Here is a 144179-nt window from a genome sequence, read left to right as displayed (position 1 = left end):
AGAACTCAGAGGAAATATCAAGTGGCCAGGACTTTCTGTGTGTCTCGTAGTGAGAAATGACTTGAAGACAAAGATCAAATCCAGGGTACTCTTTATACAGCCTGGCCTCAGGGGGACACTTCCAAGGTTGTGGCACTAAGGCTTCTTTTTTGACCTTGGGAAGATCAATGGATATACCTGGGAGAGCTTCTTGAGTCTGAAAGGCATACCTTGTAGACTTTCTAAACTGGACAATAGGACTCTAAGGGCATTGCCCCACAAAAGTTCCTGACTAAGAGCCACTATTCCTAGAGTCCCCTAGAGCAGAATTTCACTGTAGCCTGGGAACTGGAGGCATGAGCTTGACTGGATTTCCACATTGTTATGGGCCCAGTTACTGATACAGGCTTCCTCTCCTCCCCGCTTTTGGATGGAGTGTGTCAAATGGAGTTCTCCTATCCCATTGGCATCATTATTTCTTGACTATGGGGAGTACATGGTGTTCTTTTTCTAGTCCACAGACTGGAGGAGCTACTCCTGAAGAAACACCCAGACAGACCAGGACTCGCTTTAGGGAATGCTATGTTGGACGTGAGCCTGACGCTTTAATGGGAAGAGACCTTTGGGGGTCTGTGAATACTGTGTGTGGAACACATGTGAGTAATTTGTGCCTGAGGGTGGTCTGTGGTGGATTAAATATGGCAGCAAGTTCTTTCACACTCACCCACGATGCTCTGGGTTTGGATCACAAACTAGCTGGATATGAAAGTTTTTCATTTGAGGTCACTTTATAGTCTAGTTAAAACACAAATGAAAACATTGTCGGTTAATCTGTGGAGCCTACAAATAATCTGTCAACACTTCAGTTCTAGAAAACCCAAGCTGGACTCTAAGGGATGATAAACTGATAACATTGTGGGGAATGGGGAGAAAAACAACCAAACAGAAGAATAACATGACCCAGAACTGTATGCATATTCCCAGCTTCCTGTGGGGGGGGCGGTGGGGGCTGCTTTGGAGGGCACCCCGTGTGGGGAAGGTGACGTGGTGACGCAACTGTATGGGCTCTGTTGTGACTCTCAGGGAAGGCCACACCTGGAAGGACCCTATGGAGGGGGTGCAGCAGTGGTTGAAGAACCACACTCTGGGGCTGGGGGGTGGGGGGCGCTGAAGAGGACATGGTAAGTGTGGCCCCTATGATGACTGTGAGAAATGACTTAGAAGAGTAGGTTTTCCAGCTCTCAGTGGGTGTGTCCTTGAGCCCTCTACCCACAGAGTTCTACATGCTGTTGGGAGAAGGAGGCACAATGCTCGTGTGCCCCCAGGGAAGGGGGTGATAGAGGGAAAAGTCTGCCACAGGTCCCCCTGAAAGCAGTTTCCATCACCTGCGTCTCCTCTTACTTTTTTTGTTGTATCTCTATGACTACATCCAATTTTATCTGCACCACTATTCTTCCAAAGGCAGGCTTACTTGTCTTCCAAGAAACAGTTTTGAAATAATGATTAAACCAAACCTCTAAGTTCAGGGCCCATGTGAATTCCACTGTGAAGCAGGATGAATGCATGTATGCAGAAAAGAGTCCCCAAATGCTTTTTTTCACTTCCCTTCCAGAAATTCCCTTTCTCTGCTCCACGTCTGCCAGAAACTTAATATTAGTTTTTTAAGCTCTTCCTTAAGCAACTGAACCAAATGGATTATGTTGCATACAATCATAATTGCCTCCAGTTAAATAATAAAAAAAAAATTTACTGCTCTTGTGCAGGTTAGTTATTATAAAGAAAGTAAGGTGAAATGTGCCAATTTAAGAACCTGGAACTAGAGTTCCTTTGGGGACAAAAGCTGGAGCTGTCAAATACCCAGTTGCTAGTCAGAGCTGTGCTTCCCATTGTAGGAACTTGAAAGCCAAGAACTAAGGCAACAAAGAAGGCGTGGAGACAGTGAAGGGGCAGAGAGAGCTCCTGGTGGTGGGAAGTTGGGGGCTCCAAGGAATTGGTGCAAAGTCCAATGCTTCCTTTCTCTTCATAATTTTTTCCTAAACGAGCAAGTGCCCTGCTATAGAAATGTCAAGCATTTTCCAAATGACGTTCCAGGTAGAGTCAGTCAATCCGCATTTCTGAGAAAGTGCTTAAACTTAAACTTCAGGAGCAGATGTCACATGCTGGACCGTCCAGACATTATTAAAGGCGCAGGTGGTGGCTGGCACTGGTCAGTGGATGGGCAGGAGTGGCACCGGCCAGGAGGCAACACAGCCTACATCTTCCCCTAAAACTATCATCAGGGTGGTGAAGGAAGCCGGGGGCAGATGGGCCACACGTTGGAAAACACATCTTTTGACTTCAAACTGGGTGTGAATTCCCATTATAAAAAGGAATAAATGATTCCAGGATTGCTCAGTACCCCTGGTGACAGGACCCGGAACGCTTCTCCCATGCCTTCCTGCACCAATGCCCAAACTTTTGGATGGCCTTCCCAGGGTCCAGCCCAGAGCACATCTGCGCACGCCCCACAGCACCGCCTCGGTGGGCTGAGTAGTGGCTCCAGCCACGTGGGCGGGCAAGAGCTGCTGCCTAGAACTACGGGCTCAACTGCAGGTCAGGTTTCAGGAAGCAACGTGGCCTCTACCCTAATTGTAGGGATGGCAGCACAAAAGCAGCCACAAGCCTTTCCTTTGCCAACAAAAAGGCTGAAGTTCGGTCCTCCCAGGTTTCATTTCAAAGAGGGCTAAGAAAACCCCGTCATTTCGCCTAAGTGCTGCCTTCACAGAGTGAAAACAGAGCCTTTTATTTATCTCTGCCCACTGCTTTCTCCACCCCACCTGCTTCTGAGGTGGTCTAATGGGTAAATTACTCATGTCCTGCTAATCAGTTCCAGGGCCTGGGACAGGAAGTTGAAGGGCGCCAGTTACCGCAGGGGCGGACAGAGCCTTATTGAGAGCCCCTCCTGCTCCCTGGGGGCCGTGAACTTGGCGCATCCTCAGCTTCCAGTTAGGCCCTGGGCTCCAGCTGAGCGCCTTCTGGGGAGCTGGAGTCTGGGTTCATCTGGGGCTCATTGAATGGGAATTCCAAGAATATCTTTCCTTCTCAGGCCTCCTTGAATTGATTTGACTTGGGGTTGGGTTGGGTATTCTTGCCACCCCCATTATTCCTAGTGGGTGTGACAGTGTCACAGGGCCTTACAAAACTCTGCTGGACTATATGTTTAAAGAATATTTTGATTAACTAAAGTTAGATCATTTACAAACCGAGTCTTTCTTAAGCTTCTCAGTTCAGCCTTCAATAATCTAGAATTAAAAAAAAAATCTTTCAATAAGTTTATTTTCTGCTTACACAAGTTTGGGTAGTAATTTTTAATTTTTTTTCTTGAGGTAACATTGGTCTATAACATTACATAAGTTTGGGATATGTAGTATTATAATACAATATCTGTGCTGGTTACTTTTTGATCCCCACATGAAGTCTGGATTCTATCTGTAACCACACAATTGACCCCCTGTACCCAGTTCACCACCTCACTCAGCACCCCTGACTCCACCTCCTCTGGCTCCCTTCCCCTCTAACCAACCACCAATTTGTTCTCTCTACCTGAGTGTTTTGTCTTGTTTTGCTTGTTAATTTTTTTTTGTTGTTTTTTTAAAAAAATTATTTATTTATTTATACAAGATCCGGGGTACAGACCAGATGCACGGGAGGGTGAGAGGATTCACCAGAGACAGAAAACAGAACAGGCAAACTGACGAAATACACTCCTGAGGGGAGCAGCAGGAGAGACAGGAGAGGTCTGCTGCGCCATGTGGGAATCTCCCTGGCCGGCCGGGATCGAACCCACACTGCAGAGGCTGCGGACAGCTTCACAGTGCGGCGCTCAACCGCCTGTGCCACCAGGGAGGCCCTGCTTGTTCGTTTGTTTTGTTTCTTTATATTCAACACATAAGTGAGCTCACACAGCGTTTATCTTTCTCCATCTGACTTACTGCACTTAGCGTGACATCTTCAATATCCATCCATGTTGATGCAAATGACAAGATTGCAGTTGAACTCAAAACATTTGATCCCATCCTGAGCTGCCATCTTACCCAGCTGGTCTATTTAAAAGTTTGGAAGACTTTGTGGCTCCTCCATCATATTCTTAGCTTTCTTTGTAGCTCAGTTCAGACAGTTTTCCTCTCTGTCTCTCTTTCCATTCAATGCTCCATCATCTTAGGGGAAAATGTGACTTGGAAATACTCAGTGCTTGAATGCTAAGTTTCCTCAAATGTCATACAAGTGCTTTGACTACGTGGCATGAGTTTTTAAGAGTCAAGGGCAAGCTGCCTCTCTTACCACATTCACTGGAAATTTCAGGAAGCTGAAATCTTGCTATGGTCCTGCTCCTCTAGCGAGGCGCCCCCTCTGGAAGGCAGGTTCAGAGTATGTGCCAAAGTGGGCTACTGGACTGCACACCTTCCCCCAGATACCTGCCCCATCCATCCATCTCTGAGGACAGGGTTTCCCCCTTGGCTGCTCTAAGCCTGGGAGTAAAGGAAGTGACTTAATCACCTGGGATCAGCCCCTCTCCCCACTAATTCATGGGTTTCTGAACCTCACCTCCAGCCCTCCACTCAGATCTGTTATTTAGCACCCAGGTATCATCAGCATGTATTAGATTTCTCCAATGGCACATTATATATTTGTAAAACTATTTTTGTATTGCTGGATACTTACATGAAAAGTGATTTTTCAGGTGTGATTTGGAAGGGAAATTTATTGCTGGAAAATGAGGGAAACCTCAAACTTCATACATGCCATGAATTTTTACAATAAGAGGCTATTAATAATGATGTATTTGAGAGTGTTTGAATGAGTCCTTTTCCCATGTTGTCCCTGGATTATAAGTAACGATTGTTAACAACAATCAGGGGACTTAAGTTACCTGTTAAGGGCATCCCGGGTGTACCTCTCCCTTTACAGCCTGAGCCACACTAATAACACAGGCATGGTATTAAACAGCCTTGGTTTGACTGTTGAAAACCAGTAGTTGTGTAATTCTGACTAGGTAACTTGAAAGTTGCCCTTTGGGACCTATATATTTTAATTTCAAGACCTTAATTCATGAGCAAGTTTATTCAATGAGGAACAGGCACGGGGGATTGAACGAAGTGGAGAATAATGTCCACCAGGTCGATTGCCCCAACTCTGGACGTGTTGCAGCTCTGGTGCAGGGTATGTCATGCTTTGGAAAGTGCACATGTTTGGTTTGGTTTGGTTTGCATGTGTGTCAGGGAATAGGGATTTCTGCTTTTACTCAGATTGATTTATTTTTCTTTAGTAATTGTTAAAAAACAAAATAAAATCTCTTGTCGGCCTCTTGGAACTTCGGGAAAAGTCCCTTTGCTGAGGATCGCTGAATCTGAGAAGATTTGAGAGCAGAGCTGAAAACCACTTATCTACAGTCATTTCTTTCCTGAGGTATCTGGGTGCACATGGGCTCCCCAGGATGTCGGGAGTGAGTGGGAGGCCTTCCCTGGGTGGCCATCAAAATAAACCAAACCAGATTGGGTTTGCGTTGGCAGGAGGCACAAGGAAACCTTACTGATAGCATGGAAAGAAGGCCCCATGATAATGAAAATGAAATTGTCCTCTAATTACAAAGAAGAAAAAAAAATACTATTTTTTAGTACATTAATACTATAGGCTGTTGTTATACTACTTTTTTTTTTTTTTTTCGGTCTTAATATAACAACAGCCTATATAGCCAAAAGCCACCACCTTTAGCTTTGAAGGCTAAGTACTTTGAAAGCGTTTCTGATTGTAACTTTACTTTAGGGGATTTAAAGTCCTCACAGTGAGAATTCTGTGCCAGGTAAGTGTCCCCCCCTCCTGGGTGGGGGATCATGCTCCCTTAGGTAGAGAGCCTCTTAACAACAAGGGAGAAATTTTTACTGGAGTTTGATCAGGGTGAAAACCACAACTGAAGATTCCCTTTAACCTTCCTCAGTTGATTGCCAGTATGACCTGGGCTCTGACGCCCTCCCCTTTGAGGACACCCAGCAACCCCCCGGATCTTGGATCACAGTGCCTGCCTGACACTCACAAGAACACAGGGACTTGAATTCACTTTCTTCTCCATGAGTGTTGGGACTGCTTGGGCCATGGGAGGATGAGACCCTTTATAATAGGAGGACAACTAAAACCTCAAAAGACTACAGACTCTGTGCTTTGTGTGGCCCCCAGGGGTTTGAACACTTTTTTCTTTTTAAAGATTTATTTATTTATTTATACAAGCACTGGGTACAGTCAGAAGTGCTGGAGGGTGAGAGAATCCACTAGAGCCAGAGCAGGGAGCAGAGCAGGCAGACTGACGAAATACACTGCTGACGGGGGCAGCGGCAGCGGCAGGAGAGGTCTGCACCTTGTGGGATTCTTGCTGGCATCCAGGGATCGAACCAGTAGTGCAGAGGTTGTGGGCAGCTTCGCAGCCCAGTGCTCAACCGCTGCACCACCAGGGGAGGCACAATTTGAACACTTTCTATCTCTTCTGAATTCCTGTCACTAGTTTATGTTAATGCAGATACATTGGCCTCAGCTGGAGCTTGGAAGGCTGTAGGTGACCAAAGAAAGCACTTCTGCCTAAACTGTACATACTGATGGGGGAGAACTTGGGGTGACTCAGGGCCATTCAGCATGAGCATGGCTCCCTTAGGCAGTGAGAAGATCTTTAAATCATCCCTTATGTGGCTCATCTCAATATCTAGATGACATCATCTTGAACACCCCAGCTCTCTTATTTTCTGAAGTCCTACCTTTCTTGTCATTGCTCATTTTCCACAGAAGCCTCGCATTATTTGGGGATCTATATCATATCTCCTATGAGACTGTGTCCTGCTCATCTTTGCCCTCCTCCAACTCCCTGCCAACTCCCCAACCTCATCATGCTGGGCAGTCTTCTGCACTTGGAAAGTGGATAATAAACACATGCTGAAAGACTTATTCTTTTTTTGCATTTATTTACACTCACCTTCTTCTAGAAATTATTTAAGGTGTCTACATAATATATAAAATACAGCTTGATGGAATGAATTATTTACTGACTAAATGAGTTCCAGTTCTTTCCAGACCTGACAATCTAAGTGCTGGCACACATGAGATCATTTCTACATAAAAGCAAATATATAACCAGTCCTGAAATGTAGACATAAAAAAGAGATCCTGAGTACCATACTCCGGAGTCTAAAAAGGAGACCCGCCCTCCTGTGACTCACACTTGGTTATTTGATGACTGATTGCACGCTCCAGTTTCACACGTGTAAATATTTTTCATTCACTGGAGTATATGGCACTTGAAGGGAGTTATGGTTAGCTATGTCTGTGTCCACCACCGGGTATACTAACGCTTAGGCCCACGGGAGGTGTCATCAGAACTTTGACCTGATTAAAGCCCAGCAGGGGAGATAGTTTTGATCATAAAGGCTACTAGAAATGATATCACATTTTTATTACTCAACTCCATGATGAGAGCCACTTGCTACACGCCCTTAAGTCTTTTTAAATGTTTGTAGCATTTAATGGACTATGCAATTTCTGTGCCAGTTAGGGGTCTGGATTTCAAGCACAGAGACTGAGTCTGGTGAGTTTCAACAGAAAAGGGATTTCATGGAAAGGTTGGAAGTAACACACAGGATCAGCAGGAAGCACTGAGACCCAGACTCTGGAAACACCAGAAATAAGGGGATTGGGTAGCACAGCCACCCTGTGGGGACCCTGGTGACTTACCATCATAGGTCTTGCCCTTTGCTATCCTGGAGTCATAAAACTGCCAGCCCCATAGCTGTCTCCACCTGTGCCTCACTTCCTCACTTCCTCACCTGTCTCCACCTGTGCCTCACTTCCTCAAGAAGTAAGACCTCGCATTTCAGTCCATATCTTGAGATGCTAAGTCAGTGATTTGACTCTGTCTTCTCCAGCTGCAGTTCCAATAGAAGTGCCTACCTCGGGCCTCCCCGGTGGCGCAGCGGTTGAGCACTGGCTTGTGAAGCTGTCTGCAGCCTCTGCAGCGCCGGTTCGATCCCCGGCTGCTCCCCGGCCACTGGAGGAGGGTCCCACATGGCGCGCAGACCTCTCCTGCCGCCTGCTGCTCCACTCAGCAGTGTACTTCGGTCCTTCTGCCTGTTCTGTTCCCTGCTCTTGCTCTGGTGGATTCTCTCACCCTCCCGTGCTTCTGACTGTGCCCAGTGCTTGTATAAATAAATAAATACATCTTAAAAAAAAAAAAAGAAGTGCCTACCTCACCTCTAATGCTTGAATCCCTCACGCTCTGAACCCAGTCCAGACCTTGCCCTCAGTGAGCAGGTATGTCTGGTGACCTCAAGGAATAAGTCAGCCAGCTGTTTTCTCAGTGGGGTACCGAATCCCAGCTCTGAGCAATGAATAGCTCTGCCCCAACCATATAACAATCTGGGCTCTTCCCCATTCCCCCTGGAGTCCCACTCAGTTAGCCTTGTTTTCCCTGCTAGGTGACAGCAGGAGCTTTATCTGCCTTGTTCATTAGTGATGCGATTGGCTGAAACATTCCCAGATAAGTGACAGGTTTTTGATGAATGTTTTGAATAAATGAAAGAAAAAATGATTTTAGTAGTAAGCTGTGTCGCAGAGCAATGCTCAAGAAATACTTCCCTGGAATTCTAAAATCTTCCATGTACAGCCAACATCAGCCATCAAAGAACTGTGTATAGTTTTTCAGAACCTGAGTAGGACATTCTTTTAAATGCCCAAGTAGCCTTGCACCCCCTCAAGTCCTCAGATTCATCACTTTCAATTAATGATGGAGTGAGGGGTGGGTTTGGTTTCTTGGACCCACCCTTGCTAACTCGGAATCATGGGTTTCTTTTTTTTTTAAAAAAAAGATTTATTTATTTATGCGTACAAGAGCTGGGGTATAGGCCAGAGGTGTGGAGGGGGAGAGATGATTCGCCAGAGACAGAGTGGGGAACAGAAGAGGAGGATTGAGTGAAATACACTGCTGAGGAGAGCAGCAGGCTAGACAGGAGAGGTCTGCTGTGCCATGTGGGTGTCTCCCTGGTGGGGGATCGAACTCCCACTGCAGTGGCTGCAGATAGTTTCATAGGTTGTGTCTTAACCCCTTGAGCCACCAGGGAGGCCCTCAGGATTATGGGTTTCTTCTTGCATATTGCCTTCAGTGAATTGGATTCAGGAATGGCCTGGGCCTGAGGATTCAGGTGGAAACTCTTTCATGCTAAGCTGTGGCCTCTTAGTGCCTGACTGAGCCCTCCAAAAGATTCAGGGTTGTATTTAAAATAGTGATAATTTGCAGGGGCTAAGAAATTTTTAGGGTTAAATGAAGGATTTAAGCATTCTGTTGTGTCTTTGCAGTGATTATTTATAAGAAATTGCTTAGAAATTGTCCAAACAAAGTTCCCTCAGTTCTGATCACACGTTTGTTTATCTATGTACTATCATTACAAATAGTGTTCAGAGTAGCTTATTCATTGGTCTCCAGCTCCTTCATTTCTGAGAACACCAGCAAGCCAAGTACTTGCTAAGGGAGAGTTATTATGTGTCAGTGTATCTCTCTGGAAAGCTGCATACTAGTCAAGGATCACAGCCAAATTTGGAGAGTCTTAGAAAAAGGCAACTGGAGGTGACCTTTGAGGTCATTCACTTCAGCATCTTAATCTGGGAGGACACTGAGGTACGGTGTACAGAGCAAGCGCTGAAAGGCCTGTCCAGGAGTGGAGTCAGATTTGTCCTTCCTTAGGAGTTTTATAAAAGGGGATTGGGGTGAGTTCTGGAGGAGATGGAGAAGTTAATGGCATGATCAAGATCTTGAAGCCCAGACCATTCACAGCCCTTTCTAGTGGCTCCGTGGAGGCTTCCTCTGACTCACGTCAGCTTTTGGGACAGCTTTCTCCACAGTGTGTTGAGGCTACGCGGATCGACACCAGGCAGACTGGACTTGGCTGGGCCTTCTTTGTGCACAGTCTGCATCTGGCTGTGACCCACCTGTTCTCCAGCCTGTTTCCCAGATGCCCCATAAAGGAGGGGAGGAGTCCGTCCCCCAGAGTGGGCAGGAGGCGGCCAGAAGCTGCACAGCTGGGATTCATTCCACTCAGGCCTGGGGCGCGCAGGCCCAGCCCAAGTGGAAACTTGTTCTCTCTTAAATACGGGCCCTCTGCCCCACACCTTCTTCACACGAAATGTTCTCCTGGTTTCTTTGGAAAGTAACTTTACACTAGCCCATCCAAGCTGAGAAAAGTTGCTGAAATTTTAGCATAGGCCCACTGGGAAGCAGGAATAAAAATTAAACAGCTCAAGATATTATCCTTTTTGTCCATTCCAGCGCTGATTACACGGCCTCCAGCAGGAATGTGGAACACGTAGCATGCAGCACACACTGGAACAGCTGGAACTGATCAGCAGGCCTCATATTAACCCATTAGTTCCAGGAGTTGGGATTTCCTGGACCCAAAGCTCTAATTTTTGCACTTTTTTTTTTTTAACTTTTCCTTTCTGACTTTTAAGGAAGCTGGGAGCATGTGTGGGCAAAGAGGCCCACATGGGTAGCAGAAGACCACGTCTCCATTTACTTCATGCGGTGAAAGCAGGAGCGCAGAGAGGGAGACACGACTCGGATGGCTCATTTGTTTATTGTTCCTGGCAGGTATGCTGAGGTCTCCATGTTCCTGTCCATGTTTGCTTCTAGGTTTGGGAAAACAAAACCCAAAATGACACTGACCCTTCCCCTAGCCCCTGAACCTATTAAATAATGTGGTCTGGAGACGTGAAATTCCCATTCTCTCCGGAGGGACTTTTTGAGACCCCAAGAAAGCTAAGCACCTTCCCTCAGCGGGACCTGGCCAGGAGGAATCAGTGGTGCACATGGGCCGGGGCAAGGCGTCAGAACAGCCGGAAAACAGCAGGCAGACACTTAGATCCTTTCACGATCGGCTTCGGCTTCAGGTTTCCCTCAAGCCTCCCTCAGAGAGCTGCTCGGAGCGCACCCACATGAGCCTGCTGGAAGCCAGACTATAAAAGGAAACTAAACTACAGCAGATGGAAGGCAAGTTCCCACCCTGACTAACTTGGTTTCCACCTCTGCTAAACAGCTACACCATCCTAGTTGCTGGGGCCTCAGGGAGCGTGAGCAAGAGCACATGTGTGAGGAGTCCTAGACTAGGGCTGGGCACGTTTGGGGCCCAATCAGTGCTGGTCCCGCTGCCCATTCAAGATATTCTGCCTCTGTGCTGCTGCAGAAATGTCCCTCCAGAGAGCTCCTCCAGGCACACGTGTGCCGGTCAGTGGTTAAGTGGTGGGTAAACACTGGTATTTCCCAATGAGTGCAAATATTTGAATACATCTAGCACACACTCTACCCACCCCTACCCTCTGCTGCCGCTTTGTTAGCCATCCCAAATCTCCAATCAGAGGCCTCTGCTCAGCACGGCGAGGTGGAATTGTCCAGAGCTCCTCCAAACTTCCTTCTAAGCCCAGAGGGTTTGGGCGAGGGCCCCCGGATCTGAGAGAGACAGCAGGGGCCTTAACACTGGTCTTGTAGAGTAGAAGGCAGCAGGGACATTCTCTCCCAACGCAGGAGCCCTGTAGTGTTACCTGGGGTCCTGACTTTCTCTATCTAGTGCATGAAGGAAGGCAACCCAGAGACCGTGACTGAGGTGAGGGCAGAGGACTCCCAGCTGCCAGCTGGACTAGGAAGGAGGAGAACAGCAGTGTCAGGATCACTAACAGGGAGGGACTGAAGGAGGACTTGGAAAGAAGGAGGGCAGGGATGGCACTGCCAGTGGGCCCAGAACAGAGGCCTCCAGGTACTGTTCCAAACACTGGGGTGTAAAGGACCCAGAAACACCTCTTTGCTGCTCTCTGTTCCTGAAAAGCTACCATTTGTTGGCGCTGGGCTGTCTGGTCTCCTATTAAGTTCTAATTTCCCCAGGAAGGGTGCAGTATTGGGAGTTTATAGACTATATTCCTCGAGACAGATGTCCAGGGTACTGACAAGCGGAAGGAAGGAAAGGAGAAACAGAGTGCTGCCATATTTCACCTCTTGCCCATGACAGTCATGCCCTGGGCAGCCAGGGAGCAAATGGTAAAGAGGCCTTTAAAAAGAGTGAACAAGAAAAAGAGTCAAGTAGAGTGAATACTCCTTCCCTTCATCCTGACTTTCATTTACTTATAAGTACCTCAAAGACAGTCTAGGTTTATTTAAAAGACCAGCATGATATATAAAGAGGTGGAGAAGCAGGTGGGAAAATATCAATAGCAACTCAAGCAGACTTGGAAATGAGAAGCAGGAAACCGGACCACGCAGCTGGGGGAGTCTTGGATCGCGGGCACGGCCCACCCCTACGGAGTGGGAACGGATGTCCAGAAAGCAGAAGACCAGCCTATCCTCAACACCCCAATGCCAACAAATGAAATACACCTGAACCCCAAACCTCATCACAGGCTGGCGTGCTGAGGGAAACCCTGGGTGCTGCTCACCAGCCCAATTCTGATTCTCAGGTCATGGCTCATTTTTATGACTGGTGAATGAATGATTATCATCTGTATAATGTGACTTTGGCAGAAAAAGCCTGGCCGGCAGTGACTGGAGAGCCAGCCTGCAAGATGGGGGGGTGGGCACAGCTGCTGTTTTGTGCTCTGCGGTGGCTGGAAATTCAGGCCCGGGAAGGTTGTGAGCACAGGTGGCCACGTCTCGTGGTCTGTCCAGCCTGCAGGGGCAGAGTGGGGTCAGGTACTTTCCTGTGTGACCTGTAGCGGGCACCCAGCCCTCTTGGAGCCAGCACGGCTCTGCCCATCCTCCCACATGCCCTGAAGAGGTGCAGGTCCCCAGGATCACCCAGAAATGTCTGGGTAGAAATGTCTGGGTAGAGGAATCAAAAATGTGTGTTCAAGCACCTACTTCTCCAGCAAGCCCTCCTAGCAGGTGTCCATCCAGTCTGCAGGCACAGGGATAGGCCTCGTGTGAGTTGAGCAGGGAATGATAAGAGGCTGCCTTACTGTGTGCTAAATGGATGATCAGGCACTGCCCTCCATGGGCTCCATAACAGCATTTTCTTGTCCTGCTGCCCCCCCTCCCAACACACACATCATCTCTAGACACAAAGGCAGTAGAAGCCACAGGTTGCCCACCAGCTAATGACCACAGTGGTGCGGTCACATTCAATTTTCTTAAGCTGTCACATCACCTTTGAAAGACTGGAGAAGGAGCTCTCAGCCTTCATGGCCCCCCTTCTGTGTGCCAAATGGCTGTAGCTCCAGACATCCTCAACGCAGCCCTGCAGGCAACAGCCAGGTAAGGTCAAAAGGAGGCCTGCCAGCCCGCCCACCAACTGCTCCCCAGACCTTCCACCCCCCTTCCTCAATGTACAATTGCATCCTCAGGACGCCCAGTGGGCAGCCCCATACAAAGAAAACAGCCAGGTGGGGACTTCCAAAGGCCGGCATCACCCGGGGAGCCCTGGCACTGCCTAAGGCTGGCGCTGAGGAAAAGCAGGGCTTCCTGCTCCCCACCCCCAACCCCCTCCTGGCCCGCAGTTTCCTTCCTCTGCTTTTGTGATCTCTGTTAATTGCCAGGCACTTTCCATTGTATATGACTTCATCGAGGACGTAAGGCTCCGTCAGTTCCGCCAGTGGGGACTGAGCCAAACAGCTTTCTGAGCCACTTCACCCAGTGATGGGCTGGCGGCACACGCGCCACCGGCTCCCTGGATGGGCCTGCGGTGCCCTCTGCCGGCAGCTGGCCTGCGTGGCAACAAAGGGAGGCCGGGGGTGGAGGTGACCCATCAGGACATCTGGAGTAAACTCAGAGAGTGGACCGATACTTTTCTTGGCACTTTAATTGATGACGGGAAATTGTGACAGAATTTGTCCACACTAGGTAGCACCTGCTTCCTAGGCTGAGCCCGCAACGCTGTGGTTGCCCCAATTGTGTGGACACAGTTAAGATGCAATCTCTCCCTGCAGGGCACAGGGTGCAGCTCCCTAAGATGAGGGGTGAGCCTTGCCACTGTAGGTCGATTTTCTGTGTGTGTTTCTTCTTGCAGAGCTCTTCCTATGAGCCCACGTTGAACGTGCAGCCCGGCGCACAGCAACTGTAAATGTTGCTGAATAAATGCATAAGACTCTGAGTGACTCAGCGAGTGGTTTGCAGCTATGTGGGAGAAAGATCTGATCTACCGAGAGGCTGAAAAATAGAAAAGGCCTGTTATCTTAAAGCATGCTGGGTTAGTCACCAGCTTCTCCCACGGTTGTCCAAGCTGGTACCTCACAGACAGACCACCGGCTACCGCTGCCTGGTCTCGGTTCCTGGCCTGCGGGAATTTACATTCTGGAAATTCTAAAATCCTTTTCCTGAACACACATCACATTGAAATTCTCACAGGTAGGCAGTGGTGAAGATATGTTAGCAAGTCAGAATAAAAATAGACCAGTGACCTGCTTTATTTATTTATTTTTTTGGTTGTCTCTCAGGAGGATTTCCTGAGGTGTAGGAGTGCAAAAGCCCCCAGCATTTGCCACTGGCCTCAGGAAATCCTGACTCCCCAGATGGCGGTTAGAGCAAACACCTCTGTAACCTCCCCCTCAGAATCAGGAAAGTCTAATCAAAGGCCCTTTTGCCTGTTGTCTTTGGAAGGCTGGGGAAAAAAGCACAATGCTTCTGCGGTAATTGATCTTACAGGAGAGTCATTAGAAACAAACTCTGAGTCATTAGAAACAACCTCTGAAAGAGGCTCGGAGTTACTGAGTGGCCAGGTCAGAGCTGGGCGTGTCGGTGCCCCTCTGCCCACTTAAGTCCTCCGTGAGGTTGATGTACAGAGCACCTTCTCTCATGACCTGGCTAATTTGTGGCCAGTTATGATGAGCTGGTTGGCAGATCTACAGGTGGTACCCAGAGACTGCCTCTCCCTTAGATCTTGGGGGTCCTGTTCCAGGAGGATTGCCTCAAACCACCCTGCTTGTACACTCTTCAACCCTGCCCCCTTGGGCACCAATCCTACCCTGCCCTTGAAGTCTGACTTCTTCCAGCTTCAAGTCCAAACTTGGAACACTCTCTGGCTTCCCTCCTCCCTCCCTTTGTGGGGCTGTGCCCCACTCAGTCCTCTTCTTGGCCTTTGCCTTTTGTTCCCTGAGTGGCCACACTTTACATGGTCTTCCCTTCAGCTGGCAGCACCCAGGCTACATCCTGTCTCCTTCATCTGTTCTTGTCTAATCAGAACATTATCACATGTGCCCACTTTTCTGAACTCCTACAGCATCTGGGTATTGGACAGAACTTGCTGGTATTTTAGTTTCTCTAACTCTGCCATAAACCCGTTGAGGCTAGGGGCTCAGGGACCAGCCATCTGCAGGTGTTGTGTGCCCCTCGGGCTCCAATCTTGGCTCCATGCTACTCACTCACCCTCTGATAAATTATCCCACCTCTGTGGAGCTCATGGGGGGCTCTTAGTAATATGTGGAGACATTTTTGGTTTCATAACAAGGGTGGTGTTCGTGGTCTCTGTTGGGTAAAGACCAGAGATGCTGCTCACCCTCCTCTGATGCACAGGACTGCTCCCCACAACAAAAGGTGACCCGCACCCAAACACCCAGTAGTGACAAATAGTGAGAAACCCAACCCACCTTCAGTCTCCTCACCTGCAAAAGAGGAAGCCTCTGCATTGATATGTGTGAAAGCAGATAAAAACTGTCAATACTATTTATATTCTGCTCTCTGTAGCCTTCCAACTATTTCTTTCTGTGAAGCGGGGATATGGTGCGGCTAATGGCCAACATCAAATGGACACTTAATATAGACGATCTCATTTGATCCCTGTGGAAGCCCAAGAGCACAGGCACAGATGTGGTCGTACTTTCCAGAAGAGAAAGCAGGGGCTGAGACCACTTTGGGAGCAGCCCCGGGCACACGCCTGGCAGAACTGGGACTTCTCAGCTCACACTTGAATCACTGGTCACATTGCCTCAGAACAGTGTTTGTAAAAGCGCTTGACAACTTCAGACACTGTCCCAGTGTGATTTTGTTACACTCCGTAACCCCTCTGGGCCACCTCCACCTGCAGGACTGTGTAGGGCAAGCCGTTGATGCTCAATGAGCACCAGCAGATGGATTCGATGTGAACTCTTCTGGTGAGTTGGGAGAGGCTGAGAAACTTCAGGCTATTGTGTGGTCCAAAAGCCAAATCACTGGAAACTTGGAAAGCACGAGAAACTGGGAAGAGTCTCTGGTCCCAGAGGAGGCTGAGATCTTGTGAGTAAGGACAACTCATAACCCAGGCCTGGCCTGATGGCTGAGCTCAGAGGACATTTGGCACCTGTGCGTGTTGACACAGCACTTTGCACATGCTCATGCAGCTGGCAAACAGAATCAGCACCCAGCACCCAGGGCCACGTCCCTCCAGCAGAAGCGGCAGCACGGATGGGGCCCAGGTGATGGACTGTGAGCCTGCTGGGGTGCAACACAGAGTGATGGCTTCTCTCCATTGAGGGTTTTGATCTTCAGGGAGAGGCTGGCAAGTCCCTGTGCCGACACATGTCCATGATGATGGAAGGCCCAGCCTCAGTTGCACACCATCTAATGAGCCACGGTTAACCAATGTCATTCTGTATTTAAGGGCAGATGAAATCATTGAAGCTTGCCTATCCTGGCTTGGCCAGCTTTGGGGAACAAAGTTACTCATCGACATTCATCATTTCCTTTTTGTTTTTCCATTTGGGAGGTAAGAGATTAAATTCGTATCTGAAAATCTCTTCCCAAGATTCTCTGCTGAGAAGCATTCTGTTATAAGGGTCATTCCTATGTCCTTAGCATTAAAGCCTTTCAAGACTAATGACATTAACAAGATTCTCTGAGCCACACACCTGAGGCAACATAATCCTCCTGGTAGGAAAACAACAGTCTCATAAGAAGATAACATATTGCCTGTTCCCCGTAAATAAAATGGGCCACATCAATTTCTCTTCTGTCTGTGAATGAGATGCAATTTATCAAGCATACACTGAAAATGATTTTCCATGGGGACAGTAGCTCTTATGATAGAGTGTTATTGCTCTAGCTACATTATTATAAACAACATCCAATTTATGGAGTTGGAAGCAGATGCATTTCTCAGTAATGTGTCACTGTTACCTAGAACGAGCCATAAAATCTAGGCTGTCATGGATTTTCTGGCTGCAAACTTCAAACAATTAATATCCTTATAAAACAGTCATGATCACGAGCCCAATTTAGAAATTAGTTATTCCATATGGTGATTAAATTCCAGAAATGGAACTTGCTGTGATCAAATGTGAATAGCCAAATGTGACAACTCTTATCCAACTTTACAGATGGAAGGAAACGTTTGAGACCTTAGGGACTTTTGGTGAATTTCAAAGGAGGCACCTTCACTTCAGGAGAGTGCCTGGTCTTCCAGAGGAAGATGAGTCACCGATATTTCCCTGCATCCACATACAATGACTTTCCACAGGCCTGAGTCAGTGTTGGGAGGTGGCAGACACTCTGAGGCCCACCCTTCACCTTGATGGAAGGCAGAATATCAGCGCCACTCCCCCTGGAAGGTCTAGATGTGTCCAGCTCCTTCCTCCCCAGCCCTGGGAAGCCATGCAAAGCTGCAAGGACTTAAATGAGAAGCAGGAGCTATGAGACCGTGAGAGACGAAAGCCTGAAGTAACGTTTGAACATCGGACCTCTAGAATATAGGGTCTGTGCGTTAGAGCCTGGTGGAAGAGTGACAAGCGGGGGGAATATTGTCTCCAGCTAACTGGTTATTTGAACTGTACAGGCAAGGCCATTACTAGAGCTTTTCATCCATATGTATCAGCAGAATAGTGTAGTTCTGTTATTTCATTTGCAAAACTTATTTCAGCATTCAGTTTGCATTTAAATACGCCCCTTGTTTCAGAAGCGCTGTCTTTTGTGTATCTGTAAGCTCCCCAGGATGCTGATGAATTATAATTATTTTTTTTTTTTACTAATGAGACTAATTTTCCTGTGTGACTTGGAGTAACTAATTCATTGCTTTTTTTTAAAAAAAAGATTTATTTATTTATGCATACAAGAACTGGGGTACAGGCCAGAGGTGCTAGAGGTGAGAGGATTCACCAGAGGCAGAGTGGGGAACAGAACAGGCAGACTGACTGAAATACACTGCTGAGGGGAGCAGCAGGCAACACAGGAGAGGTCTGCTGTGCCATGTAGCAACCTGGCTGGTCTGGGATCGAACTCGTGCGGCAGAGGCTGCGGATAGCTTCACAGTGCGGTGCTTAACCCCTTGCGCCACCAGGCAGGCCCTGCTGATGAATTCTGAAGATGAATTTCACTGTATTGAGCATGGGCCATTGCATGTACAATTAAAGACCAGGGAAGAAACCACTTCTCACTGATGGCAAGTGTCTGGGGAAAATGGACACATACACACTGCTCATGAAGGGGACTCTGGCATGAAACTTAGAAAAGATCATTTGGCAAAGTAAAACCTATATCTTTTGACCTTGCCATTTCACTTCCAGGAAGTTATCCTAGGCAAAAGTGTGAGTGGAGAGTTGCTGATCTCAGCATCCCTTATGCTTACAAATGTCCAGTGCAAGGGGCTGATTGGCTAAGTAAGCATTAGGAGAGCCATGCAATGTAATGCTAGACAACCATACAAATTGGGTTATAAAGTGTGTTGTAGCTCTATCACTCCATGCAAAGAGCCCCTTTGGAAAAGGATATATGATCTCAATTTAATATAAAAGAGGATATACTATATAAGTTTGGAAGAGAAGAATTGCCAACACATGAACAATGATTATTTCTGTGTGGTGAGATAGTGAATGATTTTCAATTTTTCCTCTTTATACTTTTCTGAATATTCTATAGTAAACATGAGTTATGTGTGTTATCAAACAAAAAGAGGCAATGTGATTATTGAAGAACATTAACTAGTTAAGTGAACAACATGCTTATACAGACTGAAAGAACTTACAGGATATGTAATACTATATTCTGTTAAACCCTACTGTTCCAGAAGATTCTACTAGTCTGGAGAGCATGGGTTAGGGGACTTCTCAGCAGTTCTATTTATGGTCTGGAAGAGAAGCAGGGAAAACGAAGCCATGGTCAGTTGAGCATAGAGAGTATTCTAAAGAATATCATTTATGGGCCTCCCCTGGTGGAGCAGGTGGTTGAGCACAGCACTGTGAAGCTGTCCGCAGCCTCTACAGTCCCGTTTCGATCCCGGCCAGCCGGCGAGGGTCCCACATGGTGTGGCAGACATTTCCTGTCACGCCCGCTGCTCCCCTCAGCAGTGTATTTCATCAGTCTGCCTGTTCTGTTCCCTGCTCTGTCTCTGGTGAATCTTCTCACCCTCCCCAGCATCTGGTCTGTACCCCGGTTCTTGTATAAATAAATAAAAATAAATCTTTAAAAAAATTTAAAAAAAGAATATCTTTTATGACTATTTCTCCTTAGCCCATGAAATAGCCTAGGATCCTGGTAGAATTACTTAAGTTGTCTGCCCATGCAAGATAGGGCATTTCTATGTTCTCATGTTCAGAGTGGATCTTGTAAGTGAAGAGCAAATAAAAGAGCAGCATATCCTGGCGAACTGAAGTTGGCGATCTACCTCCATCCCATTTGTACTTCCATGAAACCCAGCCCTACGCCTCCAAATTTCCCCCCTACAGAAGCCATGGCAGGGAGGGTGAGTTCATTCCCATTTAGGACCACAAATTAGTGCCATCTCTTTTGCCAGCCACAGTCTATCCTTGTGTGTGCACATTCCTGGTGCCAGCCTTAGTCTAGACCATTCCAGTCCTGCTTTGGCACCAGGATGTGTAAACCCAGGAGTGGCAGCTATTGGCCCCACTGCTTTGTTTTCTGTACCTTACCAAATAGCTATTACCTCTTTTTATGGCATTGAGTGCACAATTCCTTAGAACCATGGGACTTATTTAGGAGGTTCTGTAATTATTTTACGCCCTCCACCTGTTTCTCAACTGAGGTGCTATTGGCAATAGAGCAAGAAATAGTTTTCTTGTGCAAGAATAACCCAACATTGAAGCTCTTTTAATGTCCCTGACCTTCTAAATGTAGAATGCTTTCTTGTCTGGTGATAAATGCTACAGCTAATGCAGGAGCCATTCTGAAATTAGAGGTTTACTCTCCAAATAGAATTGGATTGATTCTCAAAAGCTTGGACAGACTCCTCTTTCCATCTGTGACCTCTCCTCTAGATGCCAGAGAGTGACTTTGGATAACCCACACTTGATGATGACTTTCTTGCTTATTATTCCCATTGTTTTACAAGACCTTTTCCTCTGGTAAGAACTTAGCCCTACGGGTATGTGGAACTGGTGGCCTTGACCTATTTTGTGATGTCATATATCTTGGATGATCAAAGGATGAGGCAACGTCATAATATTTTAAGTCATTCATTCATCATTCATTCAATTCATTTGTTAAGAACTAGTTAGTTAAGCACTGTTTTAAGGTGCTGGGATATAGTCGTGAGCAAAAAATTCAATCAGATTAATAAGACCCAATTGCAAACTGAGATGCATGTTCAGAGGAAGAGAAAGAATAAGGTTAAAAGGGAATTTGTTATAAAGGAACCACTTAGGCTGAGCAGTCTGAGGACATTTTCAGTGAAATCACTCTTAAGCAGAGATCCGAAGGCCCAGCGGGGAGTGAACTAGATGAAGGGGTGATGGTTGTGGCATTTGATCATTCCGGATGGAAGGAACAGTGTGTGTGCCAAGACCTATTTAAGAGGGCCACAGAGACCTGGGAGGAATTAAAGACTCCAGTGTGACCAGAGCACAGAGAACAAGGGGCATTTGAATAAGGGCCTTGTAGGCTTGTTAGAGAATTGGCTTTTATTTTAAGAGCAATGGGAAGCCCTTGGAGCGCTAGGATCAGATATGCATTTTGGAAAGATAGTCACAGATTTCTGTGTGAGGATCAGATTGAACAAAAATCCAACTGGATCCAAAGAGGCAGCTACCTCAACACTCTAGCAAGAGATAAAGGCAACCCGGACCAAGGTGGTAAACGGGGGTGGATTTAGAAATATTTAGAAAGTGAAATGGTTGGCTGGGGCTTGGTGGAAGATTGGTGAAGGTGATGAGAATAAAGGAAATGCTAAGGATGACTTGTCTTGCTTGTGCCACTTCGAGGATGAACTGATGTCATTCCCTGGGTCAGGTGGAATTAGCAGCTGGGCGAGAAAGAGTCTGAATTTTCTTTTACACAATTTGGGGTTGTGGTGTCAGAGACAATTTGCAGAGAAGTCAGACTACAGGGGAAGTGTGGAAGAGGGAGATGAGAGAAGACTGCGATATTGGGCTAGTAGGTCTTTGTGAACAGTTACTTTCCTCTTCTTGTTGGTTCTGTCAGATGCGGGGTAGTCATCCTGTAGCATAAGCAGCGAGGGATACTTGGGACACCAACCCTGAGTTGCATTTTTCTCACTTTATTTGGCCACAGGGACTGGTAGACTACTCCAAGTAGAACCACTGGAGTATTTCTGGTCCTTGATTCAAGCCCACAAATGCCTCCACATTTACTCAAATAGCATCCTCTCTATTAAGTCTTCCTCAGCCCTGTACCCCATACCTCACCCCTTCTCTGAAAGCCTGTAATATTTTCTAATTGCTCTGTTCTTTCAAAATACCAGGCGCTTAAGCAGCTTAGGGACAAAATAATGGATGAGCATTAAACTCAAAACTACTTCCATTCCTCCAAGTTCCTTTTGACCGTTGTGGATGGCTTTACATATATTTACCCATCATGGCAACAGTGTGTACATGTCATCTTGTGATTTCCTGCTGGAAACATTTATTTCAGAGCACATTTCCATGTATGGACATAGGTGGCCTGCCTGCCATTCCCAGCAACTCCGCAGAGGGCTGTCAAGTTACAACGTTTCAGGGTTTGCTTAGTCATCTCAGGATTGCTGGGTATTTGGGTTGCTTCCAGCATGTTGCTATTATAAATAGCATTGCTGGCTCCCAGACCCTTTTGCATTTAATCACCCACTGCTTAGCTGTTTAACTGTTTCCTGGGGACAGCCCTACCACGCGAGAGGTAGGGTTGTGAACCTATCGTATCCCCCTCACTGCCCACAGGAGTGATGAGCCCAAGCAAAACTTCACAGCAAAAGTAGCTAGCAAGCTCTTAAGCCCTTCAGAGCAAGGGCTGCCAGACACCTCCGTAAAAAAGCCCTTTCTGTGGGTGATCACCTTTAAGCCTCACAGCGCCCCTGTGTGGTAGCTGCCATCCTGGCTCTCATTTTACAAATGGGGAAACAGCACATAAAGTGATTGGGTGATTTTCCTAGGCACCCAGCCACAAAGATGTGGGTGTTGGATCTGACCTAGGTCACTGGACTACAAACCTGCTCAGGCCATCTTGTTGCATTTACCTGGGCACTGCAGGTGGACTCTGGACTAGTCCTCTACTGACCCTGGGCCAGAGCTTGAAGATAAACAAGTGGCCTCGTCCTCTTTGAAGAGAAGAAACTTCACCAAGGAGGCTCCTGAGAAATCATCAAAGACCAGAAGACACGGGTACTAGAAAAGTCTTTCAAATAGCACCTGCTATGGGCACCTCCTTCAGGCAATTGCAAGTTAGGGTACCCATTTCACAGGTGAAACCACTGAGGTTCAGAGAGGGCAATCAGTGTGTTCAATGACAGTGACGTGCCCAAAGTGACACTTGTCAGAAGCTACCGATGAGGTCTCACAAATATGTAACATTGGGTTCACTCTGGAATAGCAAACTATCAAATGTCTTTGAAGACAGAATGATTTTTCTTTCTTTTTTTTATTTTTCTTTCTGATTGAAAAATGGTACATTCTTATTTTAGAAATTGTCAAAAAAGGAAATTTAAAACTGTCCATTATCACTTGGCAATAAGCCAACATTAACACTTTGCTGCACTATATTCTCTCCTTTACCTGCATGTTTTCTACATAATTATGCTCAACTACATACAAGTTCTGAAGCCTTCTTTTCCCACTTAATCTTATAAAAGCTCCCCTAGTCATTAAGAGATCTTTATAAATATGCTTCTGGTAAACGCATTTTGTTTGATATCGTGCCAAACTTGTTAAATCCCTCCTTATATAATAGTTGCTCAATTCTAATTTTCTGCTGTTACAAATAATTTGGAGACTAACATTTTAAAGTAAGCTTTTCTTGTATTTTTGTGAATTTCCATTATGATTGGGGAATAAAACTTTAAAGGTTCTTGGTAAATTGCTCTTCAGAGGAGCTGTGTCCTTTCAGATCCTCACCAGCAGTGACTGTTCCCCATAAACCTGTCATTTGAGAGTTATCAATCAAGAAATAATACTTCATAAAATGATGAAAGTCCATTCAGCATGTCCTCTATGGCGTCCAGCTCCACTGGCCCCTTGACTGAAAATGACCACATTTCTGGCCCACGTCCTACAAACCACACCTGTTTAAGCACACGTGATCTCATATGACCGCCCCAGCATCCCTGGTCAGCAGGCCCCACAGTTTCATCCTAAGCTATTTGCCGCAAGTATTTCCACCATACAACTAATTGACTATAAGGCAATTTTGCAGTAAAAGAAGAAAAAATAATCACAAAATAAGAATCTATCATCAAGAATCTATCATTCAGGTTCTAATGTTGGAACGTGAGTTCTTTAATAATTGATGTCCTGGAAGACTGTTGGGAATTTCTAGCCACCTCTTTCATGCTTGCAATTGCTTGGGAGACGTTCTGATTTCATGGGTGGAGGAATGACTGTTCACAGGAGGTTTGCAAACTGAATCCCTTCCTCGTACAGGATGCTATCTAGTTTTACTCTCTTATTCCACATTTCCAGCAAGTTTATCTCCATATTTCCTATGAAGTCCATATAAATACTTGTCATCACCCACAATGTAAAGATCCCCCATTTACTTATCACCTGATCCATCATTATGAGGACTATGATTTATACAATATAAAAATAGAAATACCATGTCATTTAAAACCAAACTGTCAACCAGTTATTTTATTTTTTTTTAAAGATTTATTTATTTATGCATACAAGAACTGGGGTACAGGCCAGAGGAACAGGGGGTGAGAGGATTCACCAGAGACAGAGTGGGGAGCAGAACAGGCAGATTTACTGCTGAGGGGAGCAACAGGAGAGACAGGACAGGTCTGCTGCACCATGTGGGTCACCTCTGCCAGGTGGGTCGCCTCCCTGCCTGGGGATCGAACTCCTGCTGCTGCATTAGCTGCAGATAGCTTCATAGTGCTTCGACTTAACCCCTTGCACCACCAGGGAGGCCCCCAGTTATTTTATCTTTTAAGGCAAAATTGCCTTATGGCCCATTAGCTATGTGCTGAAAATGCTTCCAGCAAAGGACTTATGGGGAATCTACCTAGCCTAGAATCTCCTGGTGAGATTAACTATTGCCTTTGCTTTGTAGATAAGAAATCTGAAACACAGAGAGGTTTGGTAAACTGCCCAAAGAACACAAAGGTGGGGCAATCTTAGGTAGAGACTGACTCCTGGGCCTGTGCACTTAACCTCACACCAGGTTGGGGGCGCTCTGCCCTGCATGGATCTTGTTCCTGCTTCTGAATGAGGCTCTGAGACAAGCTTCCTACTTTACTGCATGATGGTGAAGTCAAGGGGTAATGCTGCCATGTGGGAAATGAGGGAAGTTGATCTAAAGGATGTTTGCTGAGCATGGGGGGGGGGTCTATTTTTGGTGCAGGCTGTGGGACTGGAAGTTGTGTCCACTGTTCAGGGGAATGATGACCAATCACCATGGGAATGCAGGGGATATCATGAGTTTGGGTGAGAGATGAAGAGACTTGATCAAGTGATAACTGTTGGAATGAAAGAAACACACCAGATTTGAGAGAGTTCCAGAGGAGAATTCACAAGCCTGGATGACAGGGAGAAAGTTACTTGATTGCTTGAATCCCTGACTCCTCCTTATCACCTGAGCCCTCAGCAAAGCAATCCTGCTGTCTCCCCCCACATAACACACCCCAAGGGGATCAGTTCCTCCTGCAACACTGATCCCAGCCTGTCCAGGACCTCATCGTGGTTTGCTCTCTTCACTTCATGCACTTCCAACTGACCTGCCAGCTTCCATGATGGCACCCCAGCCCTTCCCCTCACTGAAACCAGATTCATGGGGATCTTGTGATTTGTCATCTGAACCAGGACACTTTTGAAAGTGAAAGGAAGAACCGTAAATAATTATGCCAGACAAAAGGCATAAACCAGGACCGTATTGGGCAAACTGGACCTATGGTCTCCTTGGCTGGGGGAACATTTGCAAAGGTTAGTTAGAAACTTCCCACACTTGAGTGACAAATAAAATCTAGAAAATCCATGAGCTGAGACAATTATAAAAGGTGAAACATATGCATAATTGGGATACCAGAGGGACAATAGAAAGAAAAACGGATCAGAACACAGATTTGAAACGATCATGGGAGAGATGTTTCCAAAATGGATGTTTTGCCCCACAGGTCTAGGCTGCTCTAGACGTGAAACTAGCTCCTTTGGTGTGTGTTGTTTATGGCCTGCTGCCCTGGCCCCTACCCCCCGCCAGTGTGCAAGGTCATTGAGTGCATCATTCTTATTCATCTCTGTATCTCTGGAGTTCACATAGGGCCCATCATACAGTAGGTGCTCAAGTAAATATTTATTGAATGAAGGTAGGATTCAAATTAGTTTTGAGTCTAGGTGCCTACAAACTGGTTCCATTGCCACAGCTGGTTGGAGGCACCAGAGCTCACAGGACCCAATACCCCAGTTGCTTCTGTCTTGGCCCTGGCATCTGTCCTTCTGCTCACCCAGCAGCCTTCTGACGAGTGACAAGTAAACTGCACTGGTGGCAAGCAGACGTACCCATTGTCCTACCACGTGACCTATAGTACCCCCCATGGTCACCACACCTGTATGGACCGCTGTCACCTCCTACCTAGATTGCAGCAGCCTCATGACCCTCTGCCTGCTTCTAAATTTAGTCCCCTCCAATCTGTTTTCCACACTTCAGCTAGAGTGATCTTGATGAACAGCAATATTACCTCTTCTCACTGCAAATATTTCAAAGGTTCCTTATAAAATTCCCAGCTCCCAAGCATGCACAAAAGATAGTTCACTATTTTATGGCTGTCCTCACCAGTCTGGATGCTTGCTCCAGTCCAGGGCTGTCCCCTGCCACCCTCTGCCCTTTGGAATTATTTACAGTTCTCAACAGGTGGCCCCTCTGAGACATTTTGCCTCTGCCTTTGTTCTGTTCCCCTCCCCCCTGCACCTGGTGAACTCAGCCACCCCATCAGCTTAGCCTGAGGGCCATTTCCTGGGGGACACCCTGGACCCTTGCCCCGAGTCTTAGTTAAGTGCCCCTTTTATGCCCCTTTTATGCATTTGTCACACACTATTTTAACAACCAGTTTACTTATAAAGGCATCCCCCTTATCCACGGCTTCACATTCAGGGGTTTCAGTTACAACCTGAAAATATTAGGTACAATATCTCTGAGAGAGAGGAAGGGAGCCCACATTCACCTAATTTTTATGACAGTATATTGTGATAATAGTTCTATTTTGTTATTATTGTTAATTTCTTGTCGTGTCTAATTTATAAATGAAGCTTTATCACAGGTATGTGTGTGCAGGAAAAAACATAGAACATATAGGGTTAGGTAGTATTTCAGTGTCAGGCATCCACGGGGGTCTTGGAATGTAAAACCTGAGGATGGGGGTCAGTTCCTGTATCTCTGTGCTGCTAGAAGGTAAGCTCCCCAGACAGTATTAATTCACCTGATGCTTAGATATGAGACACAAAGATTACTTCTTGTCTAGTTCCAGCCTGGGTATTAAGACATATGGAGTCCAACATGCTGCCGGCAGTACCTGCCTCGCAGGAATGTTGGCTCATCGGACATAGAGATTGCTATGATTAGGGCCCAGATTCTATTTTTTTATTTATTTATACAAGCACTGGGTACAGTCAGAAGCACAGGAGGGTGAGAGAATTCACCAGAGCCAGAGCGGAGAACAGAACAGGCAGACTGATGAAGTACACTGCTGAGGGGAGCAGCAGGCGGCAGGAGAGGTCTGCGGCAATGTGGGACCCTCACCCGGTGGCCGGGGATCGAACTGGCACTGCAGAGGCTGCTGGCAGCTTCACAACCCAGCACTCAACCGCTGCGCCACCGGGGAGGGCCAGGGCTCAGATTCTAAAGCTACATGTTAACTTGGTGGAAACAGATAATTGCAAATGACTTTTGTCCAGTGAGGTGCAAATGGTTTCTGACTAATAGAGAAAACTAAATGCAAATGTGAATGGGTTTTTTACCTTTTAGGACATGTACCAGTTTTAAAAGTAGCTTTGAAATCTGATTTGCTCACTCCTTTCCCCACTATCTTCTCTCTCTATCCATAAAGCTATATGTGTCTGAGTATATGTGTATTTTTTCTTCTAGCCTTTCTGAACTATTATTACCAATTCTTTTGGTTTTGACATTTACCATTTAATGATTTCAATAAGTTTGTGGTATGTGCAGTGGCAGCCTTGGAAGTGGGCTGCTCAGCAAACGTTAGAGAAGCTACTTTGAAGAGTGTGGTCAACTGGCAGCTTCTAGATGCCTCCCAGATCCACCACTTACTTCAAGCCAAGGTCAGGCCAGTGATCAGTCCTGCAGGGTAGCTGACATGGCCAGTTCTGCCCATTTCCTTGAAAGGGCAACCTCTTCTCTGGCCTCGCCATGGCTAGCTCTACCTTTCTTAGCTGTCTCTCCATCTGTAGATATCTCCTGCCTCCTTCCCAACTCCTCCTTCCCCAGGTAACCTCCCTCTTTATCTGAAGGCTCTTCCTGGCTGCTCCTGCATCTCCCCATTCCCAATCCCCAGTAAATGTTCTTCCCAATAAATGTCTTGCACATCTAGCCCTGTCTTGGTGTCTGCTTCCTGGAAGCCACAAAATATCACCTGTGTTTACCACAAATCTGCATGATGGTTTGGTTTTCAGTGTTTTTGAAAAGTATGCTTTGCCGGAAAGTCCAAGATGGTTGTCTGTCCTATTTTAACATGCATGTCTAACAGAGATTTACATTGATGGCAGATACTCAGCAAATATTTGCAGAATGAGTAAATGAGGAAAAATCTCTTCAGCTTTTAGAGGCTTGGTATGCAAGTACACCATCATGACTACAGCTGGAGTGGAGCCTGGGCTGAAGGTAAATTAGGATATATTGCTTCAAACCAATTGGAAATGCCTTTGAATCACCTTCAACTACGAGCTGGTTCAGTGTGTTTTATTTGAAAAAGCTCATGGCTTGTCCATGACCTAATTTTTCTTCATGGCATCCCTGCCAGAGCAGAGAGGGAACAGTCATGTGACAGAATGTGAGGACCCCAATAGAGCGATCATGTGACCTGCTGCACCAGAGAGGAGTTTGGGCAAGAAGTGAGGACTGGATACCAGGCCCTCCCTACCTCCTGGAAGCTGCTGTCAGGTGTGGCCCAGTGAACAGTGGCCCAGATCCTGCCAGAGGGGGCTGGTGGGTGTCATCATGCAGCTAATGGTCTGAGGGGAAAAGTAGCTTGTTTTTCTGGACCCTGGGAGATGGTAAGGAACTAGAATGCTAGTTGGAAATTCACTCATAGACCTGACAGGTATAAAATCTATGAAAACCTGTGTTTAGAATTATTTTTCTGATTATACCATTTTCTCTGGTTATTCAGCAAGTTGAATAGATGATTATGAATCATTCCTAAATGTGGCTAATTAAGTATTTCATAAATAGAATTTAGCAGTTTTCATTTGCAGAAAGCTTTCCTGACATTAGCTAATTGAGTCTAAGAAAGTCATCACCTTCACTGTATAGATGGTAAAACTGACATTGGAAAGATTTAAAGATGCAAAAACAAACAAACAAACAAAACCCCCAAAGTGTGTGTACAAGGAGTCGGAGCCTTATAAACAAGACAATTCATGGTCCAGAAACCCCCCAATGCTTGCGGAGTTTCATTTAGTAGATTTCCCACTGCTTTTATCCCTGAAACTGTGAATTTGCTTCTGGAACATTCCAAGAGCCCAAGCAGGGGGCAGACTGCAGCTGTGTGGGAACATCACTCCCACGGTCACTGGAGTCAAATTCTTTGAGCTGAGAAAAAATTAACTAGTGGAGCTGGGGCCACTCACAGCCAGGAAGGGTCTTGCGGGAGGCCGGATCCCGCCGCCAGGGCTAAGAACTGGGCTTGCTCTGGCGCTCACCTCTCAGGGGATGCTGCACCGGCCTCCTGCCGACTCCTCGGCTCCTGCTATGGGCAGCAGCGCCACCTGCTGGCCCTGAGGCTCTCCCTAAGCACTGCTGTTGGGGGCCCACCGCCAACAGTTGATTTCTGTAATTTCCAAATTTCCTTCCCCAACCAGCCCCGGCTCTGAGTCCGGACTTTTCCAGCTGGAAAATGCAGCTGTAGAGTTATTTTAAAATTAGTGTAAATCTTTTGGGAACTACTTGTATATAAACAGCAAACATTTTATGCTCATCCTTTTACCCCTGGTTTAAAATCAAAAGCAACAAGCACCTATAAACCAGAGACACTGTAGGGGGGAAGAGAGGGTTTGAGGGATAACGTCAAAATAAGTGGTGGGTGGGAATTGCATGGGGATTATAACCAAGATGAAAATGCATACATTGTACAAAAATGAAAAAATGATGTAAAAATATATATAAAAAATTAAATTAAAATAAATAAATAAAATTAGTGTTAACATATAAATGTAAGATCCGACGGCCTATCCAGAGGGAATGAGATCTTACACATCCTGGTGGCAGCAGAATTTGTACAGTGAAGGGGATCGGGGAGCTCTCAGGCTGGGGTGGGTTGTGGGGCTTGTCTGGAAGCTGCATGTTTGCACAGCAAGCACTGTTTCCTTGCTTGGGTTGTGCACTTGTTTGGGGGTGGCAAGGAAAAGAGGGACCGGGACTGATGGGCATCATGGGATTGACACAGCCACAAAACACGGCTTGATTAAGTCACACCAGGAGGTATTTGGTACTCCTGCCACTCCCCCCACTCAGGCAGCAGGGTCTCAAGGGGGGCAGTGAGAGCTTCCACCTGGGTTTTTTTACACCTTCCAAGTGAACAGAGATGGGAAAATCTCCATGTGTTCTCCAAAATGGTGGAAACAATTTTTTTTTAACTCCTCCCCAGTCTACATATTCATTCTCCTAGTAAGCAGGTGACTCACCGTCCCACCCTGCTGCCTAGCCAGAAGTCAAATAAGTCACCAACCATGCACACCCTAAGGTGTCCTGTTCACAGAGAAACCTGGGAATGGACTGGACTCTTGGGTTTCTGAAATGAAATGAGCACAATTCTTCTGCATCTGGGGGTCTGGAGAGTAGAAGGCCCATCTCTCCCCACCCAGAGTCCAGTCTATGGGACATTGGAGGCCTCTTTGATCTGTCCGGTTTCTGAGGTTTGTCATCCTGCACAGAAGCCCACCAGTCACAGGAAGACCTGCGTGAATGGCCAGTGAATTGTCTGGCTGCCAAAGGCAAAAGAGTTTCAAGATGAAACTTTCTGTATTATTGAACGCCTCTACGTGCCGGCACCATGCTTTGCACATATTCCATTATTTCATACTGCCTCATATGGGGAAGGTACTGGCATTATCAGCCTATTTTACACTTGTAAATAAAGCTGGGGCACAGCAAGTTTAAGGAGCAAGTTAAGCTCAGGCTCAATAGCTGTAAGTGGCAGGAAGGGTAGGAAGTCAGAGACAGTCTGTGCTCCCTTTCTGGGGTGATCCTCCCTCCCAGTTACTGTGTCTGCTGTGGTTCCTCCAATTATCTCAGCTGCCAAGAAAAAAGGCAGTGGGTCACAGGGCAAATTGGGATCCTTTAAAATACCTGAAGGAGTGAAACTGGGCGATAGAGCTATTACCCGCTTTCCTTGGGCCCGGTGGAGGCTGCAGGATAGAGGGGAATCAGAGACAAATTCAACCTGTAGTATTTGCCAGCAGAGGGCTGGCGATAGGGAACCTGACCCCAGAGGGCCTCACTGTACAAGAGGTAGGAGGTCTCCCAGGGCTGCTTCGCAGAGTGTGAGGACATCTCCAGGACAAGGCTGTTACCACTCTCCTTTTCCCCAAGTCTTTCCCAATGAAGCAAATACAGGCTTTCACTGCTCTTGATAAACTCAAGAACAGTCCGATACCGATGGAGCAGAGATGGGGCTTGCGCTGCCTTCCCACAGGTCTGCCATCTCAGCCTGGTTGCTAAAGCTTGGTCAGCCAGGGTCTTTTCTCTACAACAGGCCCCCTGTCTATCTCACAAGACTATTCATTGAATTTTGTATGGGTGTTTAAAAAGCACATCAGGGCATTTCCGGTGGCGCAGCAGTTGAGTGCTGGGCTGCAAAGCTGCCCACAGCCTCTGCAGCTTGCTGGTTCGATCCCCAGTCACCGGAGAGGGTCCCACATGGCGCGGCAGACCTGTACTGCCCGCTGTTCCCCTCAACAGTGTGTTTCATCAGTCTGCCTGTTCTGTTCCCTGCTCTGGCTCTGATGAATTCTTTCTCACCCTACCCTGCATCTGACTGTACCCAGTGCTTGTATAAATTTAAATAAATAAATCTTTAAAAAAAAAAAAGCACATCAATCTAAAATTTAAAATAGTAATACAAGACTCAGTCACTCATTATTTTCAATGCAAAGAATAATTCTTGGTTTTCATGAATGACATGTTAAGTTTAAAGCAACATTTGGCAGAACTATCTCACGGTCACTGGATAGCTGCAAATTAAATCGTGCTATTGTATAGAAAACCCTCGCCCAGCATTCCCATGTACAATGCTGTCTGCTTGGGCTTTCTAAACTATCTTTAAATAAAGACTAGACTGGAATTGGATTTGAGTGTTGACACCTTAATTACTTGAATATAAAGGTACAGGGCCTCCTGGGTGGCGCAGTGGGTTGAGTGCAGCGCTGTGAAGCTGTCCATAGCCTCTGCAGTGCAGGTTCGATTCCTGGCTGGCCAGGGAGATACCCACATGGTGCGGCAGACCTCTCCTGCCTCGCCTGCTGCTCCCCTCAGCAGTGTCTTCAGTCCGTCTGCCTGTTCTGCTCTCCGCTCTGTCTCTAGTGAATTCTCTCACCCTCCCACGCCTCTAACCTGTACCCCGGTTCTTGTATAAATAAACAAATCTTTAAAAAAAATAAAGGAACAAGATAGAAGCACAAGGTAAGCAGGTGAAATGAGACGAAAGGGCCCTGAATGCTAGCACACTGGGTCACAGGAAGGAAGGCTGGTCTAAAGCATCCTGGAGCCAGAGGCATGAGGCAGGGTGTCTGGGAACCATCTCTGTACCTGCAAATGATTAGGTTTGGGCCCAATCAGTCTCTCTGATAAAACTTCCTTTTCCCTTTTATGGACCTTTGTGACAGCCTGAGGTCCTGATTGTTATTCCATTATCCTGCCTGGACCATAGCAACAGGGTTTCTGTGTAATGACTTTCACACCACTAATTAAAAAGTACCGGTTATGCATCTCTTTCATCCCTGTTTTATTTTATACTTTTGCTGTCATATAGGGATAGAGCTCCTTGGCCAGTTCTTCTTCAATGTTTCTTTACCTTTATGGAAATAACACATCCTGTTACAACCATTTCAGAATGAATGCTAAAATGATGTTTAGATCTCAAAAGGAGGATTTAATAGTTCAGTGAAATTTAATAGTAGGCAATTTATGTCAATTTCCAGGTAATATAAGTCAGCTCCAATATATTCCTTCAGAGGCATCCAGAGCTGGACATTAGGTGTCAGGAATACTTCTCACAACTCTGATGAGACCGAAGAAATGCTAAGGCTGATGCGCCAATGGGGAGAGCGGGGGGAGTGGGGGGGGGTGGTAAGAGAACACAGAGAGAAGGAAGCACAGGGGCCTATAGTGGTGGACTCTGGGTGAGTTGGTAGCAGGTGTGCTATGGTGGTGATACCTGATGGGGGTATACCAATGTTACCTCCATTATAAGCAAATATAAATTATTTTTTTAAAGATTTATTTATTTATGCATACAAGAGCTGGGGTACAGGCCAGAGGTGTGTAGGTGAGAGGTTTCACTAGAGACAGAGTGGGGAGCAGAACAAGCAGATTGAAATACACTGCTGAGGGGAGCAGTGGGCAAGACAGGAGAGGTCTGCTGTGCCATATGGGTAGCTCCCTGGCTGGCTGGGAATCGAACTTGTGCTGCAGACAGCTTCACATTGCTGTGCTTAACCCCTTGAGCCATGAGGGAGGCCCTGGGACAGATTCTTAAGATAGTTACAATCAAGATAGTTACAGATTCTTAAGATAGTTACAATCAAGACTTGAAAATAGACTTTCTTCTAAGTCTAGGTGCTTGGTTATGGTGCAAAATATAAGATGACTTATTTTATTTTTAAAGATTCATTTATGCATACAAGAACCGGGGTGTAAGCCAGAGGTGTGGAGTGTGAGAAGATTTACCAGAGTGGGGATCAGAACAGGCAGACTGACTGAAATACACTACTGAGGGGAACAGTGGGTGAGACAGGAGAGGTCTGCTGCACCATGTGGGTCATCTCCCTGGCCTGGAATCCAACTCGTGCTGCAGAGGCTGTGGATTGCTTCATAGTGTGGTGCTTAACCCCTTACACCACCAGGGAGGCCCAAATATAAATTATTTTTAAAAGAAAGAAACGTGATGGCTGAGCTATTGCGGGTACTGCTGTCCAGGACTATAGTGTAGATTCATTTTGTTCCTAAGGCTTTTTCCTTTGTCCCAGCAGCATATGAAGCTCAGTAGAGAGCTGCTTCATTATTAGAAATGGGGGTGTTGCTGTTCATCTTTCTTGCCTTTGAGTACTCAAGGAGCAACATGCTGTGTAGTGTAGTCAATTGGTGAAAACTGAGGAATATCTCCACAGAAGCTCAGTACTCCAGCAAATCCATGGTACTGACACAGGAGCAGAAAGCGTCAAAAGTTTGCCATTGCAAATTCATCTTTCTGATTTGGCCCTGGGGGTACATCTATTATGGGAGTGAGTAGGCCCAAGGTCCTTTCTCTAATGCAGAAAAATAAATAAAAAGCAAAGCAGTTACTTATTTTTTTTTTTACATTTAATTTGATTTAAAATTTTTTTCTTTTATTTTTTAATTGAGGCAACTTTGGTTTACAGCACTGTATGTGATTCTGAGGCACGAATTCACACCTCTTCAGAGATATGTTACCACACTCATGAGTAAGTGACCAAGTTGAAGGCAAATGCGCTCTTCTCAGATATGTTAACTTAGGGAAATGTGGGGCATAGGTAACAACTCGCATTAGGTACATGGAAACCATACATTTGAAATTCTAGGAACATATGAGCTTATGAGGAGTTTTCTAAACACCTTATATATTCAGTATTTTAAAAAATGCACTGTGGTCTTGAATTTCAGATGCATATGTAGTTGCAGGGAAAGAGTTTGTGTTCAATGATGATTTGCAAAATTACGTCTTCAACACAGTACTTAAAAAAACTAGTTTTATGGGTCAAATACCTGTTTAATCTTAAGTTCTTGAGTAAAATCTTGGCCAAAAGTTACAGCAATTAATATTGGTACTAGGTAGGTTAAATTTAAAATTTTTTTGTTCAGGAAGGAACATGCTTGGAATTCAGTATGAACCAATAATTGTTGTGTTTATTCTGAAGCTTTTATTTTGGAGTCCTATATCACAAAATGACATGTTTATTGTTTACAACCGGTATTAGAAATTGAGATGTTTTTATTTCTACTATTTTAAAATAAAACTGTAGATAATGCTCCAAACCATCATCAAAAAATGCAGAGCAAACCGTTCTGTATATAAACTGTACATAAAAACAAGGCACTATACATTAGGGGGAGATATTAAGGTAGAAGGGTGGATTCGCACAGATTCTTCAGAGCCCATGCCAGTAAGAACACATTCTTTGTTCATTTTAGCACCGAAGCAGCACTCAGAACAAGTCAGACCTAAGGAGGAGACACTTCTGAACGTGTGTGAGGATACATATTGGTGGCAGAGCTAAATCCACAGAAGCAACTCCGTCTATCTTTTAATATTATTTTGATGCCAAAACCAAAAAAATCTTAAAAGAGCATGAATACATATCTTGCTTCGTTAAATACATATTTGATTTATGTGGTGTTTATATAAATATATATGCATATATATGTATATATATATATTTTAGAATCCACAAACTATCAAAATAATACTTTATAAAGAGAACTGCTTCCAAAAAAATAGGCATTGCTCAGCTGGAACAGGAGGGCGGTGCTGCAGCAGCCACTGAGGAATGCTGCCTAAGTGCACATAAGGATACTTTTATTAAGATTACCTGCTGAATTGTGGAAAGAGAGTTTCCAAAGAGTTCTCTTCAACATTTACAAAATACACAACTCCGGGACAAGCAGTAGAGCTAACAACTTCAGGCCTTGAAATTTCTGATTGAAAAATATTTTTTAAAATACCAGTCCAAAAAAAATATCCCTTTTCCTGGTCCAATGGTATTGAAAGTGACAGCGGTGGTTCCTCTGGCATCTCTCCTCCTCAGAAAAGACCTTTCGCTTTCTTCAGGTTCACCTGCTTCCAGGTGGGCAGCGCATTGTACTCCTCTCTTGACATGTCTAGTGCACTCTGGAAGAATCATGAGAAATGCTCAGTGGCTGAGTAGAGGGGCCTCGGACAAGCCAAGCCTGTAGCTCCTTGCTATCCCGCCTGAAGGAGGACTTACCTCAAAGTCTTCATCAGTGAGATAAATCTCCAGCTTTAGGGGGTCAACGCCCTCGGGCAGTGGCCTGGCCAGAAGATCAGCCAGGGGGTAGATGGTTTTACAGAGCTTGGCTAAGACATCTTCCACAAGGGTGATCTGGCTGGAAACTTCTGTATCCTAGAGAAGAGAGGGGGGCAGAGGGATAAGTTCCTCGTCCTGCACCTGTACAGCCTTATTGCACACTTGCAAATCACAGCTCTGGCCAACCTGCACCCCAGCCTGGAAAGCTCAGGGGAAAAGTGAGCTCTGAAATACACAAGAATCACCCAAAACCTGACTTTTAGATGTCTTCTCACCCCATCACAAAGTTGCAAATAAATCTTGTCTCAGCACTGCCTCAGGAAAAAGTTTAGGGGATACAATGTGAATGAATTATGGCCTGAAATGATGTAAGTATAAATATCAGAAACTTCCTAATGATGGAATTTATTTTAAAATATTTCAAAGTAATAAATATAAGAATAATCTCAAAAGGAATCACAATGTCTTCTAGCCCAAGCCTTATTTTTTGATCCATAATAGAAAAAGAAGGAAAGAAAGTACATTTGGAATATACTGGGGTTGAATCATGCTTTTTTTTTTTTTTACACCATGGTGTAAATTTAATTCAAACAGGTTATTTCGGGTAAATGATCATTCTCTGTTGTATTGGGATCCCAGATTGGCTGCCTGTCTTTTGAAAGGGTGGGGGGTGAGGAGGGCAGAATGGCTGATGTGCTGCCGAAGGACTAATGTATAGACTGGTGTCAAAAGAGAGACCCTGGGTGAGCTACTTCATGTTTCTGAGCTTTAATTCCTTCACTGGTAAAATGGGGATAATAAGATGAATCTAAAGGACTTGTGAAAATGAATGTGAAGTGGTGCATGCAGAGCGAGCTCTCAGTGACTAGCAATGATTATTATAACTTGCTGGTGTGGGAAGCCTGCCTGTTGCTGGCCAAAGGCCAGTAGGCCCGCACAGGACATTCTACTGCCCATGGACAGGCTCAGTGATCTTAGAGGATACGGGAAAATGGCTGTGATTTATGCCTTTAACTTAGATGGCACAAGGCAGAGAAACCCTCCTTGAGTAGATCAAGTGAGTTCTGAACATGCGAGTTCATGACAGGTTTATTTTGTGCCTCCTCTAACACAAGGGCAATGTCTAAAACATCAGAATTTGGTTGTCTGGTATGGACCTTGAGAATCTATTAGTAACAGAGTTTTATCTAACAGGATGAAGAGATAGAAGCTTTTATTTATTCTTCAAAGTAATTAAATTCACTAAGTTTTTTAAAATTTGAGCACCATGTGTAGAAAATTACCAAGAAATGTTCAACTGATTGTTAGGCTTCCTCCTTCCTAAGTTAATGCCATGTAGCCTTGCTAATATAGTGTGAATTTAAAAAAAAAAATCAAAAAACAGAAAACATGTTTTGGGCCTCTCTGGTGGATCACGGGTTAAGATACAGCCTGTGAAGCTGTCCGCAGCCTCTGCAGCATGAGTTCGATTGCAGGCTGGCCAGGGAGCTACCCACATGATGAAGCAGACCTCTCCTGACTCATCCACTGCTCCCCTCAGCAGTGTACTTTGGTAGATCTGCCTGCTCTGTTCCCTGCTCTGTCTCTGGTGGATCCTCTCACCCCCAGCACCTCTGGCCTGTACCCTAGCTCTTTTATGCATAAATAAATAAATCTTTAAAAAAAAAAAACATGTTTTCACTTTCAAAACACAATTGGATGCTTCCCCCCAAAGGAAATTCAATCCCCACCCAAAAGGCAGTGAACCCTAACAAGGTGACTTCCGAGGTTAGGGCTCACCATTTCTGTGATCTCAGCAATGTCTTCTCTGTACTCCCAGCTGGGAAACATATTGGTGAAAGTCAGCGGCTCCAGACCAGCATGGATAAGGTAAGACTTGGGGGGTGGCTTCTTGATACTTTTTCCTGTGGGTGCATAGAAGGCAAATGTGAGTGGCCCTGGGTGGGTCTAAAGGCCCTGTATTTCTCTGATTTGCCCTTTAATTCTTCTTTGCATAAAAAATGTCATGAGTAGTTCAGAAGAACACATGAATGGTTATTTACATAAAATAACCATTAATTTTATGTTATATCTATGACTATTATAGTGACACGCAATTGACCTGACAATACTTCCTGAGCCTAAGAAAATGCTCTGGGCACTGGGTGGGAGAAAGCCTGGGCAGCCTCATTAGGGTTCACTGTTTTTTCCATTATTATAGATAAATGGTAAAATCTGTAGTCAATTTATTGTTTTTTACTACCCTGTCCACCTGAAATTTCTACTCTTATTTTTAAAAAATGGAGATACCTGTAATTGGAGATACCTGTAATTTGTGGCCTTCAGTAGGAAGTTTCCTCCTGTACGTGCATGGAAGGCATTCATCTGCCCAACGCAGCATTTACTTCAGTGTGAGTTAAACAGTGAATGACAGCATCTTAAAAGCCACTTTAACTTAAACATTTTGTGGAAAAGTCATTTATTACTAAAGAGCTTCTCAAGAAGAGAATCGATTTGCACATACTCGGTAGTACAAGGCCAACCAGGAAAGCCTAAACATCCAGAAAGAAATGAATTACAGGTATCTCCATTAAAAAAAAATAAGATTAGGGGCCTCCCCTGGTGGCGCAGCAGTTGAGCGCTGGGCTGTGAGGCTGCCCGCAGCCTCTGCAGCGCCAGTTCGATCCCCGGCCACCGGCGAGGGTCCCACCAAAAATAAAATAAAAATTAAAAAAATAAGATTAGAAATTTTAGGTGGACAGGGTAGTAAAAAACAATAAATTGACTACAGATTTTTCCTTTTAGCTGTAATAATGGAAAAAACAGTGAACCCTAAATAAGGCTGCCCAGGTTTCCAACCCACAGGGTAGGTGGGGTGGGGGGGCTCTCAACTCTCAGTGGTGCTGCCTCTGGAGGAGGCCTAACTTGTTTCACAACTTGATCAATCCTGAGGGCGAAAGAGCTGACCCAGCCCTGAGCATGCTGCAATGCCGCCTGGACCTCCGGGGGACTGGTTAGGTGGCCTCCTAATACAAAATAGAAACTCAAATTCTCATCCATGCTGGCAGCCAGGAGTACACTCCTCTCAAAATTAATAAGCCTCAAAAAGTTAAAGGGACAATAAAGTAGTTCACTGCTGTCTGCTTTATAGAGGCTGGCTGCCACACAGAAAAAGGGAAAGACCAGACTCTGATTATGTCTGCGGGAACCAGCGGCACCAGCTTTGGACAGAAGCTTGTCACTGTGCCCGCGGGAGCCTGGCTCATCCTATGGCCCCCGCCGTCTCCTGCCCACGCCTCACCTTTGCAGTACTGGAGCACGGTCTCCATGGCGCTCTTTCTGTCTGAGGCCCAGCGGATGCGGGCGGAGCCTGTGATCTTGTTCTCAATGGGCCACCAGCCTTGCCAGAGGTACACCTCATGGTGATTGTCAACAAGGAACAGAGCTGTGAGGGTGAGGACAGAAGCAATCAGGGGCTCTGGCTGGGAGCTTCCAGCATCTCCCCCAAACCGAAGGGAAGCTGCTTTCCTTTCCTGCCTCTGTGTGGTTGCGTGTGTATGAGTGTGTGTAGGTGCAGGTGTGAGGAGATCTCTTTGGCATTTATATTCAGGGGCAAAGGGTGGAGCTCCATGACAACTCCGCTCTCGAGTGTTAAATCAGGAAAGGCCTCTAGGCAGGGAGAGGTGGTGTGACTGACACGCACACCTTTTCTCCCTTCTCCTCACCTCTCCGCCAGTTCCTTTTCCCTTTGCCCCTGTTCCACTGTGCTGGCCCTCCTAGGTACTGGCAGGGTGGTGGGGGTGTAATGGAGAATGCACACACCCCTCAAGGTGGTCATGAGCGCCATGATTTCCCAAGAGCCTATAAAAACTAGAGTATCCACCATGCACGCCCTTCTCAGCATTGACATTTACACCCCACATAACTGCTTTGCAGGTGCCTTAAGACCCTGGCTTTCAGAGAGCAATGAACTTTAAAAATAAACATTCTGCCTATTCTCTCCCCTTCCTTCAGACTCTCAGCCTGATGCTGACTCTACATGGCGAAAGGTCTCTCACACTTGCTAGCTCAGCTGGCCCTGACTCCTTCCTAGCACACATTCCAGTCATCTGAGAGCCACACACTTCAAGAGCCCAGTGGAGGCTGATAACCCATCCCCAGTTACAGGATGGAGGGTGGGTGGCAGCATTTCTTGTCCAGATACTTGCCAATATTTCCTACAGTTAGATATGTGCACCAGCAAAGCTCTCTAGGCAGTGGCCTAGGCTGCCTGTGTGGGCTCAGGTACTGGATGCAGCTACAGGATCCTGTAATGTGAGGGGCAAAGCTCCAAGCGCAGGGACAGTGACCTCAGATGCAACGAGGGTGGCAGGATCTCTACAGACATGTCTCTAGTGACTATGACTGTCCCGTGCAGATTGAGAGCAGAGGTTCTGTCTTGAGTGGGGTGGAGATGGCAAAAGCTCTAGGCTTGGAACCAGAAGAGAGCAAGACTCTTGCGCCTGCTGTGCTCTCTTGGCATGGTGGACACTATTCTTTGACTGATTCAGCAAAATTGTCACTCCCCTGCTACCTTGCTACTGGTGGTGGCCAGACCACGAGCTCTGGCTAAGGGGATATAAACAGGAGACTGCTGGGTGCTTTCTGGGAAAGATGGTCCTCTAGCTGATAAAAGGGTGAGAGGTGGCCAACATGTCTCTTTCCTTGTGTCATGAAAATACGATGGCTGAAATGGGGCAGCCATCTGGGGACCATGAAACAGCAAGCGTGAGGCAAGGCTGGGGGAACAGCAGAGCCGCCAGTCCTGACAGTGCTGTGCTCAACCTGTCTCAGCTGGTGTGTGGGTGGGTTAAGTAACAGAACATCAGTTTCTTTACTATAATATGTGGTTGATGACATCTTCCTTTTGGGGTAAAAATAAGTGAGATAATTATATCTGGCAGTATACTTGGCAAATAAAGATGAAAGTAAAATGAAAAAACTTTTTGGGAGGGGCGTCTTCTGCCACTTGGCACCACCCCCTCTGCCATGGGCTGCACCTGGCTGTGGGGCGCTGTACAGGTCTTCCTGCAGGAAGGGCATGGAATTGACCACTGAGGGCTCGCGGGCAGGATACATGAATTCCGTGGCTGAAAAATCTCCAGAGGAGCTGCTAAGGATGAACAGGCGAGGCGTGAAGTTAAAATTTCCAGGATCTTTGAAAGAAAAGAGAACCAAGTCAAAGATATAATTTATACCAACATAAATTCTACACAGGTTGGAGAATTAGTGTAAAACATGAAATGATCAAAGAATTCATATAAAAATAGGCGGGGGTTCATGTCAGCAAGGCCTTTTTAATCATAATCGTAAAAGAAGTCATCAAGAGGAGGCGGCTTCTCCATTGACAACATAATGAAAAATTACATTGCAAACAAAAGCACAACCATAAATGGAAAGTAACGTAATGAGAACTATGGAAACTTGTTAACATCCTTTAGTATGTAAAGGAATATAATAAAAAGAAATATTTCAATAAAAATGTGCAAAAGGCACACACAAAATATTCCCTAAAGTAGAAATACAAATGGCTAAGAAATACATAAAGTTTTATAGTACTTCTAATTTAAAACATTACAGTAAAATAGTACTTAGGATAAAACATTACAGATAAAACAGTACTCTGTCAACTTTGGCAGGGGAAAAGGGTATTGAATTTATGATTGTGAAGGGAAACAGACACTTCTATATATTGCTGGTGAGATTAAAACTTGGTGTGAGTATCTGTTGATATATTTGCATTATAAGACTTTTATAGCTATAAGATTTTATGTGACTTTAAAAGTCTTACAGCTTTATAACTATAGGACTTTTAGAACTTTAATAGAGCATTTCATTTCCATAGGAATTCACCTTAACTAGGAAGGAATGCAGATAATTATTTTAAAAATTATTCATAAATTTATTCCTACCTAATAGAGGAAAACTGGAAAAATCTATAGGAGGCAGGTTAAGAAGAGACTGATATATATGATAGACTATAGTGTATACCTCACAGCCATTAGAAGTCATTAACAACTTAGGAATTGTTCATAATGAAGGGAAAAAATAGGTTATAAAACACTATGTATAATTCTATCAAATTTTTTTAATAGAACATATATAACATAGAGAAAGGTTAATTCTGGTTATCTTTGAGTGGTGTGATTATGAGTGACATATTTTCTTTTTTAACTTCTCTGTGTAGACTGTCCCTGACTTAACCATGGTTTGATTCACAACTCCTTGTCTTTACAATGGTGTGAAAGTGGTATGCATTCGGGCAAACCTGTAGGTCGAATTTTAATCTTTTCCTGTGCTGGCATTGTGGCATAACATGGTCTCCTGGTGCTGGACAGGAGGCTCTCCGTCAGTCACATGACCATGAGGGGAACACCCCATCCTTTACAGTGTAGTGTTGCCAGTGTTTTTTGGATCTTGTGTTCTGTGACTCTCATCCGGTGAATAAAATGCCCATCCACATTTTATCATAAAATAGGCTTTTAGCCTGATCGTCCACAGGCTGATGTAAGTGTTCCGAACACATTTAAGCTAGGTGAGGCTATGCTATGCTGTCAATAGGTTAGGTGTCTTTAAAATATTTAACTTATGGTATTTTCAACTTACGATGGATTTATTGGGACATAATTCATTATAAGTTGAGGAAGATCTGTACTTTCAAATATTTTCTATGTTCAATAAACATGATCAAAAAAACTATAAAGCTACAAGAAATCAACACCTGTATAATGGAGCAGTTATGGGTACACTCCAATGCTGTTCAACTCTGGGCAAAACAATTAACTTCTCTGTGGCTCAACTTCCTCTTTGGTAACAAAAGGTTGAGTGTTGGGTTCTGAGGGTTGAGTAAGTTCATAGATACCAAATGTTCAGTTATTTCCAATTTTTCTTTATAATGTAGTGATAGAATTGTGAACCATTTCAAAAATAATCATCTACATTTATTCCTAGTATATCAACAGCTTAATAATTGTTAGATTTTTCTTCTTATATCATGCATATAAGTTAATCTTTATTTTGTGTGTTTAAATAAAACAGACATACATCTGATTTGACCTCTCACTACTTCCCTCCACCCTGGGTGCTGATCAAACTGAAGGCATCTTGTCCCGCAGGTTTACTTTGCTCACCTGGTATCCTGGAATTTTCCTTTCTTCTTCCTTTCTCCTAAAATATACCTACCTCAAGGCACTGTGTAAATGCTATGTCTTCTGTAGAGCCCTGTATAATTTTTCCTGGTAGAAGCAATCTTTTTTCCATATCATTAACTTCCTTCACCTGCCCCTCTTTTATGACACATAAGCTTTGTACCTGGCATTATTTTAGTCAGACACATTATTTATTCTCCTTGTTGGGTTGTGAGCCTTGAAGACCTATCCTACTTTTGATTTTTGTGTGCTGAACATAGTATGTGCTCAATAAATATTGCCTCAAGACTGAAGGCAATGAAGCTGTATTACCTTGAAGCATGCAGTCATAGGCTTTCCTATCTCTCCTTCCCAATGCATCCCAGAATCCCATGGGCTCGGCTCCTTCTTCACACTCGTGAATTGTCACTTTGCTGCTACTATGCAGTCCTGCCTCCAGGGGACACCTGTGCGGGAGAAAGCCCAATACTTTTTTTAATCAGCTCTGGAAGTAGCAGCCCCAAATTATTCAAGGCTGAGCAGTTCACCATCTTTCTTCTACTTTCTAACTAAAACAATTCTTACCAACCTACAAAACTTACAGAATGAAATTATGCTCTGTAGTTTCGAAGTGTGTGTGTGTGTGTGTGTGTGTGTGTGTGTGTGTGTGGCAGGGTAGGTGGGGGAGGATTGGCTTGGCTCTGAGAGAGGAATGAATAATTTCATGACATAAAATGTCATGAAAGTTATATACATACTTATATATAACATACATATTTATTCTTCCTTGCCCTTCCCTCCTGTTAGAACACAAATCCCTACCAAGTTCCTACTCCCTAAGCTGTGTTTGCTACCAAATAAGTGCTCAACAATATTTTTGAATGAGTGAATGAGTTTTACTTGGTTTTATGGTTTCTTCAGTGGTCCAAGAGAAAAATCTGATGAACACGAATGGCTTTGGATACCTCCTAGGGTGTCATCTGTCATTTCTTCCCACTCCCAGACCCAGAATGATGTTCTGAGAAGAAACATCTTATTTCACGAGTGTCTGCCTACTGAAAGGGCACTTGCTGCCTTTGTCCTCCTGTCCACCTTCTGCACATGTGCTAAGTTTTGGAGCAGAGGGAAGCATGCACACCCGCTCTCTTCTGGTGCTCAGAGAACAGGTTTTGTCAAATTGCACTTTGGTAGTATGTTGTGATCCCGGGAAACTCTGCATTTTTACTGTCTGGGTGTCACCAAAAGTTCCCAGTTTTGACTAAGGAAATGCTTGGCATCAGTCTGAACGACTGTGTGACCCTGGGGTTTCTCTGGCAGCTCGGGATGCCCATTAGGCACTGCTGGGAAGCACAGAGTCACCGCTGCTTCCACTTCTGGACAGGTGACTGCTCATCACGGCATCTCCCTCGTATGCTTTCTCTTCTCTTTGACTCAGAGTGTGACGTCTTTCCTGAGATCAGCCCTTAATAGTGAACCACAGTGCACTTCCTTTTGTAAGTAGCCAACTTTAGGTGCTGCCTGGGAAAGGAGCAGACTGACACACCCAGAGTGCTGTGCCCAGCACTGCCCCAGGGGGTGACTTCAGTGCTGCCTGGGAGAATGTGGAGATACAGCCACTCCCTAAAATGGGGTCATTTAGATTCTGATGCAGTAGGTGATTTCCCAAACTGTTCTTTACATAATACTGTTTAACATTCCACTGTTCTGAGAAAGTTAAAACTTGGAACCCCTAAAAGATATTTGAAATTTGCTCTTTTTAAATAACAAAGGACTCTAGGTGTATAATTCAAAAGCTGAAATAAATCCTCAGAAAGTAGAGGAAGCCCTTAAATTGGAGGTTTTGGATGAAAATGTGTCCTATCTACTTGAAGTGTCAAAGACTCCTGAAAACTCTCCCCTGTGGAAATCAGTTAAAGCACACCAGGTGTCGAATGGGACCCTTGGGGATTCTTCCCGCCTTCCCATGGGGAAGCCACTCTGGGAGAGGTCCTCACATACACAACACTCACTGTTCTTTGATTTTATTTGCTGCAGTCCTTCCAACCTCCTTTGTGTGGGCTTGGGCTTTGCATCCATGCCACAGGTAAATGAGGGCTTTATTTATGTTCAGGACAACCATGGATGTTCTGGACCTCAGGCTACTACAATGACAGGCCACTTCCAGCAAGTTTCCTTCCACGGGCACTTCTCCGCGCACACAGTACAGCCTCCACTCACCTGCAGGGGGCGACAGCAGCACAGAGTTAGGATGCTTGCTCGGCCAGGGCACCCACCCTTCTGGGGCATTGTGAGGCAGCCAGCTGCACACACCATGATCTCAGTCGTGATGGGGAAGGTGGAGGCGGTGCTGAAGTCAGAGGCCTGTCTTACTGACAGCCCGCAAAGCAATTCCTTTTGGAGTTAGAAGTAGGTTGCCGAAAGTTCACGACGCAGAACAACCGATCTAACAAAATTTATAAATACCTAGGTATGTCACATAACAGGCATATTTTAAAAGGCTCTAAAGCTAAGATAATAATTTTTTTGGATGGTGGCCAACAAAAATCTCACAATTTATAAATGAAGATCCATAGATTTTTTTTTCTCCCCCTCCTAAAAAGAGACAGAGTCACGTCGAGGCTTTAGCTTAAGATGAAGGAAACTTCCTCCAGGCAAAGTTGGATTCTGAGGTGAACGCCACAGAAGGGGGCAGCTTATGAGTGCCCTATAAAGCTGATTTATAAGGCAAACATTAGGAGGTTTTCAGTGGTAAAGCTGAAGCTAAATGAAGAGAGACTTACTTTAGACCACTACACCTATAAAAATACCTTCCAGGAAAAGGGAAAAAACAACCCTAATTCCCACAGTAAAAGTGACTTACTTTGTGCATTTTCTTCCTCCTCTTCCCGTCTTCCAGAGTGTACCACCATCCCCCCCTGGAAACACTGCAGAAAACAGGGGGGCTCCTTTCCCTGAAGAACCTGGACCTTCCAATTAAAACACAATAAAATAAGTGACACATCCTGGTATATCAAAGTCATAAAAATAATACACACCTATTATGGAAAATCTGAAAAAATATCAAGAAATACAAACAAAAGCCAGTAGTACTTCTGTTATCTGATGATAAGAGTATGAAAATTCTAATAGACAGCTTTCTTTTCAAAGTATTTTTGGGTGTATCTATTTTACCCAAATGAAAGTAGGAATGTTGTTTTATGCTGCTCTGTATTCTTGATTTTCTTAACACTTTTCTGTCACTGAATATTCTTTAAAACATGAATTTTGATGTTTTAATGGTATTCTATTGTAGAGATGTAACATGATTGATTTAAACAAATTTTTAGCGAAGTATACGTCTTAGCAAGGACAATGATCAGTCACTGACAGTAAATCTAGGGAAAGAACTGTCACCTTGGAATCTTTCCAATAGTTGACTCAAGGACTATGTGCCTACAGAGCACAGCCCCTCTCTGCCTGTCAACACACTGTCTTTCTTCAGGTATCAGCAGCACCATAATAACTCTGGGGCTGAGTCAACTTACTTTCACCTGCGAGGACTGCTTCCTGTAAGAGGAGTTTGCTTTACTGAGTCTGGACATGGTGAAAAGGAGGAGAGTTTCTCATCATGAGTTCATTTATCAACCTTAGGGCCCATTTTGCATAAGTAAGTGTCATTCTGTGGCTAAGTTTATGTCAAAAGTCATTTTATATCTGTTGATTAGGTTGAGCGCTGGGTTACGAAGCTGCCCGCAGCCTCTGCAGTGCCGGTTTGATCCCCGGCTCCTCCCCGGCCACCAGAGGAGGGTCCCACATGGCGCGCAGACCTCTCCTGCCACCCGCTGCTCCCCTCAGCAGTGTACTTCGGTCCTTCTGCCTGCTCTGCTCCCCGCTCTTGCTCTGGTGAATTCTCTCACCCTCCCACCCTCCCGCGCTTCTGACTGTACCCAGTGCTTGTATAAATAATAAATAAATAAATCTTTAAAAAAAAAATAAAAAAAATAAAAATAAAAAAAGAAATGCTCAAACTATAGCAGTTAAGATTCAAAACTCAAAAATGCAATGGTCACTAACAACTACTTCTAACATACAGGCGAAAGTAGAAAATATGCATTAAGTGGGTCTTAGGAATTTGAAAGGCTAAGCGTTTATTTTTAAAGAAAATTTCCCCTGCTTTCTTCCCTCATGGTATTGCTAACTATTACCTAAGGTGGTAAAAATACATGGATGTGGATACAAGATTTCCAGAAACCCTAGAGTCAATTCTTAATCACTGGTACCTGAGGCACAGACAATCCAAACATTAAAAAGCCACGTTTACAAAACCTTGGATTTGGGCAGAGGAACTGGCCAGGCACTATGCAGGCCTGGGCTGACATGGTGAGTAAGCAGGACAGACATGGTCTTTTTCAGGCTAGTGGGGAAAGACAGCTAGTAAATAAGTAAGCAAAACAAGCATGTTATTCATCTGATATTTCCTTGGAATATATTTGTGTAGGAGAAATAACTGATGAACATTTATGATTTCAAGGTGATTGTAAACAGACACGTATGAGGATACCCTTCCAGTGAATCCTTGCCATGTCTAGACTCATTCTTTTAAAAGTTCTACCCAATTGAAGCAGAAAATAGCATCTCTGTTTTATTTATAATTCCTTGATTATTAAGTGGAAACTGGAAAAAAATATTCATTGGCCATTCGTATTTGTTTTGTGGATTTACGGAATTGTGGATCCTATCACAACGGGGGAGCGCATTCCTGGCTGAGCAGCGGGGAGAGGAAATTCGAGGGACAGTCTGAAACTGGGGAAGCAGGAGCAGGACAAGAATGCTATGGAAGGTGCTGTTCGTGCACATTCGAGAATTCAGAGGGGACCCAAGCGGTGTCTCCTGTGGCTCCCTGAAGAGGACATTTCTGTCATTTCCATACAGAGCTTTCCAGGACTTACCTGTGCGCCCCGTTCCTCATCCAGCTCCACTGTCATCAGGGCTGATGTGCCCTTCTCACTCACAGTCGAGTGCCGGCCTTGCCAGAAGAAGTAGACACACTTCTCCTTGCCAGTCACTCTGACAGAATGCTCTCCCTTTTGTCGACTTCCCACTGCAAACACAGAACAGCAGAGGGCCAGGTAAGCGATCATAAGCCAAATAGAAGAGCAAAAACACGCGGCTCACTTCTCCAAGACCTGCGAGGAGAAACAGTAAAGAAACAGCTGTGGGGCCTGTGGAGGAGAAATTACAATAATGTAATGTAAATTATCCCGAAAGACAGGAGAAAACTGCTTTTCTCTCAGCTAACTGATTCTAAGCCTTCAAACTGGAGAAAAAGGATCTGAATATTCTCTTGATACCCTAAGAAAAACACCTGTCATCTGAGAGGAAGGTGGCAGATCACTCCAAGTAGGTGACATAGAAAGCTGGTGACTGCCTGGGGGGACCAATGGCTTCCAAAGACGCAAATGCATTTTCCATATTATGTCATACTCTGGCAGAAGATTAGCTGGTAGAAAAAAGATATGAAAACAGCAGCTGGGCCAGCTTTAAGCACAATGAAAAAATTTTGGTCTGTTAAAACTATTCTAGTAAAAAAAAACACTTTGAATTTCTGTCAGAAATGGAAGAGATAAATTGCTGACATATCACTTTCATAAAATAATATGATTTAAATAACATCTGTCACCAGGGCTGTGGCCAGGATTCAAGGCTGGTTATCTGAATTACCTGGCACCTTAAAGGCAGCTGATAAATGAGAAATGTTAGCAGCACACAGAGAAGGATCTCCTGAGAGCAGCCATGGAAACTCATCGGCCAAGTGGTCATTTCAGACATCAAAATCACTGCCTTCAGGGATATAGCTTACTCCAGATTCGCCTCCTTACTCATTCAAAAATATTTTAAATATATTCAAAACTATTCATAATATATTATTCAAAAATATTTCAACAAGCAACTATCGTGTACCAGGGACTCTTCAGGATACTGGTGCTAGAATGACAAGTACGACAGACCGTTACCCTGTTTTCTTTGTAATCAACACTTTGATGAGCAAGATAATTTCAGGGAATGACAGTGCTATGAAGAAAAGAGCCACAGTGTATGGTGGGGTGCCAGTGGTATTGCTGTTGAGGGAATACTTGTCTGTGTGTGTGGGGAAGGGAGGATATGTGGGGGCGGGGTGTGAGAAGAGGCTCAATGGCAATGGCCTGGAGACAGAGCCTTCTAGAATGAGTGAGGCCAGGGGACCAAGTTAGTGTTCAAATGCTGGTGGTCCCAGTAAGTGGGGCCTACAATGGGAGGAGGCAGGTAGTTGTAATACCCAACATATCTTAAAAACTAATGTTAGATATAATAACTGGATTTCTGGTTCTATGCAATCTCAGTTTTTCTGAGCTCTAATTCATTTACCAAATTACACTTCTTTTGAGGTTTGAAGATAAAGAAGAAACCTTATTTAAAGTTATTAAAAAGTCAGAGGTCATATATTTTGATTTTTGGCCCTTTAGCAAAGGACCCTATATCAGTTTTCACAAATGATTATATAAATTTTCTTTAGTTTTTCGACTAAGCATGGACTTTAGTACCAACTATTGAGGACCAAGTTTAATCAACAGATCATAAATACCTATAATGAGCAATCACAATCACTCAATTGAAATTTCTGGTATTTTGGATTGGAACTAAAGTTTGCTTTGGTTAGCAAATCCAGTCTCCAAAGCAATAAAAATCAGTAGTGTCAATTGTGTAAAAATATGCTTAAAATAGATTACAGTAATTAAAACAGATCTTAAAATTTATTAGCACTGAAATACATTGTGTAAATAGATTTTCACACTTAAAAACTCAATGTTTACATTTCAACACTGAAATGGACTTGAGTGTATATATGTAAAAGAGTTGTATTTCTTTAAAAGCAATTCATAAGATAGACACTTCACTAATTTTTCTTGCAATTTGCTTCAAAATACCCAAATATAATTTCATATGCAACTAATTTCTAATCATTTACTTATTTTTAATTTGGCAAAATAAAGATTAAGCTTTTAGACTTCTAGACTAATCTTTATCGAGGTAATCACAGACGTCTAAAGTCTTAAGGCATCATACCACTAAAATTGCTAAAAGTAACTTTGTTACCAGTAGCTGTGTTTAGGCATAGGAAAAGCTGAACTATGAACTGCTCAGAGGCCAGTGGTCTTGCAGATGAAACCCATTTGCTCACTACCTATTTATAGGAACTTGACCTGTATCCCTCTCTGGTGTGATCTGACCCAGAGTCATTGGGCAGTGTCCCTGGAACAACTTGTTTCCTGACTTTCAGGGGCCTGGGCCAGGGACTTTGGCACCTGAGATGGTCATTGGGGCTGGACATTGACCCCCGAGGCCTCTTCTACCTTCTGAGGTTTCCTGCCCAAGGAGCTCGCTTCTCTGTGTGCCTGCCAGATGACCTGCGTTTACCGAGAACTCTGTTGTCCTGTTTCTACAGCTGCTTTCTGCAACCCTGTCCCAGAAGAGGGTCCCGAGCTCTGAAGTGCAGCCAGCTAGCAGGTGCAGCCCTTGTGGGGTGTGACTGATAGAAAGCGGGACTAGCAGTCAACCAGAGGCCAGGGCTTCTGCGATGGCTGTGGAGGGGCTGCAGATGCCATCAAGCTGTGCTTTTCTGCTCCCAGAAGGAAGGTCTGGGACCTGAAGGTTCCCTGCTCTAATTTAATTCTCTGCAGCTGGACTTTCTCAAAGTTGTAACTCTGCTCAAAAAGATGCTGCTGAATCTGGCTCCGAGATGCACATTGTGTTTATTGGGAAGAAATACGGAAAGTATTTGCCTGGGTCAAATAATTTCTTAGGGGTATCCAAAAACAATAGTCTATGAAGGCTTTTAAAAATTCATGCTAAAGCATAGTTTCCTTTACTTACTATTCATTCATTTTTTTTTAAGGATTTATTAATTTTGCATACAAGAACTGGGGTGCAGGGCAGAGGTTCAGGGGGTGAGAGGATTCACCAGAAACAGAGTGGGGAACAAAACAGGCAGACTGACTGAAATACACTGCTGAGGGGAGCAGCAGGTGAGACAGGAGAGGTCTGCTGTGCCATGTGGGTTGCTCCCGGGCTGGGGATCGAACTCTTGCTACAGGGGCTGCAGACAGCTTCATAGGTTGCATCTTAACCCCTTGCACCATCAGGGAGGCCCCATTTACTTCTTTTTAATAACTGCCAACTAAGATAAGGAAATGACTAAATTTCATGCTGTGGATGCTTCTCTGTTATGTAAAACAAGTTCTGTAATAAGAATGGGAATTACAGATGCCTTGAAAGGTTGTTTCCTAGAGTTCTTACTTCCACAACTGCAAGGGTTAGTAGATTCCCCTTCAACTAAATTCCAAATTATTGTCTTTCTCAATCAGCAGCAAAGATAATTATTTCAGTTTACCTGACCTGCATCAGATTAAAGGAGCTTAAACCTATAATACAATAAAGACTCTTCGGGAAGTACTATTATTTTGTGTAGATCTACATCATCTCACTGTCAAGTTAAATACAGTAATTAAGCTGTTGCTGTGTAGAATGTCAGTGACAACTGTTTCCTGCACCTGCCGTGTGAACAACTGCCAGCACTATGCTAACCACTATGCTCACCAGATTAGACTAGTCTGTGAGCTGGGTATGAGAACCTCTATTTTCTGTAGAGGAAGCAAGTCTCAGACAAGACAAGCAACTATTCCCTACTTACACATCTGGTATGTTGTAGGGCCTGAAGGAAGGAAGATTCAATTACAGGCTATATAGCCCCAGGACCTGTGACCTTTCTTCCATGAGACACAACCTCTTAATAAAAGAGAAAGGGGTTGTTCCCATCATTCATAAGGAATTAAGATGAGAAACACAGGAATTTAGCTCCTCCTGAGGTCCTTGCCACACACCCCACAACTCTGCAAGGTGGGGCTAGAGCCAACAGCTCTCTGCAGGCCCTGAAAGAGCCCATCATTGTTCATGGTTATTTGAGAAGTCCTGGAGGTTTGGTGCGTTCAGTTGCCCAACCTCCACTTGGCCTTATTGCTAGTCAACCCTGACCTCCATGGATCTGTTAGCTGGGCTTGTGGGTCCCTCCTTGCAGGTAACTTGGGGATCCCCTCCTGTGACCTGACCCATTCAGACTCCCTGCCTACAGGGTGTTTAGCACCACAACTGGATTTTGAGTAGGGGCGGGCTTGTATTTTAGTGTCCAGCTCTGCACTCTTATTAGTTGTGTGACTTCAGGTGGGTCACTTAATCTTTGTGTCCAGTTCCTCATCTGAGAAATTAGCTTTAAAGACAAGACAGAACACATCACATGGACCTGTGTTGAAGGAGTCAGTGGGAGTGGGTCACAGAGCCCCCGTGCTGGGCCTCACAAGGCAGGAGTAGGTCTCTAGGCCCGCAGCCCACAGGGGCAGCTCTGGACACACCACCTCACTGTGAAGCCTTCTTGCCCCACCTGGGACACGCATCCACTGGCCACCCAATCTTGGCCTGCTGGGCTTACCCCATTACTCCAGATCCAACCTCAGGGAATTGAGTTTCTTGAACAGCACCAAGCAGTCACCTACCCTACAGTATTCTCAATTGTACCATATGATTAAATGCAGAAAAGGCTTACACACAGAGTGGATGCTCAGTAAATGCTGTCAGTTGATTATTAGCTTATTTTTGATAAATTAGGACAGAAATCAAATGGTTGTAAGTGTGCAGGTAGTTAATCAGCAAACTGTTCCCCGTGATCCCAGGGGCAGACCACACTTGAATGCTGAGGGGCTGCAAAGGGAAGAGACTCTTCTTCAACTAACTGTAGGAGCTGTTAGTTGAATCTAGAAATCATATCAGTGACAATAAACTCTCTCCTAAATGGGTGCGGGATGAGGGATGCTATGGATAACTTGGATAACGGTCCTTGGCAAGGAAAAGTTTATCTCTCCCAAGTTCACTCATTCTTCTCCTGCAATGCCTCAGAGCAAAGCATACACTGGAGGGTTTTGCTATACTTATATTTTGCTATACTTACATTTCACTGACAGAAACCATAAAGAGTCTGACTATGCATTTATTCTACCAGACCCACAAAGCACTGTTCATGCTCTCACTCTCCGAGGAAATAGCTTCCTCTATTTTTAATAAATCTTCCATTGCATGTATTTACTATAACATTACTACACAATTTGGTTTTAGTCCTAAATCAAACTGGTATGCTTCATTTAATGACCTTAAGCAGCATATAGCCACATGGTAAATAGCATTTGAAGGCAAATCACCACTTTTCCTAGAAAACCTCAGTGGACAGGATGTGAGAGGGAGAGATGGCAGGAGGGAAACATTAACATGCAAGTTTAATTTTTATCAGGAAACATCACAGAAATTAGCAATGCTAGGTTGTCTGTTAGGAATTCATCCATAAGATTTACTACGTGGTTCTCAAAGCAAATGACTAGACGACACTCTGTGTCTATGCAGCTGAGGGCAACACCCAGCACCCACAGGCTGGGCCTGTCTCAGCTTGAAGAGAACATAACGGTCACTAACCTGCAGTGCTCACCATGAACTTCCACTTGACCACATAGGCATCGCCCTCGTGGAACTGCCCGATGCTCTGTTTGGGGAGCCTGCTGTAGTCGAATTCGAGGATATGCCAGACGTCCACAGAGACACTGGCAATCTCAAACTGCCTCCGGTCATCCCCTTCCACCAGGCCGTAGCCACGGCCCACGTTCACCCCATCGAGCACAGTGCCGGCCATCGTCTGAGGCACCGGCACCATCCGTGTCACATCATAAGGCTTGACCTCAGCCCTAGGATCTTCCTAAAAGAACATACAAATGTTAGTTCAGTTGCCTCTGCTTCTGTAGCCATTTCTCATCATACTTAATGTCATTTTACTATTAATGGGACAGGTACAGGTATAGCTCCCCCCTCCTCAGGGCCAATGCCTCTAGAAGCACAAACTGGGCTATTTCCACCTCATTGAATTAGCATACAATTGGAAACTTGTTTACTATTCTACTAGTAAATCCTGGGAAGACTTTTAGCTTCAAGGTCACCTTTGCTGGGCCCCAAACAAGTCCTGAGACTTAGGCTTAATTAAGTGGAATACCTTCTGCTGGGCAAATTCGCTGACATTCTTCTCATTAGGTCTCTTTAATTCGGTCCAATCAAGAAATTTCTCTTTGAACAAAATAGTCTCATTGTGCTCTGTAAGTCTCCCAAATATTGCCCAATCAGGTCGCCCCTGTCCTTTTCTGTGGAGGTGGATGGGTGAGAGGAGTAGACAAAAAAAGAACCAAGATTAAGTCATGATAAAAATAAAGGAATCTGAAACACATGTAGTTATTGGGGAAAAAAAAAAAAACAAACCTCAGAATATGTTAGTAGTATATAATATGAAAGGATTGTTTTCATTTAACCAAATAACTGGTATTTTATTATTTAACCCTAAGCCTTACAAGACTTTGTGTGCATGAAGTTGATGTGCCTGAATGTGACATGAAGCATTAGCTTTTCTTACATTCCAGCAAATTCTGATACTTAGGATCGGGGGCAAGATGGAGCTTAGCCTCAGCTCTCTATCACTCTAAGTCACGTTACAAGAAGCTCTCCAGTAGATGGAGAGTCTTCCTCTATTACTAAAATAAAAAAACTTTCACCTATCATGAAGTTTTTTTTTTTCTTTTTTCTTTTTTTTATAGAGGCATATTTTATTTATTTATTTATTTATTTGTTTGTTTTGTTTATACAGGCACTGGGTACAGTCAGAAGCGCGGGAGGGTGAGAGAATTCACCAGAGCCAGAGTGGGGAGCAGAGCAGGCAGAAGGACCGAAGCACACTGCTGAGGGGAGCAGCGGGTGGCAGGAGAGGTCTGCGCACCATGTGGGACCCTCCTGCGGTGGCCGGGGAGCAGCGGGGATCGAACCAGCGCCGCAGAGGCTGCGAGCAGCTTCGCAACACAGCACTCAACCGCTGCGCCACCGGGGAGGCCCCTATCATGAAGTTTTGTTAATTTATTTTCAGGTCACTAGACATGACAGCAGGCAGAGAGAGCACATGACACAAGAAAGGAACTGGCTGAGCCCCACCAGGGGTCTGGTACTGTGTTAGGATCTGTGTTAGGATCTCAGAATTGGAGATTGTGCCTGTAACACAAATAACTTAGAAAAAAAGTTGGGTTAAGGCAATCCATGGCAAAAAGGATTCAGTCCTGAGGATAAAATGTGGGTATACTCATTCTTCCACATGAATCCTTGACTGTGAATTGGGACCAGGTGGGAAGCCTATATACAATCAAACCAATGAGTGTTGCTTAGTTGGTCTGTTTCACCACTTCCTCTTTAGTTAAGACTATACTTTCTGGGCTTCCCCGGTGGCGCAGCGGTTGAGCGCTGGGTTGCGAAGCTGCCCGCGGCCTCTGCCGCGCCGGTTCGATCCCCGGCTGCTCCCCGGCCACCGGAGGAGGGTCCCGCATGGCGCGCAGACCTCTCCTGCCGCCCGCTGCTCCCCTCAGCAGTGTACTTCGGTCCTTCTGCCTGCTCTGCTCCCTGCTCTGGCTCTGGTGAATTCTCTCACCCTCCCGCGCTTCTGACTGTACCCAGTGCATGTATAAACAAACGAACAAATAAATAAATAAAAAACATGCCTCTATTTAAAAAAAAAAAAAAAAAGACTATACTTTCTGACAGCACAGCTAATGCACATCAAGGAAGCTGCCTGTTTGAAAGAAGGCTGAAGGATAAAGCACAGTATAATAGTTTCTCTCCACCTCTTCCACCAGCACTCTGGGGTGCCCTCCTTTGTTAAGCAGGCTGAGAGCTAATTCTTGGCTGCCCCTTCACATTCTTGGGAGCATTCAAGGCATACAGACACATAAGTCCGTCCTCCACCCAGGAGTTGCAACCATCTCTCTGACTCTCTGGGTGTGCGCCTGCACATGCATTTTTTAAACATCCTCAGAACATTCTGATCTCAGAAAAGTTGACAATCAGTGAGCTGGGTGCTCACTCACCTACTTTTCGATCTGTGATTATGTCACTTCTAAATTAAACTGCCCTTCATACAGATTTATGCTTTACTACTGTAGTATACCATGCTTTTACTTTTTTTTTTAAACTATACTGTTTTTTCCCTTACTATAAAATAATCTTGTAGCCTTATCTTTTGTCTGTAAAATACTAGAGTACTGATTTTATGATATGCCTTTGTTTAAAAGGGATTTAAGCAACTCTCCTGCCCACCTGTGACTATGCCAGTACCTCCCTTTTCTTTTCTCCTTTTCCTAATAAACCTGTCCATTTAAAATGTAAAATAAAAGTAAAAATAAAAAGGATTCAAAGCCTTTTCACCTATAGTAACATAAACTTTAACTTTCTGAAATAATATTAAACATTAACTTGATTTGAAAGCTAGATAGAAAGTTGAAATCTGTAAACTAATTTAATGGAAAACATTAAAATGGAATTCTATGCTGTTTGGTGGCACAGCTATTTCCAATATGTGATAGGGCATACCTAATTTAAAAGTACTTTACCCCCCTCAAATTTTCCCACAATAGTAATTCTTTGCTCGTAAGGATTATTTTTCTCATATGTTTAATGTTTGTACATATACTGGATTGCCTAAATTACTTTAAAAAAAAAAAGGACACTACAGGAAATATTAGAATTACAATCATGGTTTCAATACCATATACTTCCTCCCACCTCCACCCCTACATCCTCTAAATGTGATAGAGGTTGTCTACTGCCAAATAAATGATAAATCCCGCCACTCTAGTGCTGTGCTGGGAAGGTGAGGCATTTGAAGGAAATGCATTCCTTCTGCACCTTTATATGAATAGCAAACTCCAGACCTTGGGAAGCTTTTTAGATCAGCATGTAATTTGTTTAAACAATTACATGTTCTCACTTGCTACGACAGCACCTGGAATGGCGCAGGTGGGAAACAATTTGTTCACTTCAGGAAATTAAATATAACGCAAACATCTTCCAGAAGACACTCTGCTTCTGTGTTAGGTAAAAGCTAAAGAAATGTTCTTTTCGTGAATATTGATGGTGCTGCTCACAATGGTTTATGGGGGCAAGAGCCTAGGAAGAACCAGAGCCGACAACCTTGGTTAGATCTGAGATAATGTGCATACTCCACAGTGTCCTCCACCTGAGTACCTGGGAATAAGCGGGTTGCATTCACCAGGATCCAGTGGGTTGATGTCACAATTCTCGTAGTCAAAGGTTCCATTCCATAAGTGCTTTGCCAGCTGAAATGCTACTTTCCGTTGTGCCAGTGTTACTTCTTTTCCATGCCACACATAAACTTCACTACCAAAATCAAACACCAGTACCTGGGAAAATGGCAAAAAAAGAACTGGTTAACTGCAAGGATAATAACTTGACTTACACATATTGTGAAATGATTACCATAAGTTTAATTAACATCGATCATCTCATAAAAATACAAAAAAGGGAAAAACACATATGAAAAGAAAAATACATATATCATTTTACCTGAAACAGAAAAAGCTTTCAAAGACTCATTGAACCTCTTTTGAACAATATTCTGGATCCTATATTAATATTTTTTTTGAAAGCTAGATTTTTTTTTTTTGGATTTAATTATTTATTTATATAAGCACTGGGTACAGTCAGAAGCACGGGAGGGTGAGAGAATTCACCAGAGCCAGAGCGGGGAGCAGAACAGGCAGAAGGACCGAAGTACACTGCTGAGGGGAGCAGCGGGCGGCAGGAGAGGTCTGCGTGCCATGTGGGCCCCTTGCCGGTGGCCAGGGATCAAACCTGCATTGCAGAGGCTGCGGGCAGCTTCACAACCCAGCGCTCAACTGCTGCGCCACCGGGGAGGCCCTGAATTCTATATTAATATTTAAGATGACAATAAAGTTTGATATCACTAGTAAATATCCTTTGAAAAAATATCAATGTTCTGAGATGGGTACTAACACTGGTTCATATTACTGGGCGGTTACTATCCATTTATGGGGCAGCCCTGAGCAAAGTGCTTCCTTGTGTAGGGCCCATTCACTGTACCTCTTTTGATTGCAGTAAGGAGCACTTTGGGATTTTCCCCCAGTAGTCATCATCGGGAACAAGTTTGTCATCCATCAGACGGTAAATGCAGTTTGTTTCTATTATGGCTGTTTCATACAGTTCATCCTCTTTTGGGTCTCCAGCAGCTTTGGGATAAGAATAATAAGAGAGTATTCTATTTTACACTGAAAAGTGGCTTGTTTAGAAGTGGCTTTTCATTCTCTGAAATGTAGTAAAGCCTTACATTGGTAATTGGTTTGGCCGCCAAGAAGCTTCCAGAAGTCTTTGGCTGCATGAGTGTGTGTATTAATTCCTTCTTCTATAGTTTGGATATAAGTAGCTCTACAACCAAGTTCCCTCTTTGTCTGAATTAAGGTTGCAAGTTCTGAGGCCTAAAAAAGGGAGGAACACAATTACCTGGGTAGACAAGCCCCTGGCTGGGTGGCACATGTTAAAGTCGAAGACAAGAAATGGCATGACTAAAAGGAAAATCTTGTGACCCCTGGGACTGAAGGGCACTGGTTGTTGGTTATTTTCAGTGAAGTCAAGAAAATATAATCTAAGGGTAAAGACATATCGGTTCTTTAGAGCAACAGTTTATCTTCAAATTGAGCAGATCACTTGTGAAGCTTTCAGAAAATACCCATTCTCTGAGCTGTTTCCTGTGAGATTCTCATTCAACAGGCCTGCACCAGAATTTCATAGGTACCTAGGGTGAACAACTTTGAAGTGCGTTTATACAGGAGAAAAACTAAACTCAGGACTTAAAAACTGGAGATATAGGTCATAATCCTTTTACAATGTCCCACCTCAACACCCAACGAAAATAAATACTACACATTCCTTCTCTCTTGAAAGAAACATTGAGTATTTGAGAAACTTTGTAATAACATCTATTAGCATATAAAGAAGATGCTAAACTAAACTATTTTCAGATACCAACCTTTGCCTTTTCTATGACATTTGCAAACTCTCCTACCCACAGGAAGCAATAGTGGGGAGACAGCAGCAGGAAGCAGTCCCCACTGTTGAGTGAAGAAGCTCGAGGTTCAACCAGTCTTGTCTGCACATGTCTTCTTCCTAAATACAAGGCAAAGAGTCATGTCTTCCTGGGAAGGAGAACTCTCAGCCACAGGAAGGAGCAGGAAGCAACACCCCCACCGCCCACCAACCGAGCACCCCTGCTACACACACTTCCAAGCCTATAAAGCCTGGTCTACTTATATTAGTTCCCAAGACCTGGAGTGGTGTAGATGGGGATTTACAATGATAGGTGATCAGGTAAAGAAGATGTGTTATATATGCACAATAGAATACTTTTCAACTCTAAAAAAAAGTGAAGTATTGCATTGGCAGTGAAATGGAAGCAATTATGTAAAGTGAAATAAGTTGGAAGGAGAAAGACAATGTCAGATAATTTCTCCTATCTGTGCAATAAAAGGAAAGAAAGCAGATGAATGGACAAAACAAAACAAGAATAAACTTGTGGACTTTGACAAAAGAAGTAAGATTAACAAAGAGAAAGTGGGTAGGGATGGGAGCACAAGTGGAGGGAATCTAATGGATGATGATGGATGAGAAAAAAAAAAAAAACAACAAAGCATTTGCCACTTGCAGGCAGTTAAGTTTCTCCTCACAGCCTAAAGCTGCATCCCTTGCTACAGATAGTAAAGTGTTGGAGGGGATTCATTTGTCTCTCCTTTCCCTTGATTCCATCTCTAAGAATGTGCATCTCTTCTGCTGGCCAGCACTGAGTCTTGCTTACCTCAGTGAGGAGAACTGAGTGGAGAGAACCACTAAGAGGACTTGAGGGGCACCTGGGAGTGCATGATGGTGGTATGGTGGGGTCCCAGGGAAGGGGAAGAGACCTAGGCTCACTTCCAGCTCACCACTCAACAGTTGCTGTGACCTCAGACACAATCCTAACCCCTCTAAGCCTTAAGGGGCATATTTTCTACTTCACGGGATTTTGCGAAGCTTATGTGAAAGGAGGTAGGAGCACCTGACACACAGAAAGCTCTCAAAAACCTTTAGTGTAAGTAAAGGGTAGTCAGGACTCCTGATCTTACAGACTAAAGCCCCTGGTCAAGGTGTGATTCTTTTCTACTGCTCTTAAATACCTTTAATTTGCAACAGCATCAGTTTCTTGTAGGGCACAGCACTATTGTTGGAATTCTGTTCTGTCAGGTTGACGCTCCGCAGGCTGACATTGCTGAAGTTTTCTTTACTGGCTAAACCTGCCAGAGTAACCTCCGAGAAGTTGGAGTTGGCAGACACTGGGCAGGTTGAATAAGGAAACACAACACGGGGTGGGACAAGATGTTCAGGTGAGATGACAATGTTTACAACCAGAAATTCTTCATTATTGGCTACCTTTTTCTTTAGGTTAATTCTGAGGGTGAGAACATAACTCAAGTTTGACTAGCTATGCAGTTCAATGCTTAACACTGTATTAAAAATTAAACACAGTATTAGAAATACAAACTGTTTGTTGACATGTGTCACATTTTATCCTGCAGAGACAAGAGCTACTTCACTACAAAATCAGAAGCTAAATTCATCTGTTGCAATTCCACTGAGAACTGCTATATACCTAACAATGCTTAGATATTTAAAATGCCTTTCCCCAGAGAAGACTATTCGATGCCTTTTGCCGAAAGTCTTTATACTCTGGAAGAAATGATTTAGTTGTAATATTTTCCTGAAGACAAAGATGAAATAGATGATTTCTTGAGATCCTTTGCTTTCAGATTCAGGACTATAATAGGATGCTGGATTTTCAGGGTGGAGCAGCAACCTTAAATGCCTGTGTCATCACAAAGCTGTCCCCAGAGTTACTGAAAAGTGGAGGTAGGGAAAAAAAGCATCTGAAATTGATGCCAACAAAGCTTTAGTTATCCAATTCATTGTTTCAAAAATGTACATGTTAAAAAGAATTCAGAAAATTATTTTTGCAGGGATTAGGATCTAACATTGAAGAAATACAACACTCCCTGACAATTCATACAGCATAGTGACTTTGAAGTACACTTTCTTAGTGAATTGGTTACAAAGAAAAGACTCAACCATTTCATTTATATATTATATTCCTATGAGAAACTTTAGGTATGTGAGTATGATAGGCAGAGGATCTACCAAGCTGTGCCTGGACAAAGAAACTGAGAATAAAGAGTGGTTTTAAACTGCTAAGTTTTTGGTAATTTATTATAAAACACTAGAAAACTAATACAAAGGTGAAAACCCACTTTAATTAACATCCTCATTAAAAAATGCTTAAATTTAAAAAGAAATTATAGCAAGTATATTAAAAATAGCATGATCAGGCATGCCATTTTCTCCACCAAGAAAACCAATCTTTTAGAACAATGAATCCCACATTCTTGGACCTACAAAAGCAGAGCAGCTTAATCTGGAGGTGGGGCAGGGACCTGAATGCCACCTGCTCACTCCCTACTCAATGCCACACCCCAACTCTCATTACTCTGCCCAACCACATGCAACTCAGAGGAGCCTGGGAGTTCTTTCAAACACAATTTGAAAAACACTCACTTATGCATTAATTAATAATATTAAGAATCTAGGATTAGGAGCAGCAGTGATTTGGGATAGTTTCCCTTGATAGATCAAGTGATTGACACTTGCAGACAATGAAGTGGAGAATTACTGTGGTGGGCCTTATATAAGTAGATATGGCTTGAATTACAAAGCCAGAAACATCCAGAAACTAAGATTTTAAAGAAAATCTCAGTAAAAAGGATAATTTTAATTAACCAAGCCAAGAGATGCGCCATGCTCTAAGTATTTCTGTGAAAAGCCTTTAAATTCCAGCTAGTTTTCTGTAGATACACATGTATGTGTGCAAACTGACTCATTTTTAGTTAATGAGTGTCTTTTGAGCACTACTTTTGACTGGCCTTTGCAAGGCAGAAAAGAGAGATAATTAAAATTATCTACATAATGGCGAGTTTCCAAACATAGATAGTGGCTCCAAATACTCACTCTTTTCTACTTTCATCCGCTTTGATTCCATGAAGGCAACATTTAATCTCTGCTCAGTGTATTCCTGAAGGAGATCTTCTCGTGCTGCCAGCAATTTCAGGGGGTTCTTGGAAGCCTGAACCCGGCGCTTGGGCCTAACAGCACGCTTGTGCTCAGCCACGGAAGATGTCAACCTGAGGGGCCAAGCACAGCGTGTCTCACCCTGCAGCACCATCACACCTGACTTATTCGCAGGCCTCTCACAGGAAGCCATGTGCTCTGCAATTTTATTTCCTGATTTCATTATAAATCTTAGAAGTCTTCCTTCCTCCCACCACACCACTGACATGGGATCACAGAATCTTAGAGCTGGAAGGGAGAGTCAAGCTCATTTAGTTAGAGTGTCGCATCAATTCCAGAATCCCACTCAAACCACACTGTGAGCTCTGCCTACGGGAGCTTCTGGTACCTAATGAGGCAATTTGTTCTACCACTGGATAGCTCTGAAGGTAGGACATTGTCCCCTGTCTTCATCGCACCCACACATGCCTTGCTTCTTGCTCTACAATAACACACATCTGCTTCTTTGGCTACTAATAAACCTTTGAGAATCTATAGTCATAGCTTTTCACTTTAATCCTCTTCCCTCCAGACTAAACTTTCTTTTTACATGGTAGTTTTTCACAACTCTGCTGTAACTAGCCTCCTCTCAACCCACTGTCCCCTCTGAATAAAAACACTATTTTGTTGAATATAATGAAACAAAATAGGCCCAGAAAACCAACTATGACAGCCACACACTCACCCAAGTCTCTGGAGTAGACACCAGACATGGCCAGGAGGACAGACCCAGTCATGACTCCAAACAGATTCCAGGTGCTGCTCTTAACTGCTAACTGCATATCTCCCTGCCACATAGTCCTCTCTGTGTAATACTATTGTCCTCTGTGTGTGTAAACATACAAAGGTATGTTTCAATTACATACCTGATTGAAGCTATGCCATCTGAGTGGGGAGAAGACCAAAAATGGTTCATAACCACCAGTGCAAATACCAAAATGTTAAAGGTAGAAAATGTCAAGGTTTTCCTTTTTTTTTAAGGTAGCAAATTGAAAAAAAAACAAATAAATTGAAATATGCAAAAAAATGTATTAGGTGCAGTTTAAGGAAAAATTTATGATGACTATACAGCGAGAGAAGAGCCTCAGGAAAGTACTGTGTGGAGGTCTATGACGGAATCCCTTTTCAGAAGGTGAAAGATGGAAACAGAGTAACTTACTTGGGTGCATAAGGATCGAAAATGACATCAAAGTCCTCATCTAGGTCCACTGGACTCCGTGGCATAGTATAATCCACGCTGCGGTAAAATTTGGCAAAGGTTTCATCATCGTCCAACTTCATCACCTCTTTTACAGATTTACCAGTAACAGTGAGTATGGTTTCTTGCATCCCACCAACTATCAACAAATAAGCAAATAAATAGCATTAGATCTGTATAAAAAGATTACTCCAACTATAGATTTTAATATTTTAAAAATTATTTTTCCCTGTAAGTCCCAGGAGTAAACATAACAGTGACCTCCAGGATTCTGTGTATACTTCCTAGACTTGTCATCTCGTGAAAGGATTTACCAGCTGAAAAATGCTTGTGTCACGACATGGTGGGGGAGAGGGAGCCTCTGCTGGCTGCACACAGCCCACTGAGCATTTCTGACCTGTTCCTCTTTCTTCTGGAAGCAGAGCTAGCCTCAGTCTCATTCAAGATCAGGGATTTGCAAAATTTTTATGCAAAGAGCCATGTAGTAAATATTTTAGCTTTTGCATTGGAGGTATCTGGCCTGTGTGTTGCAACTACTCAACTCTACTGTTGTGGTGAAAAATATTAACTGATAAAACACTAACAAATGGGCATGACTGTGTTCCAATAAAACTTTACTTATGAAAGCAAGGACAGAGCTGGATTAGTTTTCTGACCTTTGAGCTAGATTGCCCACATATTACACATGTGCAATCACTTTAAACTTTTTCTATTCCTTTTCTTGCCAGTTTACTTTTATATTTATGGTCTAACGGGTTTACTTGTATTACTTTCAAACTATTTGAGGGTTATGTCAATAGTCTAATAGTTGGAACTTCAGATACTTATTATTTGACGCTTTAAGTACTGAACATCCTTATTAATTGATGAGGCTACTTCTGCATATTATTCTCTTATACATCTCATTGACTTTTTATTGGAGTATTTATTCCAATGTCTGTTTACCGGAATTTTCTTTTAAAAGTCACTTGTGATTATAAGATCAAATATTAGCTGCTACTTTATTGGAAACTGACAAAAAAATGATTTGAAGTTCATCAGATCCAAGATAATGTTAATTTTGTATAATAATCTGCTTTCAGGGTTAAAAAAAATGACTGAGTGAACCATCGTGACTGGATGGCATCTAATTGTTTAGATACAAAGACAAATATTAATGGGGGGTACCCACATTAGTATGTTGTCAAGTGAATGACAGTTTGGCAATCTAACCAGACATGACCAACAACTTTATTTTTATAGAGATGACAATAAAGATAACCCTTATATAGTATGAATTGAAGTCAAAAAGAAAGAAGACAATCGAGTTGAGGAGAAAAAATAATTGAGTAATCACAACTGGGATTCAGATTTTGAGAGAGAAGCAGGTAATTTTAAGGTTTCCTCAGCTACTTACATGGATCACAATAAATATGTTACCAGGATGGAAACCAAAGCTTCCCCTAGCTTCTGGGAAATACCTTTATTATTCAGCCTTTTTAGGAAGGTTTCCAGTCTGTCCAACTTCAAGTCTGACTCTAACTGCATGTCTGGTCTTGCTTCAATATCTAGGAAAAGAGAAACCATCAATGAGGGACTGACTGACACTGAGGGTCCTTCTGGTTATGGATCCTCTGGCATACTGGGTCCCTGGGTGACATACCTTCCGTGGGTTTAGAAACTGGCGTGGTGCCTCTCGTTTTGCTGCAAAGAGGGGATGACACAGGGGTTATGGCCGTAGGGGATGCCAAACCTATAGAACAAACAAAGGAGCTAGTTAGCATTTCAGGATTACTTCTTGAATCACTGATGGATCTCCTAATGTAGATTTTACAGTTTATGGAATTTACACACACATATATGTGTACACAAATATATGCATTTGGCAGGTACCATGACCATGTAGGACAACTGTAGAGGGGATTTTATTATTTCTAATGGACAAACACTCACCAAAAATGAACAATGAAGCCACATGGGAAAATGCATCAATGACATATAAGTGGAATGAAAGCTAGCATAAGCAATCAGAATACACTTGAACAAATGGAATTGTGTGTTTGAAGGCCCTTTGGAGTGGTGCTGGAAAAGAAAGCATAGTTGCACCATCTCCCACAGAGGACATAGAGAACGTATTAGACCACACTTGCTGGCAGGTGGTCCCAGCACTGGAGTCTTCCTCCAGGCTGAGGATGAGGCAAGGATCGTCTGACCTTTGGGAACTTCCCTCTGAGTGGAGTTCTATTGAGCAATAATAACACAGGGAGTGCAAGCCTTTTAGAAAAAAGCCACAGAAAGATCTGTGATTACTGGAGGGTTGGCTCACTCATCTCATATATTGCTGGGAACTGAAGGTACAGTTTGACATATATTTAACAAGAAGCAGAGTGGGAAAACTATAAAGGTACAGTAGTGAGGGACATACAAAAGGGAAAGAAAGCAATTTCAGCATAAAGAAGTTAGCTGGTTGGATCAAAAAGCCTTAATGAAGAAAGAGATGGATATTTTTTCCCAAAGAAAAAGGGACTGGAAAGGGAATTAATTCGTGCATTTACAAGAACAAAATGAGGTGCTAATGCTCTTTTTGTTTGTAATAAATATGAAACCTTAAGTGACACTGCCATGGTAAGCAACCCTCAAAAAACATGTGGATATTGTAGAAATCCTTATCACATACAAAGAAAAATGAATGACAAAAAGGTTCTGTTCCTTTCCCTTGAATTGAAAGTGGTATGTATTATAGATAAAGATTGTAAGGAAAAAAAGTAAAATGTGCTTTAAAACCTAAATTTTAAGTGAAATTCTAGAAGTACTTCTCAATATGTACATATCTGTGCTTGATGAGGTCAATAAAATATTAAAAAATTGTTTCAATTACAAAATCTGCAAAAGGCTTATAGCAGTAAGAAACTAAACTTTCTTGAAAGATTAAAGAGAATAACATTTGGTATCACAGGTTGGTGAAGTAAATCATTACCTCTCAAAAGGATGCTTAAGAAACTTTGGAAGACACCACCAGCACAGGGATCATTTACTCTGAAGCTAGTAAACAAACCTGACTCTGTAGGCAACCAGGATCCTGGCCTCCGCATAGTCAGGGCGCCCCCTGCTGCCCATTCGAGCAGCAGCATGAGAGACAGCTCTTGGAGGTGGGCCATGGATTGTCCAGCTAAAGACAGCATTTTTTTCATAATGGATGGGGCTATATTTTAAATTACACAAAGTTAAACCAAAACACTCCCCACACCTATTTTCAATGACTTCTATATGTAATAGCCAGTCATCTACTAACTTTGGGACATTTCTCTTATTCAAAGTCGTATTTTTCTTCCAGGGTAACCCTAGAATACTCATTTTTACATAGAATCTAGGATTATCAAAAGGGCAAAAGTCCCAATGAGGGTAGGGGAGAACAGCATGAGGTAAGGGAATGAAAATGAGGGCACAGTTTGCCTCCTGGCAACTTGCTGAAATACACTAACGCCTGCTGTGAGCAGACCAGGGCAACCTGATGAGATGAGAAGACTCCAAGGCTGTAGTGGAGGGTATTTTATTCTGCAGCAAGTGTAAACTGGATGTCAAAATGCTACAAATCAAAAACTGTTTATGAGTCACATGAAACATATAACCCAGTAGGTGGTAATAAATACTAGAAAAATACAGTATAGTTTTTCATTAAATTAAAAGTACAAGAATATGATTTCCTGAGCAAATGATATAGCACATGTTAAATATTCCTAATTTATTTAGGGAAATGTGAACGCAAACTCACCCACTGAGGGGTGGGAGCTGCTCTGACATAGTTCTCCAAACATCAACAAGAGCAAACCTCTGACACTGCTATGGACAAGAGCAATGGGATTTGGTAGCAAGGGTCCACTTACAAGTACATTAGAGTTTAAGATGGAGGGAAAAAAAAGAAAGCAAAATGTCATTAAAATAAAAATTCAGGCTAACCAGAAATTGATTTCTGGTTAAAGTTTTCAGCTTGAGTTCTTAACCAATATGGATCTGAGGGCCTATTTTTGTTAACACAGGGATGAAGCTCATGTTAAAATAGTTTAAACATGATCATATAGTTCTTCGATTTGATGAATAGTCAAGCACTACATCATTCTGGGAGACAAACTATCTTCTGCCATCATTTGAAAATTCCAAGATTAGTTAAGAATACATTTGTTAGAAAGAATTTCTCTACAAGATTTGAGTTAACCATAATTCAGGGGTTTTCTTCCTCCTACAAATGTTTAGCAAGAGCCTACTATGAGTTCCATTATTCATGAACAAGGCTCCTGACAGGTTTTGAGAAAAAGTTAACAAACTTAGGATCTGATGACAATGTGAGTTAACTGTACGTGAACGTAAAAACTTTTATTGCTAAATTAGGAAATCTGGTTTTAAATAACAGAGATGAAGATACATGCAGCTAGGTGGCAAAGGACCCAAACATAAACCATTTACTACAGGATAGGGAGTCTGAAAGTTCTCTGATGATTTTCCTGACCATGTGTTATGTCAGCCTATTTTGCAAATCTTTGGAGGCAGGTTTCAATTAGTTTCAAGAGCTTAGCCGCAAAGAAATGACCATCTGCAGGGAAATCCCACAGAGGAATTGGATACATCTCTCAGAAGTCCATTAAAATATATCTGGAAATTAGGATCTGTAAACCAGACAACTCTGGTTTACTGGAAAGAGATCTAGGAATTACCCTAAAAGAGAGAACAGATAAACTCCCTCATTGAGACTTATTTGGCTTACCTGATTGCCAGATGGTAAGAAAATGGAAATAACACAAAAGCGATTATGGGAAACGACTAAGATTTGCTAGCAGATTCACAATTGCTTTGGAAACCTGGGCTGAATTTTCAAATGGCTAAATTTTGAAATGTCACTAATTGAATTATGCTCCTTACATTTAAGATAACATTATGTTTTGAAGAAAAGGTTTTCAGTAAGAACATGTCACAAAATCAACCCTAAAAATGTTTATACAACTTCAGTAAAACTGAAAAAGGTCTCAGGCCTGATTGTTTAAATCAAGTTGTCACATGCCACACCCCCTCCATGGGTGACTTTGTGGCAGCCCCACACCCCCACACACCTACACACGCACCTTTCTTCACCATTCTGCCAGCCACTGTAAACTGAGTGGAGTCATTGGCTGCCCCTTTGCCCTTTGTTTTCCAGGCTTCTTCTCTCACGGTAATGAGGTGCTTCCTCTCCTCAATAGTCATTTGGCTTTCTCTGCTTTCTGTCACCCGCTGTGTATATAAAATGCACAAAGGAGAAGAGAGAAAAATGATAAAGGTGTGAATTTCAACCTATAGAATTTTATGAATTGAAAAGCAGGCAGAGGAGTATTACATAGTCCACAACTTTTCTGTCTGAAATGGTTTGGATTCCTTATTTCCAGCTTGTGTCAGAGATCACCATCAGTAAAAATGAAACTTGAAACTAAGACTTTGGTTTTTCTTCCCTTATTTGTTTGGAAAACTGAGACACCAAAATGACACTTTGTAAATGTAAACAAAGAATATGGCCTGTCTTTACAGCATGAACTTTAAAAGGTCTTAAAATTGCTCTGTCCTTACTTATCTAGTTAAAATGAGCTGACTAGGAAGTTTATCCATATATGCTCACAGAGAACTAACTGTTATTCTAAGAAATTTCATCCACTGAAGTTCATGAGGCACATGGTCAACTATAAAGTTGAGGGAGTGAATTAGGAATAACATGTGCTATCAAAAGGTTTTCTAGAACTCAGCATGTTTCTTCCTAAAGCAAATGTGTTATATGGGCAATTAAGCAACTAGGTTAGCCCCTGGAAGCAACTTCTAAGTCATAATCTATGTAACATTGAGGATGAATCATGTTATAGACTACATAAACATAAACATATACATATATACACACATAGGTAGATATGTGTGTATATATGACTATCTTAAAACATATGTACCTAAAACCAATTGCTGACACTCACTAGACCTGAAGGGAAGACACTGTAGGGGGACTTGAGGGATTGAGGAAAGGAGGCACTGAGGACATGCCTGGCGGAGGCTCAGGGGAAGGATGAGGAGCAAGAGAAGGCAGAACAGGGCCCAAGGCCCTGTGCACCAGCTGAGGCTCCACAAGAAGAAAGCTGGATGATAAACAAGGTAATAAAGAATTTGTTTTCCCTCCTCTCCATACCATCCCTCCTTTTCGCTACAAAAGTTCTCTTTGTGGGGGCAAAGATGAGTGAGACAAGTAAGAATGGCAGGGAGGGGCAGGTGCTGTGGGAGCTGGTATTGAAGAAGAGAAAGTATCCTCTCCTGAACAGAAGGCACTTCCCTTGGCCCAGCCCCCCGTGAATAATTCCCACAAAAGGGGGGTTTTGCTTTGGCCACAGTGTCTTAGAGCTGAGAATGCTACTGATAGGATATTTGCTTCAAACTATAGATGAGGCCTCCCTAAACACTTCTGGAAGTTTCCCCAGCTCTTCCTCCCCTTAATGAGTTTTTCCCTGAAAAGTTAACATAAAATCAAAGGGATCTTAAGACCTTTACTGACAAAATGGAAAAGTCCCAAGCAGAAATATTCCTGTGGGGGGAGAGGAGAATTTGGGGATTTTCTTCCTCCACTGTTGTCTATCCTACTATGGCATGAGCTTCCCTAAATTCAACAACAGGGAATAACTACCATATGAAGGAAGAGAGTAGAGATTGTCACAGTTCATCTTCTTAAGGCCCTGGAATGGAGGGTAATATAGGAGCAGCATAAAACCCTATGTGCTTGTAAAATTTAGCTTAAGCCATGCATATGGACTTCTCCACCATCTATTTTATAAATATTAATTTTACAGGATTTTTTGTAAAAACAATCATAGCCAGAACTAATTTTGAGATCCTTGGTATTCTAAATTGGGGTAAAAATCTTTTCCTGTAAAAAATGATACATCATTAATAAATTTTTTAATGCACATTTTAAGTCTCTCTTCACATACACTAAAGTAAAAAAAAAACAAACATATTTTGGGTTGTAAACATGTGGTAGTACCAGAGTACTTGTACAGTCAATGTTAAGTAAAAATCAAAACTTGGTTGTAAAGGATTATGTTAAGCAAAATAAGCCGGGAGGAGAAAGATAAATACTGGATGGTGTCACTTACATGTGAAGTATAGAGAAACCAAACAAAGGGTAAAAGACAAACATTAAAACCAACTCTTGACAGCTGACCACAGATCTGAGATGTTGGGGAGGGAGGGGTGACAACAGGAGGGGTGTAGAGCACAGAGGACTGTGGGTGCTTTGGTGGTGGGAGAGCTACAGTGACCACACATAAGGGGGGTAAATGCTATCCTGCCAAAATACTAATAAGAATGTAAAACAATGGTACTTCAATTAAAAAAAAAAAACAAAACAAAACAGAACCTAATTTTAAAAATACATAAAAAAAAACTTTTTCTGACGAGACATGACAACTCAATGCAATGCATGATTCCGGCTTGCATTCTAGATGAGGTGAGGAGGTGGGAACTACAAGGGACATTACTGGGGGACATTGATTCAACTGGATTATGGACTGTGGATCATTGTGCCAGTGTTAAATGTCCTCAACTTGGTCACTGTATTGTGATTATGAAATCTGCTCTGTACTATCTGTTTGTATGTCCCCAAGTTTATAAGTTGAAACTTAGTCCCTAATGTGATGGCATAAGGATGTGAGGCCTTTGGGAGGTCATAAGGTCATGAGGATGGAGCTTTCAAGAATGGGATTAGTGAGCCTCCCCTGGTGGTACAACAGTTGAGGGCTGGGCCTTGAAGCTGCCTGCAGCCTCTGCAGCGCCCATTAGATCCGCGGCCACCAGGCGAGGGTCCAGGCGAGGGTCCCACATGGAGCTCAGACCTCTCCTGCCGCCCTCTGGTCCCCTCAGCATTGTACCTCGTCAGTCTGTCTGTTCTGCTCCCTGCTCTGGCTCTGGTGAATTCTCTCACCCTCCCGCGCTTCTGACTGTACCCAGTGCTTGTATAAATAAAACAAATAAATCTTTAAAAAAAAAAAAGAAGAATGGGATTAGTGCTCTTATAACAGAGGTCTCAGAGAGCTTCCTCCCCTGTCCTTTTGCCATGTAAAGATGATGGTGAAGAACCAGGAATCACACCTATACCAGACACCAAATCTGCTTATTTGATAGGAGCTGGTAGGTTATTTTTTTGGATCTGAAAACATTCAAAAAATTTTCCCATATAAATGAATCGTTTAGCAAACTCAAATAGGAACATTCTAGTTTGGGATAACAGCAGAAAACTATATGTGTATTATGTTTATTTATTTAATAAAAATGAGGGGAAAGGGAGAAATTGGCAATGGGGGTGGGATTGAGAAGAGATGAGGTGGAGAGGGAGTGAATTATAATTCTAGCAAGTGGTGGATCTGGTGAAGGGAATACAAGAGTGCCTTGTCTATTATGACAATGTTTCTATAAGTTTTACATTTTATCAAAATAAAAAGTTAGCCACCAAATTAAAAAATACTTTTCTTTACTTTCCCACTCACGATTGGAAAAATGACCCTAATTTCAAATAGCTCCCTGAGTCACATACCCTTATTAAATAAACTATGAGGTTGGCTTGCCAGGAAGACTTCATCCAAATTTAAACACAAGAGTAAGTTTTCTTGAAAATGAAGTTTTAGGAGTGAAGTTAAATCAAATCAACATGGCTTAAAATTTTCTGAAAAAACATACAATGTGCCAAGAAAGTTTGCTTCTCCAAAGATCTAGGCATCATTACTTGAGTGAACTCAGTAACACATCTCTAAAATCCTGGGTGAGGTAGTGGGGTGTGGTTGATGACTCAGAGAGATGGTATCCCCAAATTGGCAATTTTATTTCTCATAGCCTCAGATTCCCCTAGGGCTCTTGCGAGAATGTGAGCCCTGAGATAATACTGCTTTTTAGAGTTTCAAGTTTCCAGTAGCTTGCCAGATCTGTGTGAAGAAGGTGTGTATGGAGGGGCAGAGTATATATGGGAATTCTATGTACTTTCAGCTCAATTTTGCTGTGAATCTTAAACTGCTGTTAAAAATAAGAGTAGCCTCTTTTTGGAGGTGGACACTGGCTGGCCATATGGGTATCTAGGCTCTTACAAACTAGCATTTTGAATTTCAAAGGAAAGGAACCAAGGAGAATGAGGGAAAGCCATCTCAGGAGAATGGGGAGTTTCCACTGGTGAAGACACAAGATGAAGATAGCAGGCCCCGCTAGACACCCCTCTCAGGCAGCATTCTGTGGATTTCCTAACTGAAATCCTGTGTCTCTCACTCAACAACCTGTTTTTGTCCTAGAGTTAGAGGCTATGTAGAGGCAATAAACCTCCAGATCTGACAAGGACACAGAGGCACTTAGAGGAAGCAAGTGTCCATAGAAAGGGAGGCCAGAACCTGGGATTCACAGGAAGCTGCACAAAGCCACTTTTCATAGCTATTTTGACACAGGAGACATTCCAAGGGAAATTTAAAAAAAATCACTGACATTTTTAGCATTAAAAATGATTGTGTATTATGCACCAACAGAGTTCCTCAGCTCAGGTCAGGTCTCCCCTTTGGGGTGGGATTCAGATGGTGTGCAGTAAGGATGGAGGGCCAGGAGAAGGAGGTCTATGGTTCTCATTTCAACAGTGCCTCTGCAGCCAGCTCGTGTCTAAGTGGCCTCGTCCTTGCTGTATTATTCTTCCTGTCCTATCCACCTCGACAGTGCCTCCACCACATTTTCCTTACTAGGTTAAGCAAGACGATGTTGTTACCGAGCTGGAACAAGGAACACTTTGCTGTATCTCTTGGATTCTTAACTGAATTTAGGATATAAAGCTTGGAGATTAAAAGGGGAAAGCTTCTTCTTAAACCAATTTCATGGCTATGAGGTGAGTTAATATGATCAGGTCTACCTGACAATCTGAAGCAAAGATGGGATGTGTATAACAGACCCAAAATAAATGAATTACTGATTAAATACACATTAAATAAACATACACACAAACACAAGCAAATACACACACAGAGTAAAATGCAGGAAAGGAGTTACTTCCCCAAATGTAACAAATTCTTCACTACTGCTTAGAAATTGCAATGAGGCTTAATATCTGTAGGCTTTTCCTCACCTGATTAATAGATACAAAAGACAGGTATTTATGGGCAGCAGGTATAGCAGGAGAATAAGTAGAAGCATATACTGGTTCCTACAGAGCAAAGCAAGAGGATTAGAGGTGAAAAGAGAAGATTTATCATAGTGGGATGGGGAAAGGGAGAGAAAAAAACCATGACTTTTGTAACAGAATGTTGATTTACTCATTGCAATTTCAGTTGTCCATTCAAAAGAGTCCTTCTTGCTTGTTTTCTTTTTTTTCAGAATACTGCACTAAATCCACATAAATACATTAAATATATCTAAGTCTGTTTTGTGCCGAAATCAAATGAGTTAATGACAAGATTACTGCAATTTATATAAGATACTTAGTTACAGGGGAAGAGGGAGCCATGACTTATATAAAAAGTTTACACATATAACACAAAAAGTCTTCTACAAAGAGTTTCATTACATATATAAAAAATTTTAAGGAAACAGGACAGCTCTTTGTTCTGGATAAAGGTGTATCTCACCTTGGGATAAGAAAACCAAACAGGGAGGGCGCAAAGGGAACATGAGTGTCCAGAATCACACACGGTGAGGAATAACCCTGGCTAGAATCTAAAGGACACCTAGGTTAGAGTCAGGCTTACCCAAAGCAGATTAGAAATGGCATTATCATCTGTAAATCCTCCTTCTTCCTACAGGTTAAAACAAATAGGAAAGATTGCAGACCATTGGAAGAGCAGGGTCTATTTAGGGCATCACAATCATTTTCCAGTGCTTTGTGCGCGGGTTCAATAGAAGCATGCACATGCTCACACGGTCAGGTGGCACAAGCACCAAGTAAGCTCATCCCCTGCCAGTGGAATGACAATTAATTTGGAGGTCAAACCATCACCTTTTTCTCCCTCCTAGCCTTGCTCTTTAAACTGATTTCATTCTTTTGAGTGATTTAGAATTGCAACAACAGCAAGCCATTAAAACAGGAATTACCTTCCTTGAATTTTCAAGGACTTATTTTGGAGACATTATAGAGCCTAGTTTGATCACTGACCTGATACTATAGAAGCACAGCTGGACAGTAAATCCTAACCTAGGACTCAGACACAGACACAACACTGGGAGGGCAAACTCTATAAAGGGATTTTATTTCCTGGAAAAAGTCTGGTATACTGGATGATTATCTTAACAAAAGGGCAAAGGAGTCACTGTATAAGCTTTAATATCCAATATGTCAAACTGGGGGTAGATTTTAAAATAATCACTTGGTGAAAATAAATAAATGCAATTTAGTTATAATAAAGGGATTCCTGCCAAATCACTTTTGAAAGAAAATTTGCTGTTTCATTTCCCATGGAATGAGTTACTCTGGAGGAAATTGTCCACAGATCATGCTCAAGTGCACACATTCCACACAGCGTGGACCAAGCCAAATCTACAGACCAAATGGCTTTACCATCTTTAGAACAAATAATATATGCTGCAAAAGCAAAAATGCTTACAAAAGGTTAACACTACCCTACACTAAATCAAGAAAGGAGAAAAAAAAGAGACAAGGAGGTGAGAGAGAAAGAGAAAGAAGAGAAAGAACATAAACTATTTGTTGTAGGAAAAGGTTGAGTCAACTAGGTAAACGATTATTCTCTTAAGCTCCAAATCATCAATCCTTATTTGGTGGGATAAATTTGCAAAAAGAGGGCCTCCCTGGTGGTGCAGCAGTTGAGCGCTGGGTTGTGAAGGTGCCTGCAGCCTCTGCAGTGCCGGTTCGATCCCCAGACGCCGGGTGAGGGTCCCACATGGTGCGCGGACCTCTCCTGCTCCCTGCTGCTCCCCTCAGCAGTGTACTTCATCACTCTGCCTGTTCTGTTCCCCGCTCTAGCTCTGGTGAATTCTCTCACCCTCCCGCGCCTCTGACTGTACCCAATGCTTGTATAAATAAATAAATAAATCTTTTAAAAAAATTGCAAAAAGAGAACTGCTTTTAAGTTACACATTCTCTGAGACAAATTGCACTCTTAGTTTACTCCAAGTGTATTGTTGAACCAAAGGAATATATATTACCATGTAGGACCCCAAAATGATGCTGGTTATAGCACCACAATTGTTTTTTTTTGGAGGGAAAGATGCTTCGATAGAAACAAAAATAGTTATGGATTTCCAAACCATCCTTTTATATTTTTTAAATGTGGCTACTTGACAACATAAAGTTATGTGGCTCACGGTATTTTTTTTATAGGTCAGCATGGATTTTCATAGGGGCAGTACAAGTGATTTATAGAGACCTTTCTCTAATTCTTGCCTCCTAGGCTTTTCCACAGGCTGCAAAATCAGGAGACTATGCTCATCTCACACAAAACCTTGCAAAGGTGACTATAAACTCTCTGGTAACTAATATTTGCTGTTTGATGAATTTGGCAGTTGTGCTCAAATTGACTATAAAACCAGCTCCTTTCCATCTTTGCTAGAAAAGAGGGGAGGTTCTAGAACTTGCTCTCCTGAGCAGCATAGGGTTGGCAGGTCTAGATCCACCACATACCACCTCTGAGCACAGCTAATGTGTGAAATATACTGCTATCCTTGGGAAGAAATGTAGCCGAGGGCTTATCAGGGTCATACAAAAAGCACTTGACCTCAACAGAACCTGAGATTTCCCAGTGTCTGCTACAAAAGCCTAAAATAGATGAGCTTATTTTAACTTCAAAAGTTTACTGTCTCAGGCCAAGCTGATCTGGATCACTGAGAAGTAAGAATGGAGATTTTTCTATTGCTGCAGAATCCTTAGCACCTACTAGCTCAGAGACATCACTTCACTCTCAAGTCTGAGCTGCTGGGAGCCCAGTGCTCCTGGTCACTGGGGTTTCCACCCCAGGAAGTTCTAACTGCAGGGACCTTCTTACACCTCTTTCCTTCTAAAAACCTTAGCCAGTGTTATTGTGCTTCATACTCAATTTCTATTCCGTTTTCTTAGGTAGTAGAGAGCACGGTCTCATTACCCTATTCACAAGTGATCTATAATAGTTTTATGCTTTTTAGATTTATTTTAATTTTCACATGGCCATAAGGAACATCAGTCCCTAAGGCTTCTTGGCTTCCAAAATGACCAACAAGAGGTAATTTATTTTTGAACCAATAAGTCCAACACCTTTAAAATAAAGTTTATGGGCAATAGGGGTACATTATTTGAGGGACTCAGTTTTCTTTTGTTTAGGATCTCATTCTTGAAATTCAAATTTTACACATGCTTTTTTTAATATTTGATAAATTTACAAAAGGCTGAGAATTAAATGTCTTTAGTCATTATTTTTAAAAGCACACGTCTCAAAAAACAATGAAAATTGCTGTTGCAATTTATTCTATGAAAACACAAAAGTATCCATCATCTCATACTATCTCAGAGGTATCCTATCTGACAGCAGTGTCAGACCTCTTGCGCAGAATATCCCACATATACAACTCCTTCTAATATATGTTTCTTAATGGGCAAAAAGGTCATAATTTCTCTCTCCCTCAGATTGTTAATTTGTTTCTGAATTAGTAGGGGTCCAGGTGATCATCTGGTTGGGAGTATAGTTTTTTCCCTTTTCTATTTAAAGACTTTGGATCTCAGAAGTTGGCTTGTGGACTATCCTCCCTGTCCACCTTGACTCTTGTCAGCAAATGTGCATTGCAATTGTAGGGTCAAGTGGCAGAAAATCCCCATCAGTTTTGCAGGTATGTACTAACTGGTCAAAAGCTGATTATTGTTATACCAACAATGTAACAACTCATCAATACTATTGCATATGAAATGCTTGCTAGTATTGGTAACAATACTGTGTGTTACATAATTTTACCTAAATTAGTAATATATTCTGCTGTGCATTCCCTATAAGACATATCTGCTCTTGTGAAAATGCCTACAATTATGAAATAAGCACTCACTGACCACAATTAAGTCCTTGCTTTGTGTACTTAGCTTTTAAATCTCAGCATGAGAAACTCAAGTTCCTATTTCATACGTGACTTATAAACTGTTAGTGGTCAATTAAAATTTTTCATTGTAAAGGCCTTAATACCATTGTGAAGTCAGATTTGACTTAAGTCTTTAAACCAAAGTAAAGGTACACACTTCAAAATTCAGGAACTTGCTTGCTGATGTATTATGTATGCAGTGCTGTTACTAGTTCTACAACATTTCAAGACTTCACCCTTTCATCAGTATAAGCTGTGTGATACAGACTAAGTGTGTACCCTAAAAGCAAGAAGGTGCCTGCCAATTCACAGAGTAGGAGTTAGTTAAGTCATGCATGCTGCCTGTTTGATGCACTTGCAACGTGATGTTAGTTTGAAATGCTCTTCCCAAACATGGAGGACATTACCTTCTTCTTGAGTGACTGGTCCATTTCTTGTATGTGCAGGCTGCTGGTGATAGATGCTTTGCCAAACTCCTGCTTTCTGCTAAGTCTGTTTTTCCAATCTTCCTCACCACTCTTCTTCAACAGTGCTAATCTATGGGGAAAACAAGCCAACCAGAAAGAGTTCAGCACAAAACTCTTACTTGTAACAGAACCATAATTTAGATTAAGTTAGAATTCTTTGGAAAATAATGACCACAATGATCTCATTTTAATCTTTCTGAATTTCACTTATTTTGAAGAAAAGTATATGTCTGGGAAAGTAATCTAGAAGTAGTCTCTTTTCTAAGATGACCCAAAGATTTTAAAGTAGATGAAAGGCAAGGCTGATAATAGACTCATCATCCTACTCCTATAAGGATGCCTATTTTTCCCTTGAGCTGAGAGCACAGAGCTATCAAAGAAACTGTTCTCGAAAGCAACAAGCTTTTTTGTTGTGTAGCTTCAAACATGTCTTTCCTGCAAGAAGGTTTTTTTTTTAATTAGATTTATTTTTATTTATTTATGCATACAAGAACTGGGGTGTAGGCCAGAGATGTGGGGGTAAGAGGATTCACCAGAGACAGAGTGGGAAGCAGAACAGGCGAATCTACTGAAATACACTGCTGAGGAGAGCAGTGGGCGAGACAGGAGAGGTCTGCGGTGCCATGTGGGTCAGCTACCTGGCAGGGGATAGAACTCATGCCACAGTGGCTGCAGTGACTGGCGATAGCTCGATAGCACTGAGACTTTGACCCCTGAGCCACCCACCAGGGAGGCCCCAAGAAGTAATCTTTTGCTGTACAAGTTTGGATCTACTTGTTCTGCCCTCTGAAAGTAGTCTAAGGCCTCTGCATAGGTAGAACTATGATGCTTACAGTTTCATTGACAACTGAATATTTTGCAAAGCACACGAGATATCTAATACTGCATTTTCATCAAATTATAAAGGTAATATATTCAAACCATAACTGTTCTAAAAAAAAAAACAAAAACAAAAAACCCTGTCCCCAGAGAAAAATGTCTTCTAGTGACCCCGTCTGGTCACTTGATGAAATAACATTTCATGACAAAAGTTGGATAGTACTTATTTGCAGGAATATAGTAGAAATAGGTTTATTATTTTTAAGCTACACCCTGTTCTGTCTCTGGTGAGTCCTCTCACCCTCCCGCACATCTGGCCTGTACCCTGGTTCTTGTATGCATGAATAAATAAATCTTTAAAAAAATAAAAATTTTTAAGCTACAAAACATTGACAATCTCTTATCAAACCTTTCAATTACAGGAAAATGGTGATCTTTAACACTGTTTCTCTTCCTGTATTCTAAGTCCTGTTATTTTCCTTCAAATGAACTTGATCCTTCCAGTTGACCTTCTCAATGCAGAAACTATTCTCTACAAACCCATTTTTTAAATTATTACTTTAATTTTCATCAGGGGAAAACTATATACAAAAAAAGAATCTAATTAACTGAGTGTCTTACCTAACCTACTTTATAGTTCAACTAGGTATGACTTGATATAAAGGTACTTGCATATTTAATCTGTGAAAGGCTATTTTGTGAACATGAGACCGTTTCAGCTAAATATATTATAATGAATGAGGAAGTCATGGGAATTTAAGTCAGACAACTGCAGGAAAGAAAAAAAAGCAGAAAGGAGATAATCATTAAACTCATTTGAGCTGATGGTCAAATAATTAAAAAATTAGGATAAAGCCCTAGCAGATCCTTTTCCCTCTACTGAGCATGATGGACAGGGTTCTTATACTTAATTAGTGCATTTCCACAGTGTATTATTTTTAAGTAGCACATTAGCTCTCATTTGGTGATTATCTCCCTTCAAATATCTTTGTCTCCTTTCCTTACTAGTCCTATTGGGAACAAAGCAAGATGCTTTTAAAGGTCTGCTACTCAGTTTCCTAACTCCATTTATTAGTTGAATTGGAAATGGGATGAAATATATCATACTTAAGCTAAAAGTTTTGTTAAGCAAATAAGAAAACAGTTTTTACGTTTCTTAAACAAGAATCTACATACATCTCCAAATGGACACATACGTATCTATTCATTGAAAGTAGGTGATGAAGAAAAGAGTTCCCTAAGGGGGCAGGAATTTTCAACTATGGACTTGATCCCCTTCCCCAATCTCTTCTTTTTCCTTCCTATCCTCTCTGCTTTTGACAGCAGAAAAGACTTCAAATACCCATTCTAAGAAATATATATTAGGTCACAGAGCTTTTCTAACACAGAGTTAGAACCCCTTTTCTAACACAGAACTTCTAAAACCCTTGAAATTTCCTAAGTCAGAAGGAAAAAGAAAAATATTGGATGGTTTCACTTATAGCAGGAATATAGGGGAACCAAATGAGACATCAGTGTAAAAAAATAATAACAGTACAAAACACAACAAAGCAAAACCAGACAATTATAAATCAGAGACATCCTGCAGGGGAGGAGGAGGGAGAGGGATCAGAGGGAGGAAGGGAGGAGCACTAGGGACTGTGGTGATGGTGCACAGGTGCATTGGTGAAGGAAATTCTATGAGGACTACAATTGATGGGGTCGGTAGGGAAGCAAATATTGTTTAAAAATGAAAAATGTTGTAAACAATAAAATATAAAAATTTAAAAAATAAATAAATAAAATACACACTGAGCTCAAAAAAAAAAAAAAAAACCCTTGGAAATATTATTCCTGAGCAATAATTGCAGCAAAGTTGTCTTTTGTTATGTTAACAAGGTGACTTTGGGAAAGCTTCTAAGGATGGGAGTAGGTTGCTTAGAAAACCAATCATGTGATAAGAGTTGGGACATTATTCCCACCCTTTGACCACCAGGGAGAGGGACAGGAACTGGATATTGAGTTCACTCTCTAATAGTCAATGCTTTAATCAATCATGCCTATGTAATAAACCCAAAAAGGACAGGGTCTGGAGAGCTTCTGTGTGGCTACACACATGGCGATTCGGGCAGAGTGACACACATGGAGAGAACACAGAAGCCCTGTGGTCCTTCCCCATGCCTTGCCCTATAGCTCACTTCCATCTGGCTGTTCCTGAGTTATATTCTTTTATAATACACCAGTGATTTAGTAGGTAAAACATTTCTTGGAGGTCTGTGAGCAATTCTAGCAAATAATTTTTTTTTTAAAGAATTATTTATTTATTTATACAAGCACTGGGTACAGTCAGAAGTGCGGGAGGGTGAGAGAATTCACCAGAGTCAGAGCGGAGAGCAGAGCAGGCAGAAGGACCGAAGTACACTGCTGAGGGGAGCAGTGGGCGGCAGGAGAGGTCTGAGTGCCATGTGGGACCCTCACCCAGCGGCCGGGGATTGAACCGGTGCTGCAGAGGCTGCGGGCAGCTTAGCAGCCCAATGCTCAACCGCTGCGCCACCGGGGAGGCCCTCTAGCAAATAATTAATCAAAACCTTGGAGGGGGTCACTGGAACCTCTGATCTACAGCTAGTCAGTCAGAAGCACAGGTGATAATCTGGACTTGTGATAGGTATCTGAAGGGGGGACAATCTTGTAGGACCAAGCCCTTAACCTGGGCTTACTATTTCCAGGCAGATAATGTCAGATTTGAACTGTAGGAAACCCAGTTGATATTAGAGAAGTGCTTGGTTGGGGGGGAGGGGACTCTTATATATTGGAAACTGAAGTTAATATCTTACTAAGAGTGGCCTCATTTGGCTCAAGGATCCATTTGGCCCTAAGTCCTACAACCTCTGATGTTTGACATCAGCATTCTAGTTCATGTACTTGAAAACAAATTCTAAGTTCCTTTAAATGTTTTCATCTGAATTTTAGACTACATAATGACTAACATTTATCATTCCTCCAATTATTCTAAGTGAGCTAGTTTTATTCTAGTAAGAGAAAATAATAACACAATTAAGTCATTAAAAGACAATTAGTACTTGCAAGCTGCAGTAGAGATTTCAAAGGTTTCAAAGTGGCTACAAATAAGACCTTCATAAAGTAAGCATACTTTTATGCCCCAGTGAAGGAGTATTTTTAATTCATCATCTTATAAAGAGAGACATTCATCTCATTGATATTCTCCTTGCAAACTGGCCTCAGAACCAGTTCCTGTCTTTCCCCCTTTGACTCAGACCACAAGTTATTCATTCTGACTACCCATCTTTTTTAATCTGATTGGAATCCAACTGATTGGGGTGAATTGAAAAAATAAAATTCTTCCTCATGTGTTGGGTGTATTAAAAATAATGTGCTATAGTCTTTGAAGATCATCTCACAAAGCAGCTCCCAAATGTTTGGAGCCATGACAACATCATCTAAATAATCATATGGTTTCCCTGGTGGCTTCTTTGAGGAATGTAAAACTGACTTAGAAGAAAACAAATTGTGGAATCTGTAATTACTTTATAGTTCACTTTATACTCTGTTGATTTGCACAGGGACCTCCAAGAAACTGGATACTGTTATTCCCAATCTGAGAGGCAAGGAATAGGAGCATGCACAGGCCAAGGGTTTCTCTGGCTGAGGTCATACTGCACGTTATTGGGGCAGGGAAATATGCCTCCCAGAGCCTGGCTTGTTTCACTGCATCAGTGTGCTAGCTGACCAGACACATTTTTGCCCTAATGTTTCACGAACAGTGATATTCTGGTTTTCTTATAATGTTTTTTCCCCTTGGATGGCCTTCAAAGAATTCCTCCATCCTAAGAACTCACATCTTGCTTCTGGATGTGTTGGCAAGGTCATCACCAGGGACTTCCAAAGACTACAGAGTAACCAAAATAATATGGAAGAAACTGCGCTTCAATTGCGCCCACATGGCACTTGGACCCAGCCCTAGCAGACAGAGTGCAAATGATGGATAACTTAAAATAACATGCGCTGAAATGGCAATATATTTGTCCTGTCCCTTTAGCTTTCCTACTTGATGTTCAACAAGCTGAGGATGGGGAGACCTTTCTTTTCTCCTGCAATCTCAGGACCCTCCTGTCTCACCAGACTGCTGTGCCATTCACTGACAGTGAATGTCAGTCCATCACATGACATAAATTACTGCCTATGCAATTCAAACAGCTCTCAGTGCTTTCAACATCTGCCAAATCCAAGTGCTATTTGCAGGGCTGTGATGTTGAAAGCCTGGGCATCTGCTTAGTCTGAGACTGAGAACCCAGTGACTGGTGCTGTGTTAGCCTATTAACCCCAGGCCTGGCCCAGGGCCACCATGATGTGTGCTCGCCAGGCTGCCAGCAAAGCATCTTCCCTTCTCACCACAACCCACACTTTCCAGCAGGAAGACAGGCCTTAGGTGACTGTTTCAGTGGCCCTGCTTGAAGAGCCCTGCTTGATTAGAACAAGTTCTACAAGCTCAGAGCAGGCAGGGCTAGGTCAAATAGGAGACAGGCAAACTGCATGTCCCTAACCTTAAGTATATTTTTTCTTCTCCCTTTAAAATTCTCCCTTCATTTTTCAGAGACTCACAGGCACCACACAGATTTCAGATAGGGCTGAACACCACTGATTAGCACTCATATAAGATCAGATCTTTGCCTTTGGCTAGTTTTCAGGCTGGAGGAGAGAACTCATATGTCTTTTTATTTTTTAACACAGTTTTATTGGTCTACCATTGATTTACGATACTGTATAACTTTCGGGTGCACAGTTTCACATCTGTGTATGTGTATATATCTCACAGCCTCCACCACAAAGTTCTAGAGTTATCCTATTTCCCCTCCCCCTCTGGCAACCACTGTATTTTTCACTGAGCCCAAGAGTTAATTTTTTGTGTTTTGCCAGGGTTTTTTTTTTTTTTGGTTTTTTTTTTAAAGATTTATTTATTTACTTATACAAGCACTGGGTACAGTCAGAAGCGCGGGAAGGTGAGAGAATTCACCAGAGCCAGAGCGGGGAGCAAAGCAGGCAGAAGGACCTTAGCACACTGCTGAGGGGAGCAGTGGGTGGCAGGAGAGGTCTGTGTGCCATGCGGGACCCTCCTCCAGTGGCCGGGGAGCAGCTGGGGATGGAACTGGCGCTGCAGAGGCTGCGGGCAGCTTCACAACCCAGCGCTCAACCGCTGCGCCACCGGGAAGGCCTGGGTTTTTGTTTTTTTTTTTGTGTGTGTGTTTTTTTTGCCATTTAAATTCCACAAATGAGTGAAATCATTTGGTCATAGTGTTTTACCTGGCCTAATCACCTTGAGTTCTATCCATGCCATTATAAAAGGCAAGGATTCATTTCTTTAATAGCTGAGTAATATTCTATTGAGTATAGCACATTTTCTTTATCCATTAATGAGGACAGAGCAAAATTCAAAAGTGCAGGTAACAAAGAAATGAGGGGTCTTCCTGGTGGCATAGGGGTTAAAGACAGTGCGATCAAGCTATTGCCAATCACTGCAGTATGAGTTCAATTCCCTGGTCGGCCAGGGAGGTGACCCACATGGTGCAGCAGACCTCTCCTATCTCGCCCGCTGCTCCCCTCAGCAGTGTATTTCAGTAGATCTGCCTGTTTTGCGGCCCACTCTGTCTCTGGTGAATCCTCCTCCCCCCCACCCCCTCGGCCCTGCACCTCTGGCCTACCCCCCAGCTCTTGAATACATAAATAAATCTTTAAAAACAAAACAAAACAAATAAAAAAAAATGACACCTCTATCTTTAATTATTACATTAAACCTGGAGTCCATTAGCGGCTGAAATCTCCCAGACACAAAATAAGAACCTAGAGTCTGTTGGGGAAGCATGGACACCGTCTCTGGCTGTGTATAGAGCAGAAGAGTGGATTGAGGAGGGCTTTTTGGAATGTAGGGAGACCCCAGTCAGCCCCTACAAGACAATTCTGCAGGCTGGCAAGAGGCATGGGGGTAGGTTCTTCAACATTCCAGGAGTTGAACTAAGTCTTTATATCAACTGACCAAAGTAAAAGGCTGTGGTTCTTTTGCCTTTTTAAAATAATCTTTTGGGCCTCCCCAGTGGCGCAGCAGTTGAGCGCTGGGTTGTGAAGCTGCCTGCAGCCTCTGCAGTGCCAGTTCGATCCCTGGCCACCGGGTGAGGGTCCCACATGGTGTGACAGACCTCTCCTGCCGCCCGCTGCTCCCCTCAGCAGTGTACTTCATCAGACTCCCTGCTCTGCTCTCCGCTCTGACTCTGGTGAATCCTTTCACTCTCCTGCGCTTCTGACTGTACCCAGTGCTTGTATAAATAAATAAATAAATCTTAAAAAAAAAAGAATATCATTTTAAAAAATAATCTTTTCCCTCAAATATGAAAGAACAGATGCAACTATTTCTCTAATTGTGGAAGTAAGATTTCTAAAAGTCTGGTATACTTTTTTTTTTTTTAAATATTTATTTATTTATTATTTATACAAGCACTGGGTACAGTCAGAAGCGCGGGAGGGTGAGAGAATTCACCAGAGCCAGAGCGGGGAACAGAATAGGCAGAAGGACCGAAGTACACTGCTGAGGGGAGCAGCGCCCAAGTCTGGTATACTTTTAATGAGGTATGAAAGACTTCATCCCTTAATAAATTAAAAATTATTCGATATACAATGCTTTTCAAAATAAGTCCCTAAACAGGTACAATTTAAAACCAGTCATTTAGAAAGTTATGAAACCATTATTTTATTAATTTGGTGGAAAAAAGTAAATTGTATCCTAAGTTTCATACTACTTATGGTTCAATCTTGACATTCTAGTTGTCAGAAAAAGATGAAAAAAGAAAAGGAAATTTTAGATATGCTTCCTTGAGCATCAAACATTTGAAAAGAGGAATATGTTGAGGCTTTCCTCTAATTTCTCAGTCAGTTATACTTTTCTCTGTTATACTTTTCTGTGTCTTGGTTTACATCTACAAAATGGGGACAGCATTGCCTCTTTCTAAGAGCTGTCTTCAGAACTAATGGGATAGTACAGGCAAAATGCCCAGGGCTGTACAAGACCCTCTGGTCCCCAGAGGGGAAGACTCAACATATTCCAGCTCTGAGTAAGACAGAGATGGAGGCACAGGTTGAAGAAACGCAGAAACAGCCTCAGGGTGGCAGCTATGTAGAAGAAATGAAGTAATCTGCAAAACCCAGTCTCTCCTTCTCAATCTAAAATGTGAAAGTAAAAGCAAAATCTGAAACAAGCCACTCCAAGACATGTGAATTAAGAAAATGAATGCAGAAGGAGAGCAAAATTTGTGTACTACTGCTTCCTAGCTAGAGTTTCTGCCTCCCATCAGTATCTTAGAGCTAGAACAAATATGATAGATGCTCAAACACTACTTTGAACCTGTGACCACCTCACCACTCACAAGTGCTAGGGGAAGAGCTGAAGACCAGTCCCAGGGTAGATGTCAATTCTTTTCATAGCATGGCCCTGAGGGATATCAGAACTAAACCCTGCCTTTGGTAAACTGAGGTAAGAAAAAGTCTGATAAGACTTAAAAGTTATATTTTATTTGTGACCCCCCCCAAAAAAAAGTATAGCCCAAATGAATATATGAAAGAGCATTTCTATTTTAAATAGGTCAAACTTCATTATTTTATTAGAACAGAGGGAGGGATTATGAGATCCACTAAGAAAAAATTTATCACAGATGGATTGTAGAGATAGGTAGTTTTGTTATTTTCAGCAAATAACAATGACAGTACTATTAAGGGGGAGAGATGGCTGGCAATATGTTTTATCCTTAACATAATTTTTTATAAATAGAACTCTAAAGTATCCCTCAATTTTTCTTAAACTTGTACTTTAACAAGCTGAATAGCTGACTATTTAACAAGCATTCCTCACTCCCAGGGTCAGCAGTCTCTCAGACAGTGAGCAGCTCTGTCTCCTCCTAGCCAAAAGGCGCAAATGTGCACATGTGACTGGGAACACTCTTGCAGCCGTTCCCAGAAACCGTACAGCCATCTTGAATTCCTCAGACAGATACGCAAACAGCTCACGATAAGAACCTGTACAATTACAGCATCTCCCACCTTCAAAAGTGAGGATTCTACAGTAAACTGCTTTCAAAGAGATACAGATAAACTAAAATTTTCCAAAAATGGGAAAATAAATGAAGAATTATTACACAGTGGATAAATAGAAAACTTTATAAAAGTCGTGAGTCCCAATAGATAGAATATATCCAAAGTTGGGGAATCTCCTTTGAAAGTTCCTAAAAAGGGGGGGGGGTATATATTCTCCAGGGAATTTTATCCCAGGAATATTTTTGATGCACAAAAAAGAATCAGACCTGTTGTGCAAGTCACACTTATCATTAATTTACGTAAATGGTATCTCTTCCTTCTCACCTAACCAGGCATCAATAGTCTCTGAAAACAAACTCTGCCCCAGGTTTCCACTAGGAGCAGAGTGTTTCTCTGATTCAAGACCTCACTGTGTCCTCTAGCTTCTGCCTAGGATTCCTCTACCTTTGCCTCATCCAGCATATCTAATTTATCGTGAAATTTAAGTAGGGCAAAAGAAACTAAGATTTAACGATCTTACTAATTTTTCAGTTGAAAAAGTCCCCATCTATTTAGTATTTTATGAATAATATGCAAAAGCTTGATTTGAAAAGCAGAATGAAGACTTTTCATTGAGGCTTTATAAACAGTCTCAGGTAGTTAAATGTGTCCAGAACAGTAAGAATGGCCAGGCTCTTCCAGAGTAAAACTTTTTTTTTTTTTAAGATTTATTTTATTTATACAAGAACCAGGGTACAGGCCAGATGTGTGGGAGGGTGAAAGGATTCATCAGAGACAGAATGGGGAACAGAACAGGCAGACTGATTGAAATACACTGCTGAGGGGAGCAGCGGGTGATACAGGAGAGGTCTGCTGCGCCATGTGAGTATCTCTGCAACTGGTGGGGAGCGAACCGGCACTGCAGAGGCTATAGACAGCTTCATAGCGCTGTGTTCAACCTCCTGTGCCACCAGGGAGGCCCCCAGAGTAAAACTTTTAAGTAGTGCAGATGCCCAAGAAGAATCCAGGTGGACAAAAACACACAGAATGAATGGTGGAAATATTTTCAAGCATACCACGAAGTCAATGAGACCTTTCTCACCCAATCTTCCTATAATTATTACATTTTTTGCTACTTAATTCAAAGGGAGGAAGGTTAACAAGGAAAATACAACCTGAAATGTTTAGCTCTGATTCTTTGTATCTATCCCATTTAAACATATCCTCTCAATCCTTCATCGTTTTGGATGAAATGAGGGTAAAGTGTTGACATTCAGATGTGATCTTTCACAGCTACTACCCAGTAGCAAACTTTCTAAATGCAATTCAGTCATCCATTTTATTTTCCATAAAATAAACAAAACTTAAAAATTCTAATCCCAAAGATCCATAGCATAACTATGAATTTATCTGCATTCCTTCTATGTATATTTTACACTGATAAAGAGTCACAAGCAGTGTATGCGTTCTCTTTGAAACCATGTGTATCTGAAAGGGAAGGAGCTAAAACCTCTGCTCACATCATTGGATAATCAAAGAATTTAATATAAAAAAGAAAATGGAACTGCAAACAGATGAGACAAGTTAAAGTCTGTGTTTGTTTCTTCATCTGAATCTGGAATGGGCACTTCTCCACTGTCACCAAACCAAGCACTGGGGTGAAAAGCAGGTCACACTCAGATGCCTTAACTTCCCACAATACCTCTAGTATAACAGCACATCTCCTTAGGGAGTTGAATTCTTCTTTTTTTTTTTTCTTTTTGGTCTATTACTCAGATTATTTTTAAAAGAGAAGCATAAACTTCCCCCTAATTTTATTACTTTTGAATCATTAAATTTTATTACCTTTCTTTAATTGACATGGTTTTGCTGGGTGAATCAAGGATGCCTTCCATGGCTGATGCTTTGATCTCTCCGGCAGCAAACATTGCACATGGATTCTTATAGGGTTTCTCCTGTGTTTGTTCTGAAGGATCTTGCTGCTTCCAGGACACGGGTGTTGTGGTTTGAACTACACTTTTCCCAGAAGCTGTGTCTGTCTGCTCATAAGTAGGATCCCCAAACTCTGCTGCTGGAAAGGAAAGGAGCAAGGTCAGCACATACTCCTCCAGGCAACATTCTTCCAGCTACTCACCCCCACCCCAACAGTCCTGCACTTGGAGTTCAATCTGGGGGAGGGGGACACATGGCAGGCTACCCAATCCACTCAGATTTATGCAAATCACTGTCATGTGAGAAAACCAAATTTCCCAGTGGGTTGCTCCACACAGCAAGTTATTTTGGGACAATTAGTCTTTTCCTAAGAGCAAGACACAGGAAGCTAGCTTTAACTACATACTACTGAAGGTTTCTACTTCTCTAAAACAATACTGTTACATTTTAAATGTGCCAGATTCACCAACTAAAACCAATATTATAACTTACACACCATCATTTATGTAAGTGTAGGAAGAGAAGCCCTTGCTAGTCTGCATAAGAGGAATGTAAGGAGTCTGGCAATCTAGAGACCAGGGTTCAAGTACTTATTTTCTGGGCTTTACCCAGACCTTTGAGGTCTGGACCTTTGAGGTCATGGGCTTGCAAAAGGGGCAAACAGAGCTGGCAGTTTACAAGCCTTTGTGAGAGCTAATGCACCGAAGTCATCAAAAACCTTATCAAGATGTGTGAAAGATTTTCTGGTATTTTTATTGCTGAAAAATGTGTTAACCTACTGTACAATTCAGATTTAAGAGGAAGAAAAGTCTGGGGGAGAGCAGGACCCATAATGTACTTTCAATTAACGCTAGCTATAAACAGTCTTCATAATTTAGATGAAAACATTCACAAACACATACAGTCAATCAAGCTGCTACTAAAAACCCAGTTTTTTCTCACACTTTAGTAGCAGTATTAACTCACCTCTTAGCGAAAACCTCCTGTGTGAGATAGTCTCCATGTCTGCCTTCTCTTCAAAGGGTTGTCTGTCCTTCAGGTCTAGATTCCCTTGGGAAATGCTTTTAGCAGTGGAAAATTCCTTCAGTTCATCAGCAACATTGGCAATGGGAGGACCAGCCAACTCTAGGCTTCCCTTTCGGAGAGCAGCATGTCTAGGTTCTTTCTGACTGTCTCCTTCCTGAACTCTGTTGAAGACAATGTGAGAGGACTCTGTGTCCTCAAAGGACCCGTACTTTTGCACACCTCCATCTCCACCAGACCACACTCTCTTGCTTTCTGTCTCTCCAAATTCTCTCAACATCCCTTTGCTCCCAGTACACTCTACAGAAGGCTGCCGGGCCTGGGATTTCTGAGCAACTCGAACTGGAGTATCTGAATTTTCTGTTGAAGAAGGAAACTTATAGTCAGTGGAACTTGTTTGGTCATCCATAGAGTGCTTTGTCCGAAGATCCCCTGCATACATCGGAGTAGCTGTTGATGCTATGGTGGACACCGATGTGTTCACAGTAGGTGAGAAAGGGATGAGCTTCCCACTCTGCACCTGGGAGGACACAGTTAAACATAGTGAAAAACTGATATAGAAACACTGTCTACATAATTCTTGGCTTATGAACTGACAGATGGAAATACTACGTTTGGTGCAATTTCACTGCTCATCAGGGAATCAATCTTAGAGATAGTTACATAATGCATCTTATTATTCAGAGTCATCTGGGCAAAAAGCTGGTGGTGTATACAAGTTTTCTTACAAAATGGACTCGCTCCAGATGACTTTAGCAAGCAAATTATGAAAACAAGAAAAGAGACACATACTTGGTATGGTAATCTTTCTATGGAATCAAGTTATTACCAAATCCAGTACAGGGAAGAGTTCATAGGTGGATCACCTTAATTTTATCATTAATCTAAGCATAACACTATGCTTCCACATTTTAAAACATCCATGTACACTCAAATCAGATTACAGTGCACCCACCTGTTCCACCTCTACCAGCGTGACCGGCTGAGTTTGATAGCGTGCATTCATTCTCCTCTGCCTCACGTCTATTCTGTTTCGGGTAGAAATAGCTTTTGAGACTGGCTGGGACAATTTGTTAAACAAGGCCAACTTCTCTGCTAGGCTTAGAGTTGAGGAATCAGGTTCACCTTGTTCAGCGGAGTCTCTGCCCTCGTTTGCCTGCTCTCTGGCTAAAGCCTTTTGATGAGCAGATGCCTGTAATCTGAAAGGTTTTTAAAGTCAGTGGCAGATAAAAACAAACAAAAGCCCACCACTGGTTTTAGACATTTTTTTCCAAGTGTCACTTCTGATAAGTACCTTTCCCCCTTACATTTAAGACAAGTGTAGTAGTTGCTTGTTATTAAATAAGGCAGTGAAGGGCAGAGTAGACTGGAGACACTAATTTTACCAATTTCACAAAGAGATTTTTAGCTCTGAATTATTTCTAAAAATTGTATATTCTGTTTAAGAAATTGAAGTTGGCTCCCTAAGTTAGCTTATCTTAGGGAGAGAAGTTGTCTTGCTAATAGCAATAATCAGTAAGACTAAAGCATTACCTATGATTTATTTAGACATTAACTGAAAATGTGACTCAGAAGGTGGCCTTTTTATTTTAAATACCTAGAAAATAATATAGTCAGTCTGTCAAAACATTCTACCAAAACAGTTTTGATTTTTACTTATTAAATACAAGTGGGTTTAATTTTAGAGATTCTTTCACTTCTTCAGGCTAGTGTTTTCTCATAGGCTTCTGTCAGTTTTTGAAAAGGTACTTAAATTTATAACTCCCAGTGACTTGTAAAAATATGAGGGAAATGTCAGGTGATGACAAATCCCTCCAATTTCCAGGTAGAGATGAAAGTTTTCAGGTTAGATGGCTACAGTGAATTCTGGAAGGGTCAAGACAATGTACCTTCTAACAGTAGCAAATCCAGTTCTCAAGTCCAGTAAAAGGTAGATTTTGCCTTGACTCCAACTAATCACCAATTTACAAGTTGTTGCAGATGAAAGAGCCGTGTCAGTGTTGCAGGGTATAATGAGGATGGCAGTAAAGCAACCTGAGTCTTGGTGGCTTTCCTGAGCTTTCATGACCAACTGGGAGTAATGGCAACCTACTTCCCCCAAAGAGGTCCCTGCTGTGGGCTGTGTCAGCTTTATTTATTCACTGTCATTTCTTTCAATCTTATTTTTAGACTTTGTGCTTTGACCCATATCGATAAAATAGAGAAACAATTTACATGCTTTAAGGTCATAATTTTAAGACACAACAGTAAAATACCTAAGCTCAGGTACTATAAAGTCCTGTTGTCCCAATCCAAAAATAAAATGGCATTGTCTCACTAACCATTAGAAATGGGATTGTTTTTAACATGTATTTGTGCTTACAAGAATTTTTTAAAAACTGTACATATCAGAATTTCAACATTCATGTTAATGCCCATTTTTCTATTAGTCTTTATTAAGTGCTAATATTTTAGATGAAGAATGAAATTACTCTGGGATGTCATGATTATGAAAGACAATAGCAAAACAAATGGATAAGTGAGTTAGTGTGATCCCAGTGGCAATACTCAGTAAGTAGGTGGGTGAAGTATTTTCTCATGCAGGCCCCTATGAAGTTATCAGTGATAAAACAAAATGCCATGCATTCCCAGAACAACTCATTGCACCGACTTGTTATCAAACAAACGAGAAAGGCATTCAAGATTTTAAGACGCATCTGCCTTCTAGAGCCTTTGCTCTCGGTGCTGCATGCAGCTGTTCTTAACGGTACCTGGCAGGCTGCACAGTGCTCTTAGCTATAGTGGGACAGGGAAGTCTTGCCATTACAGGGTGGGTGGCCACAGAGCACGAAGCAGGGATAGGTTCACTTTAAAAGCAATTGCCAAAGAAGGAACATTCATAAGGAGAGAGAAGAAAAGAAGCATTAAGGAAAGCAAAATTTTCAGTTCAAAAATGTTAAATCAAAATATTTTAACAAAACTGTTTGCTAATTACTTTGGGAACATCACAAAAAGAACTTGAAAAGTAATTACAAACTTAGGAAAGAAGAGACAGAGGCTTATCCCAAAGTAAACGGGGTAAGAATAGGTTTTGCGCTTGGAAAGGAATTTCTGTCTTCAGAATAAATGCCTAGTTTATAAAAATAATTCTCAAAAAAGCTAACATCAAGAATCAGCAAATCAGTAGATTAGGCCCACACTATACAGTGTTGTTCTCAATCTTTTTATTTTTTTAATAAATCAGTGTCCTCTATATAATTTCTAAGTATTTCAGAGTGGATTTAGTGAGGTTTATAAAGTGGTCATTTTTGATTATTTACTATTTTGGTCCCAGGGTAGCTGCTTTGTATTCAAAAAGCAAAAAACAAGCAAACTGATTTACTAAGTGTTCTTAACGAATACAAGATGTGCTTATCCACAATCACCAAGAAGTTGAGAACAATTAGAGAAGGAATTGAAGGCAATGATCGAACAGTACGCTCAAAGGTGCAGGCCAAAATATAAAGCCTCTTAGGAATCAATAATCCTGGATGAGATGAACTTATTTTTTCCAGGATGTGTGTGTGTCTGTGTCCCTGGGAAGCACAAAAACAATGTTCAAAGAACTCATATTAGTCTTCACCTGATGAAATTCATTATCTTTGAATGAATTACTTTGGGAAATTCATTTTGAACATACTGGCACATACTGTTCAAAATTGATTTCCTGTAGTTTGGAAAACCATCAAACTTGTAATTAGCCGAAAAATTTTCTTTGGTGACAAAAAAAAAAAAAACAACACCTTTTTGAGATACATATATATGTAAAAATATTTATGGATGAAACAATATCTGGGTTTTGTTTGAAAATAATGTGGGATAAACAGGGAAGGGGCAGGGCAGCTGGGGAGCAGCACTGGCCTGAGTCGATGGTGGTTGACAGTGGGTGTGATTATATGGGATTCGCAAAATTAATCCCTCTTCTTTCATGTTTTAAATTTCACACCACAAGGAATACTTTAAAAAGGCACAGGGGAAAAACAATTACACAAAATTCCTCTTTAGGAGATACCTAGTATCTCTCGTTGCAAAGTTCAGAGAAATTTTAAGAAACATCCCTAAATATCAACTTCTCTGTGGCTTCCAATTAAACAATCTCCCGATCGCCTCATTTTTACTTAGAGAAGTCCTCAAATCTTTTTTAAAAACAACATTACAGCCATGGCCGGGAGGCCTGGAGGGAGACTTACGTGGCGGCGATGACCACCTCCTCGGTGGTGACAGGCTGGGTGTGAGATCTGTCCTGCAGGCGGCGAAGCCTTTGCTCCACAGCCGCATTTCTTGAGCGTCGCTTGGGAACATTTTTCTCATCAAAGGACTTTTCTAATTCCTAAAATGAGATGCATTGTAGAATCCTTATAAATTTGAGGAAGGGAAATAGGGGCAGCAAATATCCTTTCTGTTCCCTCCAGCAGGCCCCTGAGAGGCATGTGTCACTATCAGAAGCGCGTACTCGTGCTGTGTCAGCTATGGTCACACCAGCTAAGGGCACAGAGAGGCCCAGGAAGGCCCAAGGAAGGTGGTGGGCAGAGGGACAGGTGCAGGAAGCATGCAGAACAGTGGGACCCCTGCCCCAAGAATTCTCCACAGGGCCCTCAGCACACCTTACCCTGAACAGCAGCCTTTTGGCAGCAACACTTAGCTTGGCTCGTTCATCCACCTTTTCTTCATCTGTGAAAAGTCACAAAATCAGAATGGAACATTATAAGAAAATGTAGGTTAAATCTCTGAAAAGTATCCCAAGGCAGACCTGGAAAACCTTTGAATATCTGAAGGCTATACTAAATATTACAATATTGGCAATATTTTATTACACTAAATAAATAGATGTAGTAAAAATTACAAAATAGATATATTAAGAATTACAAATTAGAAGTAATAAAATTACAAAATTGGCAATATTTTTCCCTTTGGCTCACCTTTTCAATGAAAAGGTGCTGATTTCCATTGCAATTAACCAAACAAATCTGTCTGGACAGTAATTTTCTACCATAATATTTGAAAATTTGAGATTTAAGAATAGAATTTATGGAAGAGAATTCTTTACTGTTGTTAAATAGCAGCAGTAACAAGAAAAACCTGCTTATTTGGTTTAAATCAGTTGTTTTCATATTGTTCACTCCAATTCCTTAACTCTCAAAACTAAGCAAACACACATCTGAAAAATCTGAAAATCTGAAAATCTGAAACATCTGAAACATCTGAAAATCTCACCTAGATTTTATTATAGTCACAGACAAAAAAGTTGCAGAAAAGCTGCAGAAAAGAAAGAAAGTGTCATGCGCCATCATCTCATTCTCTCAAAAAGCAAACATCATATTATTTAAATCTGAGGTGGGTGAGATGACAAAGAAGAAAAAGGAAAATTACTTGCCTTCAGTCATTGGCATTTCTGATTTTGAAGTAGACCTGCAAAACACAATACCAAATAATAACAACAAAAATTAGCTGGTGGGAGAAGATTCAAACAGAACACAATATTTAAGGTAAAATTAAAAAACATTACATTCTCTTCAAAGAACATCATCCTGGTAGTGATTCTAGTCGTGACTGTGCATGTACAGTTGTTAGCGGACACTGTGGATTAAGTGTGCACACAACCCAACCAAGTACACACCCCTTCAGGAAAAACCAGGTTCAAGTATAACTTTTTAAACAATAGTGATAATTTTTTAGATGAGCCTTATTATTTCTGTGCATCAATCTGATAATATAAAACTCAACTACAACAAGCAAACACCTATAAAATGAATATAAAATCCCTTATTTTCACTGTAAAATCTGGTGCATACTCAATTTAGATTCTGATTTAACATGGGAATAAAACACTAAAACTTCAAATAAAGACAAATAATGTTTTCTTCTTCTTACCTTCTTAGCACATTTTAAACCTGCATCATCTGTTGTAATGGTCAAGGGTTTTTAAGAATACATTAATACCAGCCAAGTAATGATCCCTTACAGATTAGAATAAAGAATTGTGGAATCACTACATTCCGTTTAATTAGCATCAAAACCATCATTGTTGTAAAAATCCCGTATGATTTCTTTTCAGTTCCTAGACCATGGAACTACACGTACACATGCCTACCTATCCGATTCCTTTCGTTCTGCTGAGGTTATAGGTTGAGTTCTAAATCTCTCAGAAGTTTTCCTACTTTCACCAGGAGAAAAATAGCGTCTCGGTTTCCGGGGCCCTCTCTCCAGTTCCACACTGGTAGTCAAGCCAACTCCTTCGGTTGACCTCTCAAACCGTGATTGGCTTTTAGAGTCATAGGTAGAGTATATACAGAAGGGAAGACAGGGAGACAGAAAAAGAACAAAGCAAAGTTTATGCATCTCAGTGAGTCAAGGCACAGACACTGTCACTGCCAAATCCCACTGCATGCCTCTACCATGCACGTAAAGGAGGTGGAACATTCCAGAGCCCCAATCCTCTACTCCCCATTAGTAGGCAGAAGCAGAATGGTAGTTTTTGAGCCATTTCCTGGATGGTCTGCCCTGCACACTTGTGAGCTAAGCTTAACTATGACTCAATGCAGGACACCACACAAGTTGAGAAGTGAATAATTCTGCCAAGGACGTGCAAGTGACATATCTGAAAGACGTTTGAAACATCACCTACAGTTTAGGTTTCTTGCTAGAAGTGGCAGACTCCAGAAATGCATGTCGGAGCTGGGCAACAGAGACCCTGGTGTCCAGCATGCCAAACTCCATATGGGGCTCCTCAGCTTGGGAACGCTGCGGCTCCTGAGTAGAAGCTGGCTCCTTACAGTCCAGGGCCTGGAGCTGAGGGGGGCCTGTGTAGTCAGACAGGGATCGCACGAGAACCTTCTGCTTCTTCGTAGTTGTTTCCTTTTTGTGACCTGTCACCCTGGCATCCTGGGACACAGGCTCATCCTGAACATACAAAACCATTTCACTCCTTCCCGTTCTCTCAGATGGCTGGTGCTGAGCTTGTGACAGACTCTCTGCTTCCTTCTGCTGTTTTAAGGTGACTGTGCTAACAGTGGGCTTACCAAAGTTCTCATTTCCAGAAGGGTCTTGGTGGCTTCTTGATAATCCATGAGTCTCCGAAGACGACAGTGTTTTCCTGCTTTTCTCAAGAGCTTCGGTCAAGGACACATCTTCATCTGTTTTGGATTCACTACTAAGGAGAACTGGGGTATCCCTTTTCTCACCTTCTAGAACCTTCAGGGTGGGAGGCTTTATGACATTCTGGGTGGCTGATCCCACCCAGCTGTACTCAGATACATTTTCTGGGGTTTCTGAGGTCACCAGCTTGGCAGTGTGAGTGGGATCTGCTGGTTGACTGTAGCCCCGAATCTGCTGTCGTGCAGAGCTGGCTGCCTTGCTCACCACCCTATCGAAAGCAGAGTTCTCTGACTGAAGGGACAGGTAATGGATTGGCACTGGCTGCTGTCTCCTCTGAGTTAAGGACTCTGGGGCAAGGTCAGGACTGCTGCGAGCACTCTCCTCTTTCACCAATTTTTCTCTAACTTTAACTCTTTAAGAAAGAAAAAGGATTTAAGTTGCAATGTGGAGTAATTGCTAAACATGAAGAAAGCATGCTTGGGTCATAGAACACTACTGGATGGAAACCAACTCACAGAGAGAACAACTTGTATAAAAGAAATTTGGGGGTTTAATCTCAGAAACTCATCACTTGCTAAGTGAACGATTTTGAGGTGAGTTTTCAGATGTGCATATGTATACCAATAGGGTACAAAACTAATTCTACTATTTATAGAGTTGAGAGGAATTTGATGCAATGCTGTAAGAGAATGGATGCCTCCTGGCTAACTGAGTATCCAGAGGCTTCAGGAAAACTCATTAATATTCACCACCAACATGCAGCAGGGCACACGGAGGCTGGTGCTGAGTCAGCTGGCCTACATGTATGGATGGTGGAGATAATTACACATGTACACCTACTGACCAAATGTAACTTGTTTCCTGGAAATATAAGTGCATTTATGACTATGATTATCATTACTATTGCTACAGAGCTCAAGACACAACAATCACCTCTTTTCAAGCACCCAACTAAACATTCACAAGCTTTTTCATGCAATGCAGACTATATTCATTCATACATAAAACAAGAGGCTAATTTGGACATCATGACAACTCATAATTGTAGCACCAAGAAGATATTAGAGAAGAGAAATTTGTTGAAAGTATTAATGAACAGAACATTTTCTCCCCCTTGGAAGTGCTGTTATGCCCATAGTTAAAAAGTAATCTAAAGAGATATTGTTCTGATTGTTTCTTAAACTATTTAAATATCTGACAGCAAAACTAAAATGCATTTTGAATGCTACAGATTTTTTTTTCCATTGCTGCAGAAAAAGAGTGGCTCTACAGCTCTGGCTGCAGAACCTAGAAACTCAGTTCAATGTCTGGCTCCGTCAGGTCTAACTGTGTGGTCTCAGGCAACTCACCTGACTCCCTTGCTGTTTCCTTTAAGTGGAAAGAATGGTGACCAAATGTTATGTAATATTTGCAAAACACATAGCTTAGGGCTTGCAAAGAGTAACCTTTACTAATGCTAACAAGTTCTTAGTTTTACTTTTTTTGAACTATGTAGATAGAAAAGGGAAAATGAAGACTGTATTACTTTTTGGGGTTAATTTCTACAATGTAAAGAATGCTTTTGAAGCAGAAAAAGTTATTTCTTGGGAAATGTTAAACCTTCATTTATTTAAAATCAATCAGCAGAAATAATTTTATACATATGTATACACATATATAAATATATATATTTTTGAAAAGAGTATTTCCTTAAATGACAAATACAACCTGGAAAAAAAGTCTGCTAAATTTTATATAAACTCCTACATGTTTATCTACATAAGTTATAGGATATCTATGTACATTTCATTAAAGAAAAATCAAAGATGTCTAAAGGGCAGTTCCCATGAACAATTCAAGGAGAAAAAGCATCTTGAGTTATTTTCCCTACAGACTAGTCAGTGTTGGAAGTTTTCATATTTATACGCTTTGTTAATCAAAAGAAGACTGAAAAGTGGTTCAAGTTCTCCTGTGGAATGTGTCTTTCTAATCAGAGACAATGTTGTCCTCAGTGGAGAACAAAGTGACTGTTAGAAACTCAATATATGAATGCTTTGTCCTGCCAATGACTTACTCATTCTTAGTCCTTCCGCCTCTCCCTGCCCCCAACCTTAAAAATGAAATGACAGGGGTTTTTGTCTACTTTTAAAACCACATGCCCTGAATCTAACTGTTGAGAATTAACTTCTGGTTTAGAAATGAAAAGACATGAAAACAAAGAGGCTGGAAGAGCTGGGCCGAGGGGGTGTGTGGAGTGCTGACAAGTTGGGTTAGTGAGACTCCAGAGCAACCAGAAGTGCCCTCATCCTTAGGTCCTCCTGGCCCCCCACTGGTAGCATGTGAGTTGGCGAGAAAGAGAAAAGTAGGTGAAGTAAGGATTATCAAAAAGAGGAAATAAAGGGTGGAAGATGAGATACTATTATATTAGCAGGGATTAGGGCAATTGTAGAAGAAAAGAAATGATTAGAAATTAACTTCCAACAGTCTATTTTGAATACATGGTTTTCAAACACATTGCCATTAAAAAGAGGAAAGTTAGCATTGGGTGGTTGGTGGAACAGTAAAGTAGATCAGTAGAGGCAGTACAAGCACTTGCCAAACATAAGCCCAGAATTTCAACTTGGGTTATACCTGGAAGGCCAGTTGATAAGTGAAGGTGTGTCTCCTTCGGAATCTTTCTGGAGAAACCACTCATGTTTGGGTTTCCCGGGACTATCATGTACAAGAAACAAAACTTCAGATACTTTCTATTAAAATGTCAACATATAGACAGACTTGACTATAATTTAAAATCTAAAGGCTGACTTTTGTTAAGTAAAGAATAATCCTGGCTTTTGAAAATATATAAGCACATTTTGCCAAGGGGTTCCTAGTCACTCATGGAATTTCCAGGACATAGGCTCACTACTAAAATCCAGAAATAAATGAATATATCTAAGAAAATTTCACTAAAAAAATGTTTTTCCAGTAATTTGAAAAACCCATGCATCTGTTATAGTTTTATTCTGCCCACAGATACCAGACAATTCTCTTATAAGAAGTTTGATTAGAAATATGCAACTTAACTTCTATATGTTTGGTTAAGGTACACTGGTAAATAGCCAAGTATGAAAATAGTGTCCATGCAAAACAATACATATGAAATAAAGGTAATATACAAAAGAAATTCAATAAGATTGTATATTTAGTTTAATAGACATTTTCCTTTTGTATTTTATCACTGAATAATGCAATCAACATAACAGTTACCAACACTAATTCTGATTTATCCAATAAATCTTTATTCAATTCCTACTATATACAATGAAAGCATCAAGCTAGATTCTGAGAAGTAACCATGATGACTCATGCATCATCTGGCCATTAAAAATCTTACAAATTTCTAGGTAAAATAATAGATGATTTACACCCTCATTCTTCAACACACAATCAAATACAATAAAAGACTGAATGTGACAAAGTAATTTTACCAGGCTAAAGATACTTTAGAGAAAAATTATAGATAAGAAAAACTTTATGGTAACTGTGTAAAGCAAGACACAGGATGAAAACTCAATAATCTGCATTCTCTAAGATGCCAATCTCACAGTTATTTTAAAGCTCAAGTACTTTGTATAAAAAAATGTTTTGTAAACTGTGAAGAGCTGTGAAACTTTCTTAACATGAGCTTCATCAGTAAGACTAATATTTGGTCAGTGGTACCATAAAATTTGATGAGGAGCTTTTTTAAGAATATGTTGAATCAGCATTTGTAAAATGGAAATCATACATAGTTACTAGGGTGTTTGCTGGGCTCCATTTACTTATTAAAATTTAGATAGGGTACTACTCAAAAAACCAAGTAACTGCTATTACAATGGTAGTGATTACTCAAACTACTTGCCTGTATTCTCTTATAGTATAGAAAGAAAAAAAATGAAAATTTTATATGCTAGTTGAAATGTTTACTAGCTCCAAACTTTACCAACCATTTATAATAAATACAAATGTACATAACTAGAAATAAACAAGTGCATTAAACAAACACAGATACTATTATTTCATGTAGTATTCTTTAACATTTGGCTTAATAATTTTTAATAATTAAGGCTTGCTTAGACAATTAACTGTGGGAAGGGGTTGTTTTATACAACATGATGAGCTGAATAAATGAAGTGTCCTGCTATGTGAGCCAAGCCAGGGCCTGGCAAACAGAGTCAGATTCAAAGTATTGATAGACAGATGCACAGTGGTGACAGAAACATTTTTTTTAATCTCAACTAGGATAATAGTCACACATTTCCCAAAATTCACCAACCTGCATCCTTTAACTATTATTATAGGTGCATTTTGATGGAAATTATATCTCAATTAAAAAGCATATCACTTTTGGAAGACAGAATGAAGAATTCTTGGGTAGTAAAAAAGTGGAAATGCAGAGTCTTCTTAGGGCAAAACAGGGTCAATAAATGACATAAAAATTTTTTTCCTGTCCTCAGCTAATCTCAGTGCTAAACACCCCAGTCAAGTAAGTGGGCTGGGAGAAGACATGCACAGACAGGCCTGAGAAATGGTGCTGGAACAGGCCCTCTGGATTTGGATTTCCTTATCTCTTGTTTAGATTCTACTCATCCTTCCTAGAATGAAGTAATCTAGGGACTCAACTCCTTAGGCATGAGACTCCCCTAGAATCACCCTTTCAGGGGTAGAGGCTGAGTTCACAAGACTATAACAAAAACCAGTGGTTTTAGCTCAGTTATCATGACTCCTACTCACAGTTTAATAATTACAAGCACACTGATCCCAGACCATATATAGGCATTCTAACATAAGGTAGACTGAAAAGAAACTTTAGTATAAACATGAGATACTTACTCCACATGGGTTCTGATTGGTGCTGCTGGGCTATGAGAAGATGCCTGGCTCACACCACAATGAAAATGAGCACCACCACAGCCTGCTGGCTAGATCAGCTGATGTTTGTACCAGGAAGTGTACAACCCTCTTATAGGCTGTGGGCTGATAAATGGTTTGCATATTGGCTATTTCAAGTAACACTGCTATAGTTGCTGATATTTTAATAAAACGTAGAAAACAGCAGAACATTCATTCAAAAATGATGTATTGAGCCACAGGGCATGTACTGATACTGGGCAGTAGCAGGGAAGAGGTAAGAAAATGACTAAGACAAGGTATCTACCTTTCTTTAGCACTACTAAATAAAGCACTACTACTATCACTGATGTCATCCTTATCAACCTTTCAGACTAGCATAATACCACATTCACGGTACTACATTTAGGGGATCTGACAATTGCCACAGTCCTTTTCTGGATATGTCAGCCTTTTGTAGAATAATGGGCATTTGAATGGCTTTTTTCCTAAGACATGAGGTGCATATGAAGTTGCATGTGTGAGATACCTCATTTGGTTAATGATCTCTTTCTTCTCTTTTCCTTTCTGGCAGAATCATTGATCAGAAGCAGAATGATAACAATAGAGCTCTCTGTATAAAACCAAGCTTCAGCTTTTTAACTGCTTTGGAAAAATGACAATCTGATAATGAGATGAGAAGACGGACAGATGTGTGAGTTTTAGGCACCAGAGAATGTACAGAGTCCAAAAATGATTCCAATGTCTATTAAGATAGAGAGAAGTTTATAAAAACTTGGAAAGTTCAAGAAAGCAGGGCAGATGGGAAGATGGACTCTCTGGACATGTCTCATTTGTCAAAAGCCCAATTAAAATAAGAGACCCAGCTGTAATCTGATCACTAAAGAATACAGATGGGCAGTACTACTGTGTGATTGACAGGTCACTTTTATTAATGTACCCCAAGTTTGCACTAGCCATCTTGGCAGTCACATAAAGAACCTGCTGTCAACTAAAATTCCTAGGTCAATTTCCCATGAACTGTTGTTAAATCAAGTTTCCCTTATCCTGAACTTGAATAATTTTTTGCCCTCTAAATAAAAGACTTCATTAAATTTCATCTTCTAATTTCCAACCACTGTTCCAGGTACTTATGCTCTGCTGTTTCCATGCTTTAGTCCTCTCGCCTGTCCCCTTCCCTCCCTCTCTGTCTTCCTTTTTTCCTCTCATCTCTCTTCCCCATCTATCCCTCCCCCACCTTTCTTTCTGTATCAAATGTATTAACAATCCCTCCTCCAGAAATCTTATCACTGAATCACTGATATCTTTCATATTATTTGATGCGATGCTAAATGTGTCCAAGTTCATGAAACAGCCAACCTGGAAGTAGAGACTGCATTATCTCATATCTGGGTAACTACAACTACCACTTCAGTGGTCTCCCTACCTGGAATCATTTCTACTTCATATTAATCCTCCAAACTTCTCTGACATCTTTCTAAAATATATAACTAATCACCCTTCTTTTAAAATTTTTCCAGTAACTCCCATCATCCACAGGGATAAGGTAATTGCTTGTCATAGGCACTCTGGGATGGGTTGCCACATGGCTCTCCCACCTCATCCTGCCCCCTCCCTAGGTCTGCATTGAATGGCTGTGCCTTCATGCCTAGACCAGGCTCCTGTATTTGTCTGACAGTTCACTACATCTTTAAGAATGCAGTTCAACTATGACCACTTCTCCAAGGGGGAAGAATTAACGCACTATCTTCTATCTTCGGATTTCTGTGACATGTGCCAACCTCAGGTTCTAGAAACTCTCCTCCCCTGCCCATTGTGTTGTAGTTATTTCCCCCAAATTTTTGGTTTGTTTTGAATGATATACCCATCTAGTAGCACAATGTCTGGCACACAGAAGGCTCAAGGTAGTGTTCTTGAATGATTAAACTACTTTAGAACTGAAATTGACCCATAAAATACTGATGAAGTAGGGATGGGTAGACAGATGCCTACTGAGTTTATATCCTCTTAGGTTACAAGATTTCATTCTGTTTGTGAGGATGAGGCTTTTAAATACCTTATGTAAATTCACATATATTGTTTCTATAATACCGCCGATCTTCCTAAAATTTCTAAACTTCAAAGGGAAAAAAGGCAGCAAACTCTCTCTTTCACAATGATGGAAAATGGAAGCTACACAAATAGCAAGAAAAAAGTAAAATGGAAAGAACTCTGATGGATTTAGGGAACTTGAGTGAGTGAACAGTGAATGGATAATGAACTCACTTTTGTCAAAGTAGTTAACAGTCTTAATCCAGTTACTTAAATTCTTCAGTCTTTAGGTGTTTTTTTTTTTTTTTCTCATGGATAAAAAATATTTTTGAAGTAAATAATCTCTAAGTTTCCTTCTGGTCCTAAGAATTCAAAATTATTTAACACAGAGAATCTGGTTTGCGGGGTCTTAGGTAGAGACCATGGGGAGGAGTTTCCTCTGCTGGGAGAGGATTATAGGGCCACTAGGGATGAGTGCACCATAAGATGGAGACCTTGGGTGTAACAGAACTTTTTATGATATGGCAACTTGCTGGCAGAGAATTACATTGCCAGGAAATAAGTGCTTACCCTTTTGATAGAGGACAGGAATTACCCTTGGTTTCTATTCCTGAATATAACAATAACAATATGTTTTAACTCCTCATAACCCCTAAGTGCCAACAGACTACAAGTGCTTCCTGCTACCAAAGTAAAGTGAAATCCAGCACAGGAAAATCAGTTTTACCCTGTGGGTGTCATCTCATTATTTTTATTTTATTGGCTTAAAGTTGCTTATTTGGAAAAACTGTTTTGCCTATGTGCAAAGAAGTATGAATGGGCAAAGGACATGCACAGAAGCAACAATGCATTAACAGTCTCGCATGCTTTTGGATTTTTATAATAGCAAATATTTTGGGTGACCTTCATATTAAATTCAATGGACAGAAACTGTTATTTGACAGTAAGAACAGAATGAAAAAAAAAAATGGTGGGGTCAGGGAGGATTAGTTAACCACAAACTAAGAGGCAAAAGCTTGTAGGGAGGGCAGATGATTGGGATTTCAGGGACTGAAACATTAGAACAATTCTATTCCAAATGCTAGAATGAATCTGTGAGGGGTACCTAGAAGTATCTATTTTTAGCGTGTGGATTCTCAGAGATCTTTGTTTTTGACAACACTCTGCCTTGACTGGGAGCATGTGCTAAAGAGCCTGTCTATCACGGAGACAGGAGCTGAGACAGGAATGCTGAGAGTCCAGCAGAGTCAGCATCACTCCTTATAGATATTTCTATCAGTGTTAACATTTAATTCAAACCATGAGGACTCATCCTGTCATTAGGAGGTGAGAAATGCAATCAGAAAAAAAAAAAAAAAACCTACAAAAGCACAGCATGATCCTTTTCCTTCTGAGTTGACTATAGTTTCATGTTACAGTTTTGCAGAACAGGCTCACTTTGGAGGGTGCCTTGATATATATAGCCTTCTGAGCCAATCCCCCAGATCTCTGTCACAGGGGCTCGCCCAAAACCATCATTACCAGTCACAGCTCTCCCTGAATCAAGTCAACTTTCAGCATCAGTTCTACATGATGGCCATCATCATTTTGTGACCACTAATGATATAATTTGCTAAGTGGGAGGAGAAGTAGGGATGGTACTGGTATTGCTAAAAAAAAAAAATGATCAAGGGTTTTGTAGATCACTAGAAAGAAATAGGTAAGTCATAGTTGATGTTTAGGAAAATAGCAGCTATAGGACTTGAAGTAGTGAGTTCCATTCAGAGAAGCAACCACTAAGTCTTGGGTATGATTTCAGAAAAACCAAGAAAGAAAAAGGCAAATATTAAAAGCAGGTGAGAAACAGTGGAAGAAAGGTCAAGACCTTTCCTGAGGTCTTGCAGTGAGCCTCCATGCAGTGAGGCTTCCATGAACATCTCCCATGACACCTGTCCAGCTGATTATTTTTAAAAAAGAAGATACATAAAAAATGAACATGACAAAAAGAATACAAGATTTCCTGCTTTGGTAGAAGCTGTTTTTATATTATGGAAATGTAAAAATCATATCCCATATTATTTCTCCAGTGAGCCAAGACCTGCACTGAATGACCAGAACACTCATACTCCAGCACCCAGACAGCAGAGGGGAGATGACCCCTTCCCTGTGCGAACCAGCCCGCCCAGGCTGAACACTTACCTGGATCTTGCCTCAGTGGGGAATGATGGGTCACCAGCAGAGAGGCTTGACTGTCGAGGAGAGGAGTGGGACATGGTAGGCATTTGCTTTGGGGACCTTGGCACATCACTGAAGGAGCAGTCTCCTGCAGAGAGTGGGAAGGAAGACGAACTCTCCACCTTTGGGGGCGGATCCTGGGCTTGCTCGGGGGTGCTCCGCTCTCGATCTCGTCTTTGGTTCTCCACATTAAGCAGCACCTCTGTGTGGGAAACACCATCACTCCCGTGGAGGCCATAGTCCTTGGATTCAGCCACATAGGTCCTGAACCCCATGATCTCAGTCCTAGGATATGGAGAACTCGAATCTTTGCTTGACTCTTCCCATTTGTCACTTTTTCCTCCCCTTTTCTCTACTGCATCGGGATCTTTCCTGGACTTGGCATATCGAGCTGGAGATTCAGAGTCAGCTTCAGAATCCAGAGTGAGCCCATATTTTTCTGCCAGCTGCCGTCTCCTCTCTGCTTTGTACCTCGCAATCCTTTCAGCCTTGGATTCAAGCCCCTGGGTGTCCATGGTACCTGAACCACAGGATGAGTCACCATGGATGCCTGAAGTTTCTGTGCAATGCTTGGACTGAGTCTGCTTCTCTAAAGAAGAATCGGAAGTGTCTTCCTCTTCATTTGATCGGCCTACAAGAAGATCACATGGATGTTGACACAGTAAAGACACATTCACTCTTCTCTGTCCTACACACAATGCACACTGAAGCACCCATCTTGGGAAGGACCAGTTTCTCACGTGGCCAGTGACCAAGGACTTACCTGAGGTGCTGAAGATCTGTGGTGAAATATACAAAGCATGAGTGTTCTACAGGTTCCCCAAGCTGAGAAAACCACAGCCTCAACTAAAGCTCAGTCCCTCACTCCTAGAGCTCCTCATTCTTGCTGCTCAGAGTTTATTTCCCCTATTTATTTTCTTTGCTTTTGAGTGTAATATTTCATGTGTGAAGTCAGAGGACTAGTTCAGAGCCCTCTGGAAAAGATAAAAGATATCAAACTTCTGTAATTTGACAAGTGACAGATTGTGGTTTCACAGGATCTGATAGTAACCATAACAATAAAGACCCATATCAATAATCACCAGGTTGTTTTTCCTTTTTACAGAAGTGACTTTTTTTAACTGAGCACTCATGCTTGATGTAGACTATCTCTAACAGGAAAACATGGGAGGTAAAAGCTCAAATCACCATAATCATTAACCTATATCAATGAAGTGTTAATATGCCAAGCATTTCTGCATATTCCATCTTCTCTTTTATATAACTTTTTCTTTTTTTTTACATGAAATAATTCTCCTTATAGTTATATAATGTTATATATTAATTAATGTATTATATGTAAAACATCTCCCTATATTTGGAAATTTTGAAGGCATCTTTTTTTTTAAGAGTTACTAATATTCTATCCACCAGGAATTTCACAATTAACTTAACTCTTCTCATATTGATGGATATTTAACTCTTTCCTAACTTTAAATCAGTCTGATTTTCTGATTACCACCACAACAGCAAAAAGTAAGTACCTTTACCAAAGAACACATCATGTTAAGATACTGCTAGATTGTCAAATTAATTTTACACTCAAATTAAATTTACACTTAAATTTGCAATATGTGCTCTCCCTCACAGTTTTAATTTTAAGAAATTTCATTTTCTCATGACAAAAATGAGAGTAGATGTATTTAAATTATTTATTATCCATTTGCGTTACTATCCCTTCCTTCTCGGCAATACCTGGTCGTGTTTACTGTTCTATAGTCTACTGATTCACGGTGTCATTTTTATTGGTTGGTGTCAACTTTTAAAGGAATATCCTTCCTTTTTCTTATTCATGAGTATTTTCAAACTCACTTGTCTAATTTTTTATGCAATGTTTACATAAGATTTTCTTTGGAATACAGATGCTGGTATGCAGTCAAGTCAACTGAGGTGGTCATTTGTGATTTCTCCAGCTTTTTCTGGGCTTTGAGAGTCCTTTTCCTTCTAACCTAAATGAAATAATCATCTATGTTTTATTATTTTTTTTTTAAATCAATGATGTGATTAACTGGACCTTATTGTTGTGTTTGGTAGGAAGTGAGAAGAAGGAAACTTCTTTTCCCTCAATCCACTGCTTTTCCATTTCCCCAAACCATTTTATCATGTAAATTTTCTTTTTCTCACTAATGAGTAATGTTTAAATAATCATGAAGTATATCAGTTAACATTATATATATATAACATAACATTTTATTAATATTTATATATATTAATTTTATCAATATAAATTTTGGTACTTGTCTATTCTTGACTTTCCATGTGTGTAATTAAAAAAAATTAGTTCTTTAATGACAATAGAAGATCATAAAATGCAGAGATAAGAAAGTTGATTGCATCATGAAGTGATATCTACAGCCCACTAAGGGGAAGAAACTAGAAAAACTGGCTATAAAAAGCAGCAAAGAGAGCCATAGGGGCAGGGACTGGGGTAGAAGAACCAGGCTTAAATGCGTCATCCTTCCCCATAGTCAAGGTGAATACTTGCTGCCCCTGATGATCAAGGAAAAGCTAAGTCACTTTTTTTTTTTTTTTTTTTAGCTAAGTCACTTTGGACATGTTTAATATGAAATAAATTTGTAATGAACTGAAAATTACATACATTAAAATAATTTAAGTAGGTGTTTATTACAAAAACCCTACTCATTTTAGGTCTAGGTTTGCCCTTAGTGTTCTCTACTGAAAGCAGTTCTGCCTTGCGTTTGGCAACCGGGGTGTTCTATTTAAGCCAATAATAAGAGGAACACCTCTGTTAAAAGAGAGACAGTGAGTCCCAAATGGTGTCACTTGTGCTAAGGTTTATATGACCAAACTAAAACTTACTAAGTAACTTACGTTTTAACTTCTCCCAGAAATGTAACCTTTAATTGGATAATCTGGAATTACTTGATAGGAAATAATAAGGTAATCTGTCTGATAGACCCCTTTTATTCCCATCGGAAGGTGACTTTGCCTGAAGTAATCCTCTTCTTTGCTTTCTCTGCCGCCTTTCTGTCTATAAAATCCCTCCACTTTAGATAGCTCTTCAAAGCTCCTTCCTCCTTGTTCGATGGGATGCTGCCCAATTCTTGAATTGTTAGAAAACTGATTCAATCTTTAAATTTACATGGTTAAAAAAACAGCAAATAAGAGACTCTGAAATTTTTCAGGCAATAGGATATTATATATAGAAATCCTGAAGAATCCACCAAAAAGTTATTACAAACAACAGAGGAATTCAGCAAAGTGGCAGATTACAAAATCAACATACAAAAATCTAAGTCTTTTTACACATAAACAAGAAACAAAAGAAATTAAGAATAATTCCATTTATAATGAGGCATAAAAACATACAATTCAATGATAAAAAAGTAATTAACTCAATTAGTAAATGGGCAGAAGACATGAACAGACAATTCACCGAAGGACCCTGTTACAAAACAGGGTTGGTGGGAGCATAAACCAGTGCAACCTTTATGAAAGCCATCTGGATTTACTTTAAGAATCCAAAAATGGAAACACCATACTACCCACCATTCCCATTCTTGGGCAGACCTCCAAAGAATATGAAGCCATGGATGTCTTCATATTTTGTCGAACAAAACCCCACGTGTTCCACAATGTTCATAGCATTAATCACAACAGCCTGCACATGAAAGCTGCCTAATGTCTACTGATGGACAACTGGATGAAGAAGATGTGGTATAGCCACACCATGGAGCACCATACAGCCATAAAAAAGGTGAAATGCGGGCATTCTTGACAAAATGGAGGTAGTTTGAGAAAATTACATGTAGTAAAGCAAGGCAGCACAATAAAAACAAATACTGGACAAATGCATAGCAGACAATTTGAAAACACAAAACACTTCCAAAAATCAGCGGACATCAACAAATACTATTGAAGACTCTGAGGTTAAAAAGGATGGTCAAGGGAAATGGGCGAGGGTATATAGGGAAAGTGGTGGAAAAAAAATTACAGATGACTACTGAAAATAGTAAAAACTTCTGTGCTTGGATAAAAGTATTAGTGGAAGGTCCATGTAAACATAAATAAATCAATAAATTTACTTGGTTGAACTGTTTTTAAACGTGTCTTATTTAGTCCCTTTAGCAAACAAAACCTCTACTAAGAATCTCTGTTGAAGAGGAAGTCACAAGTCCTGCCACACTTGAGGTCCCAGGCTAAGGTGGAAAATGACTGGTTATGAATTACCCAGCAGTGTGCCAAGGGGAGTCATCTTTTACTGCCTTGATACCAGAGGAACAGTCTGGCATGAGGAAGGCAGAACTGACATATGTGTTGAGGGTTTTAACGAATACATGTATTTATTAAATAATTTTACCTACATAATTCATTTTTGTGGAATATATTGTTTTCCAGTACGACCAGGCAGAAGCCCCTCCAGGAGCCTGCCTGAATAGGGGCGGGTGGGCACCCTTGCTCACCAATGTGGGGGCTGGCTGGGTCCGTGGCTCGCATGTATCTGGGAGTGTCTTCTTCCAGCAGGCGATGAGTGACTAACCCTGTGCAGCTCTGCAAGAGGATAGGTTGGGCATCGCTTTCAATTCCTTCCAAGCGCCTGGCAATTCTTTCTTTTCTGTGCAAGACACCAAAAAAGGCATAGTGAGCAGTAGGGATCAATCCTAAGAGAAAACTGAATACTGCTTTGCCAAGCTCTTCTACTTCTTAATTATTTATAATAAATATCTTACCTTTTCATTTCTAAAAATTCTTTTCTCTTTGGCTCAAAGATTTTTCTTAATTCTGCAACTAAAGCAAATAAAATATATAAAAATATAGTCCAGTATTTAGTAGTCATCATTTATTTAATTCACTCATGCAAAATTTATCCATCCAGCCATCTATATTTTTTTGAACTCATATTTTTGTTCTTGGATCCCACACAAGTGATACAAAAAACTAACAAAGTTCAGGCTTCCCTAGAGATTGTCTTCCAGTAGGGGAGGCAGATTGCTAAATGAATAAGTATAAACCTCCATCCTCACTCCCACATGCACACATCGCAGGTCAAGCTAAGAAGTAAAACCATGAAGGTAAAGAGACAGAGTGACAGGAGTGAGTTTTATTTCATCCACAGAAGTCAGAGGTGGCCTATCTCATTTATTTTTAAGTTTTATTAGGTTTAACAAAGTATTTTAAGCTTTTCAATATGGAAAACTACAAACATCTGCAAAAGTAAATACCAGTCCCTATGAACCCCACATGCCCAGCAGCAAGCCACAAAATCATAAACTCACACCACTTGTCTATTTCATGCTGTCATTTACCTGTAAGTATGTGCAACTACCTGGTTGTTTCCAGTTGTACCTAACGCAGCATATCTTGGTTAAATACAATTTAGATTAATAAAGTTCCTAAGTCTTCCCTTACAGCCTTTAACTGGGAGGAAATGCTAATAGTCGCCTTGCAATAACTGAAGCGGATGATGGATATAGTAATAACCCTAACTCTTCTGGCAATTATGGTTGATCAGATAAATATTTTGCTGACATTTGCGTCTCATGTGATACTGACCAGAAGAATATTATGAAGATGCCAAACAACTGTTGTTGGGGAAAATGGAAAAATTTGGTGGAGAATAAAAGTCCCCTCTTCTTGCTTCCTCCTCAGTAAATGAATTCATAAGGGTTCATTTGAGTTCCTCCTTTTGAGGACCCCGGAAAGGGTGGGAGAGGGAAGGGAGCTGCTGATAGTCCCATCCCAAAGAAGAGGGTATGAACACATGAAATTCAATTTTCAGCTGCTTCAACATCCATTTTTATTCTTTTAAAAAGTGAACACACTTAGTAATAAGGCAAAACCACACACACACAAACACACACACATTTATATTGTCTTTTAATTGTGTTCAAAGACAGGAGTCATGTTTTATTTTAAAATGATGGCTACCTTAAAATTTTAGTTGGATTGACTTTTGTTAACAAGAGTTGGCCTCAAAAAAGTCTTTCCCAATTGGCCTCCAAGGATCCAAAGCAGCTGGAGGCAGAGGCGTGTTTGCTCTGCAATGTTAACCAAGTTCCTATTTAGAAGTCAAGGACACAATAATAAAGGTGCATCCTGTTCTGCCTTTTGAAGAAGTCTGGCTAATAATAGCTTAACAAATAAGCTTTAGTGAGATTATAGTGATAAAACTTTAATGGGAGATTGTGTATTTTGAAAATATTTTCAAGAATAATAAAAACCAAAGAGTATCAATTTATTTAAACACCATGCAGGAGAAAGGAGCTGTAATTTTTATAGGCCTGTTGAAAAAGCTAATGAAACCACATTCCAAGAATACTCTGAAAGGTAAGTCTTAAACCAGTGCCTCAATCCCTTAACTGAGAAACACAGTGTATTTATTAATAGGGCGCTGAGTAAAATGACACCTTTTTGCCTCCAAAAGCTTTTGCTTTTTTTCCTCCAAAATAATTTCAACTAGGTTTGCTATGGTCTGAATGTGCCTTCTCCCTAAAATTCATATGTTGAAATCCTAGCCCCTAAGATGACAGTACTAGAAGGTGGGGAGCTTTGGGAAGTGATTAGGCTTTGCTCTCATAGTTGGGATTAGTGAGTGACCTTATATAAAAAAAAGGGCTCCTTGACCCCTTCCCTCATGTGAGAGTAGGAGGAGAATTTGGCCATCTGCAGCTGCAAAGAGGATCCTCACCAGGACCTGACCAAGCTGGCACAGCACTACAGCTATGAGCAATCCACTTTTGCTATTTACAGGCTGCCCAGTCTCTGGTATTTTTCTATAGTAATCCAGATGGACTAAAACAGAATAAATATAAAAATATGAATGTGATACACACGGAGCAGCATATTACCTCCATTGGGAAAATTTAAGATATGCTTTTGGTTCTAACTTGAGACTGAAATCTATTCATTTCATTAAATTTTCAAATTTTTTGTATAAATTATGCAACTAAAGACATCTTTAAAAATTCCAGCAGTTGAGCTCTCCTGCCCGCCTGTGACTATGCAGGAGTTTGTTTTCCCAATCCTTTTTTCCCTTTGCAAAGAGAGCAGCAGTGACAGCTCAGCTGCCCACCCCTGCAGGTGCCTCTCTTTTTTTCATTCTCCTTTTCCAAAGAAAGCTGTCCTTTTAAAATGGGGGAGGGGGTTTCCAGCAGTGCAATGACAAAGCTAAGCAATAAGTTGCTTTCTAACATGCTGTATTTCCCAACTTCTCAAAGGAAGTGTCAACTAGGAAACTATGCAAACACTCTACCCACAACAAACTGTACATTCCCTAGTGCCATTACCACTCTGCTTCAACAGTCTGCAAAGATTGGTAATATGAGCAGGCTGACAGTCAGCATAGAGCTCATCATAAAAATTGAACCCCAAGAAGCCTGGGCAGTGAGAGAAAAGAGCAAGGACAAGTCAAGTTATCCTACTGTCCTTGGAGACCTCTCTTTCTTGACAAAACAAGTTGGGCAACCAACCGTGAATATGTCATCTAACAGCCATTCACTGCTGGCGATTAGAAGTCTCAGGGCAGCGATCAGACATACAAGGAGTACCTCATCGGGGTCAGACTCAGAATGTTGGTTCTGTTATAGATCAAGTTCACCCTGGGGGTGCTGATGGCCTTTGAGTGGGAAATTGTTTTGTTGTGCACTCTGCACAACAGGATGCTGGGTGGCCCTGCCTCTCATACTAGTTGCCAAATACCCCAGTTGCTATGACACAAAACTGTTCCCATATATTTCCAAAGCCTTCCTTGGGATGGTACTATGATAGAATGAGAACCACTGATCCCATAGAAAGGTTTCAAATAGGCAGCCTGCCTGCTAGATAGTCACACCAAGGTTATTTCAGTGACAGGCATAGTGGTCCATCACCACACTCTTTTTAAACCTAGATTCAAACTTAGACTATTTTAAGTCTATAACCTCACAGTCTTTAGCACTATCTAATGTATAATCTCTATACAGGTAATCTTTCGATTATGTGTTCATGATCCACAGTTAATGGAAGTCCCTTTGGGAAAAAAACATTGATCATTTAAGCATTCAATTTCCCAGAAGCAAGAATCACTCACTAAATGAACAGAAACTTCCATAAATTTGAAAACAAACAAAACTCTAAGCTATTAAAATGTATAATCAATTACTACCTTTAACATTATGTTGCCAAAACTTGATAATACCATTAATCTGTCTGTTAAGACAAAAAATGAGAAGATTGCTGGTAATACGTGGTCTTGCCAAACACATGTGCCCAAATTCACAAAGGGCAAAACAAAGTCTATGATATGAGACTAGGGGAATTTATTTTTTTCCACCACCATCCCTCTACATCCTGCTCTTCTCCTTCAGTCTCCCTTTTAACCTCCGACCCTTCCCAGTGTTTGTTGATATCCACTGGTTTTTGGAAGTGTTCTGTCTGCTATGTAAATGTCCGGTAATTGTTTTTATTGTTTTGACTTGCCTACTACACAATTTTCTCACACCCCCTCCATTTTGTCAAATGTATCAAGAAGTTGTGGTATATTTATGCAATGGAGTACTACTCAGCCATCAAAAAAGACAAACTCATGCCATTTGTGGCAACATGGATGGAGCTGGAAGGGATCATGCTAGCTAAAATTAGTCAGAAGGATAAAGATAAATATTGGATGGTCTTACTTATATGTGGAATATAGAGAAACCAAACAAAAAGTCAAGAAAAAAGTCAAAACTACCAAGCTGACCATAGAACTGAGGCACACAGCAAAGAAGGGATGGGAGGGAGGCCAAATAAGGAGGGATGAACACAAGGGAATATGGTGATGGCTCATGGGTGATATACTGCATGTGCATCTGTACCAATGAAAACACTAAGTCATTGAACATGTGAACACCTACTTGTAGAAGGAGAGAGGATTAAGGTATAGTCTGCACCTGGTATGTATCAGCCAGCAGGGAGCAACCCGCTGTTTAAGTGTAAATGCCATAACATTGGGAAGTGTCAAGAGGCTGGAAGGAGTGGGAGTGGTTGATTACGAGTAGCATTCACTGATCTTGGAAAGGTAAAGGGTAGGAGAGAAATGAGGTTGGGTTGATTCTATCATCCATCTCTCATTCCCCCAATCAGCCTTAAGAAAAAACTTAACAATTCCTAAAATGAAAAGGAAAGATCATGCAAAAAGGTGAGGATAAAAAAATGCAAGAGGGGTACTTTCATTAAGGTCAATTATTGTTTTAGATAATGAGTACTCACAAAGAAGCGTGCAAGCTGGAGGTTAGTGAGAGAGTTTTCCTCAAAGAAAATCAGATTATTACAATACTATATGCCCAGGACACTGGTTAAGCATTTAGAAAAATTCTTACCTTTAGGAAGTACAATTAAGAGCTTAGTATCAACTCCTCTTCTGTGGTTAGTAAGTTGCTCTTTATCTTCAAGCAAGAAATCTTTCTGAAAGCTGAAAATTATTTCATTAATAAAATGTTTCAAGTTGATTTAAATGCAGGTAAATGATAAGTGAAAAAAATGCAAACATAAACTTTATGTTATTTTTATAAATAATGACATTTGTGCATGTAGATTACAAGTAAAAAGGTTTTTTTAGGGAGTTAATTGGTAACTTTTTCATTTATTTATATTTATGCTAATATGACACTTTTGTGTCACTAAGTAATCATTATCAGCACAGGCTGGTGGCATGGTATAGGGTGCTGAAACATTCCTGAACTCAGGTCTTGGTCAAAATGACAACCTTCATTTTGATTTTTAGAGCCATCGATTTTTGCTTTGTCTAAGCTGGGATCAATCACTCAACCTTTCTGTGCTTGAATTTCTTCCTCTCAGAAAACCAGCAACTTGTCTAGGTGATCAACATGCTTTCTTCCAGTGTTAAAAAATCATAATAAAGTAACAAATGCTCTCAAACAACCAAGAAATCAAAGCTTGGCGAACAGGTCTGAAAGAATCATAAAAACTTGTCTTGGGAAAAAAGAGGAAATGAAAGGGGGAAGAATAAAGGAACAGAGCACCTATATAGACTTTTCTTATTGACTCAGCATATTCCAGGTATTATTATCTTAATTATCTTCACAAGATCCCATGAGGTATAAACTGAATAGTGATGTGGTGGCAGACATTTAACAACTGGCTCCTTTTTCTTGCTCACTTCTCTCCCAGACAAAGTGCCTGCCTTGCAGTATTAGCTCTCAGTATGGTAAATTTCAAGGTACCCACAGGGGCTCATTGAGCTCAAAGTTGAAGAGAAAAGCATACTTGCTAGGATGAGGTGGCAGGTGTGTGCCGGTTCTAGCACACCACTGAAGCTACTAACATCCTAATTTTACAGATTAGGAAACTGTGAGATGATTTGCCCAAGGACACATATTTGGCAACAAGAGCACACAAGGTACAAACTAGCTCCTGCTCTAACACTATGCACAGTTGTCCCAAGTGTGTTGTACCCACATCTCCAAGGTCTTCCCTGAGAATGTGCCAGCAGTTTGGTAAGACAGTGAGCTGCTACCTTGGAAAAAAAAACCCAAACCTAAGAAATCAGGGAACTAATATTCCCCAAAGGCAGAATCACCTCCAGCAAGGTGAACAATGGGCTGAAGAATGTACCCCATATAAAGCTGACCTTCCCCATGTATAAGTATCTTTACTCTGCAAGGGTACATTTCCAGAGGCTGAGAAAATGACTGCAGAAAGTATGCACGTGACATGTAAAATCTAAGTGCAATACACCAATAATCCTACCTTCCTAGAACCAAGCTCATCAGAAATCTTAATTATTGCTTATAAATGTAGTATGGTTTATTTCCATAAACATGAGTTCCATATTTTAGTATTATTTAGTAAAATGTCTTTAGAAAAAGAAGTCTTTATAAACCACACTCCAGATGTCTCAAGATCCTGGGACACCGACTTAGGTCAGAAACTCAGTGATAGCACTAACTTCTAACTAGTGAATGACAGTGCAGTGACTAGTCTTTTCAGCGTTTTATTTAGATGCATCATGACGAATAAATTTCTGCTAAGGAACGCTATTTTAATTTTATTGATTGATCAATTGCTATTTAAACATTTGATAAGTTTTGTACTTTCTTTGAAAAACTCCAGAAAACGATTATATTAAAATGAAATGATGCAATCCTTGAAATATTCAGCTTCCCAGGCTGACCGTTATGTATAAATTATTATGTTTTAAAAAATATACATCTGTATGTTTTTACTCCCCCTTTGTTATGCTTACCAGTAAGCTCAATGAAACTACTAATAAAGACAAAGACATTCTCTCTTAAACATTTTGCTGAATTTTACATAGTGGGGTTCACAAATCATCACTGGACACCTGCTGTTTCAAATGCACTTACTTTCTTGAAAAAGCTACAAATAGTGTCACACCAATATACAGTACAGCCTACTTAAGGCTGGTTAGAAACCAAGGGAAAACCAAAATGCTGTCAGAAAAATCTCATGTTTAACAGGGCTTACTGAAAATACTATTCCCTTGCCCTGAATTCTCTCCTTTCCACACTTTTTCCATCCTGACTGAGTCTTGCTCCTGATCTGGACCTCAGTTTCATGGTCATTTTCTCAAGGAAGAATCCCCTGACCACTGTATTTCCTACCTGGCACCAAATCTGTAACATACAGTATTTCCTTTCCGGTACCGTTTTTCTGTCTGTACATATGCAAGTGTTTTATTAAAAGCATTGATTTTTAAAATCAATAAATATATGCTGAATGAATGAATGAAAGTCTACTATAAAATACTTTAAATGTATACTACAACTCACCCTGAAGTATTTTATGTATACTTTATATACTTCGATGTGACAGGGGCAAACAGCATTACAAATGAGAATAATTAGAAAGGCATATGCTAATAACATTATTTAGAAGCGTACTCTCTTCCCTTTCTTCATTTTAAATAATATAAAACTGGGGAAAAAACTCTCATCTTTGTATGCACTTACATTGTTTTTAAAGCTTCCATCTTTGAGGCAAACTTTTATTATTGGACTCCACATGTCTATCTCTCTATTTTGTTTTTGCTTCTACTGCCTCTCCTGCCTCATCCTACTAAGCAACTGTTAAATTCTGAGAAAGAAGATGATCAGGTAGGAAGAACAAGGAGAAAGGTTGGGTCTTGTGGCCATGATTCAAGAATGTCTCAAAAGCTGTGATGGATGCAAGACCCCCAAACCAATATGAAACCAGGTTTTGCAAAAAAAAAAAAAGAGTCCTCTTTCGTCTCTGAACTACCTGACTACCTATACCCTCGGGCACTACAGCAGTGAAAATGCAGGCAAGACATACTATTAGAGAATTCTGGGTTGTTCATCAATAAGTAATTCCTACCCATTTAATGGCTGATGAAAGCAAATTACCCCCAAAGAGCCTCACTTTAATGAGTAGAGACCCCAGACTCCCATGACTGGTATGGCCTACTCCCAAGTCACAGGATTGGAAACTCCAAAGCACTGAACCCCACAAGTGGGACCTTGCTTGCCCCATCAGCCACTGCCCAGACACCCTCTGCAATCCTTGGTAAGTTGCCACAGCTCATTTATGAAACTATCTTTCCACATATAATTGAAGTTAAACACTACAGTCTTACTTTTTAAATTGTAATTTTAAAGCATTTTAATATTAAGAAGCACCTTATGTATTTTTACCCAGCTATCTTCATTTCCTCTAAAATAGCATTCACTCTTCAGGACTAAATTTTTCACACCTCTATGTCCTTCACTCTGCTCCAATAATCTAAGAAGAAAATGCCTTCTGTTTCCATGACAATTTTTTTTAATGTGTCCCATTAGCCTATTTAAATGACCTGCAATGGCAACAAGGGGAAATTTTATTAAATTGAGAGCAGGATATTCTGCTATTACCTTCTTTCTTTTACAAAATGCCAGGTGTACTATTACAATGACTTCTTAGCACCCACACTGTGAAAGGCTCCCCTATAAACTGCTCACTCATCTCATGATGTTTTAAAATTACAAGATTTGGCAGATGAAATCCATGGCTTCATAGCTTCACCTCTGGTATCTGGTTGGCTAGATTTTTTTGAAGGAAGTAGGTTCCTCTACCTCTAGTCAATTTTACTCAAGAAGGCCATCATTTTAATAGATACATATGAAATAATACAAACATTTTAAAAGAGTGGTATCTTTGAGTGTCTTTCTCAAGTGAAGCTTCTGACCTTCATATTTCATTTTTTCTGACCCTTGAATAAACAATGCCTTTCTGTGTCCCTTTTCTTCCTCTTTCTTCATCATATAACAGCTCTATTATATCAATAGCTGAATCAACCTGCTAGGTACATATTAGGAACTAAGCCACTCTAATCAGAATGTTTGTGTTCACCCAAATTCATATGTTGAAATACTATTGAATACATGATAGGACATTTGGAAGGTGATTAGGTCATGAGAACTAAAGAGATTAATGCCCTTATGAAAGAGATCCAGAGAGCTCTCTAGGTCCTACTGTCAGGTTACCAGAACTATGAAAAATGTTGTTCACAGAAAACCAAATTTGTGCTGTTTTGTTATAGTAACCTGAACAGATTAAGACATAGGCCTTAGATCCTATTACAGATATGTGAAAATGAGAACTCTCAGAGATGTGTCAAGCACTATCAAAGTGAGGTTTCATGGGTCAAATACGACCTTGACTCCTCCAGTGTGATTCTAAGATTAATTATGCTATTTTTAAATACAGAGCCAGGCTAAGCCTGATGAGGAAAGTGGTTAGATGACTGTTCATTCTAATGCTATTGAAACAAATCCTTTGTAGTAAAGAAGAAATGTTACGCCATATGTAATACAAGAAGAACAAGAATGAGAACATTTGAATGTAAAGAAAGGTAAAATGGAGTTGGGTCCTTCCAGCATAATCATGTGTAGGGTGAGCTGTACATATGTTTGTGTAAGGGATAATAATTTTCAAGTGCCTCCACTTGAAAAATCTTAACTCTAATAGGGGAGGCAATCTACTAAGATATCGGAGACACAGCTATATCGTTTGGCACAAACTTCAGTTTTTACATTGTCTTGTATTGCTGATGAAGTATCAGAGATTTAGCACCCTAGGGAAATCAAATTAGAACACAAGACACCCTGCAGCAAGGGAACTGAAGTGCGGAAAGGTTAAGAGATTAGGCATCAAGATCACAAATGGACAATGTGTGCAGGAGAAAAGGGAGGGAAGGGAGACAAGTAGGAGGAAAGATGGAGGAACAGTCTGCACTCCTCTTTTAAAAAATCAGAAGCGGGGCCTCCCCTGGTGGCCCAGCGGTTGAGCGCTGGGCTGCAAAGCTGCCCACAGCCTCTGCAGCGCTGGTTTGCGATCCCCGCCTGCCTGGCGAGGGTCGCACATGGTGCGCAGACCTCTCCTGCCACCCGCTGCTCCCCTCAGCAGTGTACTTCGGTCCTTCTGCCTGTTCTGTTCCCCGCTCTGGCTCTGGTGAATTCTCTTGCCCTCCCGTGCTTCTGACTGTACCCAGTGCTTGTATAAATAAATAAATAAATCTTAAAAAAAAAAAAGGAATATTTTTTTAAAAAATTAAAAAAAAATTTTAAAAAATCAAAAGCTTCCTACTTGGTGAACAGAATGCAAAAGGACATCCCATGCTTAGAGGCAGGTATAAGAAAGAAAAGATAATAGCCCTATATAAATCTGCAATATCAGAGACAGCAAGACCACCAATCTATACATAATTCTAATTAACAGCACTAAATACAAAAAGAATCTTCACTGACTGAATAAAATTGTTAAGCCAATTTAATTTACATGTTTTAATAAAACAAATCCTGGCGAGAACCACACTGTCAATCATTGAAATTCATGAATTAGAAATGTGAGAGTAATTTTTAAAACTACAAATCTTTAAAACTTAAGATTCCTTAAACAAAGTCCACTTTACCTTAGAACTTTTCTTTGATGTGGGAATCCAACGAAGCTTAAGGTTTTTCTGTTGAAATCTAAGGGGAAAGAAATAAAGTAACATTGAAATAGTCATGCAACAAATCAAAAAAAAAAAACTTCAAGGCAAAAAAAATTCTTCAAACACTCCCTTTGAACCTAAAATTTAAGAAAAAGGAAACTATCAATCAGATAAGAGATATGACTGCAAAACTGAAACCTAAAAATCAAATTCCATGTATACATTTTATATGAGCAAGTTCTCCTTACCTTCTCCTGAAAAGCAGCCAACACATTTTGTGGATAAATTTTTTTTTTGACAGTTCAGAGGTATCATATAACCCCATATGACTACAAGAACAACTTAACACACATAAATACTGAATAACATAGCTATACACTCAGGGGGAAAAAAAGGAGAGAAAAATTAAACACTTTGGTCACAGTTTAGCTAAGCAGAGATACTGAAAGTCATCACTGCCTGATATATTGGAGATGCCTTTCAATGTTGAGGTAGGGATGGGAGGCAGACAGGAGCTGATGAAGAGCAGGGGATATTTTAGCTGTGCTTGTACTGCCTTTTTTTACATCTAAACAATTAACAACACATCAAATTAACCATGAATTTATTTATTTTTGAAGCCAAGATACACATTATGTAGAGACAGCTGGCAACAGTTCCATATAGCAAAGACACAACTGAGTAGATGGGAAAATAAAAAACAGGTACAGACAAAATTTATAACCAGTCTAATGGCAACTAATCTGTTATCCAGATTTTGACAGAGCAACCATTTGTCCACCAAAAAAGTCACAAGTAGAGCACTAACAGAAATTTCTCCTAAGGAAATGCCTTTTACTATTTAATATTTGGGGGCAGAAATCCGAGGAAAAAGAGGTACAAAATTGCCAGATGCTGATGTGGCATTATCTCTCAGAATATATCCTGAATCCCTGAATGTGAAAATACTGACCAGCTAGAGAACAAATAAATTGAAAGGTCAAATTGCTAATTAAATATGTAGGCTTTTCTCCTAACTATACAAATTCCTTGTTATACATTTGAAAAAAGGAGAATTCAAAAAATGATAAAATTTATAAGTGCCTTAATCTGAGGCTGAAATTGTTCAAATCACTTTCCAATAAAGCATTTATGATAGAAAATAATTTTACATATAATCACTGAATTTCAAATGCGATACTCAAAATCACCTCAATATTTCACTTTTGTTCAATCAGTAAAGTGAATCTGTGATACTACTTCAGTAAATTGAAAGCATATATTTTCCTCTGTGCTCAAAAGAAAGCCACTAAAAAGACAAGATTTTATTCCAAAGTGTCTCACATGACGATTTAATAAAAAGACAAACGCCACAGCCTACTGGAAATAATTTAGTAAATATAGCATTTGGTTAAGAAAAATATTTTAGTTAACGTGCAGCACATCCAGAATTTGATCCATACTTTGGATATTGCAAATTTAATTTGCAATTTTTCCTACATAAAGGCTTTGATGGTTTAGCAATATCTATAATTTACAACAGAAAAAGAGATTCATGTTTTTCAGCAATCACAAGATAAACTACTTTCTACTCAATTAGCTATTTAAAGGGTTCTTTGAGAAAACTGTGTAGCTAACTGGTCACAGGAGAATACAAAGTAGAGTTGGAAAATACAAATATTCTCCAAATATAAACACATAAGGACATTTTCTATTTCTCTTGCCTTACCTTGTTTCTCAGAGAATTTGAGAGCTCCCAAATAGCTGGAAATCCCTGGGCTTCTTAACATGGTTGCACATAGAATTCAATAACTGAGCCTACTTTGCAGCTAGTTCTTAACCAGCAGCCTTCAGTCTATCCATACAAAATTGGGTTGAGATTTTTTTTTTTTTATAGTGCAGGGATAGAGCAATCAGGCACTTGTGTCCTTGAGAACACAGCAGACACAAAGCAAGAGACTGCAGGCAGGAACAGCTCAAACCCCTAATCAGATTAGCAGCAGAAATCAGGACTGTGGATACTGAAACAGTCTGTATTCCTGTTATAGGACATTTGTGATGTTGCCACTTCAAAGCAACAGCCCAATCACAGCTCATGTTCCAGCTAAGTAGACAATGCTGCAACCTCACCAACAAAAGGGAAGTCAAAAACAACTCCCCTCTTCCCTAAAAATAAACAAACAAAAAGAAAAATGTGCAGAAACTCTCGGCATGGGTAAGAAGGAAGAGTGCCTAACAATTCCCAGGCTGCTCCAAGACTGGTTTTGACTAAATTAAATGAAATATTTTACCTAACAGGAAGCCAAAACTCCATAGTTAACAGTTAAGACTTATGAACAACATATGAGTGAAATTGTGGGAAAAGAAAAGGCAGATATTACTAGAGGCTCAAAAATTTTAATTTGAGGCAGAAGCTATTAAACATTATCTATTCAACTGCCATCTGCTTAAGTTATTGTCTTTTAAAAAGACTTTAGTTTTTAGAGCACGTTTAGGTTTTCACAAAACTTAGTGGAAGGTATAGGAATTTCTCAAACACCACTTGCCCCCATAAATGCATAACTTCCCCCATTATCAATATTCCCCACCAGAATGGTATGTTTTTATCAAGGATCACCCTACATTGACACATGATAGTCACCAGCCATCAGTTAAGAGTTTGCTAGTGGTGCTACATATCCTCAGACTTAGGACAAAAATATAATGACACATTCATGATTACAGTATCACATAGAGTATTGTGAGCTATTCCTGACTGCAGTCTCTTGCTTTGTGTCTGCTATATTCTCAAGGACACAGTGCCCAAAAAATTCTCTGTGCTCTGCCCATTCATTTCACTTTCAGTCCTCGCAACCACTGATCTTTTTTTTTGTTTGTTTTATGTCTTCATAATTTGCCTTTCTCAAAATGTCATATAGTGGGAATAGTACAGTCTATGGCCTTTCCAGATTAGTTCCTTTTACTTAATAATAAGCATTTAAGGATCTTCCATGTCTTTCCATGGTTTGATAGCTCATTTTTTAGTGCTGAATAATATTCCATTGTCTGGATGGAGCACAGCCTATTGATACATTGACCTGCTGAAGGACATCTTGGTTGCATCCAAGTTTTGGCAAATATAAATAAAGTTGCTATAGATATGCATATGCTATAAGTTTTCAAATCCCTTTGGGTAAATGACAAGGAGAATGATTGCTGCATCATACGGATCAAATGGTCAGAGTATGCTTAGTTTTGTAAGAAACTACCAAGTTGCCTTCCAGAGTAATGGTAAAACTTTGCATTCCCACAAGCAATGTATGAAAGTTCCTATTGCTCCACCTCCTCACCAGCATTTGGCGGTGCCAGTGTTGGATTTTTGCTTTTCTAATAGGGGTATAGTGGTATCTTACTGTTGTTTTAATTTTCATTTCCCTGTTGACACATGATGTGGAACATCTTTCCACGTGCTTACATTGCCTTATATTTCTACCATCTGTATGCTTACATCTTCTTTGGAGAGGTGTTTGTTCATTTTTTTCATTATCAGTGGTTTATTAATTACTGAGCTTTAAAAACTACTTGTGTATTCTGGATAATAGTACTTCATCAAATGTGTTGTTTTGCAAATATTTTCTCTCAGTCTGTGGCTTTTCTAATTGTCTTAATATTATCTTTCACAGAGCAGAAGTTTTTAATTTATCAACTTATCAATTATTTCTTTTATGAGCATGCCTTTTGTGTTGTATCTAAAAAGTCACCTATGTTCCACTCTAGAAGTTTTACAGTTATTTGTGTTCTGCATTTAGGTTTGTGATCCATTTTTAGTTAGTTTTGTAAAAGGTATAAAAAGAGACTCAAAAAAAAGGTGTAAAAAAAAAGTAAGTCTTTTTTTACATGCAGATGTCCAGTTATGCCAGCACATCTGTTGTAGAAGTTACCTTTGCTACATTGTACTGCTTGTGAGTCTGTGTTCTGTTCTCATAAGCCTCCATTCCCTGTATTTGCCTGTGAACCTCTCCAATATTGGAGGCAATGGTTTGCCCTGTTCCTTCCTTCTCTTACGGGCCCATGAAGAGTTGTTGACTTTTTCAGTCTGTTCAGCTTTTATTTGCTGTTGGGATAGAATGGTGATTCCCAAGCTCTTTAGATGCAGAAAAATTGGAATACCCCTGTTTATTTTTAACTGTAATATGTAGCTAGTGGGCCTAAGCTATGATAATACAAGCCCAACAAAAATATGCTATAATAAAAGACTGACAATTTTACATTAAAAGGGGCATTAAAGAGAATCCAGGAAAATCATTTCATTCATAACATGAGGAACCAGGGCTAGAAATGTAACTTGCTCGTGGGTAAATGCTTGGTTAGTGATGGAGCCACTAGTTCCTGGGGAAGCAGAATCAAGATCATCATTCACTTCCCTCCACTCCCCCAGAAGGCCAGGACCCAGAGTTTGCCAGTCTTTGTACAGTGCTAAACACTGTACCTGGTATATAATAGGCTTGTAGTAAATGTTTGCTGAATGATCATATGCAATAATAGAATAATCTTTTTTAAAGGCTAGAGTTCGCACATGCAAATGATTTGCATTGATTTTACATCCTGCTTTCAAATCAGACCAACTTTAATTACTAAACTACAAACAAATTTAACTTGAAAAGGAAGAATTATATGCTAAATCAAGGCACATCAACAGAAGGACCACAATAATTCAACAGAATTACTGCAAAGGTCAGTAATAGCATCTGGTAAATTCTCTATATTGCTGATTACTCCAACTCTTATAAAGCTCGGAAGAAAGAAGACAAACAAGGGAGTTGCAAAACAGCTCAACAGTGAATAGCATAAGTGCTGTGTATCACTGTACTGGAAACTTTATCATCAGGTCATGGTTAACTAAAACCAAAAATGGAAAAGAAATGTTGAGGGACAAGAGAATGGGAATAGCAGAAGCAACTGTCTGTAAATGAATAATTGGATGGAATGAAACAGTATTTATTTTTATAAACAATCCTTTCTAAAGTACTTAGGAATTGATAAAACATAGCATCACTTGCTCATCACCATTTTTGTGCTTGGAAACTACTCTTTTTATAGAATACTCAATTTGAATTACCCTAAGAGAAGTGTTTCTTTTTAATTATTATTAAAGACAAGTCTAGTGTAATTTCTTAAAAACCAATTGCAATAGAGAATAAAAAGATTTAGATATTCTCTTTTAGTTGGAAATGGGCTTTTATGAGAATAACTTACCTCACCCATATAAAACAAACACTTAAATTTGGCTGAATTGTATAAAAAGCACAAATTATTCACTAAAATATGAGGACATTTTTTCTCCTATTTAAGCATTATTTAAACCACATGAAACCAAATAAGACTGTGAAGAAACCTATATTTCACATCAGTTAAAAAGTATCAGTGAAATTTTTTATGTATTACCTAGTAAATATAAATAATAATTATATTATTATTACTATTTTAGGCTGACTCATTCACATAGAAGCTACACAATAGGCAAGGATTTCCTTATATCATCCTGTAAGTTATTGATCTGCAGAGAAAATTCCAAGCCGTGGTTTTGATTTTCTTAATTTTCAGGGGGAAGCCATCTTAATTTAAAATGGTGACAGTGTTGTATTTCCTTTCCAACAACATCACTTCATCACACAAAATTCTCTAACACTGTACATTTAGAAACACTATTCTTCTCCATTTTCAAAGCACTGAAGTCTTCAATATTTAGAAGCAATGCTTTATGGAAATAAATATTTTATTGGATGCTTTAAAATTTTAATCATCTCTAAATTAAAAAGAAATAAAGAAAATACTTAAGTTGCCTATAGATGGGCATGCAAAAATACTTTTGGCAGGAGGGAAGAGTGTGAGAGAGCAAAAGAGGGAAGTGGCTGTCATACCCACAGTCAGGATGTGTAGATTAGTAGCTCTGGAAGACCTAGAATGATCTCTGAAAGGGCCATTAAGATGCCAACATCCCAAAGTGAATTACGGGGGAACTAGTCTGGCTTTGGTAAATCCAAAAACTTCAGCTCTGGCAAAATTCAAGCTAAAGGGGTCTTCCTGATCACCGGTCTTCATTAAGCAAAATGTTAGATGACCCTTTAAAAGGCCACACAGCTAAGGGTATGGCAGCACCGGACTGGAAAATCCACATCCTCTCACTCTCCCCAGGACAATTCCCACATTCCTGATCAATCTGGACACAACATGACAGGAGTCATTGATGAAAACTTGTCCTGAATGAAAGTCATAGGGTCTCCCAACCCAATAGCCCATGTGGTACAGCTGGTAAAATGTCCAGTCTGGTCCCAGGAGGGAAGGCCAGTCAGCTGCCAGTTGCTTTTTTATAAATCTGTATGATTTCTTGGTCTAGTTTTTGTTCACATATGTTCCTCAAAGCCAGGGCTGACTCCAGACATGAGTAAGTAGGGCACATATGAGCTCCTAATGCAAGTAAGTGTAGCTGCTGGGAGTGGGTGTCATAAAAAACCACAAGCAACTGTTTACTCTGAGATTCTTCCTTCTCTCTCCAAGACCCCCGCTATCTACTTTGAAGAGAATATGAAACAATGAATCAGCAAATCTACTTCTGGTAACGAACCAAGGAAATTGCAATAAGTGAGTACAAGGATTTCTGTCACAGTTTTGCTTATAAAAGCATGAAACTAGAAAAAGGCTCTAAATGAGCACATACCTTAAAAAGTGGTAAATAAACTACACAAGAAAACCAGGTTTGGAATTCAATTAGAGATTTGGAAAAAGTTTCAATATATGTTATGCTAGAAGTACATACACACACCCCAATTATTCAGAAAACAGTAAACAGAAAAAATCATTATCTCACAACTAAAATGTAACTGTTTATGCTTTCCCTTTCTATTTTCCAAAATTTCTAGAATAAACAGGAATTATTTCCATAATTACCAAAACAATTAAGTACAAATAAAGATGAAAGTAATAGTTTCTCTTGAAATCCCAAGATACAGATTTAGACTCTAAGTCCTGGAGAAAATAGGTTGTGAATGGAATTGTGCCCTTGGAAATGGCACTTCAAACTTCAACCTGCCCATTTCTCCTGCACACATTCTTTTTTTTTTTTTAATAATAAATTTTATTTTTATATTCCCCCATACAATTGCAAATGCCCCATTCTGACCCCAATCCCTCCCCTCCCGCCCCCCACCCCCCAAAAAGTGTCTCTGGTTCATAGTTTTTTGTTGATTTTGATTTTCACTTTCTTATATTCATTTTCCTGGTCCCTTATTTAAGTTTTCTAGATTCCTGCTATGAGTGAGACCATCCGGTATTTTTCTTTTTGGCTTATTTCGCTGAGCATGATCCTTCCAACGCCATCCATGTTGCTGCAAATTGCATGTGTTTATCTTTTTTGAATGCTGAGTAATATTCCATGGTGTATATGTACCACATCTTCTTGATCCATTCATCTATTTTGGGGCATTTGGGCTGTTTCCAAAGCTTAGCTATTGTATATTTACAATATGCTGCTATAAACATAGGGGTGCAGGTGTTCTTTGGAATTGATGTTTCTGTGTCCTTTGGGTAAATACCTAGGAGTGGAATTCCTGCACACATTCTTGGCTAGGAAATGAGTTGATCTAGATAATCACCAAAGTCCAGGATAACATGCAGCTCAGTGTTTCTCAAAGTCTACCCCAGATGAGCCATGATCACACAGAAGCCCCTGATGACCCCCTCCTCTCTAATCACCACTGAATGTACCTGTTAAAGGCCCTGCACAGATTTTTCTTCTTTCTCAGTGCCTCCCTTTTGACAATCAAACTTCCCCTGCTCAAAAACCACCACTATATCCTAGCTGGGGATTATAAAAGTTCAAGGGGTCATACCTGAGACACACTTCATGGTGCATTCCTACCACAGTACCTGCTCAGAACAAGGAGCTATAAATATTGGATAATGAGTGAATGAATCAAGAAACAAGTAAGCAGACAGTCAAGACAATCACTGCTGTTCTGCCTCATTTCCAACCAACTCCATTTCTTTAAAAAGGTGGCATGAAAGAAAAGTATTCCCATTTCTTCTCTATCTTGCCTCCTACTAAAGTCTTCTTCTCTTTTTAAAAATGTGAAGCAATAATGTGGAACATATAAACGTGTGTGCAAGGAGCTAGAAACAGGAGAAATTGTTAAAGATTCTCTAGTAACATGTAATGGGAAAAAGGCGAATGGCTCCTATAGTTCAACTGTGGACAATGGTGGTGAGTCCAGGTAAGGTCAAAAGGTAAGTAGTGCCATGGTCAAAAGGTAAGTATTAGATGATGAAGGATCACGGTATTAAACCCTCAGGAACTTGGAGTTCACAGATGTGAACTGTGAACAGTGTACATGGAGGCTACACTTAGGCCTCCCTCCTGTCCCTCATTCCGGCTGACAACACTCAAGTACCTGCAACACAAGTCCATTGGGGATTATGATGGTGTAGAAGAAAATGGAAACAAAGCCAATAAAAAGGGAAATAGTCGAGGTATCCCAACTGGCAATAATCAGTTTTATACCACACCAGTCATGACGATGTAAGACTAGAATAGGATGAGACCCTTATTGACTCGTCACCATGGGGTCAGCACATACTAAGTGATCTGGGCCATTAAACTCACTTTAATCCTTTAAAGTCTGTAGGGAGATCCTATTACTACTCTTATTTGCAGATAACAAAACTGAGATATAGTGTGATCTAGGATAAATCCTCAAGCTTAGACTTACCACTTAAAATGTATTTCTAAAGGCAAAGCAAAGCCTGGTCAGTCAAAATAAAAATTTAAAAAAAAAAATGACAATGATAATGAGACCACAATTAAATGAGAAGATAGATCTATGTGGAAGCACTCTGAAAACAAGAGTGCATTACTTCACCCATGCATGGGTCTGCATGTTGAGAAGAGATGCAGACACAGGGTGCTCTCCTACAGAGGCCTGCATGATGTGGTCTTGCATTCTTGTATTGTGCTCCCTGAACAGCAACAGATGCATTCCTGGTCTAAAGAAAAATGAGCTGAAATTTAAATGGACAATAAAGGGCAGCATGAAATTATGACTAACAGTTATCTGCACTCACACTGTTGTGAGTTATTTGATTACTGGTATATTTCTAAAATTAAGAAGTGCCTTAGAGTGATTAATGAAATCCACTGTGAGGTTGTAAAGATGGTGGCTGAGCTGAAATTCCAAAATGAAGGCTATATCTCTATAGTGTAGTAAAGGAGTATTTAATATGCTAGAAGGAGTCATAAATGGTGTTCCCATTTTCTTTGGTGAATTTTATTAATGTGAGTAGACTCTTAATCTGGGGCATGAGGTAATTCTTCCAGTGGGAAGCCCATTTACTCCTTTTTCTTTCCCTTATCACATCCTGGTTATTCATATGCTCCAGATACCTTATTTTAATGTAATTCTCCTCCTGTGTGCATTGGGAAATGCTTTGTGAATTTTGGTTAGTGATAATATTCAGGACAGGTATGAAAATAAAATTTGTGTTGCATCACTATGTAAGGTAATTTAAAACAGGCAAAGCATGTAGAGATGAAAAGGCAAAATTACTTTCAATAACTCAAACACATTTCTTTATCAGATGTATTGAAAGAACCATGCCAGTCTTGCTATATTCAAAAACTAAAAAAGTCATTGCAATTCTTTAAAATACTTATTAATGTCTTTAAAATAAATGTTCAAATGAGTAAGCTTAACACTTATAGTGAAATGATCTCTAATCATTTTCATTTATCGATGATTCAGCACCTATACCTAGTGATTCTTAGGGGAAATATCCCAGAGGTAGCTTAGAGGAAGTGAGGATGGTTTTATTTCTCGGAGCAAGGAAATGAAAAAACAAAGGCCAATTCCATGATTACAGTGTACACTGAAACATTCCATACAACAGAATATTATTCAACCTTGAAGAGAGTGAAATTCTGACACATGCAACAGCACGGGTGAACTTGAAGACATTATATCCAATGAAATAAGCCAGACACAAAGGACAAACATGGCTGGACTCCACACACATGATGTGTGCAGAGTGGTGAAATCAGAGTCAGGGAGTAGAACAGTGGTTGCCAGGAGTGAGAGAAAAGCTGATGTAGAGTTTTACTCAATGGGCACAGAGTTTAAATTGGAAAAAGTTAAAAAGTGCTGGGAGTAGTATCAAAACAAGGGCAGGTGGGAATTGTATGGGACTATAACCAAGAGGAAAATGCATACATTGTGCAAAAATGAAAAATGATGTATAAAAAATATATATAAAATAAAAAATAAAAATAAATAAAAAATTAAAAAGTGCCGGAGATGAACGATGACAGTGACTACACAACAATGTGAATGTGCTTAATGACAACAATGCACATTAAAATGGTAAATTTTATGTTATATATATATATTTAAGTACAAAATGGACACTGAAGGTAGAGCACAAACTAAGACAGATGTAGACGTGTGTGGGGCATGCAGGGCACAGGCCCAGAGGGACACTGCTCAAAGCACCAACACACACAAATTCATGTGACCTGATAAATAAATACACTCATCGGTGTCCACTGTATATCCTAGAACATCACAAGCTACAGAACACTGTATTTTTAAAGCTGCATGGACCCAAATCCTTTTCTCACTGAGGGGATACCTCTATGGAATGGAGGGGGGTGAAAGGATTACAATTACCCAGGGAGACCCACACAAGTGAAGGTTTCTGCTAACTCTAGTCACTCAATACTCACTATATGGTGATTCACACATGGATAGAAAGCTAGGAAATAATGAATCATCAGATATGAAAATTTGTTATAAGCCTAAAATTCCAGCTGGTAGGCAGGTGAATATGAAAAATGACTGCTGATTCCTGACAGATCATAGCTGTTCTAGAGCTATACTTGAGTGATCTGAATCAAAGAGCTTGGAATAAATTAATTTCTGGGGAGAAGGGAGCAATATTAATTTCTGGGCTCCCTTGTCCTCAGAAGGGGAATTTAATAAGAACCACAACAATGACAACCTCAACATAATAATCAGTATGAAAATTCAAAAAATGTTCAGCAACCTGCCATTCCTAGCATCAGTAATGTTTCCACAGGCCACTTTAACTGGTACCCAAGACCTAACCCACAGTCTCAAAACCAGTTCCCAATGCATTTGCTGGTTGATTCCCAACGCATTTGCCAGTGGGGAGAGGGAGGGATGTCAGTGAGTTTCTATGTGTTCTCCATAGCTTTTTCCATGTGCAATAATCACTAGGAAAGAAAATCCCATGCTCACAGTGGCTGGCATGGGAAAGTTTGACAAGGAAGTCAAAGTCATAATCTGCTCTACTTGTTTAAATGATTTAAGATACAGTTATACTTTGGAGTATGTTTAACATCTTCTATCAGGCAAAGTCTATCAAACCTCAAAGCCCCTCAGAGTCACATGGGCATCTGGTTAAGGATGAAGGTATCCCTACTCCAAAGTTTAAAAAAATAAATAAATAAAAACTAGTACAAGCAGGAAGAAGCAGGAAAATGGAAATGGATGAATAAATTTGATGCAGGAAGGCTTCTTGGAGAACTTGGCTGGCAAGTCTAGTTGGGACCTGAACAGAGAGGTGACATGCCAGGAAAAGGAGGTGACAGCTGGAGAAAAGGAATGAGAATGGTGTTTAAGGAGGTGTGAGTTTAGAGGGAGGCTGGGAATGTTCTTCAGGAGTCTCAGGCGGCACCAACCAGGCCATTCAGAGGTGGGAAGGAAGGCAATAGAACCTCACAAAACTGATTTGGAGTGAAACACTCATTATTAGCTAATCACTTGTTGAAGTCATCAAGGAATAATAAATCATACATGATTGATTATAAATGATATGAATACAATCCATTTGAGTTAGTGATTAGGTAATTTTTTCCTAAAGAAAGGCAAAATTTTTTTAAGCTTCCCCAAAACTTTAATACTTAAAAATATATATATAATCACAGGACTCCCTGGTAGCGCAGGCGGTTGAGCACAGCGCTGTGAAGCTGTCCGCAGTCTCTGCAGTGCAGGTCCGATCCTCGCCAGCCTCGGAGCAACCCACATAGTGAGCAGACCTCTCCTGTCTTGCCCGCTGCTCCCCTCAGCAGTGTATTTCGTGTCTGCCTGTTCTGTTCCCTGCTCTATCTCTGGTGAATCCTCTCACCCTCCCGCGCATCTGGCCTGTACCCTGGCTCTTATATAAATAAAAAAATAATCTTTTAAAAAAAACCCAACATATAATCACTAAAGCTATATACACATATTTTAAAATCAAATTGGAAAACAAAATTGCCCACATGCTAGAATTCACTCAAGATAACTAGTAAATAATCATTTCAAGCAATTATCTGGGAATTTACAATGATTTTTATGGCTTCAAATTCAAAGACTCAAAGTATATGTTCCAACAAGAGACCTCTTCCCATCTCCTGACATCTTTGTCATAAAGAAAATGCACCCACTATATAAACTTCTCTGCTCCTTGTACTAGGCACTCCTGTTTTCTCTTTAAAATCTGATGAGCCATAACTTCCCCCCAGCCAACAAGCTTTGCATTGAGCTCACATTGAGTTTGTGAACTCTAGTGAAGCTAAGCCCCAAGCTAACAAATCCCTTTTTGTACAAGTCAAAGGTTCACGTGTTAAGAACAAGCAACTCATAGTCATAGCCCATGATCAGAAAGGAAATCAGCAATGCTGTCAACAGAGATGGAAACAGACATTTAAAAGAAGGGGAAAAAAAACAAGAACAAAAACAAAAGAAAATGAAAAAGATTTCATCGAAAACAAGGAAAAAGGCAACGTGCCCTTTCCTTGAACAAGCTGCAGCAAGTAGACTCAAGTTAGTTAGAAGATAGCAAGGTCAAATAGCAGCAGCACCTCACATGACCTCTCCCAACTCTGGTAGAGAAGTTCAGATGCAAAAGCCTAGAGAGACTGCATGGGCAGGAGCAATCCCTATTCAATGAGCTTTGTTACTCTGGAGACTTGGGAAGGAGGGGTGACCCCAAGCTTGATGATGAGGCAGAACAAGTTCCTATCGCTTCTTCTTTCTTGGTAAAGAAATGAATCACTCAGACAAGAGATGTGAACTTGAAGCTCTTGTGTGGTCTCCAACCACAAAATTAACTCAGCCTCCTCCTATCGTTCATTTGTCTCCCAGGCAGCTAAATGCTTTGCCATAACCTCTTAATATCAATAACTTGAGCAAGTATAAATAAAAATTTCAGCATAGAAAAGTGCCTCTTTCCTAGTTTCTAGCTATTGCATTGAATATTAGGGAAAACTAAGAAAAAAATAGATTTAACCAAAAAGTTTCAACTATACAGACAGTTCTCTTAGATTGCCGCATTGTGGCTGTTAACCACCAACTCTTATTATACCTTGTTATTGATGAGAACATAGAAGTGTTAAGGTATCATCTCCATAAAAAGGGGAGGTTCCATGTTCCCTGCCCCGCCCCCATGAAGGATAGAGCTGAGCAAAAGAAGCTGAGACCTAAGAAGACTTGGAGGAGACCGTCTAAGGGAAACACAAGGAACAGATCAAAGACATGTGAGGAAGAGTGGTGCATTTGCTTCTTAGCTTTGGATTTGCACCAGGGATTTAGGGGACATGGAAGGAGACACAGGGAGCAGAGATTTGTAGAGAAATTTGGAAAAGACATGGTGAGAGAGACCAGTGGGGAAGCTGTAGATGGCAGCGTTACTTTCATTTTGCTCCTTTCATTCCAGGCTTGCCTGGCCCCGTCTGGCCCTGTCCTATGGTTCTCTGCCAGAAGGTGCCTAAACCTGTGGGAAATTTTTATGCCTCAGTGACAGCACTTTGGGTCAACCCTGTTTGGCTAGGCATTTACCTACGAGGGGATAGATAACTTTAACTGTTTTATTGGGAAACTATTATCCTGTCTTCTCTACACACACTATTCTGTTAAATTCTTCCACACACAGAGAATGCTTTGTGTTTATGCAGGGAATGGCAGAACCTCTTTAGAGCAGGTAGGTTGGGGGCCTGGGGTATTTCTCAGTCTGCACATTAACAGAGGAGAGAAGAGAATGTAATGAATGTAATTTTATTTTTTATTCTTTTAAAGATTTATTTATTCATGCTTACAAGACCTGGGGTACAGATCAGAGATGCGGGGGCGGGGGGCGCGGGGAGAGGATTCACCAGAGACAGAGTGGGGAACAGAACAGGCAGATGTACTGAAATACACTGCTGAGGGGAGCAGTGGGTGAGACAGGAGAGGTCTGCTGCGCCATGTGGGCTGCCCCCTGGCCAGCCGGGATCAAACCCGCGCAGCAGAGGCTGCGGACCACCTCACAGTGCGGTGCTCAACCCACTGAGCCACCAGGGAGGCCCAAATGAATGTAATTTTAAAAGTGAAACTTAGGAGAGGTCATTTAAGAACTTTCAATCTAATTCTACCCATTATAGAGAGCAATGGAACTGACCTGTCCATGGTCACAGCCCATTTGTGACAGCTCTAGTATCCATGTCCTCTACTCCCTAGGACTGTATCTGGTGACATTCCCTCCCTACCCTATACATGATCTTGTTACAGAGCAACCCCGATATTAAACGGGTTCCTGGCTGTGGGTCCTCACCCGCGCGCTTTAAAGGGACTTATGAATACTCTACTACAGACACACACAAAAGGGTTAATAAAAGGTTTATTTACAAGAGAAAAGGAAATAAGGAAAATGTACAACTCAGGGAGAAAATAGGGAAATAAAGTCTTTAATGCGTCCTACCCGATCCGACGACCTGGAAACCCAAAGTCACTCTCAGAGCTGGCCAGACGCTGCGAGCTGGCGGAGAGCCAAAAATGGGGGGCACCTCCAAAGCCCACGTGTCTGCCTTTTATATCCACCTGGCTGCTTAACCCCACCCTCAGGTCCCAGCCACCTTCCCTTTGGTGGTGATGGGATTTGGAGTTCCCAGTGTCTTTGGCTTTGACCTGGGGTGGGGGTGGAGTCCACAAAGCCTATATGGAATTAGCTTTGGGACATCCTTTTCCCCCCTAACAATCTCACCACTAGAAGACTTTATTACAATATTCTAAGCACCCCAAAAGCATTTTGGATTAAAAGGGTACATTAAACATTTCTTGATCGAGTCCATACTCCATATAGTATAAGTCCTTAAGTGGAATAGGACGGTAAAGTTACATAGTGATGCTCCAGAAAAGAGATACACCACTCCGTGCTTTAGGAAGTTACCTCCTGTTTTCCATCCATACCATAAAGTCATAAAGTATGTCTGCAAAGAACAGTATAGATTCCTGCCATCACGGGGCACCAGAATTAACTGAGCAGCAGTAGGCCAGGTCTCCAGGGAGTGGGCACTCTGGCTCTTTATAGGACAATAGCCCGCTGTCTTGGGCTTTAGACAGCCTAGGTAAAAGAATTTGCTGGCCAGTAGGATGAGTTGCCCCAGTCCTGTTCAAACAGGTGGACTAAATCATAGACTGGTCAGCCCAGTGAGCCCAGTGAGCATAGTCTGGCCCACTATACTGACCCAGAGGTGCCATGATAGATAAAAAGTGTTAGATCCCGATTAATGACTGTCTCACAATTTCCTGGAGGGAGAAAGCTCAGAACCCACCACAGGCAATCGGAATGTTAACTATCTGCGCATGCCTGGGTGTAGCCCAACCCAGAAGAAGCTAAGAGGCTGCTGCCTTCCTTGCCTCATGGACTTCTCCTAACTCCCTTTGGAGAGCCAGGTTATATTCTCCTTTTCCATATGGCTCCCTCCTGCCTGGATCAAGTACAACTAGTGCTATTTGGAGAATTCTTTCCCTGGAGGTCAAAGGACCCACTCTTTTGGTTTGAGGCCCCGTAACAGGTTCTGCTCACCTATCTCTAGACTCAGCCTCCTAAGCTTGCCTAATAAGGAAATGTGCAAGTTGACTGGCTGGCTTATAGGTCACCCACTGTTTACTGTGCAAATTCTGGGCACACTCAAAGCAAGAGCCTACCTTTTGGCAGACAAAGGGTTACCCTTTGCCAAAATCTTTTAAAAGGCTACTCTGTTCCATTTACATAATAATAGAAACTCCAGGGACATCAGCCAGACTCTACACCCAGGCTGACTTGTAGGGTTAATGGAATGCACAACTCCAGTGAGGGCTTGGAGTTTCCTGGGCTGTGCAGGTGAAACTTCTTTGCCTCTGCCTCACCTCCAGCCTTTTCCCCAGTTCCATCAGAAAACTCAGGGTTAATCTTTGGAGCCATTTATTTAGCATGCAACCAGACTAGCTGAGGAGCTCTAGCTTCAAAAATAGCAACAAAGAGTCTCCAAATAAATTGGATGTCCTGGGCACATACTTATAAAGGAGTTAATGGGTCAGGTACAAAAACAATCCTTAGCATTCCAGAAACTATATGTCAGTTAAAAAAAAAAAAATGGTCTGTATTTTCAGCCAAGGAGGGTGAGTTGTTGGACAAAGCATTATTTTGAATACAAACATCCATTATTTTTAATTGTATTAAGATCTGGGCTCAGAGACTCTCCCCTGCCCTGGGCTTCTTAGACTTCTATACACATCAGGAAAAGAACAGATGTGGTGATTAACTATAGCATAATCATCATTGCACAAATAGCCTTTAGTATTTTAGCCCTTGGTCTCTGTTACTCAGAAGACATTACACCCACTGGTGCACCACAATTTGCTATGTCCCAACAGAGCTTTGAACACTCGCAGCATTTCAAGTTTCAACAATGACCTGGCGATGCTGAAAGGGGGCAACATGAGTAAGCATCAGGCTGTGTGAAGTAGCAAAGCGTGAGGATGGTATTCACCATGTGAACAATGAGTCATGTGAACTCAAATCCACTGTCAAAATACGTGATGATGGCAAGCAAAACTAATTCAATAGCCCAGTGGTTCATTCCTCCCTTGGTGTGTTAACTTTTGTCATGTTAACATCTCTTTCCTTAAGAGTTGCTTAAGCCATCAGTTAACAATGAGCAGGGAGCTTTGCTTCTCAGAGGACTAAAGTTTAGAGTATCTCAATTGAGGGTCATGTAAAATGAATGCCTGCTCGATGTTGGTATGTTGGGAATATGAATAGTAGATCAATTTTTAGTTCTCACAAATCCATTCCCTCGGGGATTCTGTAATAGAGGTTTATCAGAAATTCCTGTCTAGATATTTGTGGTAAAAAACAAAGCAAGAGATATGCGATACTTAAAACCAAAAAGCTTGTCTACAAATTCTGTGGAAAACAGCCTTGGAAAGCAACACCAATGCCTAGATCTCCCCTACACGGCTTGCACAACCTCAACTCTAGGGGAATTAGCACTTCTTTTTCGGAGAACCACAGAGGCCACAGGTGTGGCCAGACTCTGGAGGGGTATAAAGTGGCCTCGGTAACTGTCACCGCTCAAACAGGAAGGGGTGTTCACAAGTCCAGGGCCACATACGATTGATCTGGATGGTTTTTGTATGCATTTTACACCCAAGCAGCTAATTTCCCATTATTTAAGGTCACGACACATTTGAGAGCATCGAAACATTGTTATCTCCACCTTTCTTCTTCATTTGCCAGCTTTCAGGGCTGTTTGATTCCTAATTAGCACTTCCACAAGAGAGAAAGCCAGGAAAAGAAAAGGAGGTGAGATAATTTAGTTACCGTCTACCCAGTCTGAACAGGGAGCTCTGCCAACAAGATGCCCGGAGGAGGAGCAGGAGGCTGCTGCTGAGGAAAAGGTGTGGCCTTGCAGGGTGATCTGGACCTGCCCTGCAATTCCTATAAGGCCAAGCCTCAGGGCGTTAGGAACTGCACAGTGAAGACAGTAAAAAAGGGATGACTTAATTTCGCCAATAATCAGCCATGACTATGGAGCTAATCTTAAGGTGATTTTAATTAAATTCAATGTTGTAAAAAAAGATTTCTCTCCCCAGTCCCTGTGCTTTGCTACTTAACAATAGAGATATTACTGGACCTACCCTCCCCCTGGCATTCTATCTTAAGCTAGGTTGCCCAACAGGTTTCCAATACAAGAGAACTATTCATAGACTTGATCATATTAAACCAGCAATTGAACGTTCTGAAGGTATATATTTATTCAGATTCCATCTAGCAGAACTAGAACCAAGGCATTTCCTCCCTGAAATTAAAACTGTTCCAATTACATAGGCATAATGGTGGATTTTTTTATTAGATCATTTCCTATTTGGAGAAGGAAATTATGTTCACTTTAAAATGTACATTCCACCTTTTTGGCTACTAGGTCATATATGTTATTTGGGTGGCAGAAAGTGATTTTAAAATGATGAAAAACTAATCCTTCATTTTCTATCTATTTATATAACACTTTATTTTAAAATATATTCAGGTATTTTCATGACTACATTTTTAACCTGGACATAAGCTTATACTGTGTTAAGCTCAAGCAATATTGATAAAACTTTAAACCTCCTCCTGAAATACCGTTTTACCTTAATCACAGTTATACACATCTACGAATATTAGCTCAAATACTAACCTTGCTTTTAGGAATTTAAAACCCTGATTCATAATCTGTATTGTCCCCTAGTGGCAGAAAGCAATTGGTGCACTCTCCAAAGTCAGTTTTACAAACACTACACTTAAGAAAAGCAGGAAGTTGGGACATTTTCGTTGATAGTTTTAGTAACGCTAAAATATGTAAGGGCTTAAATGTTAGCCAATTATTTCATTCATTTACTCAACAACTATGTATTGAATATCCTATAGGCCAATCCCTGTTCTGGTGAGATTGAAAATCAGTGAGGCTACACTGAGAAAACTGTCCTAGAAATAAACAATTAAAACTTGAACAAAGACATAATTATCAAATAAATAAGATGACTTTTGTTATTTTTAATTGTCCATATTATAAATGACAATAGTGATATTTTTAAAAGTGAGGCAGTCTCATAAAAAAAGTTACAGGCCTGTATTTTTTATATATAAACCGAGACAATATTGTACTATAAAAATATAATCTTCTGTATATAGGCATTATACAGCAGTGTGAACATTTAATTTTGGATCTCCCATGTGATAAAATAATACTCATAAATTTCAAAGCTGTATGACAAGATTGTTTCTGTCCATCCCCTACCTTTTAAAAAAGCAGGTAGTTTCAGAGCTAATGATGTGCTTACAATTGTGACTTCTTGTAGGATGTTAGATACTACAGGATGTACACAGACAGCTCTCTTCTGCCAACTTGGACCACTGCTTGTGGCTGCAGGGAGCTGCATGCTGGGAAGGGTTCCTACCTACAAGTGGGAAACCCAATTGTTGTGGGTGGTGATGTCTGCTCTGGACACAGGAGGGACACAACAGAGTGCCAGCCCTTAATGAAACCATCTCTGCCACTTTACCCTGGAACCACACATACTGCCCCGATGCTTGTGGCACATGAGCAGGCTTCTTGGAAACAATACTAATGTTTTGAAGTGTTCCAGTGTCACACACATTCCACTTTTCAACCTATTACATAACTTCAAACAAGAAAATAGCCACTTGAATATTTCACAACATAAGCGACCCTGTGAGCATAAACTCCCACAGAAGCTGACTACATATGGGTTTTTCTAAATAACTCTATCTAAGCTGCTCAGGTGCTGTTCTGATTTTTGCTGTCTAGATTCTTCCAGTTTATGATGAAGTCTCAGTGACAGAGATCTAAATATCAAGGGACCGATTGTTATAAAGTCTCTGATAGTTAAGTAGGAAAGGGTAGGAGACATTTAGAAAGACCTCATTGGTGCCTAAATTAACATAAACTACCACTGCTAAAATATGCAGTGAGCCTTGTTAGGTAAAATGCTCTCTTTTAGAAAAGAAAACCTATCTGATAGTCAAGCAAAATCTGTGTAACTATTACGAGTCCAAACAAAATTCAATAACCTATTTAATGTTTGTTTCCCAGCCATGACTTAAAGTTGATTATACTTATTTATGTTTTTTTTTTTTTAAAGATTGATTTATTTATACAAGAACTGAGGTACAGGCCAGATGCACAGGAAGGTGAGAGGATTCACCAGAGACAGAGTGGGGAGCAGAACAGGCAGACTGACGAAATACACTGCTGAGGGGAGCAGCGGGCGAGACAGGAGAGGTCTGCTGCGCCATGTGGGAATCAACCTGGTTGGGATTGAACCCGCGCTGCAGAGGCCGCGGACAGCTTCGCAGTGCGGCGCTCAACCGCATAAGCCACCAGGTAGGCCCTGTACTTACTTATGTTCCACCTCATTTTTTAGGGCTAAGAAAGCATGTTTCAGTGTCCAAATTAAAAGAATAAAAGTCTCCAATGTTCTAGCTTAATGACTGGTTAAACTGCAGTTTTAAACAAAAGCAGAATTGTGGATATTCAAGGTCACACTTAAAGTTATCAAGTATGATGATCCACACTTAAACATACATCCAAGATTGTGGCCCTAATCTCAGTGCCATGCTTAAAATTTTTGATAGTAAGCATGTTAATATTTGTATAGTTAGAGGGCACTTGTGAAGGAGAGATTCTGTAATTTCATACTAAAACTGTATTAGAATGTCCTGTTTTATAAACATTTCACACTATTTGAAAACTGCAAACAAGGCTCCCACTCCCTCAGTTCTGTGCAGGCTCTGACAGAACTGACAGTGATGTTACCCGGTGTTGAAGCTCACCTACTCTGAAATCTTCACAAGAAAAATAGCTGTTCTCCCCAAATCCCCAAAATATTTCTTTTGAGAACCTGAGTGCATTTCTCCCCAACTGCCCTCCAGGAAGTTTCCAGGCCAAGAGAATCCATGTATGAGGTCCCAGGTCAACTGTCCATCAGACCCAGGCCCTTACAAACCAGTTTGACTTCACTAAACTCTGACGAGGCTGCTTATCAAAACCAAATACGCCAAATGCCTGCTACTCCTAGCTCCCTGCCTCCTTTATCAGACACAGGAATTCACTGCGCTTGGCAATCCACCTCCAGCCCAAATCCTCTAAGGAAAAGAATGATACATCATGAAACTACCCAAATTAGCAAGATAATATTTTCGACAATGTGTCCAATTTTATTAAAAAAATATTTAACACTATCTATTAAGCTATAGTCAATATAAAAACCCTATAGATTTTTTTAAGAGACACTCCTTGGACACCCAAGAAGCCCTTTTCCTGATTTATATACAAATCTCAAAGCTTGTTATCTGAGTCCCTGTCCTTGCTGAGAAGTTTCTGGAAGGTTAAAGACTGCACCAAGGAGAGAGGGGGCTGGTCTAGTGCTGGGGGACTCCTGTACATCAGCTTAGGTATTTCTGCTGCTCTGCAGCGGCTAAGCCAGGAAGTGAATGCCCCAGCCGAAATGGCCTCTTTTATGGAATTTGGGATTCTCCATGGGAGGGTCTTAGAGGCCAGTCACCTCCGTGTTCCCAGAAATGAAGACAGAGTCACCTCAGGAAGCTGAGATTCAGCTTGTGAGTGAGCAGAGAAGGTTCTACTCCTTGGGGATCTGTAAAGCCGATGTCGGGGCAGACCACCTGGTTGTCCTCAGAGTCTGCAGCTCAGTTGGGCTGTGGTGCCAAGGCTGGAGCTGCACACGCTCCACAGCAAAGGCTCACTGTGGCCAGCAAGGGTGCATAGGACCTCGGCCCTGTGCACACTGAGGGTAAAGTGCCCTGGCAGCAATGACACTTTTATTTATTAAAAATTGGTGGAAAAAGAAGCGGTGGGCAATAGCTACTCAGTTGAGAAGCAAGGAAAGTGAATTCCATCCATTTTACTCAATTGTTTCTTGATGAGGAAAGAACAAGTAACGTAAGAACACAACAGAATACCTTTTCGATGGGAATACCTAACGTTCTAAACACATTTAAGACAGAATCACAGGGGAAATGTTGATAGCTCACTGGTGTTCTTGATTTCAATGCTGCTTTGTTTCTACCCAATGAGCTGGCTCCTCAACTCGCTCTGACATGACACATTTTCCAAATGCCTGGTAGTTTTATGGATCATGCTTTACTTTCCATGGTACAAAACAGGGTGCCAGGTTACCAGTTGTGGCAGTGATGAAGCAACTCATCTCACAAAGCTAGCCTCTCCAGACCTTTTCTTGCAGTGTTAATCGCCATGTCTTTATAGTTCTGCATGATGAGGCTGCGGTTCACATCTGAGCACACAGGCTGTGCTGTGTGTCCCTCCCCTGTTGTGGGACCTCCTACTTCAGGGAGAGCTCACCTGTGCCTGGCAGGTTGCCCACTGGGCACCTGTCTGTAATTTGTCTTTTTAAAATTCCTTTCCCTGTGGACGCAGAGTTCATGGTGACAGCAATGCAGCAAACCATCAGCGATAGAGTCGGTAAGCAGTTTGGGAAATGATGCCACAACTGAAGAGGTATTAGGGTTCAGACCACTGGGCATCTAGCTAGAGGGGGTCACCCCAACATTTCCTGCATCCACCCATTCCTACTTTCTCACTTATGAAATCAGTCTCACCCAGTGCCAAGTGCAGAAGGCTTCACATGGTAAGCATGAATTAATAACAATCACTTCTCATTTACTATCTTTACTTGCATACAAAGCACTTTCAATATCTCATTTAATCTTCACTTCCCAAAATGAACACCATAACATATCTATTGATATGCAAAGTGCTTTAGTCAGCTTGGCTTCATATGGTCACTGGTCCTGCTGGCACAAAGATGAGTGACCCCTACCAACCCCATTTCACAGATGAGCAAACTGACCTCCAAAGAATTTAAAAAGTGAGACAAGGAAACAAATGGTTAGCAGGTAGGCTCTGGACATGTGGGGATGGAACTGAGGAAGGGCTGTCTAGTCCCTGAAAGTGACATAAAAATCCCTGGATTTCTGCCTGAGACCTTGAACATAGAAACAACCAACATGAACTGCAAACTCAAGTTGCCCAGAGCACTCTGCAACTTCAGTGGAGCCTTGTAGGTGATAGAAAAAGGATTATCCCAAATATTCTAAAACTCAGCAGCAACTCCCTTTGGAGTGAGTGGGGAACAAGGCTGGCAACATGTGTCCGGGGCTAGCGGGATAAGTGCAGTGGTCTCTTCTTATATATCATGTGAATAGCCTGTTTGGTTTTATTCAAAACTGCTATTTTGAAGTCTTGGCGATGGTGGCTGTGTAGATGCTGGACTCTGGCTGAGGAGAGGGTGAAGCAAGAGAGATTGAAACAAGATTCTCCTTACATTCTTCTGGTGACAGATTTGGAACATGAGCTAATGCATACACCAGTCCAGCCAAAGTTGAACAAAAACAATGCTATCTACAGCTGCCTCAGGGCATCTTTCTGACCACAAAATAGCCTCTCCCACTCCCTTCCAGCAGTAGATCAGTTTTTCCTTTTTTTAATTGATGAAGGGATAGAGGAAAATCCTCCCAAGTCAATATGTCATTTTGTTTAACTTTAGGAATATGCGATCAGGCTGATTTGGTAA

At 41.4% G+C, this 144179-nt stretch overlaps 1 protein-coding gene across 2 annotated transcripts; it reads right to left on the bottom strand.

The window, feature by feature from the left end:
- Positions 1-35573: 35573 nt before the first annotated feature.
- Positions 35574-122872, bottom strand: SVIL (supervillin; the record flags this gene model as incomplete). 2 transcript variants are annotated; one of them, XM_084253562.1, is made up of 39 exons in its annotated part: positions 122471-122872; positions 120742-120799; positions 115172-115263; positions 110564-110621; positions 110297-110448; positions 105798-106464; positions 99348-99428; positions 96268-97149; positions 95734-95904; positions 95017-95051; positions 94252-94313; positions 93833-93972; positions 92375-92470; positions 90580-90823; positions 89568-90144; positions 88515-88734; positions 77739-77868; positions 74031-74078; positions 68385-68532; positions 64934-65023; positions 64752-64838; positions 63253-63430; positions 61995-62167; positions 60116-60271; positions 58939-59075; positions 58240-58387; positions 57996-58141; positions 57120-57295; positions 54061-54205; positions 53493-53769; positions 47891-48042; positions 45823-45928; positions 44972-45179; positions 43296-43429; positions 40836-40991; positions 39098-39241; positions 37597-37721; positions 35758-35913; positions 35574-35660 (listed from the first exon to the last, which is right to left on the bottom strand). In XM_084253562.1, exons 1-39 carry the CDS (start codon positions 122529-122531, stop codon positions 35574-35576), a joined length of 6903 nt encoding a protein of 2300 aa, XP_084109688.1. In that variant the 5' UTR covers positions 122532-122872. The 2 variants fall into 2 exon arrangements, with proteins under 2 accessions (XP_084109688.1, XP_084109689.1); XM_084253563.1 differs by lacking the exons at positions 74031-74078; positions 92375-92470 and having other exon boundaries at positions 88515-88740.
- Between the last annotated feature and the right edge of the window lie 21307 nt (positions 122873-144179).

The sequence above is a fragment of the Talpa europaea genome (genome assembly GCF_964194135.1).
Source record: "Talpa europaea genome assembly, chromosome: 14".
NCBI classification, from domain to species: Eukaryota; Metazoa; Chordata; class Mammalia; order Eulipotyphla; family Talpidae; genus Talpa; species Talpa europaea.
The sequence above is the reverse complement of the archived record's forward strand: the minus strand, read 5'-3'. Positions and strand labels throughout refer to the sequence as shown.